This window comes from Oncorhynchus masou, chromosome 12, assembly GCF_036934945.1.
Source record: "Oncorhynchus masou masou isolate Uvic2021 chromosome 12, UVic_Omas_1.1, whole genome shotgun sequence".
NCBI lineage: Eukaryota > Metazoa > Chordata > Actinopteri > Salmoniformes > Salmonidae > Oncorhynchus > Oncorhynchus masou.
Genome location: NC_088223.1, coordinates 32,928,325 through 33,059,465, shown reverse-complemented (window position 1 = coordinate 33,059,465; position 131,141 = coordinate 32,928,325). Strand labels below are relative to the sequence as shown.

General features: G+C 44.7%; 2 protein-coding genes across 2 annotated transcripts; both read right to left on the bottom strand.

Annotated features, from left to right (window-relative positions):
- Positions 1-41,166: 41,166 nt before the first annotated feature.
- On the bottom strand, positions 41,167-42,752 carry LOC135548977 (mucin-5AC-like). Its single transcript, XM_064979049.1, has one exon. The coding sequence runs from the start codon at positions 42,580-42,582 to the stop codon at positions 41,167-41,169; it is 1,416 nt and encodes a 471-aa protein (XP_064835121.1). The 5' UTR covers positions 42,583-42,752.
- Positions 42,753-43,486: 734 nt separating this feature from the next.
- On the bottom strand, positions 43,487-88,828 carry LOC135548976 (mucin-5AC-like; the record flags this gene model as incomplete). Its single annotated transcript, XM_064979048.1, has 14 exons — positions 43,487-43,694; positions 46,374-46,541; positions 65,216-65,322; positions 71,817-72,084; positions 73,117-73,390; positions 76,092-76,210; positions 76,493-76,603; positions 77,363-77,542; positions 79,883-80,019; positions 81,996-82,348; positions 82,898-83,224; positions 84,643-84,774; positions 88,000-88,182; positions 88,651-88,828. Coding segments are annotated over 14 exons (2,745 nt in total), but the record flags the coding sequence as incomplete, so codon positions are not given.
- Between the last annotated feature and the right edge of the window lie 42,313 nt (positions 88,829-131,141).

Sequence of the window (131,141 nt, the reverse complement as noted above, 5' to 3'; positions counted from 1 at the left end):
CTTCTGTCTGGCCTCGCTAACATAAAGGGCTGATTGGTGGAATGCTGTAGAGATGCTTGTCCTTCTGGAAGGTTCTACCATCTCCACAGAGGAACTCTAGAGCTCTGTCAGAGTGACCATCAGGTTCTTGGTCACCTCCCTGACCAAGGCCCTTCTCCCCCGATTGCTGTTTGGCTGGGCGGCCAGCTCTAGGTAGAGTCTTGGTGGTTCCAAACTTCTTCCATTTAAGAATGATAGAGGTCACTGTGTTCTTGGGGACCTTCAATGCTGCAGAAATGTTTTAGTACCCTTCCCCAGATCTGTCCCTCGACACAATCCTGTCTCAGAGCTCTAAGGAGAATTCCTTCGACCTCATGGTTTAGTTTTTGCTCTGACATGCATTGTAAACCGTGGAACCTTATACAGACAGGTATGTGTGCCTTTCCAAATCTTGTCCAATCAATTGCATTTCCCACAGGTTGTCTCCAATCAAGTTGTAGAAACATCTCAAGGATGATCAATGGAAACAGGATGCACCTGAACTCAATTTTGAGTCTCAAAGCAAAGGGTCTGAATACTTATGCAAATGTGATATTTTTTATTTGATACAGTCGTGACCAAAAGTTGAGAATGACACAAATATACATTTTCACAAAATCTGTTGCCTCAGTTTGTATGATGGCAATTTGCATATACTCCAGAATGTTATGAAGAGTGATCAGATGAATTGCAATTAATTGCAAAGTCCCTCTTTGCCATGCAAATTAACTGAATCCCCCAAAAACATTTCAAATGCATTTCAGCTCTTCCGCCAAAGGACCAGCTGACATCATGCCAGCTATTCTCTCGTTAACACAGGTGTGAGTGTTGACGAGGACAAGGCTGGAGATCACTCTGTCATGCTTATTGAGTTCGAATAACAGACTGGAAGCTTCAAAAGGAGGGTGGTGCTTGGAATCAATGTTCTTCCTCTGTTAATCATGGTTACCTGCAAGGAAACACGTGCCGTCATCATTGCTTTGCACAAAAAGGGCTTCACAGGCAAGGATATTGCTGCCTGTAAGATTGCACCTAAATCAACCATTTATCGGATCATCAAGAACTTCAAGGAGAGCGGTTCAATTGTTTTGAAGAAGGCTTCAGGGAGCCCAAGAAAGTCCAGCAAGCGAAAGGACCGTCTCCTAAAGTTGATTCAGCTGCGGGATCGGGGCACCACCAGTACAGAGCTTGCTCAGGAATGGCAGCAGGCAGGTGTGAGTGCATCTGCACGCACAGTGAGGCAAAGACTTTTGGAGGATGGCCTGGTGTCAAGAAGGTTAGCAAAGAAGCCACTTCTCTCCAGGAAAAACATCAGGTACAGACTGATATTCTGCAAAAGGTACAGAGATTGGACTGCTGAGGACTGGGGTAAAGTCATTTTCTCTGATGAATCCCCTTTGTGGCATCTGGAAAAAAGCTTGCCCACAGAAGACAAGGTGAGCGCTACTATCAGTCCTGTGTCATGCCAACAGTAAAGCATCATGAGACCATTCATGTTTGGGGTTGTTTCTCAGCCAAGGGAATGGTCTCACTCACAATTTTGCCTAAGAACACAGCCATGAATAAAGAATGGTACCAACATATCCTCCGAGAGCATCTTCTCCCAACCATCCAGGAACAGTTTGGTGACGAACAATGCCTTTTCCAGTATGATGGAGCACCTTGCCATAAGGAAAAGGGGATAATTAAGCGGCTCGGGGAACAAAACATCGATATTTTGGGTCCATGGCCAGGATACTCCCCAGACCTTAATCCCATTGAGGACTTGTGGTCAATCCTCAAGAGGCGGGTGGCCAAACAAATATCCACAAATTCTGACAAACTTCAAGCATTGATTATGCAAGAATTGGCTGCCATCAGTCAGGATGTGGCCCAGAAGTTAATTGACAGCATGCCAGGGCAGATTTCAGAGGTCTTGAAAAAGAAGGATCAACATTGCAAATATTGACTCTTTGCATCAACTTCATATAATTGTCAATAAAAGCCTTTGATACTTATGAAGTGCTTGTAATTATACTTCAGCATTCCATAGTAACATCTGTCAAAAATATCTAAAGACACTGAAGCAGCAAACTTTGTGGAAAAAAATATGTGTCATTCTCAATTTTGGCCACGACTGTACATTTGCAAGAATTAAACGGTTTTTGATTTGTCATTATGGGTTATTGTGTGTAGATTGATGAGGAACAATTTTATTTGATCAATTTTAGAATAAGGCTGTAATGTAACAAAATGTGGAAAAAGGGAAGAAGTCTGAATAATTTCCCGAATGCACTGTATATACATTTTGAAGATCCTTAGGGTCCTTAATTGAGTGACGAGTTGCCTCTTGATTGTGTTAAGGACAACATCCTCTGTGGGGACATGAGATTTGAGATGGAACATCAGTGTAATGTAAACCACCACTGTCCCAAATCTTCGGAAAAAATGGATGACTTCAATTTGAGATTGTTTAAAAAATAAAATAATATTTGCAATGATTTTATGACATACTTCCAACACCAGAACCTTAACTACCAGAAGAGCAAGGAAAATCATCCATCTTCACCAGCTCACCATCTCTACCATATTAATATGAATTCATGCTTATAATTGTTTTCATCTTGTTTACCTAGTGACTGGACTTGCAGACTCTAGTGTGGTTACAGGCGATTCTGCAGTTAAAGTGGTTTTGTCATAAAGTGTTGTTGGAGATTTTGTAATGGTTGTAGGCATCGTCGCTGATTTAGTTGAGGTTGGAATTTCAGTCCGGAAGGTTACACCTCCAGTACTTGATAGTGAATGTGTTCTTGTGGTTGTCATGTTCAGTGATGGTGTGATAACTGTTGCAGACTTTGTTATTGTTGTAACAGTTGTAATATTTGTTGTGGTGATAGGAAACATTGTTTTTGTTGGAGCTGCTGTTGTCACATAAGAAAATGTAGATGTCTAGTAGATGTCAGAGTACTTTATACACTGGAGGAAGTTGTTGAACCAGTTATGAGAACTAAAGCAGCATTTGGTGTTGTTGTCGGCCCTTCAGTTCTTGTACTGAAAGTAGTTGAATTTGATGTGGTTGTTGATGTTTCAAAGGTTGATATACAGTGAGCACCATAATTCATTGAAGAGTGACCATTTTTTTGTTATTTTGGTTCTGTACTCTAGCACTTTGAGTTTGAAAGGATCCAATAACAATGAAGGTGAAGTGCAGACTGTCAGCTTTAATTTTAGAGTATTTTCATACATATCGGAGGAACTGTTAAGAAATGACAGCACCTTTTGTACATGGTCCCCGCATTTTAAGTTACTACAAGTATTTGTTGAATTGCCTTCACAGATGTGTCGTTAGGCAGGTGTATTCATTTGTGTTGTTAGTGAATGCAGGAGAGCTGTTGATGAATAATATTGATTCTAGACTTTGCTATTGCCTTTAGAGGTTGTTGTTGGGGTGTGACAACATGAGGAAGACAGCAGGTCTTCAGGTGTCGATGCAAATAAACTGGCCGTCATAAGGCTCAGAAATTAAAATCAATCAGGAACAATGCAAAAATCCTGGGCATGCCCAAGTCAACAGTTTGGTTCATCATTAACAAGAAAAAAACAACCGGTGAACTCAATTATGTTAAAAAACCCAGTAGACTGAGGAAGACCACTGTAGTGGATGACCGGAGAGTACTCTCTATGTTGAAGGAAAACCCCATGAAAACCCCCCAACAGATCAAAAACACTCTCCTGGATGCAGGTGTAAATGTGTCAAAGTCTACCATACGTAAAAGACTACACCAACAGGACTACAGAGGGTACACTACAAGATACAAACCACTGATACAGAAAGGTGAGAGTACAGGTTGCTAAAAAGCACCTAAAAGAGCCCCAAGAATTATGGAAAAAAGTATTGTGGACAGATGAGACAAAGATTAACATGTACCAGAAAGAGGAAAGTGTGGAGAAAAAAAATACTTGACCATGATCCAAAGCATACCACCTCATCCGTGAAACATGGTGGAGGGGGTGTTATGGCTTGGGCCTGTAAGGCTGCCAGTGGAACAGGCTCGCTACAGAAATATTTTATCTGCTCAGATAAAAACAAATTCCTCCAAACTCATTGAACGGCACTTCACCATGCAACAAGACAATGACCCTAAACATACTGCTAGAGCAACAAAGGGGTTTTTGATGGCCAAAAAGTGGAAAATCCTTGACTGGCAGAGTCAATCACCGGATCTGAATCCAATCTAACATGCATTTTACATGATGAAGAGGAGACTGAAGCTATTAAGTTCCCGAAACAAGCAGGAACTGAAGATGGCTGCAGTACAGGCCTGGCAGAGCATCACCAGGGAAGAGACCCAGCATCTGGAAATGTCGATGCATCACAGACCTCAAGCAGTCATTGCATGCAAAAGATATGCGATCAATATGAACAATGATTATTTTATTCTACATTATGTTAAACTGTCCAATGTTTTTTGATGCCAGAAAATGGGGGAAAATGGGGGGGAGGCATGTACAAAATCTTCTATAATTTCTAAACGGTTCATCCGATATGTATGAAAATACCCTCAAATTAAATCTGACAGTCTGCACTTCACCCTCATTGTTATTGTATCCTTTCAAACTCAAAGTGCTAGAGTACAGAACCAAAATAACAAAAAACAAGGTCACTGTCCAATGAATTATGGTGCTCACTGTAGTTGAGGCAGTATTTGTTGTGAGCTGAGTTACTTCTGCTGTTGTACTTCCAGATGTTGACCTAGTTGTTACTTTTGTAGGAAAATATGTTGCAGACATTTTCAGAGTTGTGGAAGGAATTGTCCCTCGGTGTAGCTGTTGTGGAAACTCTAACTGTTAATGTTGGATTTGCTGAAGCTGTAGAGGAGGTTGGGGTGGTATGGTCATTTGCTGTTGTAAGTTTTAGATAAACTCTCAGATGTTTGTTGTAGTTGTTTGAGAGAAGGTTGTTGGAGTGTAAGATAGAGTATTATATTTCTCAATTTGCCTTATAGTTGCCAGTATAGATTTTGCATTGGAGGAAGTTGTTGAGACAGTTTTTGTGAAGACTTGAGGAGCATTTGATGTCAATGTCATCAAAATCGCCTCGCTATTATTTTTGAATGAATTTATCTTTCAATTTAACCTAAACAAGCTATTAAAATGTTCAGTTTATATCTTAAACACTAACGACCGTATCTTTTCCGGTCAAAACATACCAATAGTTGAATTACAATCAGACACCCAGAAAGTTTTAGGCAATTGATGCATATGCTGGGAAACAAACCTGAGTCTCCCACATGCTAGGCAAGAATTTTACAACTGAACCACCAACACTATTGAAATGAGGAAGACTCCTAGCAAATAACCCTGTTTATAATTTTCTGTAGTCGTAAAATCAGGCACGTACTACCGAGACAATTCTCAGAAAATAGCCCTAATTTAAAGGTCCAAGCACTACTCCGGCGATGATTCTCATTACTCTTGCTCTCGTTGTCTCTGTCTCTCTCTTTCTGTATGTTCCCTTATCTTCTCTCCTGCCTTTCCGTTTGGTCTTATAGTTTTCGGGAAATGTATCGTGATTTAGGACAGCTGGAACAGGGTGCCTTGCCAGTATCTAGCAAAATGGACAGTTTTATCAGAATTAAAATAATTTCTATCGTCTGATCCTGTCCATTTCTCCCTTCTCTCTTTGGTCTCTTCCCCTTAAAGCCTCCTTTATGCTTATCTACAATTACCCCAATAGTTACTATTAGATACTGATCTCCTTTCCGTTCTTTCTTTTTCTAACTTCTGTCACTCTCTCTCTGTCCTTCTCAGAATTTAGGAATAATTACTATTGTGACTTTTGATAACTTATTAGGTCACACATGCACATAATTCTTCCCCTGCTGATATGCTTCTTGAAACTTTCTCGCTCTCTTTTTCTACACTTGCCTTCTTGCCTTCTTATCTACATCTAAACGTCCATCAAATTCGTACTTCTTTCTCCATTTCGGGCCAAAATAAATGTTCCTTCTACATATCTCTCATCTCCGGTTAATTCCGGAACCTCCTTTGAGGATTTATTCCCCATTATTAGTTAACCCTTCTCGTTGTTACCCTCCTAGGAATTCAGAATAATTATTTTTAGGACTTTTGATAGAATATAAGGTCTTACCTCTCTGACCTACTCAAATAATTAGCCATTAATTCCTCCCTCTCGGAATAGTCAGACCTATGTGTGCACCTCCGGTGGATGTCAACTATCCCCCCTGAAACGTATTTTGACCGGCGATCTATATTCATACAAATTATGTCTCTGACTTACTTTATTGAAACGTATCTATAGAGGTGATTTTTGATCGATTATTAGGTATCACACGTGAGAGAATTATCGTTTTTTGACTCGACTGATTAATATATCTATCTCTACTTTTAGACAATAAACTATTAGGTCTCACACATTGTAACGGTTTTCTTTGGTTGAAGGAGAGTCGGACCAAAATGCGGCGTGGCTATTGATATTCATGTTTTAATAAAACAACTAAAACACAAACAAAACAAGAAACGTAACACGAAAACCGAAACAGCCTATACTGGTGCAACGTAACACAGAGACAGAAACAAGGACAATCACCCACAAAACCCAACACCAAACAGGCTACCTAAATATGGTTCCCAATCAGAGACAATGACTAACACCTGCCTCTGATTGAGAACCATATCAGGCCAAACATAGAACTAGACAAACTGGACATGTAACATAGAATGCCCACTCAGCTTACACCCTGACCAACCAAAACATAGAAACATACAAAGCAAACTATGGTCAGGGTGTGACACACATATACGAGTTAACGCTTATTATGACTTTTGACTCAGTTAATATCTCATATCTCACACGCTCTATTTTAAGTTTCTGTTAGTTGAGAATTATCTGTTAATTGAATGATTAGAATATTCCGCCCTGAAACATATAATTGTATGGAATTGATTAGAATGTATGAAATCATAATCAATAAATGTGTAGTCCTAGTCAGAATTAGGGTAAAACAATATGTCTTTATGGTATTTTAAAACACAGACTGCCTGAGCTCGGTGCCGACCTGACTAGAGATTTGGGAGAGAACGGGGAGTACGTCTCAAGGACAAGGTCACTAATCTCTGTCGGCTGGGTAGTGAGACAGACAGTGTGTGCGTAGCAGGACATTGTGTGCGTCTGTTTGTGTGTATGTGTGTGCGTATGGTTGTGTGTATGTGTGTGCGTATGGTTGTGTGTATGTGTGGGCGTGAGAAGTCAGTATGAAATTAATTGCCTTGTACTGTGCACGCCAGAACGTTCCCGTGAATAAACCTTTTTGACTATTTTAGCTGGGCCTCTGTCTGTTTCATTCGACCAGGATCTTACAAATTCTGGTTTGCAGATTTGAGAGTAATATAATTAAATTGGGTTATGTACCTGGAGAACATAATTATCTTATCAGTTTCCCTCCTAATATACCCTTGACTATCTTTGTGTGTGCTCTTACTTTCTTACTGCTATTATACTTAATCTTGCTTACTTTTGACTATCTATGTGTGTGTTTTCACTTTTACTATACTTACTGCCATTAGTAATAGACTAGCGTAACTTACTTTCTTATCTATATTTATATAATTATATTTCGCCTTCTATATTCCGTTTTCTGGCTAATGTATATCAACCAGTTTTACTTTTAGGTCTCAACATTAGGTAGTTTACATTGATAGTGGCCACAGATACCTTGGGTCATTACGGACCCAAACTTACTTACTTCGACATTTCTTACTGAGAGATCTGTGACCCAGTGCCGCCAACACTAACATAGATACTTTTGTCTTAAACTTTCTCGACATTAGATTATATGGACGGTATACCCGATACAAATCTTACTTGCTTACTTACTGTTAGTTTTACAGTTAAAATCCTCCCTCACATTTATCTTGACCAATGCTTTATAGGAATTTAATTAAGTCCATTCTAAGTCAATTTTTTGTAAGTTTAGAATTTAACCCCAAACAAATGAATAAAGATTACTGACATTATCTTGCAGCTGAGATTCAAATTTTGGTTGGATCTCGTCACCGTTTGTGTCGTGTACCAGTTCGCCACCGGCCTGTAAAGAACCCTCAGAATGGGGCCAGGTCTTTAATCTACGGATCTCCGATCCGCCCGTGCACGGTTTTCGGAGCTCCCATGGGATGACAGAAACAGGTATTGAGATCCGGCTAGAAGGACCAAGTTGTCATGAGAATTTTCAATCCCAATTATGATAACTAAACAATTATTTAAGCTTTGACCAATCCCCGAGGTTTGTAAGGGAACACCCCCCTGAAATGGACAAAAATGAATGGAATGTCATTGGCACTGGACAAACCATATATACGGTGTGCAATACCACTCAATTCGTTCAAAGTTGATTGCAAATGCCATATGGCAAATGCCAGTTGTAACACTTTAAAAATCCAACAGGTGGCGAGTGCGCTCCACCGTGTTTTTTCATATTGCAAATGTAACACAAGTCAACATCCAAAAGTAAAATTTCCATACTGTTTTTAGAAATTCTTTTGATTTTTGTGTCAATTACACATGTATAAGAACTGTATCAACATACTTTAGTCATATTTTATTATCATCATTATTTTTAATTTATTTTACTTGTGCATAAGGCATATGTTTTCTCCATTTGCAATATGATTTCATAGGAAGTCAAAAGTCGAAAATGTGAACTTTAAAAAAAAACTTATCACCCCCTTAAAAAAGTGCTTTCAGGACCGTTTTTCAAAATTCTTTCAATTTCTTTGTATATTAATCATGTGTAAGAACTGTAGAATATACTTTTGTCAACTTTTATTATCATCATTTCAAAAAACATTTTTTTTACTTGTGCATAAGGCATGTGTTTTGTCCATTTGCAATATGATTTCATAGGAAGTCAAGAGTCGAAGTCAAAAGTCACTTTTTTTGGCCAAATGCCATAAGAAATGTCCAAATGCAATATGAAAGATTTGAAAATGCCAAATCATGATGTTATGTCCATTTGCCATGTACCATCAAACATTTGTAATGGTCAAAAATCCTGCAGAAATGCTAAATTGACTGACCAGATGAACACAGGATGGCCGGGCAGTGATAGTTGTTCATTTCCATCACTCGTTGTGTTGTTTTCATCATGTCCATTTGGTGATGTTTTTTCACTATTGAATCATTTTGCAAATGCACGTGCATTTGCAATATGTTTCAATGGGCATTTACCATCACGAATTTGGCATGCTCAAAAATCCTGCAGGAATGCAAAATTGACTGGCCTGATGAACTCTGGATGTCTGGGCAGTGATTCTGGTTCCTCTCCATCGCTCGTTAGGGTTGATTTCAGAATGTCACTTTGGTGATGGTACGGGGTCCTTGAATGAGCCATCGGACAGAAATGTTGGGTCCGTCTATATGGGCCGAGACGATTGCAATGCACCTAGTCTTGCGACTCTGGGACATTTCTAAATGTAGAGGTAGACCTCATAGTGGCCTGATGGACTGTCATCGAAGACAGGTTCATAAGGCATTCAAAACCCACATAGGCTTCAGGTTGAATTTAGGGGTGCAGGCAATGTATTCCTATGGGGAGAGAAGTCATTGTAATCTGTGAGATCAAAAAAATCCTGGTTTACTGTTAAGGGTTAATGCCACACAGTCAAGGTTAGACTTGCACGGATCGGGAGGACCTCATGAACGTACCTGAGGTCGAATTGTGCATCTCACCCCAACGGTTTTCTCACTGTCACCGAAAAGCAAATGACGCTGGGGGACAGGCTTCATTTTGGGCCTACTTTTCTCATGGTCGCTGCGCTTAGACCGAGCGAGCTTCAGTCAAGCGGGATATCTTGTTGAACTCGGCACGGCCTAGAGATTATGATAGAGATTATGGTAATGCCATTGCCTGCTCTCTGTGTCTTTAAGCACCACACTTTGTCACTCCATCCTTGCTGTGTGTGTGTGAGAGAGCTTTTCTGTTGGGAGAAATGACTGATTTACAGTTCAGGAGGGTTACCTTGTCACACATATGAAGTTTTGGAAAGATGTGACTTTTTTAACCCTTCAAAACAGACAGTGTGACCCAATTAAAGGCACTTCCGGTTGGCACAGGAAACTATAAATAAACACATATCTTTCTTGGGGTATGCTCTTACAGAATCCTGAGTTTAAAGTCTTTATGTTAAGAATTGACTGATCGACACAGGGTTGAATGCAGTGATTTTCATAATGACAGGTTATGTGTTTCAAAACACTTTTAGGGTGAATTTAATCACTTCCGGTTGCTCCAGGAAGCTTAGAATCAACACAGGTAGACCTCATAGTGGCCTGTTGGACAGTCACCGAAGACAGGTTCATACGGCATTCATAACCCACATAGGCTTCAGGTTGAATTTAGGGTTGCAGGCAATGTATTCCTGTGGGGAGAGAAGTGAATGCAAACTGTTTGATGTAAACACCTTCTTTTAACTGTTATGGTTTAATGCCACACGGTCAAGGTTAGGCTTGCACGGATCGGGAGGACCTCAGGTACGTACCTGAGGTCAAATTGTGCTTCTCACCCTAACGGTTCTCTCACTGTCACCCAAAAGCAAATGACATTTAGGGCCAGGCTTCATTTTGGGCCTTCTTTTTTCAAGGTCGCTGCACTCAGAGCGAGCTACGGTCAAGCGGACGTCTCGTTTAACTTGGCACAGTCTGGAGACTATGGTGATGCCATTTTTAGTGTTAATTTCAGAATGCCATTTTGGTGATTGTCCCTCTCCTTTTAAACATATTGCAAATGTACAAAAGTCAACTAGCAAGTCAGTGTCCATCAGTCAATTAGATGTCATTCTGACACCAAACTGATACCAATTGACACCAAACCCACTTTTTCCAACTCATTTAGAAGCCAACTATCACATAGTTCAGAGCAGGCCCATAATCCAAAGCTCCTCAGTATAAAACATAATAAAAACGTAAAACACATAGTTACGTTCTAGCTGCGGGTCCAGTTCTGACATTATGTGTAGGCCTATGTGAGGCGACCCCAAATCATGAGTTTCGGCTCGATAGGTCATTTGGTGCCCGAGCAAGACCCTAATTGGTGCTGAAATCCACTTTTTTTCCCATGCCTTGCTACGGGGTCCTTGAATGAGCTATCGGACAGAAACATTGGGGTCCGTCTCTATGGGCCGAGCCGGTTTCAATGCACCTCGTCTTGCGTCTCTGAGACTTTTCTAAATGTCGTCATTTTCGTAATGGTCAAAATTAATTGAAGTCATTGCAAATGTACGAGGCTGTTTCTCGGTCCGAGAACCTTCTAGAGCCAAGTAACTCACCACGCACTATCGACCTGAGGTCTAGAACAGGTTTATAAAGTTTCAGAACTCTAGGTCTGACGGTTCTTTTTTAGCTCGAACAAAGCTAACTATTGCAGGCATTGTCGGTCTCTACGCACCCCCATACGTCCCACCTTCCAAGCTGTGTGTGTGTGTGATTTAGTTTTTATTTGAAATTTTATGGGAGAAATGACTGATTTACAGTTCATGGGGGTTGCCTAATCACATATATGAAGTTTTGGAAAGATCTGACTTTTTTAACCCTTCGAAACAGCCCCTATGACACCAATTATGGCACTTCCGGTTGGCACAGGAAGCTATACGTAAACACATATCCTCATTGGGGTATGCCTTTACAGAATCCTGAGTTTTAAGTCTTTACGTTAAGAACTGACGGATTTACACAGGGTTGAATGCACTATTTATCATAAACTGCTGGTTGGGTATGGAAAAACACGTTTAGGGTGATTTTAACTACTTCCGGTTTCTTCAGGAAGCTTAGAATTGACACAGGTAGACCTCATAGTGTCCTGATGGACTGTCATTGAAGATAGGTTCATAAGGCACTCATAACCCACATAGGCTTCAGGTTGACTTTAGAGGAGCAGGCAATGTATTACCATGGGGAGAGATGTCATTGTAATCTGTTAGATCAAAAAACTCTGTTTTTCTGTTAAGGGTTAATGCAACACGGTCAAGGTTAGGCTTGCACGGATCCGGAGGATCGTACCTGAGGTCGAATTGTGCTTCTCACCCTAAAGGTTCTCTCACTGTCACCCAAAAGCAAATGACATTTAGGGCCAGGCTTCATTTTGGGCCTACTTTTTTAACGGTCGCTGCACTCAGAGCGAGCTGCGGTCAAGCGGGGCATCTCGTTGAACTCGGCACGGCCTAGAGAATATGGAAATGCCATTGCAGGCTCTGTGTGTCTTTAAGCACCACACTTTGTCACTCCATCCTTGCTGTGTGTGTTTGTGTTTGTGTGTGTGTGAGAGAGCTTTTCTTTGACATCTGTTGGGAGAAATGACTGACTTACAGTTCATGGGGGTTGCCTAATCACACATATGAAGTTTTTGAAAAGATCTGACCTTTCTAACCCTTCGAATCAGCACCTATGACACCATTTTAAGGCACTTCTGGTTTACACAGGAAGCTGAAAGTGAACACATATCCTCCTTGGCGTAGGCAATTATAGAATTTTGAGTTTTAAGTCTTTATGTTAAGAACTTACTTATTTTCGGAGGGTTTAGTGAGTGTGTGTTATTTCTGAAAATCACAGAAAATCACAGAAATCTCGCAGAGCTCCGAAGCACACTTTAAAACGTTGTTTGTGAGTGATTGTTTGTTTGTAATATGGTCTGTTATTGTGGGCTTGATTTATTGTGTTGTATTTGTGAATAATTGAGTAAATTACGTTTATTACTCATATCTGCTGTCCTGCCCCTGACTCCTCTACACCAGCTACACACAGGCACTATTACAAGAGTAGCTGTTCTGTTACCTTGCTAAGCTGCAGTTAGGTTCAGGTTGTGTTTGTATGCGTGTCTGCATTCAGTTCCCATTATCGTCCTTAAAGTGGCAGCCACTACCTCAATTTCCTTTTCCAGAAGTTCCGTGGCTAGTGCATAGTCCTCCCATTCACCTCTAAACGTATCACAGTTCGTGCTCCAATCTCCGCTGAGTTTCATAACGGCGGGAGGGGGAATGTTCGCTGCCATGTCTAACCGGTGCTAACAACACTGAAGCTAACTACTATCTAGCAAACTCAATGTAGCTAAGGTCAATTCAGACTAAATTTGACTGAAATTAGCATTTTTTTAAAAACCACAACAGGTGACTCTTAATTTGCGGAAATCATGGTTAGTTATCCCACTTCTGACACCATTTTTGAACGTTTGAATGATGAGACAGAGGCATTGATGTGAGAAACCAGTCTTGTTCAGTACTGTACATTGCAATACATCCAGGTATCTCAAGCACACCGGTAAAAACAATTGGAGTTGCAGTAATTAACATTTACCAACAGATGGCATCACTGTGCCATTTTACACCCATAACAAATGCAGCTACTTTGCTGTTATTCTGGCTGTTATTTTTGATATGACTGTAGGTTAGCCATAGTTGGCTAGCTAGTAAGCAAGGGATAATAACATTGCCAGCCAGTATGGCAATGGAACATTTAGAACGAACGACTGGGTCACGTCCATAGATACAGAACAAAGTCGTTAATTATTTTTTTTCTGTATCTATGGACGCAACCCAAAACACGGAATGACTGGGTTGTAATCTCTAGCAACCCTAGATTTGTGTTGGGACTATATCTTGAGGATGGAAGAAATAGTATGAATAAATTAATCAAAAATGTTTTTTTAAATAAAAATATGTCAATATTTATTTGAATATGTTGGTAACCCGTTGTATAAATGTGATAACAACACCCGTGACCGATCAGCCTAGTTTGAATCTCTTTTTTCTTTAAGAGTCGTTTAAAGAATTTGCCTGCCATTTACTTTGACACAAATGTGTTTTTGCATAATGTCTCACTATTACATTGTCCAAAATGTTATGATATGTTTTCAATTACACTTCAAAAATACTCCTTAATTACTCCTTTTATTGTAAAAACAAACAGAACATACCCAAGATGAAAATTTGCTCTCAAAGTCTGTGTGTTCATTTTGATAGCTGATGTGGGTGTTCTCTGGATAGAAAGAAAACATAGGTTTGATAGACAGGTTTGTAAGGAATTTAATAAACTTTGGGCTGTTGCGTTCTAAGGAACTAATCAGTGACGCAGGGCTGAGACCTGACACAACACCATTATACCTCCATACAGTTGATTATTACTGTAGAATTTCACAGGCCAGAGTTGATTATCCTGTTTATAACACAGCTACTTCAAATTATTTCTGAACACACATTTGTGTCTGTCTCCCATGAACATTCTCAGTAACTCTTGATGGGTTCTACCATTTATGTTTTACCAATCTACTTGTCAGGCATAGGTGTATAGGTGGCAGGGAAGTCAGGCGCAGGAGAGTCAAATGGAGTGTAAAATGGAGTCTTTTAATAAAGTCCATGTAACATGCTCCATAACACTAAAATGTACATACATCAACAAACATGGGTACGAGGATCCGACGTGCACCTATACAACATAAAACTACACGGACAATAAAACAATCTCTGACAAAGACATGAGGGGAAACACAGGGTTAAATACACAACAGGTAATGAATGGGATTGAAAACAGGTGTGTGGGAAGACAAGACAAAACCAATGGAAAATGAAAAATGGATCAATGATGGCTAGAAGACCGGTGACGTCGAACGCCAAGCACCGCCCGAACAAGGAGAGGCAACAACTTCGGCAGAAGTTGTGACACTACTAGAATAATAAGACTAACCAATACCAAAACAGTAGGGTTCCTGCACCGTTGTGCTTGGAAGCATAATTAATCCATGATTAAAAATGGATTTCTAAAACATTTCAGATTATTGACTTCGAGACTGTGGAGCCCTTGACTAATTAGATGAGCTATGTGCAGGTGGTTATGGCCTGAGGTTGCTTCAGGGAAAGCTGGAAATCTCCATTTGCACTGACACCGTGATTAATCTGAAGTTAAACATACCTAGGTCTAGATCTGAAGTTAAACCTACCTAGGTCTAGATCTGAAGTTAAACCTACCTAGGTCTAGATCTGAAGTTAAACCTACCTAGGTCGAGATCTGAAGTTAAACATACCTAGGTCGAGATCTGAAGTTAAACATACCTAGGTCTAGATCTGAAGTTAAACCTACCTAGGTCTAGATCTGAAGTTAAACCTACCTAGGTCTAGATCTGAAGTTAACTCTCTGAACCACCCATCCCGGATCCGGTATAATTGTCAACATCAACGCTGAATAGCATAGTGCCACAGTCAAATAATATTACGAGAAAATATTCATATTCATGAAATCACAAGTGCAATATAGGAAAACACAGCTTAGCCTTTTGTTAATCCACCTGTCGTCTCAGATTTAGAAATTTTGCTTTACAGCGAAAGAAATGCAAGCGTTTGTGTGAGTTTATCGATCGCTCGACAAAACAATAAGTACACTTAGCATCAGGTAACTTGGTCACGAAAATCAGAAAAGCAATCAAATTAATTGTTTACCTTTGATGATCTTCGGATGTTTTCACTCACAAGACTCCCAGTTAGACAACAAATGTTCCTTTTGTTCCATAAAGTTATTTTTCATATCCAAATACCTCCATTAGTTTGGTGCGTTATGCCCAGGAATCCACCGGAAAGAGCGGTCACGACAACGCAGACAAAAATTCCAAATTATATCCATAATGTCCACAGAAAAAAGTCAAACGGTTTTTATAATCAATCCTCAGGGTATTTTTCAAACATCTATTTGATAATATATCAACCGGGACAGTTGGCTTTTCACAACGACCGGGGGTAACAATGGCCGCCTTTCTCTTTTGAGCACAATTCCATCTGAGAGCCCCTACCTATCCACTTACGCAATGTGGTTGTTCATGCTCAAACGCCTGAAACTATGTCTAAAGGCTGTTGACACCTTAGGGAAGCCATAGAAAAATGAATCTGGTTGATATCCCTTTAAACGGGCAATAGGGATGCTTAAGAACAGACAGGTTTCAAAAACAGGGGCACTTCCTGATTGGATTTTCCTCGGGATTTAGCCTGTAATATCAGTTCTGTTTAACTCACAGACAAGATTTTGACAGTTTGAAACTATAGAGTGTTTTCCATCCTAATCCTGTCAATTATATGCATATTCTAGCATCTGGTCCTGAGAAATAGGCTGTTTACTTTGGGAACGTTATTTTTCCAAACATAAAAATAGTGCCCCCTAGCTTCAAGAGGTTTTAAACCTACCTAGGTCTAGATATGAAGTTAAACCTACCTAGGTCTATGTCTGGAGTACTGCTGTTTTTCTGTTCTACCTGAGAATGGATTTCATAATCTGTTTCCCAGGTCTAAATAATTCCTTTATTCCCTAGAGGGGAAAAATGAAAATCAGCAGTGGAACTAGCTTCAATGTCCAGATTTGAATTTACCTGGGGCCTCATTCATTAAACTGTGGAGAGGATACGTCAAAAGGTGGCATACGGACGAAACACATAAAGCGCTTACGCACATAAATATTCTTATTTATAACACAGTGCGCACGCACATCCCACGCCGGTATCCCTTTATAAAACACAATCAACTCGAAATGTGCCGCAGGTGACGAAGCATCTTGTCCCACCCTTTTAATGCCCATAGTTGCATATAAATGGCAAATCCCAACAGAAAGGGTAAAAAATACATTTCTCCCAGTGTGAAAGGGATGTTCTTGTAGGAGAGGTTGAAGCAAGAAAAAATATTGTTTGTTGGACACCGTGTAGGCATTACAAATGCCAAAAAGTCTTTAGAGTGGCAAAATGTGGCGGACGCTGTGAATGCTGGCTCAGAAGGTCGGATCCTCTCAGAAATAAAAAAGTGGTCCCACAAAAGTGGAGGTCAAAAGGTGCATAGCCTTTCACAGACACCGGAGCTCAACCCCATTGATGAGCGACTTGCTGGTATTATAGGGGAATCCCTCCTGAGTGGAGTAGTGATGGAGGGGGACACGGACATGCAAGACGCACCGGATGATCCAGGTATGCAATTAGTATTCCCTCATTTGAAAAGAGTAAACCAAATGCATTCAAGTTGTTTAAACATTTTATTTACACAAACAATTGACATTGTCATTTTTTTTTGTCGTTGCGTGTTCCAGCGGGGTCAGTGGTGCTGCAGCTGAGCAGGAGCTGACTGCACCCAGTCTCCACTGCACCTCGTGAGTCACAACCCTACAGCAGCCGTGTCCTCACAGATGCAGTCCTGCAAACACAAAGAGACACCATCGATGCTATTAACAGGGTTGCTAAGGAGTTGAAGTGGGACAGGCACCGCTTGATTTCTGCAGGTGCTTCTCTGTAAAGCTTGGCCCACTGCAGAGATCCAAGAGAATAGCTCTTGGTAATCGGAACCGGCTCATAAGCCACTCATCATCATTGTCCAGTAAATCTTGCTGGTTTCTGAAAATTCGCTCTCCCCGAATTCTTCCAACAGTGCCAAAGCAGCCATTGTGCATCATTACACATTGTTATTGCATGCCTTTTTATTCCCACCCATTTGATTGTCAATGCTACCCAATTGCGTAACACCTTCAGGTGTGGTAATTACCCTGATTGTAACTGACAATGACAGGGTCATTATCACATTGACACATTCTCCTGTCCAGTTTCTTTTTTATAAATCCCTAAATTTGCTTAGAAAGTGGCGTACGCTTTCTTCTGTACCTACGCAACATTTATAAATGAGGCCCCTGGTTTCTACCAATTGCAATGGCCTTTTGTGTCTGGGCAGGGCAGGGGCAACACCTCGGCCTAGATTCAATCAGTTCCAAAGCTAACCTTCGATGACCGACAACTTCATAGCAGTTTCATTGCTTTAAGAAATCATTGCTTTAAGAAATTTTATGATAATTATCTGCTAAAAAGTGGAGGTGCAAAAAACAAATTGCACCCCGCTTTAATTTGCTCCAAGGCTCAGGCACCTAAATGTGTTATTCTGTCAATATCAACTGACTTGAACATTTCAACAGGCTATAAAACAACATACAGTTCCTTCAGAAAGTTCACACCCCTTCACTTGATCCACATTTTGTTGTGTTGTACCCTGGATTAAAAATTGATACATTTTTTGTGTCACTGGCACACTACACACCACACCCCATAATGTCAAAGTGGAATTATGATTTAGAAATTGTTACACATTAATTTGAAATGAAAAGCTGAAATCTCGAGTCAATAAGTATTCAACCCCTTCGTCATGGCAAGCCAAAATAAGTTCAGGGGTACAAATGTGCTTAACAAATCACATAATAAGTTGCATGGACTCACTCTGTGTGCAATGACTACCTCATCTCTGTACCCCATACATAATTATCTGAAAGGTTCCTCAGTCGATTAATGAATTCCAAACACTGATTCAACAACAAAAAACAGGGGGGTTTTCCAATGCCTCACAAAGAAAGGCACCTATTGGTAAATGGGTAAAAACATATATATTAGGCACTACAAAGATACAGACATCATTCCTAACTCAGTTGTCAGAGAAGAAGGAAATCTCTCAGGAATTTCACCATGAGGTCAATGGTGATTTTAAAATAGTTACCGAGTTTAATGGGTGTGATGATAGGAGAAAATCCCTAACAATACTAACCTAAATGACTGAGTGTAAATAAGGAAGCCTGTGCAAATTGAGCTCAGGTGCATCCTGTTTCCATTGATCATCTTTGACATGTTTTGGCATTAGTCCACCTCTGGTAAATTCAATTGATTGGACATGATTTGGAAAGGCACACACCTGTCTAAGTAAGGTCGAGGCACAGATATGGGGAAGGGTACCAAAAATGTCTGCAGATTTCAATGTCCCCAAGAACACAGTGGCCTGCATCATTCTTAAATGGAAGAAGTTTGGAACCACCAAGACTCTTCCTTGAGCTGGCCGCCCGGCCAAAATGAGCGATCGGGAGAGAGGGGCCTTGGTCAGGGAGGTGACCAAGAACCCAATGGTTACTCTGACAGAGCTCCAGAGTTCCTTATTCATACAGGTTTTTCTCATTGAGATAAAATCTATTTTTCAAGAGAGACCTGGTCCAACAGCAGCAGGGGGAACAACGTTTCAGATAAAACAACTTACATACACTGACACAACATCGAACAAAACTATAGACTCATACAGTACAACAATTACATATTACTTAAAGAAACACAAATGTCATAACTAAAAAACAGCTGTACTAAAGACAATTACACTCTTCCATGATATTTATTTTAACCAGCTGTTTAAACTCCACCAACGTGACCAAATCATCACATTTTTAAATGTTCAGGAGAGAATTCCAGGACCACAGAGCTGAGTAACTAAAACTATTCCTACCATGACCTGTTCTAATTCTTGGTACTGTTAAAAGCACATTAGAATGAGAACGTAATTTATATTTATTCACTGACCAGATTAAAAAAGAACAGCGTAAATCAGTGTATACCAGTGTTTAAGCCTACGCTAGGTCAATGATGACAAGCCAATGGCACTGTAGAGATCACAATGATGTGTTAGACGTTTTTGATAGGTTCATTACCGGAGGGCCGCATGATATACTGAATCAAGTGCTCTCAGGGTAGTGGTTGAGGCCTGCATATACATAACATCACTCAAATCTAAAACCGCCAGTAATGTACATCATACCAGCTCCTTCCTGGCCTCCAGAGAAAAATAAGCCTTATGTCGTCAATAAAAACCTATTCTCAGCTTGAGCTTCCTTATCAAGTTCTCCATATGAACAGTGAAGCTCGGCTTGTCATCCAACCACAGCCCCAAATATTTGTACACTTGAGAAGATCTGCAGAGAAGAATGGGAGAACCTCCCCAAATACAGGTGTGCCAAGCTTGTAGCATCATAACCAAGACGACTCAAGGCTGTAAACGATGCCAAAGGTGCTTCAGCAAAGTACTGAGTAAAGGTTCTGAATACTTATGTAAATGGTTATTTCAGTAAGTTTTATTGGATTTTTTGCAACATTTTTGAAAAACCTGTTTTGCTTTGTCGTTATGGGGTATTGTGTATAGATTGATGAGGGGGGGAACTATTTAATCAATTTCAGAATAAGGCTGTAACGTAACAAAATGTGGAAAGAAGTCAAGGGGTCTGAATGCAACTGTCACGTTCGTTGTATGGATGAGACCAAGGCGCAGCATGAGATAAAATACATCTTCTTTAATAAGACGAAGAACAACCCGACCATGAAGCTATACAGTGGGGCAAAAAAGTATTTAGTCAGCCACCAATTGTGCAAGTTCTCCAACTTAAGAAAATCACATTGTAGGATTTTTTATGAATTTATTTGCAAATTATGGTGGAAAATAAGTATTTGGTCAATAGCAAAAGTTTCTCAATACTTTGTTATATACCCTTTGTTGGCAATGACAGAGGTCAAACGTTTTCTGTAAGTCCTCACAAGGTTTTCACACACTGTTGCTGGTATTTTTGCCCATTCCTCCATGCAGATCTCCTCTAGAGCAGTGATGTTTTGGGGCTGTTGCTGGGCAACACACTTTCAACTCCCTCCAGATTTTTTATGGGGTTGAGATCTGGAGACTGGCTAGGCCACTCCAGGACCTTGAAATGCTTCTTACGAAGCCACTCCTTCCTTGCCCGGGCGGTGTGTTTGGGATCATTGTCATGCTGAAAGATCCATCCACGTTTCATCTTCAATGCCCTTGCTAATGGAAGGAGGTTTTCACTCAAAATCTCACGATACATGGCCCTTTTCATTCTTTCCTTTACAAGGATCAGTCGTCCTGATCCCTTTGCAGAAAAACAAGATGTTTCCACCCCCATGCTTCACAGTAGGTATGGTGTTCTTTGGATGCAACTCAGCATTCTTTGTCCTCCAAACACGACGAGTTGAGTTTTTACCAAAAAGTTATATTTTGGTTTCATCTGACCATATGACATTCTCCCAAACTTCTTCTGGATCATCCAAATGCTTTCTAGCAAACTTCAGATGGGCCTGGACATGTACTGGATAAAGCAGGGGGACACGTCTGGCACTGCAGGATTTGAGTCCCTGTCGGCGTACTGTGTTACTGATGGTAGGCTTTGTTACTTTGGTCCCAGCTCTCTGCAGGTCATTCACTAGGTCCCCCCATGTGGTTCTGGGATTTTTGCTCACCGTTCTTGTGATCATTTTGACCCCACGGGGTGAGATCTTGCGTGGAGCCCCAGATCGAGGGAGATTATCAGTAGTCTTGTATGTCTAATAATTGCTCCAACAGTTGATTCCTTCAAACCAAGCTGCTTACCTATTGCAGATTCAGTCTTCCCAGCCTGGTGCAGGTCTACAATTTTGTTTCTGGTGTCCTTTGACAGCTCTTTGGTCTTGGCAATAGTGGAGTTTGGAGTGTGACTGTTTGAGGTTGTGGACAGGTGTCTTTTATACTGATAACAAGTTCAAACAGGTGCCATTAATACAGGTAACGAGTGGAGGACAGAGGATCCTCTTAAAGAATAAGTTATAGGTCTGTGAGAGACAGAAATCTTGCTTGTTTGTAGGTGACCAAATACTTATTTTCCACCATAATTTGAAAATAAATTCATTAAAAATCCTACAATGTGATTTTCTGGATTGTTTTTTCTAATTTTGTCTGTCATAGTTGAAGTGTACCTATGATAAAAATTACAGGCCTCTCTCATCTTTTTAAGTGGGAGAACTTGCACAATTGGTGGCTGACTAAATACCTGTTTTGCCCCACTGTATATGACACAGGCAACTGACACAGGCAACTAACACATAGACAATGACCCACAAAATAACCCAAGGAATATGGCTGCCTAAATATGGTTCCCAATCAGAGACGACGATAAACAGGTGCCTCTAATTCAGAACCAATCTAGGCAACCACAGACATATAAACCTAGACTAGTAAAACCATAGACTTACAAAAACCCCTAGACAATACTAAAACACATATATGACCCTTGTCACATCCTGACCTAACCAAAATAATAAAGAAAACTAAGTAAACTAAGGTCAGGGCGTGACAGCAACGATACTTTTGGGGCGTTCACATGCAATTGGAGTTATCGGAAGTTCGTAGTGCCGCCTGGGAAGTTTCACTTGATCGACGCTCCAAATTGTAAGTGGAAACCGGGAATGTTCGTTTTCACCACTGAACTGTTACCTTTTAAACCAAAAGATGACAACAAATCAATATTTGACCATTACTAACTTCAATCAATATGGATAGTGTAGCTTGTTTGACCATGTTGTCAATGTTAAGCAAGCTAGCTAACTTCATTATTAGTTAGCTTATCAAGCAATCTAAAATCTTATTAGTTGAAGATTTGTTCCAACCTTAAAAGCACTTGAACACAATCATGTCGGCTTTACAACATCCCACTACCCAGTTTCCCACTTCCCACGAGCATGTGAATGCCCCATAAATCCTCCCATCTCCAGAATTTTAATCTAGCTTTCGATATCTTCAATGTCGAGCATAAATCTATGTTTGGATATTGTCTCCGTTAAATGAGTATAGATAAGTGATAAGGAAAATGTATTAAATTGATTAAACCCATAAGCATTCATGTGATGTAAAAAACTGTGAGGTAAAAACTCTGTAGCCCTTACAGGGAAACAATCTGAAGACATTCCGCTCTGAAGAGAAACACAACGTCACTTGACAATGTCATTATTTTTCATGTGTGATTGTCTTGGATTAAAAGTTTGATCGAGATTAAGTCTTTGTTTACACAAGTTGTGCATACTGTATCTAATTAAATGTTATTTTAAATATCAGTATGTCTCTGAGAATGTTGACCTAAGTTCTTTCTCACGGATTTATAAAGCATGTAAGGCCTTATTATCCAGTAGAGCTATCACTTTAATAGGACAAACCTTTTCACATTTCTGTAACGACCTACCTCAGAAAGAAAACACCAAAACTGGAATCTCTGGCTCTCCTTTAAGCATTGAGGGGGAGATATTGTTAATCCATCTTTGATTTATATCTGTAATAGAGAAGCAAGCTGTAAAAATGTCCTATTCATAGTGACCGTCATGTTCACTTAAAGAGCCCTTAGACATGGAAGTACTTAGCTTTATATAAAATACCAGTCAGAAGTTTGGAAACACCTACTTATTCAAGGGTTTTTCTTTTTTTATACTATTTTCTACATTGTATAATAATAGTGTAGACATCCAAACTAGGAAATAACACATATGGAATCATGTAGTAACCAAAACAGTGTTAAACAAATCAAAATATATTTTAGATTCTTCAAAGTAGCCACCCTTTGCCTTGATGACAGCTTTGCACACTCTTGGTATTCTCTCAAACAGCTTCACCTGGAATGCTTTGACAGTCCTGAAGGAGTTCCCACATATGCTGAGAATTTGTTGGCTCATTTGCCTTCACTCTGCGGTCCAATTCATCCCAAAACATCTCAATTGGGTTGAGTTCGGGTGATTGTGGAGGCCAGGTCATCTGATGCAGCACTCCATCACTCTCCTTCTTGGTCAAATAGCCCTTACACAGCCTGAAGTTGTGTTGGGTCATTGTCCTGTTAAATAAAGGTTACATTACATTAGCAGAGAGGTTTGGAACTCTATTTCCTATTGGTCTATGAGCTAATTTACCACCTGGTGATGTTACCAGGCATGCCAAAACTCCATCCCGCTGAAATGTCCGGCGTCCTTTTCAAACAGCTCTTACACTGAACGGGCATTATTATCATTTTCACAATGTTACACTATTAGGGGAGAGTGAGCCACCTAAAAAAAATATAATTTCACCAAATATTTAGGACGAGGTCTTCATTTCATGGAGTCTGTGAAGAGAGAAACCACATGGAAAAAGTTGTCCAAAAAAGGTCCAAAAAACAGATTTTCACAAATCAAATGAATTTATTGTCTTTGAGGTTTCATGATGCTTATTTCTAAACCAATGTAAATAATTTAAAGATTTTTCTGGACAACAGTTGGGGTCTCTATAAACTTCAATATGGGTTTCTAAACCTAGCGTGAAAGTGCATCCTTGTAGCTGTGTGGGTAGCTGTTGTTAAAAGCATTTTTCTTAAGTACAAAGTGTTTTTTAGTTGTTAAGACTGATTTAAAAGAGTGATTGTGTTGAATTGTGTTTTGGAAATAAAAATAGAATAGGTTTTAAAAGGGTAGTGGTAATATTTCATTCAGTACACACATTTGCTGTCGGCTTAACTTACCCTCTCCCGTGGTTCAATACCACTTCTTATGGACAAGCTATGTTTTCAAAATGTTCACAGAAATTCAGATTATTTCAAGGGATACATAACATCCTGAAATACAGTATATGTAGATATCTTTATTAGAAAGAATATGATATTTCCCTTGACGGAGTGATGCTGAATGTAAAAAAAATGACAAACAAGGTTGTGGTTCTCATAGAGTACCAGTCAAAAGTTTGGACAAAGCTACTCTTTCAATGGTCTTCCTTTATTTGTACTATTTTCTACATTGTAAGATAATAGTGAAGACATCAAAACTATGAAATAACACATATGGAATCATGTGGTAACCACAAAAGTGTTAAACAAATCAATATATATTTTATATTTGATATTCTTCAAAGTATTCTTGGCATTCTCTCAACCAGCTTCATGAGGTAGTCACCTGGAATGCATTTCAATTAACAGGTGTGCCTTGTTAAAAGTTAATTTGTGGTATTTCTTTTTAAAAATATTTTTTTTGTATATGTATTTAATTTGATTGAATATCCAAAACATACAGTATACTTGCAGTGAAGCCGCTCAACAACTACACCACACCAGTCATCCAACAGACTACCATTCAGAGCAACACACAGAAGCATCAAGGGTCAATGCCCTGCTCAAGGTTACATCAAAAGATCTCCCACAAGGCCATAAAATGGGGACCCGAACCCTCCAAGATCCCTCCCACAGTCACGCCCCAATAAAAAAATAAAAAAATGTATTAAAATAATTCCATTCCCCACACCCAAGAACCCACCCAATGCACCAACTACCAAGAAGAGAAGAAGCATAGAATCAAAGGAGAAAGTTAAGGGTTCTCTGTAGAAAGCCAGAAGGCTTTGGAATGTGTTTGATGGAGGAGAGGAAAGCAACGTGTTGATATAGGGAAGACAGATGGATATTTGTGGATTAGATGAAGGAGGGGTTGAGGTCAGGAGGTGAGGAGGTGAGGACAGATTCTCTTAAGAGAGTAATAAATGTTTGGTATCCTGTTACCCTCTTTATTAGCTTCCTGTAGAGCCATAAAATGTAAGGATCGGAGAGAAGGAGAGTGTCTTAAGTGGGATATAAATATCTGGATGGGACAAATTTTCGGTTGTCTGATTACAGCTGTACAGGACGTTTGGGAAGAATTAAACTTGGTTAAAGCTTCTCTTGTGTCCGTGGGTTATTTACTCAGAAAAATAAGAACCTAACAACAGAAAACAACAATGCAAAAAAAAAGACATCAAGAACAACTAAAATCATAACAGCAAGGCCAACTGTATATGTTTGAGTGCATGCCTGCCACTATTTACATGTGTCTGTGTCCATGTATGTGTGCATTTGAATGAGAGTGTGCGTATATACATGTGTACAAACACCTGCACGGCCTCAGCCTCAGGCAAACCAGCATTAGCTATAAAAACCCTGCCCCTCAGTGTCATTCAAACTGACTTTTTATTATGTTTTATTTTTACTTTATTTTTATGTTTCTTTTTTATACTGTTATCATCATTCTATCCCCCACCCAGCAACTCCCCTCCCACTTGTCTCCAATTGCACATCCCAACCTTGAGTTTCCCTCAGCCCATCCCACCAATTTCTGCCGGCCACTCTCATCGGATTTCTACGCAACATACACTACCATTAAAAAGTCTGGGGTCACTTAGAAATGTTCTTGTTTTTGAAAGAAATCACATTTTTGGTTATTAAAATATCATAAAATTGATCATAAATACAGTGTAGACATTCTTAATGTTTTAAATGACTATTGTAGCTAGAAAAAGCAGATTTTTTACAGTGGTTCCTCCTTTAAAAGTTGTGTCATACTGCGGCGCACCCTGCGTGCTGCTGCAGCATTCTGTGGCACTTCATTTAATTCTCAGCCACCAGAGGGCAAGTTTGACCACCAGAGGGCATCTTTGAGAAGTATTCCGTATTGGCATTATCAGAGAAATTAAAACCTTTTTTGTTATAACATAGTATATGGGATTGATTTTAAGAAATGTGGCTTCATTAATTTGATTAATATCATGGTGTTTCCATTCAGAGAAAAATGAAGAACAACTTCGTTCCAATATTTCTGTAAATCAGTGATATTTATTCCCATAGTAATTCGTTATGGATCCATAACTAAATCAACATCTGCATTTTTCACCCTGCCAGCTCCTATTAGTTTAATTGTGCACCGTGGCACCAACTCGCCTTCAAAATGTTCTATTCATGTAATAAGCGTGTGTGTAGCTGGTGAAGAGGAGTCAGAAGCAGGACAGCAGATATGAGTAAAAAACACAATTTACTCCAGGAATCAATAATACAATGCAATAACCTAGCCCACAATAACGGATCGTATTACATACAAACAAACACTCACAAACAACCAGGGGGGAACAGAGGGTTAAATAATGAACTAGTAATTGGGGGATTGAAACCAGGTGTGTAAAACAAAGACAAAACAAATGGAAAATTAAAAGTGGACCTGCGATGGCTAGAAGGCCAGTGACGTCGACCGCTGAACGCCGCCCAAACAAGGAGAGGGACCGACTTTGGCGGAAGTCGTGACAATTCCCAGCTTATTGTTCAACGTCACTGTCACGCCCTGACCTTAGAGAGCTTTTTATGTCTCTATTTTGGTTTGGTCAGGGTATGATTTGGGTGGGCATTCTATGTTCTGTATTCTATGTTCTTTAGTTCTATGTTTTGGTTCTCAATCAAGGATCAGGAACAGCTGTCTATTGTTGTCTCTGATTGGGAATCATACTTAGACAGCCTTTTTTCCCTTTGTTATTTGTAGGAAGTTATCTTTGTTAGGGGCACTATAGCACTGTTAATTTTCACTGTCATTTTGTGTTGTTTATTGTTTTTGTTGGCGACAATTATCTTAACCTCTTACATCTATGGGGGCGCTATTTCATTTTTGGATGAAAAACGTTCCCGTTTTAAACAAGATATTTTGTCACAAAAAGATGCTCGACTATGCATATAATTGATAGCTTTCGAAAGAAAACACTCTGACGTGTCCAGAACTACCAAGATATTCTCTGTGCGTGCCCTAGAACGTGAGCTTCAGGCAAAACCAAGATGAGATGGCATCCAGGAAATGACAAGGATTTTTGAGGCTCTGTTTTCCATTGTCTCCTTATATGGCTGTGAATGCGAGAGGAATGAGCCTGCCCTTTCTGTCGTTTCCCCAAGGTGTCTGCAGCATTGTGACGTATTTGTAGGCAGATCATTGGAAGATTGACCATAAGAGACCACATTTACCAGGTGTCCGCCCGGTGTCCTGCGCCGAAATTGGTGCGCAAAAGTCACCTGCCAGTATTTTTCCATGGGATACAGAGAGGAAAGCAAGCTTCCACGAACTGCATATCAATGAAGAGATATGTGAAAAAACACCTTGAGGATTGATTCCAAACAACGTTTGCCATGTTTCGGTCGATATTATGTAGTTAATCCGGAAAAAGTTTTACGTTGTAGGTGACTGAATTTTCGTTTCGTTTCGGTAGCCAGACGCAATGTAGAAAACGGAACGATTTCTCCTACACACAGACGCTTTCAGGAAAAACTGCGCATTTGGTATGTAACTGAGAGTCTCCTCATTGAAAACATCAGAAGCTCTTCAAAGGTAAATGATTTTATTTATTTGGTTATCTGGTTTTTGTGAAAATGTTGCGTGCTAAATGCTACTCAAAATGCTATGCTAGCTTTGCATACTCTTACACAAATTAGTCAATTTCTATGGTTCAAAAGCATATTTTGAAAATCTGAGATGACAGTGTTGTTAAGAAAAGGCTAAGCTTGAGAGCAGACGCATTATTTTCATTTTATTTGCGATTTTCAGAAATCGTTAACGTTGCGTTATGCTAATGAGCCTGAGGCTTTAGTCACGATCCCGGATCCGGGATGGGGAGTTTCAAGAAGTTAAATAAAATGAAATGTACGCTCACAACGCTGCGCTTTGGTCTACTTCCCATGACAATCGTGACACTCACAATGCATGCTTCGCCATTATTGGCAATGAAAACAACAGAAATAATTTTGGAACTCTGCGGTCTTCCCATTGTTTGCTATGGAGAAATATAGGCATGTCTGTCTATTTCGCCAAATATCTCGCAATGTGTATATTTAGATTTTTTTCAAGTCAGACGCCATTTTAATCATGAGAATCTCCTCTTTCTAATTTTGTAAGCCTGGGCAGCTAGCTGGGCAGCTAGCTCGCATTTTCCTATAGAGAGGCATGCCGGTCTATTTCGCCAAATATCTCACTGTTTATATATATATTTTTTTCAAGTTGGGTGTAAACGGTGTGAAATGGCCAGCTAGTTAGTAGGGTGCGCGCTAATCGAGTTTCAATCGGTGACGTCACTCGCTCTGAGACCTTAAAATAGTTGTTCCCCTTACTTTGCAAGGGCCATGGTTTTTGTGGAGCGATGGTTAACGATGCTTTGAGGGTGGCTGTTGTCTATGCGTGCAGAGGCTCACTGGTTCAAGCCCAGGTAGGGACGAGGAGAGGGATTGAAGCAAAACTGTTACACAGGCAACATTTTAATCAGGATAATCTCCTTGTTGTAATTATATAAGTCTGGGCAGGGAGCTCGTTTGTCATCAATCACTAGACCAGAAAAAGTCAGAAGTTTTTATTTTTTCCCTACGTTTTGATTACGCAGACATAAGCACAGTTGACACCATCGAGGTGTGGATGTTAACTTTCTACACAAGTTGTTTTTTTCCAGTTTTGTCCGACGATCAGATTGAAGTGGTAAAATAACAAGAGATACATTTTTTCTAACCATAACTCCAGTCAAAACAGGCTCTGCCAACATTCGATTCCATTACTTTGCTATGAGCTCGCGCTAGCGTTCCAGTTTCGCCAACGTTCTATCTAAAGAGATGCTTTACATTGAAATAATAATAAATTATAAAAAGAACCATGCTTAACCATGCTCTCTCTATTCATCTGTCCCTCGTCTGCAGGTATGTTTTCATGTGAGAGGAAGCCAGTCCCATCATCGATCCCTCACCCGCTCTTAATTGTAATACATACATGCAGACACAGCATCATTCAAATAATGGAGTTTGATATGACTGAAAAATATCTCAGAGATTCATACCTGAACCACACCTTTATTTGCCAAGGAAGAGTACATGATCAGTGAATATATTCAATGTACAAGCTACAATGTGGGAATCTCATGTGTGGTAATAACTACAGTACATGTGTATATAGGACTTGCATCCTTGACACAATAAAGTTATTATATTCTACTGTGTAAACATTTTGCTGCCATCCCTCTCCTGGGCTCGAACCAGGGACCCTCTGCACACATCGACAACAGCCACCCTCGAAGCATCGTTACAACTACCTCAAGGTCTCAGAGCGAGTGACGTCACCGATTGAAACGCTATTAGCTCACACCCCTCTAACTAGCTAGCCATTTCACACCGGTTACACATAGGCTTCATTAACGCCATTCAGACTTGAAGTTGATACAACAACTATGACAGCTGAGGTTCATAGCTAGGTTCTGAACTAATATTTATACCAAACGTTTCAGGGTCCCATACACAACAGTTATTTTTATTCTCCACTACACAATAAGCAAGTAAATAGTTAGCTATGTTACTTCAGCTGCATTGCAAGGCAAGCTTACATAATTGTACATTCAATTGGCAGTAAATGCTTTAGCTAGCTACATTCTTTACATCCACTGTTTCACAAGACGACTGCCTGATTTGCTGGTTTTCTCAGGAGTCCCTAAAACATTAAACAACACTAAATTACAAATTCATTCTCCTAACACTAGCTAGCTGGCTACTGTTAGCTAGTCAGATAACTAGCTAAACAGCGATTTTCGTGAATGAACTTGATGACAAAAAAATATGCACAAACATTTGTCTCTACATTAACTAAAATATTCCTCTCAATTGTAAATTTTTTGCTTGACTCGTTATGACGTTAAAACAACTTACATTTGGTTCCACCGTAATGTTTTGTCAGCCATCTTTGTTGAAGAACGCCACCAGGCACGAGTGGCTCACGTCAAAATTCGTCATTGACACTCGATATGATTGGTCATATAAAATCCTTGGGACCAAATGCATAATGATTGCTCTAACTCCCCCTTGTGGTGGTCTGGAGCAATGAAGCCGTGACGCTGGGTACCTCTAAATCCCGCAGTGCAAGCTTGCAACTTTGAAAGGAGGAGTCATTGCACATAGGCGTACAGAGGCCCATTATCAGCAACCATCACTCCTGTGTTCCAATGGCATGTTGTGTTAGCTAATCCAAGTTTATCATTTTAAAAGGCTAATTGATTATTAGAAAACCATTTCAAGTATGTTAGCACAGCTGAAAACTGTTGTTTTGGTTAAAGAAGCAATAAAACTGGCCTCCTGAAACTCGTCAGTCTATACTTGTATTGAAAAATAAAGGGTATTCCATGTGAGAAATTGCCAAGAAACTGAAGATCTCGTACAACACTGTGTACTACTCCCTACACAGAACAGCGCAAACTGGCTTTAACCAGAATAGAAATAGGAGTGGGAGGCCCCGGTGCACAACTGAGCAAGAGGACAAGAACATTAGAGTGTCTAGTATGAGAAACAGATGCCTCACAAGTCCTCAACTGGCAGCTTCATTAAATAGTACCCGCAAAACACCAGTCTCAACGTCAACAGTGAAGAGGTGGCTGGATGGTTCCGACCTTGAATATGTGGACATCTATAAGTACCTAGGTGTCTGGCTAGACTGTAAACTCTCCTTCCAGACAGACTCATATCAAACATCTCCAATCGAAAATCAAATCTAGAGTCGGCTTTCTATTCCGCAACAAAGCCTCCTTCACTCACGCCGCCAAACTTACCCTAGTAAAACTGACTATCCTACCAATCCTCGACTTCGGCGATGTCATCTACAAAATTGCTTCCAACACTCTACTCAGCAAACTGGATGCAGTTTATCACAGTGCCATCCGTTTTGTCACTAAAGCACCTTATACCACCCACCACTGCGACCTGTATGCTCTAGTCGGCTGGCCCTCGCTACATATTCGTCGCCAGACCCACTGGCTCCAGGTCATCTACAAGTCCATGCTAGGTAAAGCTCCGCCTTATCTCAGTTCATTGGTTACGATGGCAACACCCACCCGTAGCACGCGCTCCAGCTGGTGTATCTCACTGATCATCCCTAAAGCCAACACCTCATTTGGCCGCCTTTCATTCCAGTTCTCTGCTGCCTGTGACTGGAACGAATTGCAAAAATCGCAGAAGTTGGAGACTTTTATCTAACTAACTAACTGATCGCTGCATCTGTACATAGCCTATCGGTAAATAGCCCACCCAATTTTACCTACCTCATCTCCATACTGTTTATATTTATTTACTCTTCTGCTCTTTTGCACACCAATATCTCTACCTGTACATGACCATCTGATCATTTATCACCCCAGTGTTAATCTGCAAAATTGTAATTATACGCCTACCTCCTCATGCCTTTTGCACACAATGTATATAGACTCCCTTTTTTTCTACTGTGTTATTGACTTGTTTATTGTTTACTCCATGTGTAACTCTGTGTTGTCTGTTCACACTGCTATGCTTTATCTTGGCCAGGTCGCAGTTGCAAATGAGAACTTGTTCTCAACTAGCCTACCTGGTTAAATAAATGTGAAATCAAATAAAAAATAAAAAAAGGTGACCCCCGGCATGCTGGCCTTATAGGCAGAGTTAGAAAGAAAAAGCCATATCTCAGACAGGCCAATGAAAAGAAAAGATTAAGATGGGCCAAAGAACACAGACACTGGACAGAAATATGGCTTTTTCTTTGCAACTCTGCCTAGAAGGCCAACATCCCGGAGTGACCCCAAACCTTTGAACGGTAGTGTATATCATTCAAGTATGCAGTGATGTTCAACACACAGTTTCGATCTATCTAATCAAATAAAGCCCGAGAGTCAGCACCAAAAATTTATTAGGGGGGGGCTCAGGGAGAGTGTGGCAAGTCAGGAGTCAGACCTGAGCCAAATCTCCCTGTTTATCGTGAGGAGCCAAGGAGGAGACCAGAACCAGAGCCGGTGTTGGAGGTGAGCGAAGCAGAGACTGTGAAGGAGTTAATGGGGAAATTGGAGGAGAGAGAAATGAGCGAGTTGCTGTGTTGGTGCTTTAAGCATGGAATTCGTCCGACGGAGCGTGTCAGGGATTTGATGGCACCTGGGTCAGCGCCCCATACTCGTCCTGAGGTGCGTGTTAGTCGGCTGGTGAAGATGGTGCCAGCCTCACGTACCAGGCCTCCTGTGCACCTCCCTAGCCTTGCACGTCTTGTGCCAGCACTGCTCTCAAGATCTCCAGTACGTCTTCACGGTCTAGCCCATCCTGTGCCACCTCCACACACCAGCCCTCCGGTGGCAGCTCCCCGCACCAGGCTTCCTGTGCGTGTCCTCGGCCCAGTACCACCAGTGCCAGCACCACGCATCAGGCCTACAGTGCGCCTCGCCTCTCCAGCGCTGCCGGAGCCTTCCTCGTCTCCTGCGCTGCCGGAGTCTCCCGCCTGTTCAGCGCTGCCTGAGCCTTTCTCCTCTCCTGCACTGCCGGAGTCTCCCGCCTGTTCAGCACAGCCAGAGCCTTCATCCTCTCCTGCGCTGCCGGAGTCTCCCGCCTGTTTAACGCTGCCAGAGCCTTCCGCCTCTACAGCGCTGCCGGAGTCTCCTGCCTGTTTAGCGCAGCCAGAGCTGCCAGCCTGCATGGAACAGCCAGAGCTGCCAGTCTGCATGGAGCAGCCAGAGCTGTCAGTCTGCATGGAGCAGCCAGAGCTGTCAGTCTGCATGGAGCAGCCAGAGCTGCCTGTCTGCAAGGAGCTGCCAGTCTGCAAGAAGCCGCCAGAGCTGCCAGTCTGCATGGAGCAGCCAGAGCCGTCAGTCTGCATGGAGCAGCCAGAGCTGTCAGTCTGCATGGAGCAGCCAGAGCTGCCTGTCTGCAAGGAGCTGCCAGTCTGCAAGAAGCCGCCAGAGCTGCCAGTCTGAATGGAGCAGCCAGAGCCGCCAGTCAGCATGGAGCAGCCAGAGCTGCCAGTCAGCATGGAGCAGCCAGAGCCGTCAGTCTGCCAGGATCCACCAGTCAGCCAGACTCTTCCAGATCCGCCAGTCAGCCAGACTCTTTCAGATCCGCCAGTCAGCCAGACTCTTCCAGATCTGCCAGTCAGCCAGGATCCGCCAGTCAGCCAGACTCTTCCAGATCCGCCAGTCAACCAGACTCTTCCAGATCCGCCAGTCAGCCAGACTCTTCCAGATCCGCCAGTCAGCCAGGATCTGCCAGAACCGCCAGCCAGCCAGGATCTGCCAGATTCAACTACCTGCCTCAGCTTCCTCTCAGTGCTGGGCTTCCTCTCAGTCCCGAGCTTCCCCTCAGTCCCGAGCTTCCCCTCAGTCCCGAGCTGCCTCATTCCCGAGCTGCCCCTCAGTCCAGTGGGGTTCTTGAATTTGTTGTTGCCTAATTGTTTTTTGGTAGGTTTCCAAAATGCATTCCGTCCATCTATAACATTTCTTAATGTTACTCAGTTCCTTTGGCTTTGATGCCTCATGATTGAGTATTGCTCTGTTCAAGTAGACTGTGATTTTGCTGTGGTCAGATAGGGGTGTCAGTAGGCTGACTGTGAACGCTCTGAGAGACTCTGGGTTGAGGTCAGTGATGAAGTAGTCTACAGTACTACTGCCAAGAGATAAGCTATAGGTGTACCTACCATAGGAGTCCCCTCGAAGCCTACCATTGACTATGTACATACCCAGCGTGCGACAGAGCTGCAGGAGTTGTGACACGCTTTTGTTGGTTATGTTGTCATAGTTGTGCCTAGGGGGACATATGTGGGAGGAAATGCTGTCACATGCAGGCAGGTGTTTGTCCCCCTGTGTGCTGAGAGTGTCAGGTTCTTGTCCGGTTCTGGCATTTAGGTCGCCACAGACTATTATATGTCACTGGGCCTGGAAATTATTGATTTCCCCCTCCAGGATGGAGAAGCTGTCTTCATTAAAGTATGGGGATTGTAGTGGGGGGATATAGGCAGCACACAGGAGGACATTTTTCTCTGTTAAGATCATTTCCTTTAAAATTTCTAGCCAAATGTAAAATATTCCTGTTTTGATTAATTCAATGGAGTGAGTTAGGTCTGCTCTATACCAAATTAGCATACCCCATGAGTCCCTTCCCTGTTTCACACTTGGTAGTTTGGTGGATGGAACTACCAGCTCTCTGTAACCTAGAGGGCAACCAGTGGGTCCGTCTCCTCTATACCAGGTTTCTTGCAGGATGACAATGTCTGTATTACCGATTTCTTTGGTGAAGTCCGGGTTCCTGCTCTTTAGGCCAAAGGCAGATGACCTCAGGCCTTGGATATTCCAGGATGATATAGTGAAGGCTTTTTGTTCCATAATGTGTCCAATGTTGTTGGTCGTGGTTTAGCCTTAGGTTAGTAAGTGTGAGCAGAGCCTGCTGAGCATCTGGTACCTGCCATTGGCTTGGGCGAGTGTAAGATTGGGTTTGGGCCTGTTTGCCCGCTCACTACCTGGGCGTATGTGTGACTTCCATGTTGAGGCCCTCTTTGCGGGGGTGGGGTGCATGGGGTGGGCAGGAGTTGCATAGGTCTGATCTGAGGGGGCCTAAATGGGGTGTTGGCATGGTTGACGTGGGGGAGTGTTGATTGGTTGGGGTGGGGGTGTGGATGTGTCTGGGGGTGCTGTGGTCTGTATGTAAGTCCTCTTGGCGTGGGGCCTCTATGTATAGGTTCAGGGTGGGGGGTCCTGCAGGCCTTGAAGGGTCTCGCTGGTCTGGGTGGAGTGTCTATTGATCTGTTGCTCCTGTGTGAAGTGTTGAGGATACGTATCACCGTCATAGTTGCATCGTAATTACGTTTAACATCATTGAAAAACACATCCCAGCATTTCCATAGCAACTGACGTTTCACATGATCATGAAAGAGGTCTTGCATTACTATAGAGATGGCTTCACTACAGTACAAATGTTTCCCATACAATATGTTATTATTCCCCAATGTCACTATTCTGATATCTTCCCCTTGCTTGTTGTAAACATATATAAACATGTAGACAAAGACACAGAAAAGATAGACAAACAAGAAACATGTTAAATTATAGAACAGTTCTCAACATAAGTGAGAGGGGAGAGAAGAGAGCGAGAGCGAGATGACTGCATGAATCAGGCCTTCATGGTCGAATTGCTGAAAAGAAACAACTACTAAAGGATACCAATAATAAGAAGAGACTTGGAAGAGGTGTGATGGTGTGAGGGTGCTTTGCTGGTGACACTGTCTGTGATTTATTTAGAATTCAAGGCACACTTAACCAGCATGGTACCCACAGCATTCTGCAGCGATACGCCATCCCATCTGGTTTGCGCTTAGTGTGACTATCATTTGTTTTCCAACAGGGCAATGACCCGACATTCCTCCAGGTTGTGTAAGGGCTATTTGACCAAGAAGAAGAGTGATGGAGAGCTAAATCAGATGACCTAACCTCCACAATCACCCGACCTCAACCCAATAGAGATGGTTAGGATGAGTTGGACTGCAGATTGAAGGAAAAGCAGCGCAGCATATGTGGGAACTACTTCAAGACTGTTGGAAAACCATTCCATGTGAAGCTGGTTGAGAGAATGCCAAGCATGTGCAAAGCTGCCATCAAGGCATAGGGTGGCAACTTTGAAGAATCTAAAATCTAAAATATATTTTTATTTGTTGAACACTTTTTTGGTTAGTACATGATTCCATATGTGTTATTTCACAGCTTTGAAATCTTCACTATTATTCTACAATGTAGAAAATAGTAAAAAGAAAGAAAAACCCTTGAAGGAGTACTGTAGATATTAAATTGTGTTAGATATTTCTGAGCGTAAGGTGCAAGGTCGGACAATCTTGACTTCCTTTGATGTTTAGAAGTGCTGTCTGTAATCACCCTCATGAGTCAAACCAATTCATACAATGTTTTCTTAATACTGATTTGCAAAGTCTTTATTACATTTGTCAAACTGTGTGTTGAAGAAACAAGTACTGTATTGCAGTTGAAAATAAGTTAGATAATAGTTAATCAAGAGAGGAAATAACAAAACTAAAATTAATATTTTAATCTACCTTATTATACATTTAATAAATAACTGAAAACCGTTTTAGTTAGTGGACAGCTCAGCTTGAAACCACATAAATTACATAGCTAACAAATACATAAACATACATGCTGTTCAGCTCAGCTGTAACTTTGATTATCAACCAGATGTATAACATAAAAAATTGCACAATGTGCAAAACACCTGTGGATTATTAAGCCCATTATGAATTTTCTTTTTGTGCTAAAAAAATAGATGCAAGTACCCAATGAAGTCTCCTGATTAGCAGATATAGATAGATAATTGACTGTTCTTGTGATGACAGTTGCCTACTGATGCTAGTGTTGTCACCTCAAAAGAGTCCGTTTCTGGTGGTGTACTGTACATTGTAAGATCTGCGTCTGTGCCAGCGTCTCCTTACAGCTGCACAGCAGCCACATAGCATACACTGCAAAACAAAGATGGGGAAGGATGATTCACATGCAACATTGCAGAAATTAAATAGCTTATTTGATTAAATACTTTGTAAACTATTTTCACAGTACACATGTGAACACAAGCCTATACGTACACATAGCAGGATCCACAGGGGTACCAGAATGATAGCGATGCCACAAGGAATGATAATGGCCAAAGCCCAGCCAGGAAAACCTCCAACACTTGTGGCGTGGAAAGGATTGGTCAGTAAAAGGGTAGGAAGTGGTGTGGTGCTGGTAGTTGTTGTTGGGGAAACAGTGGTGGTCAGGAGACCTAGAATGGAAAATAAAATACATTTTAGAGGGATGATAAACTTGTAATATGTCAGATATCATAGATATATGTGTTTTCAAGATTGAGTATTATACATGTTACATGGTGTTTGATAACTCACTGTCATAAATAAACGTAGAAATGACAACCGTATGGTAACAAAAGCAGCATACCTGAGACTTTTAAGACTTCCTGGAGAAAACCACTAGGGTGGTTGACATCTTCCTCTTTGTATACATACGTCACGTTTGCCGTGATCTCAGTGCCATCAGCACTGTGGACGTAAAAATGGGTTTTGTGTGAGAGTTAAACATGTTCCTTTCATCCTGTTTAGCTGCACAAGCAGCAGCTAAATTAAATCTGCAGAAATTCTAAAGAGTGCAGTTGAGAAAGACGGGTTGGTTCAAGGTTATAACGTTGTACTTACATGAAGTTGGCATTGGGAAATTGAAACTGTTTGCCGTCTGGTTCACTGAGAACCTTATGGAGCTAAAAGGGGACAAAACATCAGGTTGTCAATTACTATCTTGACCTAAACATGACCGTGGATGTATCTTATGTACATTATCTTACTAGACTGTTAATTGAATCCTGTATCTTGATGTAGGTCTCGTTGGTGAATGTGAGTCTATGATTTAGAGACTCCAGGGTTACATTGGTTATTTTGAAACCAAGGTTGATGGCAAATGAAGTATCTGTAAGTTCTGTGAGCACACAAAACATGGTCACTATAGCAACAGATCAAATAAACTGCTACAATTTAGGAGTTTCAGCAACATTAAAAAACATTCAATAAGTATATAGATAGCAGGAGCAGTTGAATGTTTACTTATTAAGAAATTATTTTACAGAGTGGAAATAAATGCCTTCATGAAGCCTAATTTGTTGAACTCACTGATATAAGTTGCATTCTGGTAGGTGGTTTGAGTGGTCCTGAATTGACGAGACAATTGCTTCTTGACGGCACCAAGGACATCATCCTCAGTGGGGACTTGTGTTTTGAGCTTGAATATCAGTTTAACAAAAACTCCAACTGTGCCGAATCTAAGAGAAAATAATAATACATGGAAAATGAAATTTCCGAAAGAAAATGTGTTTGCTTGCAACCAAGTCTAAAAGTAATTTATGTTTGTAAAAATAAGTTATAATAGTGGCAGTCACTCCAGAAGTAATGGTAGTGACTGGTTATAATTGGAAAAAGAAAGTCGATGGAAAGATTGATTGATGGATAGGATAGGATAGGATAGGATAGCCTGAACATATGAAAGTTGGTTCGGTCTCTCAAGCTTGAACGGTTCAAAAGTTAATATTATTTTTAGTGGGTTATTATATGCTAATTTATACTCTTTTAAATTGTTATAGTTTATACAGTTTTGAACATGTTAAAGCTGTTTTAAATGTTTGCAGCTGAAATGGTTAAGGTGCAGCAGTATTTTAAATATTTACTACTGAGTTCTCAGGTTTGGCATTGACTGCATGAAGTGTAATGCCAATTTATGCAAATTGAATTGGTACAGTCTATACAAGTTTTAGAGAATTTGAAGCTTTTGACAAGCAATCTAAGATGGCCCAATCTGAACACATAAACGTTGGTTTGGTGTTGATAGCTTAAACGGTTTAGGAGAAGAAGCGTGGCCAAATTTTCTCCATCTAAGTCTTCATACCTTTTATTACAATTGAAATGCATTGGGAGCTGATTAGAAATATTATTTGATTTGATTTAATAGGACCCCCATTAGCCGACGACAATTGCGACAGCGAGTCTTAATGGGTTCCGACATATACAGGTAAACACATTTCAGACAAAATACTTTACAATTTACATACATTAAAAACATTAACATGTAGTACATGTGTGCCTGTGTGTGTGTGTGTGCATATGTCAGTTACACATACATGTTAGTACATACACACAAGTATGTCACAGGGGAGAGGTGTTGTGCTGTGAGCTGTTACTTTATTTGTTTTTTGATGTGGTACAAAAACAATAAATGCTATCTAAAATATATTCTCAAGCAATTTAAGTAATGGATGTCTGGATAGATGAAAGTGAGCTCCGTGTTTATAGGTTAAAGAGTTTAAGTGCTAGAGCGGGCAAAATAAATCAAATAATTAGAAGAAGTGTGTAAGAAATCTAGTGGTCTTGCCTTCAGCAAGCACATTAATAATAATGGATTGGATTTATATTGCGCCTTCGGACCGATTGATGTACTCAAAGAGCTTTTCTAAAGACAGGTTAACATTTTGTATGCTTTTATTAAAACATCAGTAGTTAACGACACAAATATGGATAGACATAGTTCAATGTTGCAAAGGGTCCTTGATTGACAAAGTGTTAATTGATTTGTGAAATAATTATAAAAAATGATCTTGCTTACCTCGTTGTTGATGTCACTGAAGTCAAAAGGGTAGGAAGTGGTGTGGTGTTGGTAGTTGTTGTTGGGGCAACAGTGGTGGTCAGGAGACCTAGAATAGAAATGGAAATACATTTTAGAGGGATTATAAACTTGTAATATCTCATATAACAGAGAAACAAGTCTTTTCGAGATTGAGTATTATACACGTTACATGGTGTTTGATTACTCACTCTCATACAAAAACATAGAAACGACAACCATATGTGGTTACAGTAGCAGCATACCTGAGACTTTTAAGACTTCCTGTAGAAAACCACTAGGGTGGTTGACATCTTCCTTTTTGTAAACATACGTCACGTTTGCCGTGATTTCAGTGCCATCAGCACTGTGAAAGTAAAATTGAGTTTTGCCTGAGAGTTAAACATGTTCCCTTCATCCTGTTTAGCTGTACAAGCGGCAGCTAAATGAAATCTGCAGAAATTCTAAAGAGTGCAGTTGAGAAAGATGGGTTGGTTCAAGGTTATGACGTTGTACTTACATGAATTTGGTGTTGGGAAATTGAAACTGTTTCCCGACTGGTTCACTGAGAACCTTATGGAGCTAAAAGGGGACAAAACATCAAGTTGTCCATTACTATCATGACCTGAACATGACCATGGATGTATCTTATGTGTAGAAGTACAGTATCTTACTAGTCTGTTAATTGAATCCTGTATCTGGGTTTCGGTCTCATTGGTGAGTGTGAGTCTATTACTTTGAGAATCCTGCGTTACATTGGTTATTTTGAAACCAAGGTCGATGGTAAATGAAGTATCTGTAAGTTCTGTGAGCACACAAGAAAATGGTCACTATAGCAACAGATCAAATGAACTGCTACAATTTAGGAGTTTCAACAATATTAAAAAACACTCAAGAAGTATTTAGATAGCAGGAGCAGTTGAATGTATACTTATTAAGAAATTATTTTATAGAGTAGAAATAAATGTCTTCATGAAGCCTAATTCGATGAACTCACTGATATAAGTTGCATTCTGGAAGGTGGTTTGAGTGGTCGTGAATTGAGGAGACAATTGCTTCTTGACGGCACCAAGGACATCATCCTCAGTGGGGACTGGTGTTTTGAGCTTGAAAATCAGTTTAACAAAAACTCCCACTGTGCCGAATCTAAGAGAAAATAATAATACATGGAAAATTACATTTCCTAAAGAAAATGTGTGTACTTGCTAGCTTGTCTTAAAGTAATCATGGTTGTAAAATAAGTTACAGGATTGGTGGTCACTGCAGTGGTAATGGTAGTGACTGGTTATAATTGGAAAAAGAAAGTCGATGGAAAGATTGATTGATGGATAGGATAGGATAGGAAAGGATAGCCTGAACATATGAAAGTTGGTTCGGTCTCTCAAGCTTGAACGGTTCAAGAGTTACTATTATTTTTGGTGGGTAATTATATGCTAATTTATACTTATTTAAATTGTTATAGTTTATCAAGTTTTGAAAATGTTTAAATAATTAGAAGAAGAATGGAAGAAATCTAGTGGTCTTGCCTTACTCAAGCACATTCATAATAATGGAATGGATTTATATTGCGCCTTTCCACTTACTGATGTATTCAAAGAGCTTTTCAAAAGAAAGGCTGACTTTTTGGATGCTTTTATTAAAACATCAGTAGTTAACGCCACCAGCATGGATATACATGGTTCATTGTTGCAACGGGTCCTTGATTGACAAAGTGTTAATTGAATTGTATGAAATAATTATACAAAATTATCTTGCTTACCTAGTTGTTGATGTCACTGAAGCCATAGAAGTTGAGTTATAAGTTGCAGTTCTGGTTGTCAATGTAGGAAGTACAATTGCGGTTGTACTTGTAGGTGCTGCAGTTGGAGTCGTTGTTGTAGAATGAGAACTACCAGTTGTGGTGGTGCTTGTAGAACCTGCAGTATTAATTGTTGTAATAGAAGCAACATTGATGGAGGTGGTTTTAAGAGGTTTAGTTGCGATTGTTGGAGATGTATTTGTAGTTGTCATTATTGCAGTTGATGTTTTGGTTGTCGTAGAAGAAGCTAAAGTTGTGGTGGTTATAGGAGCTGCCATTATAGTTATGGTAGTAGGAGTTTCTATTGCGCTGGTGGTGGTAGGGATAGTGGAAGTTCTTGTAAAAGCTGTAGTTGTGGTTGTAGTATGAATGGCAGTTGTTGTAGTTGGTGCTGCATTTGTATTGGTCATAAGAGATTCAGTTGTCATTGTAGGTGCTGCTGTTGTAGTGGGAATTGAAGCTACAGTAGTATGTACTGCAGGTGTAGTGGATATAGGAGCTACACTTATTGACGTAGGAGCTTCATTTGTTGTAAAAGCAACTGTTGTCATTGTAGGTGCTGCTGTTGTGGTTGATGTAGGAGATGTAGTGGTTGTTGAACCCACAGTTGTTGTAGGGGCTGTTGTTGTGGTTGTCATGGGAGCAACATTTATTGTAGTAAGAGCTTTAATTGTGGGATTTGTAATAATTACTGCTGTTATAGTGTTTGGAAGAGATACAGTTATTGTGGTAGCAGCAGCAGGTGTTGTCGTAGGAGGTAGAGTTGTCGTAGTAGGTTCTGCAATCACAGAGGCCGTAGGAGCTACGGTTGATGTTGTAGGAGCTATATTTATTGTAGTAGGACCTGTGGTTGCAGTTGTTGTAGTAGCTCCAGTTGTATTGGTTGTAGGACCTACAGTAGTTGTCGTAAGAGCTGCAGTTGACATAGGACCTGCAGTTGTCGTAGAAGCGGCATTTGCTGTAGGAACTGCAGGTGCTGTACTAGCTGATGTAATTGTGGTTGTTGTTGTAGCTTCAGATGTAGATGTTAAAATAGATTCTACAGTTGTGGTGGTCAAAGGACCAACAGCTGTTGTCGTATGAGTTACAGTTGTTTTCGTAAGAGCTGCAGTGGTTGTCAAAGGAGCTGCAGTGGTTGTCAAAGGGACAGCTGCTGTGGTTGACAGAGAAGCTACAGTTGTTGTCGCAGGAGCTGTAGTTATAATTGTTATAGTAGGTACAGCAGGTGTCGTGGTCGTAGGAGCTACAGTTGTAGGAACTGCAGGTGTTGTAGTAGGTGCTGTTGTTGTGGTTGTTGTTTGAGTTGAAGTTGTAGTTGTTGTAGAAGCAGCTGCAGTTGTTGTTCTGGAAATATCTGCAGTTATAGGAGTCATATGAGTGGGTTCTGTGGTTGTAGAATCTGGAGTTGTAGTAATCGTAGTAGCAGCACTTGTTGTAGTTAGAGCTGAAGTGGTTGTCGTAGAGGCAGCTGCTGTGGTTGACGTAGAAGCTACAATTGACTGAGTAGGAGCTGTAGTTGTGATTGTTGTAGTAAGTAGAGCAGGTGAAGAGGTCGTGGGGGCTAAAGTGGTAGGAACTGCAGGTGTTGTAGTAGGTGCTGTTGTTGTGGTTGTCATAAGAGTAGGAGTTGTAGTTGTTGTAGAAGGTGCTGCAGGCGTTGTGGTCGTAAGAACAGCAGTTGTTGTCGTAGGAGCTTCAGTGGCTGTCGTGGTAGGTTCTGCAGTCGTAGCAGTAGTAGAAGTAGGTTCTGTCACAGATGCAGTGGTTGTCTTAATAGGTTCTAGAGTTGAAGTGGTCGTAGGTTCTGTTGGAGTAGGTTCTGGAGATGTAGTGGTTGTTTGAGTAGCAGTTGTTTTAGTTAGAGATGCAGTGGTTATCGTAGAGGCAGCTGCTGTGGTTGATGTAGAAGCTACAGTTGTTGTAACAGGAGCTGCAGTTGTGACTGTTGTAGTAAGTACAGCAGGTGTAGTGGTAGTAGGAGTTACAGTTGTAGGAACTGCAGGTATTGTAGTAGATGCTGTTGAAGTGGTTGTCGTAGGAGCTAAAGTTGTAGTTGTTGAAGATGGTGCTTCAGTTGTGGTGGTCGTAAGAATAGAAGTTGGTGTAGTAGGAGCTGCAGTTGTTGTCATCATAGGTTCAGGACTTTTAGTGGTCGTTGGAGAAGCAGCTGTTTTAGTTAGAGCTGCAGTGGTTATTGTAGAGACAGCAACTGTGGATAATGTAGAATCGAGAGTTGTTGTAGCAGGAGCTGCAGTTGTGATTGTTGTTGTACGTACATCAGGTGTAGTGGTCGCTGAAGTTACAATTGTAAAAACTGCAGGTGTTGTAGTAGGTGCTTTTGTTGTGGTTGTCGTCGGAGCTGAAGTTGTAGTTGTTGTAGAAGGTGCTGCAGTCGTTGCGGTCGTAAGAACAGCAGAGTTTGTCGTAGAAGCTAACATGGCTGTCGTGGTAGGTTCTGCAGTTGTAGCAGTCGTAGGAGTAGGTTCTGTCGTATTAGTTGCTAGAGATGTAGTGGTTATTAGAGCAGCAGTTGTTGTAGTAAGAGCAGCAGTTTTTATCGTAGATGCAGCTGCTGTGGTTGAAGTAGAAGCTACAGTTGTTGTAGCAGGAGCTGCAGATGTGATTGTTGTAGTAAGAACAGCAGGTGTAGTGGTAGTAGGAGATACAATTGTAGGAACTGCAAGTGTTGTAGTAGGTGCAGTTGTGGTCGTTGACGTAGGAGCTAAAGTTGTAGTTGTTGAAGATGGTGCTTCAGTCGTGGTTGTCGTAAGAATAGTAGTTGGTGTAGTCGGAGCTGCAGCAGTTGTCATAATAGGTACAGGAGTTGTAGTGGTCGTTGGAGCAGCAGTTGTTTTAGTTAGAGCTGCAGTGGCTGTCGTGGTAGGTTCTGCAGTCATATCATTAGTAGGAGTAGGTTCTGTCAGAGCAGGTTCTGGAGAAGTAGTGGTCGAAGGAGCAGCCGTTGTTTTAGTTTGAGCTGCAGTGGTTATCGTAGAGGCAGATGCTGTGGTTGACGTAGAAGCTACAGTTGTTGCAACAGGAGCTGCAGTTGTGACTGTTGTAGTATGTACATCAGGTGTAGTGGTAGCTGGAACTACAATTGTAGGAACTGCAGGTGTTGTAGTAGGTGCAGTTGTTGTGGTTGACGAGGGAGCTAAAGTTGTAGCTGTTGAAGATGGTGCTACAGTCGTGGTGGTCGTAAGAATAGCAGTTGGTGTAGTCGGAGCTGCAGCAGTTGTCATAATAGGTTCAGGAGTTGTAGTGGTCGATGGAGCAGCAGTTGTTTTAGTTAGAGCTGCAGTGGCTGTCATGGCAGGTTCTGCAATCGTAGCATTAGTAGGAGTAGGTTCTGTCAGAGCAGGATCTGGATATGTCGTGGTCGTTGGAGCAGCCGTTGTTTTAGTTAGAGTTGCAGTGGTTATCGTAGAGGCAGATGCTGTGGTTGACGTGGACTCTACAGTTGTTGTAGCAGGAGCTGCAGTTGTGATTGTTATTGTAATTATATCATGTGTAGTGGTCGCTGAAGTTACAGTTGTAGGAACTGCAGGTGTTGTAGTAGGTGCTTTTGTTGTGGTTGTCTTCGGAGCTGAAGTTGTAGTTGTTGTAGAAGGTGCTGCAGTCGTTGCGGTCGTAAGAACAGCAGAGTTTGTCGTAGAAGCTAAAGTGGCTTTCGTGATAGGTTCTGCAGTCAAAGCAGTAGTAGGTGTAGGTACTGATTTATTAGTTTCCGGAGTTTTAGTGGTTATTGGAGCAGCAGTTGTTGTAGTAAGAGCAGCAGTGGTTATCATAGAGGCAGATGCTGTGGTTGACGTAGAAGCTACAGTTGTTGCAACAGGAGCTGCAGTTGTGACTGTTGTAGTAAGTACATCAGGTGTAGTGGTAGCTGCAGCTACAATTGTAGGAACTGCATGTGTTGTAGTAGGTGCAGTTGTTGTGGTTGACGAGGGAGCTAAAGTTGTAGTTGTTGAAGATGGTGCTGCAGTCTTGGTGGTCGTAAGAATAGCAGTTGGTGTAGTCGGAGCTGCAGCAGTTGTCATTATAGGTTCAGGAGTTGTCGTGGTCGTTGGAGCAGCAGTTGTTTTAGTTAGAGCTGCAGTGGCTGTCGTGGTAGGTTCTGTAGTCATAGCATTAGTAGGAGTAGGTTCAGTCAGAGCAGGTTCTGGAGATGTAGTGGTCGAAGGAACAGCCGTTGTTTTAGTTAGAGCTGCAGTGGTTATCGTAGAGGCAGATGCTGTGGTTGACGTAGAAGCTACAGTTGTTGTAACAGGAGCTGCAGTTGTGACTGTTGTAGTAAGTACATCAGGTGTAGTGGTAGCTGGAGCTACAATTGTAGGAACTGCAAGTGTTGTAGTAGGTGCAGTTGTTGTCGTTGACGTAGGATCTAAAGTGGTAGTTGTTGAAGATGGTGCTTCAGTCGTGGTGGTCGTAAGAATTGTAGTTGGTGTAGTCGGAGCTGCAGCAGTTGTCATAATAGGTTCAGGAGTTGTAATGGTCGTTTGAGCAGCAGATGTTTTAGTTGTGGCTGTCGTGGTAGGTTCTGCAATCGTAGCATTAGTAGGAGTAGGTTCTGTCAGAGCAGGTTCTGGAGATGTAGTGGTCGAAGGAGCAGCCGTTGTTTTAGTTAGAGCTGCAGTGGTTATCGTAGAGGCAGATGCTGTGGTTGACGTAGAAGCTACAGTTGTTGTAACAGGAGCTGCAGTTGTGACTGTTGTAGTAAGTACATCAGGTGTAGTGGTAGCTGGAGCTACAATTGTAGGAACTGCAAGTGTTGTAGTAGGTGCAGTTGTTGTCATTGACGTAGGAGCTAAAGTGGTAGTTGTTGAAGATGGTGCTTCAGTCGTGGTGGTCGTAAGAATTGTAGTTGGTGTAGACAGAGCTGCAGCAGTTGTCATAATAGGTTCAGGAGTTGTAGTGGTCGTTGGAGCAGCAGTTGTTTTAGTTAGAGCTGCAGTGGCTGTCATGGCAGGTTCTGCAATCGTAGCATTAGTAGGAGTAGGTTCTGTCAGAGGAGGTTCTGGAGATGTCGTGGTCGAAGGAGCAGCCGTTGTTTTAGTTAGAGCTGCAGTGGTTATCGTAGAGGCAGATGCTGTGGTTGACGTAGAAGCTACAGTTGTTGTAACAGGAGCTGCAGTTGTGACTGTTGTAGTAAGTACAGCAGGTGTACTTGTAGCTGGAGCTACAATTGTAGGAACTGCAGGTATTGTAGTAGGTGCTGTTAAAGTGGTTGTCATAGGAGCTAAAGTTGTAGTTGTTGAAGATGGTGCTGCAGTCCTGGTGGTCGTAAGAACAGCAGTTGGTGTAGTCGGAGCTGCAGCAGTTGTCATTATAGGTTCTGGAGATGTCGTGGTCGAAGGAGCAGCCGTTGTTTTAGTTAGAGCTGCAGTGGTTATCGTAGAGGCAGATGCTGTGGTTGACGTAGAAGCTACAGTTGTTGTAACAGGAGCTGCAGTTGTGACTGTTGTAGTAAGTACAGCAGGTGTATTGGTAGCTGGAGCTACAATTGAAGGAACTGCAGGTATTGTAGTAGGTGCTGTTGAAGTAGGTGCTGTTGAAGTGGTTGTCGTAGGAGCTAAAGTTGTAGTTGTTGAAGATGGTGCTTCAGTCGTGGTGGTCGTAAGAATTGTAGTTGGTGTAGTCGGAGCTGCAGCAGTTGTCATAATAGGTTCAGGAGTTGTAGTGGTCGTTTGAGCAGCAGTTGTTTTAGTTGTGGCTGTCGTGGTAGGTTCTGCAATCGTAGCATTAGTAGGAGTAGGTTCTGTCAGAGCAGGTTCTGGAGATCTAGTGGTCGAAGGAGCAGCCGTTGTTTTAGTTAGAGCTGCAGTGGTTATCGTAGAGGCAGATGCTGTGGTTGACGTAGAAGCTACAGTTGTTGTAACAGGAGCTGCAGTTGTGACTGTTGTAGTAAGTACATCAGGTGTAGTGGTTGCTGGAGCTACAATTGTAGGAACTGCAAGTGTTGTAGTAGGTGCAGTTGTTGTCGTTGACGTAGGAGCTAAAGTGGTAGTTGTTGAAGATGGTGCTTCAGTCGTGGAGGTCGTAAGAATTGTAGTTGGTGTAGTCGGAGCTGCAGCAGTTGTCATAATAGGTTCAGGAGTTGTAGTGGTCGTTTGAGCAGCAGATGTTTTAGTTGTGGCTGTCGTGGTAGGTTCTGCAATCGTAGCATTAGTAGGAGTAGGTTCTGTCAGAGCAGGTTCTGGAGATGTAGTGGTCGAAGGAGCAGCCGTTGTTTTAGTTAGAGCTGCAGTGGTTATCGTAGAAGCAGATGCTGTGGTTGACGTAGAAGCTACAGTTGTTGTAACAGGAGCTGCAGTTGTGACTGTTGTAGTAAGTACATCAGGTGTAGTGGTAGCTGGAGCTACAATTGTAGGAACTGCAAGTGTTGTAGTAGGTGCAGTTGTTGTCGTTGACGTAGGAGCTAAAGTGGTAGTTGTTGAAGATGGTGCTTCAGTCGTGGTGGTCGTAAGAATTGTAGTTGGTGTAGTCGGAGCTGCAGCAGTTGTCATCATAGGTTCAGGAGTTGTAGTGGTCGTTGGAGCAGCAGTTGTTTTAGTTAGAGCTGCAGTGGCTGTCATGGCAGGTTCTGCAATCGTAGCATTAGTAGGAGTAGGTTCTGTCAGAGCAGGTTCTGGAGATGTCGTGGTCGTTGGAGCAGCCGTTGTTTTAGTTAGAGTTGCAGTGGTTATCGTAGAGGCAGATGCTGTGGTTGACGTGGACTCTACAGTTGTTGTAGCAGGAGCTGCAGTTGTGATTGTTATTGTAATTATATCATGTGTAGTGGTCGCTGAAGTTACAGTTGTAGGAACTGCAGGTGTTGTAGTAGGTGCTTTTGTTGTGGTTGTCTTCGGAGCTGAAGTTGTAGTTGTTGTAGAAGGTGCTGCAGTCGTTGCGGTCGTAAGAACAGCAGAGTTTGTCGTAGAAGCTAAAGTGGCTTTCGTGATAGGTTCTGCAGTCAAAGCAGTAGTAGGTGTAGGTACTGATTTATTAGTTTCCGGAGTTTTAGTGGTTATTGGAGCAGCAGTTGTTGTAGTAAGAGCAGCAGTGGTTATCGTAGAGGCAGATGCTGTGGTTGACGTAGAAGCTACAGTTGTTGCAACAGGAGCTGCAGTTGTGACTGTTGTAGTAAGTACATCAGGTGTAGTGGTAGCTGGAGCTACAATTGTAGGAACTGCATGTGTTGTAGTAGGTGCAGTTGTTGTGGTTGACGAGGGAGCTAAAGTTGTAGTTGTTGAAGATGGTGCTGCAGTCTTGGTGGTCGTAAGAATAGCAGTTGGTGTAGTCGGAGCTGCAGCAGTTGTCATTATAGGTTCAGGAGTTGTCGTGGTCGTTGGGGCAGCAGTTGTTTTCGTTAGAGCTGCAGTGGCTGTCGTGGTAGGTTCTGTAGTCATAGCATTAGTAGGAGTAGGTTCTGTCAGAGCAGGTTCTGGAGATGTAGTGGTCGAAGGAACAGCCGTTGTTTTAGTTAGAGCTGCAGTGGTTATCGTAGAGGCAGATGCTGTGGTTGACGTAGAAGCTACAGTTGTTGTAACAGGAGCTGCAGTTGTGACTGTTGTAGTAAGTACAGCAGGTGTATTGGTAGCTGGAGCTACAATTGAAGGAACTGCAGGTATTGTAGTAGGTGCTGTTGAAGTAGGTGCTGTTGAAGTGGTTGTCGTAGGAGCTAAAGTTGTAGTTGTTGAAGATGGTGCTTCAGTCGTGGTGGTCGTAAGAATTGTAGTTGGTGTAGTCGGAGCTGCAGCAGTTGTCATAATAGGTTCAGGAGTTGTAGTGGTCGTTTGAGCAGCAGTTGTTTTAGTTGTGGCTGTCGTGGTAGGTTCTGCAATCGTAGCATTAGTAGGAGTAGGTTCTGTCAGAGCAGGTTCTGGAGATGTAGTGGTCGAAGGAGCAGCCGTTGTTTTAGTTAGAGCTGCAGTGGTTATCGTAGAGGCAGATGCTGTGGTTGACGTAGAAGCTACAGTTGTTGTAATAGGAGCTGCAGTTGTGACTGTTGTAGTAAGTACATCAGGTGTAGTGGTAGCTGGAGCTACAATTGTAGGAACTGCAAGTGTTGTAGTAGGTGCAGTTGTTGTCGTTGACGTAGGAGCTAAAGTGGTAGTTGTTGAAGATGGTGCTTCAGTCGTGGTGGTCGTAAGAATTGTAGTTGGTGTAGTCGGAGCTGCAGCAGTTGTCATAATAGGTTCAGGAGTTGTAGTGGTCGTTTGAGCAGCAGATGTTTTAGTTGTGGCTGTCGTGGTAGGTTCTGCAATCGTAGCATTAGTTGGAGTAGGTTCTGTCAGAGCAGGTTCTGGAGATGTAGTGGTCGAAGGAGCAGCCGTTGTTTTAGTTAGAGCTGCAGTGGTTATCGTAGAGGCAGATGCTGTGGTTGACGTAGAAGCTACAGTTGTTGTAACAGGAGCTGCAGTTGTGACTGTTGTAGTAAGTACATCAGGTGTAGTGGTAGCTGGAGCTACAATTGTAGGAACTGCAGGTGTTGTAGTAGGTGCAGTTGTTGTGGTTGACAATTGAGCTAAAGTTGTAGTTGTTGAAGATGTTGCTGTAGTCTTGGTGGTCGTAAGAAAAGCAGTTGGTGTAGTCGGAGCTGCAGCAGATGTCATAATAGGTTCAGGAGTTGTCGTGGTCATTGGAGCAGCAGTTGTTTTAGTTAAAGCTGCACTGGCTGTCGTGGTAGGTTCTGTAGTCATAGAATTAGTAGGAGTAGGTTCTGTCAGAGCAGGTTCTGGAGATGTAGTGGTCGAAGGAGCAGCCGTTGTTTTAGTTAGAGCTGCAGTGGTTATCGTAGAGGCAGATGCTGTGGTTGATGTAGAAGCTACAGTTGTTGTAACAGGAGCTGCAGTTGTGACTGTTGTAGTAAGTACATCAGGTGTAGTGGTAGCTGGAGCTACAATTGTAGGAACTGCAAGTGTTGTAGTAGGTGCAGTTGTTGTCGTTGACGTTGGAGCTAAAGTGGTAGTTGTTGAAGATGGTGCTTCAGTCGTGGTGGTCGTAAGAATTGTAGTTGGTGTAGTCGGAGCTGCAGCAGTTGTCATAATAGGTTCAGGAGTTGTAGTGGTCGTTTGAGCAGCAGTTGTTTTAGTTGTGGCTGTCGTGGTAGGTTCTGCAATCGTAGCATTAGTAGGAGTAGGTTCTGTCAGAGCAGGTTCTGGAGCTGTAGTGGTCGAAGGAGCAGCCGTTGTTTTAATTAGAGCTGCAGTGGTTATCGTAGAGGCAAATGCTGTGGTTGACGTAGAAGCTACAGTTGTTGTAACAGGAGCTGCAGTTGTGACTGTTGTTGTAAGTACATCAGGTGTAGTGGTAGCTGGAGCTACAATTGTAGGAACTGCAAGTGTTGTAGTAGGTGCAGTTGTTGTCGTTGACGTAGGAGCTAAAGTGGTAGTTGTTGAAGATGGTGCTTCAGTCGTGGTGGTCGTAAGAATTGTAGTTGGTGTAGTCGGAGCTGCAGCAGTTGTCATAATAGGTTCAGGAGTTGTTGTGTTCGTTTGAGCAGCAGTTGTTTTAGTTGTGGCTGTCGTGGTAGGTTCTGCAATCGTAGCATTAGTAGGAGTAGGTTCTGTCAGAGCAGGTTTTGGAGATGTAGTGGTCGAAGGAGCAGCCCTTGTTTTAGTTAGAGCTGCAGTGGTTATCGTAGAGGCAAATGCTGTGGTTGACGTAGAAGCTACAGTTGTTGTAACAGGAGCTGCAGTTGTGACTGTTGTTGTAATTACATCAGGTGTAGTGGTAGCTGGAGCTACAATTGTAGGAACTGCAAGTGTTGTAGTAGGTGCAGTTGTTGTCGTTGACGTAGGAGCTAAAGTGGTAGTTGTTGAAGATGGTGCTTCAGTCGTGGTGGTCGTAAGAATTGTAGTTGGTGTAGTCGGAGCTGCAGCAGTTGTCATAATAGGTTCAGGAGTTGTAGTGGTCGTTTGAGCAGCAGTTGTTTTAGTTGTGGCTGTCGTGGTAGGTTCTGCAATCGTAGCATTAGTAGGAGTAGGTTCTGTCAGAGCAGGTTTTGGAGATGTAGTGGTCGAAGGAGCAGCCGTTGTTTTAGTTAGAGCTGCAGTGGTTATCGTAGAGGCAGATGCTGTGGTTGACGTAGAAGCTACAGTAGTTGTAACAGGAGCTGCAGTTTTGACTGTTGTAGTAAGTACATCAGGTGTAGTGGTTGCTGGAGCTACAATTGTAGGAACTGCAGGTGTTGTAGTAGGTGCAGTTGTTGTGGTTGACAAGGGAGCTAAAGTTGTAGTTGTTGAAGATGGTGCTGCAGTCTTGGTGGTCGTAAGAATAGCAGTTGGTGTAGTCGGAGCTGCAGCAGATGTCATAATAGGTTCAGGAGTTGTTGTGGTCATTGGAGCAGCAGTTGTTTTAGTTAAAGCTGCACTGGCTGTCGTGGTAGGTTCTGTAGTCATAGCATTAGTAGGAGTAGGTTCTGTCAGAGCAGGTTCTGGAGATGTAGTGGTTGAAGGAGCAGCCGTTGTTTTAGTTAGAGCTGCAGTGGTTATCGTAGAGGCAGATGCTGTGGTTGACGTAGAAGCTACAGTTGTTGTAACAGGAGCTGCAGTTGTGACTGTTGTAGTAAGTACATCAGGTGTAGTGGTAGCTGGAGCTACAATTGTAGGAACTGCAAGTGTTGTATTAGGTGCAGTTGTTGTCGTTGACGTAGGAGCTAAAGTGGTAGTTGTTGAAGATGGTGCTTCAGTCGTGGTGGTCGTAAGAATTGTAGTTGGTGTAGTCGGAGCTGCAGCAGTTGTCATAATAGGTTCAGGAGTTGTAGTGGTCGTTTGAGCAGCAGTTGTTTTAGTTGTGGCTGTCGTGGTAGGTTCTGCAATCGTAGCATTAGTAGGAGTAGGTTCTGTCAGAGCAGGTTCTGGAGCAGTAGTGGTCGAAGGAGCAGCCGTTGTTTTAATTAGAGCTGCAGTGGTTATCGTAGAGGCAAATGCTGTGGTTGACGTAGAAGCTACAGTTGTTGTAACAGGAGCTGCAGTTGTGACTGTTGTTGTAAGTACATCAGGTGTAGTGGTAGCTGGAGCTACAATTGTAGGAACTGCAAGTGTTGTAGTAGGTGCAGTTGTTGTCGTTGACGTAGGAGCTAAAGTGGTAGTTGTTGAAGATGGTGCTTCAGTCGTGGTGGTCGTAAGAATTGTAGTTGGTGTAGTCGGAGCTGCAGCAGTTGTCATAATAGGTTCAGGAGTTGTAGTGGTCGTTTGAGCAGCAGTTGTTTTAGTTGTGGCTGTCGTGGTAGGTTCTGCAATCGTATCATTAGTAGGAGTAGGTTCTGTCAGAGTAGGTTTTGGAGATGTAGTGGTCGAAGGAGCAGCCGTTGTTTTAGTTAGAGCTGCAGTGGTTATCGTAGAGGCAGATGCTGTGGTTGACGTAGAAGCTACAGTAGTTGTAACAGGAGCTGCAGTTTTGACTGTTGTAGTAAGTACATCAGGTGTAGTGGTTGCTGGAGCTACAATTGTAGGAACTGCAGGTGTTGTAGTAGGTGCAGTTGTTGTGGTTGACAAGGGAGCTAAAGTTGTAGTTGTTGAAGATGGTGCTGCAGTCTTGGTGGTCGTAAGAATAGCAGTTGGTGTAGTCGGAGCTGCAGCAGATGCCATAATAGGTTCAGGAGTTGTTGTGGTCGTTGGAGCAACAGTTGTTTTAGTTAAAGCTGCACTGGCTGTCGTGGTAGGTTCTGTAGTCATAGCATTAGTAGGAGTAGGTTCTGTCAGAGCAGGTTCTGGAGATGTAGTGGTTGAAGGAGCAGCTGTTGTTTTAGTTAGAGCTGCAGTGGTTATCGTAGAGGCAGATGCTGTGGTTGACGTAGAAGCTACAGTTGTTGTAACAGGAGCTGCAGTTGTGACTGTTGTAGTAAGTACATCAGGTGTAGTGGTAGCTGGACTTACAATTGTAGGAACTGCAAGTGTTGTAGTAGGTGCAGTTGTTGTCGTTGACGTAGGAGCTAAAGTGGTAGTTGTTGAAGATGGTGCTTCAGTCGTGGTGGTCGTAAGAATTGTAGTTGGTGTAGTCGGAGCTGCAGCAGTTGTCATAATAGGTTCAGGAGTTGTAGTGGTCGTTTGAGCAGCAGTTGTTTTAGTTGTGGCTGTCGTGGTAGGTTCTGCAATCGTAGCATTAGTAGGAGTAGGTTCTGTCAGAGCAGGTTCTGGAGCTGTAGTGGTCGAAGGAACAGCCGTTGTTTTAATTAGAGCTGCAGTGGTTATCGTAGAGGCAAATGCTGTCGTTGACGTAGAAGCTACAGTTGTTGTAACAGGAGCTGCAGTTGTGACTGTTGTTGTAAGTACATCAGGTGTAGTGGTAGCTGGAGCTACAATTGTAGGAACTGCAAGTGTTGTAGTAGGTGCAGTTGTTGTCGTTGACGTAGGAGCTAAAGTGGTAGTTGTTGAAGATGGTGCTTCAGTCGTGGTGGTCGTAAGAATTGTAGTTGGTGTAGTCGGAGCTGCAGCAGTTGTCATAATAGGTTCAGGAGTTGTAGTGGTCGTTTGAGCAGCAGTTGTTTTAGTTGTGGCTGTCGTGGTAGGTTCTGCAATCGTAGCATTAGTAGGAGTAGGTTCTGTCAGAGCAGGTTCTGGAGATGTAGTGGTCGAAGGAGCAGCCGTTGTTTTAGTTAGAGCTGCAGTGGTTATCATAGAGGCAGATGCTGTGGTTGACGTAGAAGCTACAGTAGTTGTAACAGGAGCTGCAGTTTTGACTGTTGTAGTAAGTACATCAGGTGTAGTGGTAGCTGGAGCTACAATTGTAGGAACTGCAGGTGTTGTAGTAGGTGCAGTTGTTGTGGTTGACAAGGGAGCTAAAGTTGTAGTTTTTGAAGATGGTGCTGCAGTCTTGGTGGTCGTAAGAATAGCAGTTGGTGTAGTCAGAGCTGCAGCAGATGTCATTATAGGTTCAGGAGTTGTCGTGGTCGTTGGAGCAGCAGTTGTTTTAGTTAGAGCTGCACTGGCTGTCGTGGTAGGTTCTGTAGTCATAGCATTAGTAGGAGTAGGTTCTGTCAGAGCAGGTTCTGGAGATGTAGTGGTCGAAGGAGCAGCCGTTGTTTTAGTTAGAGCTGCAGTGGTTATCGTAGAGGCAGATGCTGTGGTTGACGTAGAAGCTACAGTTGTTGTAACAGGAGCTGCAGTTGTGACTGTTGTAGTAAGTACATCAGGTGTAGTGGTAGCTGGAGCTACAATTGTAGGAACTGCAAGTGTTGTAGTAGGTGCAGTTGTTGTCGTTGACGTAGGAGCTAAAGTGGTAGTTGTTGAAGATGGTGCTGCAGTCTTGGTTGTCGTAAGAATTGTAGTTGGTGTAGTCAGAGCTGCAGCAGTTGTCATAATAGGTTCAGGAGTTGTAGTGGTCGTTTGAGCAGCAGTTGTTTTAGTTGTGGCTGTCGTGGTAGGTTCTGCAATCGTAGCATTAGTAGGAGTAGGTTCTGTCAGAGCAGGTTCTGGAGATGTAGTGGTCGAAGGAACAGCCGTTGTTTTAGTTAGAGCTGCAGTGGTTATCGTAGAGGCAGATGCTGTGGTTGACGTAGAAGCTACAGTTGTTGTAACAGGAGCTGCAGTTGTGACTGTTGTAGTAAGTACATCAGGTGTAGTGGTAGCTGGAGCTACAATTGTAGGAACTGCAAGTGTTGTAGTAGGTGCAGTTGTTGTCGTTGACGTAGGAGCTAAAGTGGTAGTTGTTGAAGATGGTGCTTCAGTCGTGGTGGTCGTAAGAATTGTAGTTGGTGTAGTCAGAGCTGCAGCAGTTGTCATAATAGGTTCAGGAGTTGTAGTGGTTGTTTGAGCAGCAGTTGTTTTAGTTGTGGCTGTCGTGGTAGGTTCTGCAATCGTAGCATTAGTAGGAGTAGGTTCTGTCAGAGCAGGTTCTGGAGATGTAGTGGTCGAAGGAGCAGCCGTTGTTTTAGTTAGAGCTGCAGTGGTTATCGTAGAGGCAGATGCTGTGGTTGACGTAGAAGCTACAGTTGTTGTAACAGGAGCTGCAGTTGTGACTGTTGTAGTAAGTACAGCAGGTGTACTGGTAGCTGGAGCTACAATTGTAGGAACTGCAGGTATTGTAGTAGGTGCTGTTAAAGTGGTTGTCATAGGAGCTAAAGTTGTAGTTGTTGAAGATGGTGCTGCAGTCCTGGTGGTCGTAAGAATAGCAGTTGGTGTAGTAGGAACTGCAGCTGTTGTCATAATAGGTTCAAGAGCTGTAGTGGTCGTTGGACCAGCCGTTGTTTTAGTTAGAGCTGCAGTGGTTATTGTAGAGGCAGCTGCTGTAGTTGAAATAGAAGCTACAGTTGTTGTAGCAGGAGCTGCAGATGTGATTGTTGTAGTAAGAACAGCAGGTGTAGTGGTAGTAGGAGATACAATTGTAGGAACTGCAAGTGTTGTAGTAGGTGCAGTTGTGGTCGTTGACGTAGGAGCTAAAGTTGTAGTTGTTGAAGATGGTGCTTCAGTCGTGGTGGTCGTAAGAATAGTAGTTGGTGTAGTCGGAGCTGCAGCAGTCGTCATAATAGGTACAGGAGTTGTAGTGGTCGTTGGAGCAGCAGTTGTTTTAGTTAGAGCTGCAGTGGCTGTCGTGGTAGGTTCTGCAGTTGTATCATTAGTAGGAGTAGGTTCTGTCAGAGCAGGTTCTGGAGAAGTAGTGGTCGAAGGAGCAGCCGTTGTTTTAGTTTGAGCTGCAGTGGTTATCGTAGAGGCAGATGCTGTGGTTGACGTAGAAGCTACAGTTGTTGTAACAGGAGCTGCAGGTGTGACTGTTGTAGTAAGTACAGCAGGTGTAGTGGTAGCTGGAGCTACAATTGTAGGAACTGCAGGTGTTGTAGTAGGTGCAGTTGTTTCGGTTGATGAGGGAGCTAAAGTTGTAGTTGTTGAAGATGGTGCTGCAGTCTTGGTGGTCGTAAGAATAGCAGTTGGTGTAGTCGGAGCTGCAGCAGTTGTCATTATAGGTTCAGGAGTTGTCGTGGTCGTTGGAGCAGCAGTTGTTTTAGTTAGAGCTGCACTGGCTGTCGTGGTAGGTTCTGTAGTCATAGCATTAGTAGGAGTAGGTTCTGTCAGAGCAGGTTCTGGAGATGTAGTGGTCGAAGGAACAGCCGTTGTTTTAGTTAGAGCTGCAGTGGTTATCGTAGAGGCAGATGCTGTGGTTGACGTAGAAGCTACAGTTGTTGTAACAGGAGCTGCAGTTGTGACTGTTGTAGTAAGTACATCAGGTGTAGTGGTAGCTGGAGCTACAATTGTAGGAACTGCAAGTGTTGTAGTAGTTGCAGTTGTTGTCGTTGACGTAGGAGCTAAAGTGGTAGTTGTTGAAGATGGTGCTTCAGTCGTGGTGGTCGTAAGAATTGTAGTTGGTGTAGTCAGAGCTGCAGCAGTTGTCATAATAGGTTCAGGAGTTGTAGTGGTCGTTTGAGCAGCAGTTGTTTTAGTTGTGGCTGTCGTGGTAGGTTCTGCAATCGTAGCATTAGTAGGAGTAGGTTCTATCAGAGCAGGTTCTGGAGATGTAGTGGTCGAAGGGCCAGCCGTTGTTTTAGTTAGAGCTGCAGTGGTTATCGTAGAGGCAGATGCTGTGGTTGACGTAGAAGCTACAGTTGTTGTAACAGGAGCTGCAGTTGTGACTGTTGTAGTAAGTACATCAGGTGTAGTGGTAGCTGGAGCTACAATTGTAGGAACTGCAAGTGTTGTAGTAGTTGCAGTTGTTGTCGTTGACGTAGGAGCTAAAGTGGTAGTTGTTGAAGATGGTGCTTCAGTCGTGGTGGTCGTAAGAATTGTAGTTGGTGTAGTCAGAGCTGCAGCAGTTGTCATAATAGGTTCAGGAGTTGTAGTGGTTGTTTGAGCAGCAGTTGTTTTAGTTGTGGCTGTCGTGGTAGGTTCTGCAATCGTAGCATTAGTAGGAGTAGGTTCTGTCAGAGCAGGTTCTGGAGATGTAGTGGTCGAAGGAACAGCCGTTGTTTTAGTTAGAGCTGCAGTGGTTATCGTAGAGGCAGATGCTGTGGTTGACGTAGAAGCTACAGTTGTTGTAACAGGAGCTGCAGTTGTGACTGTTGTAGTAAGTACAGCAGGTGTACTGGTAGCTGGAGCTACAATTGTAGGAACTGCAGGTATTGTAGTAGGTGCTGTTAAAGTGGTTGTCATAGGAGCTAAAGTTGTAGTTGTTGAAGATGGTGCTGCAGTCCTGGTGGTCGTAAGAATAGCAGTTGGTGTAGTAGGAACTGCAGCTGTTGTCATAATAGGTTCAGGAGCTGTAGTGGTCGTTGGACCAGCCGTTGTTTTAGTTAGAGCTGCAGTGGTTATTGTAGAGGCAGCTGCTGTAGTTGAAATAGAAGCTACAGTTGTTGTAAAAGGAGCTGCAGATGTGATTGTTGTAGTAAGAACAGCAGGTGTAGTGGTAGTAGGAGATACAATTGTAGGAACTGCAAGTGTTGTAGTAGGTGCAGTTGTGGTCGTTGACGTAGGAGCTAAAGTTGTAGTTGTTGAAGATGGTGCTTCAGTCGTGGTGGTCGTAAGAATAGTAGTTGGTGTAGTCGGAGCTGCAGCAGTTGTCATAATAGGTACAGGAGTTGTAGTGGTCGTTGGAGCAGCAGTTGTTTTAGTTAGAGCTGCAGTGGCTGTCGTGGTAGGTTCTGCAGTTGTATCATTAGTAGGAGTAGGTTCTGTCAGAGCAGGTTCTGGAGAAGTAGTGGTCGAAGGAGCAGCCGTTGTTTTAGTTTGAGCTGCAGTGGTTATCGTAGAGGCAGATGCTGTGGTTGACGTAGAAGCTACAGTTGTTGTAACAGGAGCTGCAGTTGTGACTGTTGTAGTAAGTACAGCAGGTGTAGTGGTAGCTGGAGCTACAATTGTAGGAACTGCAGGTGTTGTAGTAGGTGCAGTTGTTGTGGTTGACGAGGGAGCTAAAGTTGTAGCTGTTGAAGATGGTGCTACAGTCGTGGTGGTCGTAAGAATAGCAGTTGGTGTAGTCGGAGCTGCAGCAGTTGTCATAATTGTTTCAGGAGTTGTAGTGGTCGTTGGAGCAGCAGTTGTTTTAGTTAGAGCTGCAGTGGCTGTCATGGCAGGTTCTGCAATCGTAGCATTAGTAGGAGTAGGTTCTGTCAGAGCAGGTTCTGGAGATGTCGTGGTCGAAGGAGCAGCCGTTGTTTTAGTTAGAGCTGCAGTGGTTATCGTAGAGGCAGATGCTGTGGTTGACGTAGAAGCTACAGTAGTTGTAACAGGAGTTGCAGTTTTGACTGTTGTAGTAAGTACATCAGGTGTAGTGGTAGCTGGAGCTACAATTGTAGGAACTGCAAGTGTTGTAGTAGGTGCAGTTGTTGTCGTTGACGTAGGAGCTAAAGTGGTAGTTGTTGAAGATGGTGCTTCAGTCGTGGTGGTCGTAAGAATTGTAGTTGGTGTAGTCAGAGCTGCAGTAGTTGTCATAATAGGTTCAGGAGTTGTAGTGGTCGTTTGAGCAGCAGTTGTTTTAGTTGTGGCTGTCGTGGTAGGTTCTGTAGTCATAGCATTAGTAGGAGTAGGTTCTGTCAGAGCAGGTTCTGGAGATGTAGTGGTCGAAGGAGCAGCCGTTGTTTTAGTTAGAGCTGCAGTGGTTATCGTAGAGGCAGATGCTGTGGTTGACGTAGAAGCTACAGTTGTTGTAACAGGAGCTGCAGTTGTGACTGTTGTAGTAAGTACATCAGGTGTAGTGGTAGCTGGAGCTACAATTGTAGGAACTGCAAGTGTTGTAGTAGGTGCAGTTGTTGTCGTTGACGTAGGAGCTAAAGTGGTAGTTGTTGAAGATGGTGCTTCAGTCGTGGTGGTCGTAAGAATTGTAGTTGGTGTAGTCAGAGCTGCAGCAGTTGTCATAATAGGTTCAGGAGTTGTAGTGGTTGTTTGAGCAGCAGTTGTTTTAGTTGTGGCTGTCGTGGTAGGTTCTGCAATCGTAGCATTAGTAGGAGTAGGTTCTGTCAGAGCAGGTTCTGGAGATGTAGTGGTCGAAGGGCCAGCCGTTGTTTTAGTTAGAGCTGCAGTGGTTATCGTAGAGGCAGATGCTGTGGTTGACGTAGAAGCTACAGTTGTTGTAACAGGAGCTGCAGTTTTGACTGTTGTAGTAAGTACATCAGGTGTAGTGGTAGCTGGAGCTACTATTGTAGGAACTGCAGGTGTTGTAGTAGGTGCAGTTGTTTGGTTGACGAGGAGCTAAAGTTGTAGTTGTTGAAGATGGTGCTGCAGTCTTGGTGGTCGTAAGAATAGCAGTTGGTGTAGTCGGAGCTGCAGCAGCTGTCATTATAGGTTCAGGAGTTGTCGTGGTCGTTGGAGCAGCAGTTGTTTTAGTTAGAGCTGCACTGGCTGTCGTGGTAGGTTCTGTAGTCATAGCATTAGTAGGAGTAGGTTCTGTCAGAGCAGGTTCTGGAGATGTAGTGGTCGAAGGAACAGCCGTTGTTTTAGTTAGAGCTGCAGTGGTTATCGTAGAGGCAGATGCTGTGGTTGACGTAGAAGCTACAGTTGTTGTAACAGGAGCTGCAGTTGTGACTGTTGTAGTAAGTACAGCAGGTGTACTGGTAGCTGGAGCTACAATTGTAGGAACTGCAGGTATTGTAGTAGGTGCTGTTAAAGTGGTTGTCATAGGAGCTAAAGTTGTAGTTGTTGAAGATGGTGCTGCAGTCCTGGTGGTCGTAAGAATAGCAGTTGGTGTAGTAGGAACTGCAGCTGTTGTCATAATAGGTTCAGGAGCTGTAGTGGTCGTTGGACCAGCCGTTGTTTTAGTTAGAGCTGCAGTGGTTATTGTAGAGGCAGCTGCTGTAGTTGAAATAGAAGCTACAGTTGTTGTAGCAGGAGCTGCAGATGTGATTGTTGTAGTAAGTACATCAGGTGTAGTGGTAGCTGGAGCTACAATTGTAGGAACTGCAAGTGTTGTAGTAGGTGCAGTTGTTGTCGTTGACGTAGGAGCTAAAGTGGTAGTTGTTGAAGATGGTGCTTCAGTCGTGGTGGTCGTAAGAATTGTAGTTGGTGTAGTCAGAGCTGCAGCAGTTGTCATAATAGGTTCAGGAGTTGTAGTGGTTGTTTGAGCAGCAGTTGTTTTAGTTGTGGCTGTCGTGGTAGGTTCTGCAATCGTAGCATTGGTAGGAGTAGGTTCTGTCAGAGCAGGTTCTGGAGATGTAGTGGTCGAAGGGCCAGCCGTTGTTTTAGTTAGAGCTGCAGTGGTTATCGTAGAGGCAGATGCTGTGGTTGACGTAGAAGCTACAGTTGTTGTAACAGGAGCTGCAGTTTTGACTGTTGTAGTAAGTACATCAGGTGTAGTGGTAGCTGGAGCTACAATTGTAGGAACTGCAGGTGTTGTAGTAGGTGCAGTTGTTTCGGTTGACGAGGAGCTAAAGTTGTAGTTGTTGAAGATGGTGCTGCAGTCTTGGTGGTCGTAAGAATAGCAGTTGGTGTAGTCGGAGCTGCAGCAGCTGTCATTATAGGTTCAGGAGTTGTCGTGGTCGTTGGAGCAGCAGTTGTTTTAGTTAGAGCTGCACTGGCTGTCGTGGTAGGTTCTGTAGTCATAGCATTAGTAGGAGTAGGTTCTGTCAGAGCAGGTTCTGGAGATGTATTGGTCGAAGGAACAGCCGTTGTTTTAGTTAGAGCTGCAGTGGTTATCGTAGAGGCAGATGCTGTGGTTGACGTAGAAGCTACAGTTGTTGTAACAGGAGCTGCAGTTGTGACTGTTGTAGTAAGTACAGCAGGTGTACTGGTAGCTGGAGCTACAATTGTAGGAACTGCAGGTATTGTAGTAGGTGCTGTTAAAGTGGTTGTCATAGGAGCTAAAGTTGTAGTTGTTGAAGATGGTGCTGCAGTCCTGGTGGTCGTAAGAATAGAAGTTGGTGTAGTAGGAACTGCAGCTGTTGTCATAATAGGTTCAGGAGCTGTAGTGGTCGTTGGACCAGCCGTTGTTTTAGTTAGAGCTGCAGTGGTTATTGTAGAGGCAGCTGCTGTAGTTGAAATAGAAGCTACAGTTGTTGTAGCAGGAGCTGCAGATGTGATTGTTGTAGTAAGAACAGCAGGTGTAGTGGTAGTAGGAGATACAATTGTAGGAACTGCAAGTGTTGTAGTAGGTGCAGTTGTGGTCGTTGACGTAGGAGCTAAAGTTGTAGTTGTTGAAGATGGTGCTTCAGTCGTGGTGGTCGTAAGAATAGTAGTTGGTGTAGTCGGAGCTGCAGCAGTTGTCATAATAGGTACAGGAGTTGTAGTGGTCGTTGGAGCAGCAGTTGTTTTAGTTAGAGCTGCAGTGGCTGTCGTGGTAGGTTCTGCAGTTGTATCATTAGTAGGAGTAGGTTCTGTCAGAGCAGGTTCTGGAGAAGTAGTGGTCGAAGGAGCAGCCGTTGTTTTAGTTTGAGCTGCAGTGGTTATCGTAGAGGCAGATGCTATGGTTGACGTAGATGCTACAGTTGTTGTAACAGGAGCTGCAGTTGTGACTGTTGTAGTAAGTACAGCAGGTGTAGTGGTAGCTGGAGCTACAATTGTAGGAACTGCAGGTGTTGTAGTAGGTGCAGTTGTTGTGGTTGACGAGGAGCTAAAGTTGTAGCTGTTGAAGATGGTGCTACAGTCGTGGTGGTCGTAAGAATAGCAGTTGGTGTAGTCGGAGCTGCAGCAGTTGTCATAATTGTTTCAGGAGTTGTAGTGGTCGTTGGAGCAGCAGTTGTTTTAGTTAGAGCTGCAGTGGCTGTCATGGCAGGTTCTGCAATCGTAGCATTAGTAGGAGTAGGTTCTGTCAGAGAAGGTTCTGGAGATGTCGTGGTCGAAGGAGCAGCCGTTGTTTTAGTTAGAGCTGCAGTGGTTATCGTAGAGGCAGATGCTGTGGTTGACGTAGAAGCTACAGTAGTTGTAACAGGAGCTGCAGTTTTGACTGTTGTAGTAAGTACATCAGGTGTAGTGGTAGCTGGAGCTACAATTGTAGGAACTGCAAGTGTTGTAGTAGGTGCAGTTGTTGTCGTTGACGTAGGAGCTAAAGTGGTAGTTGTTGAAGATGGTGCTTCAGTCGTGGTGGTCGTAAGAATTGTAGTTGGTGTAGTCAGAGCTGCAGCAGTTGTCATAATAGGTTCAGGAGTTGTAGTGGTCGTTTGAGCAGCAGTTGTTTTAGTTGTGGCTGTCGTGGTAGGTTCTGCAATCGTAGCATTAGTAGGAGTAGGTTCTGTCAGAGCAGGTTCTGGAGATGTAGTGGTCGAAGGAGCAGCCGTTGTTTTAGTTAGAGCTGCAGTGGTTATCATAGAGGCAGATGCTGTGGTTGACGTAGAAGCTACAGTAGTTGTAACAGGAGCTGCAGTTTTGACTGTTGTAGTAAGTACATCAGGTGTAGTGGTAGCTGGAGCTACAATTGTAGGAACTGCAGGTGTTGTAGTAGGTGCAGTTGTTGTGGTTGACAAGGGAGCTAAAGTTGTAGTTGTTGAAGATGGTGCTGCAGTCTTGGTGGTCGTAAGAATAGCAGTTGGTGTAGTCGGAGCTGCAGCAGCTGTCATTATAGGTTCAGGAGTTGTCGTGGTCGTTGGAGCAGCAGTTGTTTTAGTTAGAGCTGCACTGGCTGTCGTGGTAGGTTCTGTAGTCATAGCATTAGTAGGAGTAGGTTCTGTCAGAGCAGGTTCTGGAGATGTAGTGGTCGAAGGAACAGCCGTTGTTTTAGTTAGAGCTGCAGTGGTTATCGTAGAGGCAGATGCTGTGGTTGACGTAGAAGCTACAGTTGTTGTAACAGGAGCTGCAGTTGTGACTGTTGTAGTAAGTACAGCAGGTGTACTGGTAGCTGGAGCTACAATTGTAGGAACTGCAGGTATTGTAGTAGGTGCTGTTAAAGTGGTTGTCATAGGAGCTAAAGTTGTAGTTGTTGAAGATGGTGCTGCAGTCCTGGTGGTCGTAAGAATAGCAGTTGGTGTAGTAGGAACTGCAGCTGTTGTCATAATAGGTTCAGGAGCTGTAGTGGTCGTTGGACCAGCCGTTGTTTTAGTTAGAGCTGCAGTGGTTATTGTAGAGGCAGCTGCTGTAGTTGAAATAGAAGCTACAGTTGTTGTAGCAGGAGCTGCAGATGTGATTGTTGTAGTAAGTACATCAGGTGTAGTGGTAGCTGGAGCTACAATTGTAGGAACTGCAAGTGTTGTAGTAGGTGCAGTTGTTGTCGTTGACGTAGGAGCTAAAGTGGTAGTTGTTGAAGATGGTGCTTCAGTCGTGGTGGTCGTAAGAATTGTAGTTGGTGTAGTCAGAGCTGCAGCAGTTGTCATAATAGGTTCAGGAGTTGTAGTGGTTGTTTGAGCAGCAGTTGTTTTAGTTGTGGCTGTCGTGGTAGGTTCTGCAATCGTAGCATTAGTAGGAGTAGGTTCTGTCAGAGCAGGTTCTGGAGATGTAGTGGTCGAAGGGCCAGCCGTTGTTTTAGTTAGAGCTGCAGTGGTTATCGTAGAGGCAGATGCTGTGGTTGACGTAGAAGCTACAGTTGTTGTAACAGGAGCTGCAGTTTTGACTGTTGTAGTAAGTACATCAGGTGTAGTGGTAGCTGGAGCTACAATTGTAGGAACTGCAGGTGTTGTAGTAGGTGCAGTTGTTTCGGTTGACGAGGGAGCTAAAGTTGTAGTTGTTGAAGATGGTGCTGCAGTCTTGGTGGTCGTAAGAATAGCAGTTGGTGTAGTCGGAGCTGCAGCAGCTGTCATTATAGGTTCAGGAGTTGTCGTGGTCGTTGGAGCAGCAGTTGTTTTAGTTAGAGCTGCACTGGCTGTCGTGGTAGGTTCTGTAGTCATAGCATTAGTAGGAGTAGGTTCTGTCAGAGCAGGTTCTGGAGATGTAGTGGTCGAAGGAACAGCCGTTGTTTTAGTTAGAGCTGCAGTGGTTATCGTAGAGGCAGATGCTGTGGTTGACGTAGAAGCTACAGTTGTTGTAACAGGAGCTGCAGTTGTGACTGTTGTAGTAAGTACAGCAGGTGTACTGGTAGCTGGAGCTACAATTGTAGGAACTGCAGGTATTGTAGTAGGTGCTGTTAAAGTGGTTGTCATAGGAGCTAAAGTTGTAGTTGTTGAAGATGGTGCTGCAGTCCTGGTGGTCGTAAGAATAGCAGTTGGTGTAGTAGGAACTGCAGCTGTTGTCATAATAGGTTCAGGAGCTGTAGTGGTCGTTGGACCAGCCGTTGTTTTAGTTAGAGCTGCAGTGGTTATTGTAGAGGCAGCTGCTGTAGTTGAAATAGAAGCTACAGTTGTTGTAGCAGGAGCTGCAGATGTGATTGTTGTAGTAAGTACATCAGGTGTAGTGGTAGCTGGAGCTACAATTGTAGGAACTGCAAGTGTTGTAGTAGGTGCAGTTGTTGTCGTTGACGTAGGAGCTAAAGTGGTAGTTGTTGAAGATGGTGCTTCAGTCGTGGTGGTCGTAAGAATTGTAGTTGGTGTAGTCAGAGCTGCAGCAGTTGTCATAATAGGTTCAGGAGTTGTAGTGGTTGTTTGAGCAGCAGTTGTTTTAGTTGTGGCTGTCGTGGTAGGTTCTGCAATCGTAGCATTGGTAGGAGTAGGTTCTGTCAGAGCAGGTTCTGGAGATGTAGTGGTCGAAGGGCCAGCCGTTGTTTTAGTTAGAGCTGCAGTGGTTATCGTAGAGGCAGATGCTGTGGTTGACGTAGAAGCTACAGTTGTTGTAACAGGAGCTGCAGTTTTGACTGTTGTAGTAAGTACATCAGGTGTAGTGGTAGCTGGAGCTACAATTGTAGGAACTGCAGGTGTTGTAGTAGGTGCAGTTGTTTCGGTTGACGAGGGAGCTAAAGTTGTAGTTGTTGAAGATGGTGCTGCAGTCTTGGTGGTCGTAAGAATAGCAGTTGGTGTAGTCGGAGCTGCAGCAGCTGTCATTATAGGTTCAGGAGTTGTCGTGGTCGTTGGAGCAGCAGTTGTTTTAGTTAGAGCTGCACTGGCTGTCGTGGTAGGTTCTGTAGTCATAGCATTAGTAGGAGTAGGTTCTGTCAGAGCAGGTTCTGGAGATGTATTGGTCGAAGGAACAGCCGTTGTTTTAGTTAGAGCTGCAGTGGTTATCGTAGAGGCAGATGCTGTGGTTGACGTAGAAGCTACAGTTGTTGTAACAGGAGCTGCAGTTGTGACTGTTGTAGTAAGTACAGCAGGTGTACTGGTAGCTGGAGCTACAATTGTAGGAACTGCAGGTATTGTAGTAGGTGCTGTTAAAGTGGTTGTCATAGGAGCTAAAGTTGTAGTTGTTGAAGATGGTGCTGCAGTCCTGGTGGTCGTAAGAATAGAAGTTGGTGTAGTAGGAACTGCAGCTGTTGTCATAATAGGTTCAGGAGCTGTAGTGGTCGTTGGACCAGCCGTTGTTTTAGTTAGAGCTGCAGTGGTTATTGTAGAGGCAGCTGCTGTAGTTGAAATAGAAGCTACAGTTGTTGTAGCAGGAGCTGCAGATGTGATTGTTGTAGTAAGAACAGCAGGTGTAGTGGTAGTAGGAGATACAATTGTAGGAACTGCAAGTGTTGTAGTAGGTGCAGTTGTGGTCGTTGACGTAGGAGCTAAAGTTGTAGTTGTTGAAGATGGTGCTTCAGTCGTGGTGGTCGTAAGAATAGTAGTTGGTGTAGTCGGAGCTGCAGCAGTTGTCATAATAGGTACAGGAGTTGTAGTGGTCGTTGGAGCAGCAGTTGTTTTAGTTAGAGCTGCAGTGGCTGTCGTGGTAGGTTCTGCAGTTGTATCATTAGTAGGAGTAGGTTCTGTCAGAGCAGGTTCTGGAGAAGTAGTGGTCGAAGGAGCAGCCGTTGTTTTAGTTTGAGCTGCAGTGGTTATCGTAGAGGCAGATGCTATGGTTGACGTAGATGCTACAGTTGTTGTAACAGGAGCTGCAGTTGTGACTGTTGTAGTAAGTACAGCAGGTGTAGTGGTAGCTGGAGCTACAATTGTAGGAACTGCAGGTGTTGTAGTAGGTGCAGTTGTTGTGGTTGACGAGGGAGCTAAAGTTGTAGCTGTTGAAGATGGTGCTACAGTCGTGGTGGTCGTAAGAATAGCAGTTGGTGTAGTCGGAGCTGCAGCAGTTGTCATAATTGTTTCAGGAGTTGTAGTGGTCGTTGGAGCAGCAGTTGTTTTAGTTAGAGCTGCAGTGGCTGTCATGGCAGGTTCTGCAATCGTAGCATTAGTAGGAGTAGGTTCTGTCAGAGAAGGTTCTGGAGATGTCGTGGTCGAAGGAGCAGCCGTTGTTTTAGTTAGAGCTGCAGTGGTTATCGTAGAGGCAGATGCTGTGGTTGACGTAGAAGCTACAGTAGTTGTAACAGGAGCTGCAGTTTTGACTGTTGTAGTAAGTACATCAGGTGTAGTGGTAGCTGGAGCTACAATTGTAGGAACTGCAGGTGTTGTAGTAGGTGCAGTTGTTGTGGTTGACAAGGGAGCTAAAGTTGTAGTTGTTGAAGATGGTGCTGCAGTCTTGGTGGTCGTAAGAATAGCAGTTGGTGTAGTCGGAGCTGCAGCAGCTGTCATTATAGGTTCAGGAGTTGTCGTGGTCGTTGGAGCAGCAGTTGTTTTAGTTAGAGCTGCACTGGCTGTCGTGGTAGGTTCTGTAGTCATAGCATTAGTAGGAGTAGGTTCTGTCAGAGCAGGTTCTGGAGATGTAGTGGTCGAAGGAACAGCCGTTGTTTTAGTTAGAGCTGCAGTGGTTATCGTAGAGGCAGATGCTGTGGTTGACGTAGAAGCTACAGTTGTTGTAACAGGAGCTGCAGTTGTGACTGTTGTAGTAAGTACAGCAGGTGTACTGGTAGCTGGAGCTACAATTGTAGGAACTGCAGGTATTGTAGTAGGTGCTGTTAAAGTGGTTGTCATAGGAGCTAAAGTTGTAGTTGTTGAAGATGGTGCTGCAGTCCTGGTGGTCGTAAGAATAGCAGTTGGTGTAGTAGGAACTGCAGCTGTTGTCATAATAGGTTCAGGAGCTGTAGTGGTCGTTGGACCAGCCGTTGTTTTAGTTAGAGCTGCAGTGGTTATTGTAGAGGCAGCTGCTGTAGTTGAAATAGAAGCTACAGTTGTTGTAGCAGGAGCTGCAGATGTGATTGTTGTAGTAAGTACATCAGGTGTAGTGGTAGCTGGAGCTACAATTGTAGGAACTGCAAGTGTTGTAGTAGGTGCAGTTGTTGTCGTTGACGTAGGAGCTAAAGTGGTAGTTGTTGAAGATGGTGCTTCAGTCGTGGTGGTCGTAAGAATTGTAGTTGGTGTAGTCAGAGCTGCAGCAGTTGTCATAATAGGTTCAGGAGTTGTAGTGGTTGTTTGAGCAGCAGTTGTTTTAGTTGTGGCTGTCGTGGTAGGTTCTGCAATCGTAGCATTAGTAGGAGTAGGTTCTGTCAGAGCAGGTTCTGGAGATGTAGTGGTCGAAGGGCCAGCCGTTGTTTTAGTTAGAGCTGCAGTGGTTATCGTAGAGGCAGATGCTGTGGTTGACGTAGAAGCTACAGTTGTTGTAACAGGAGCTGCAGTTTTGACTGTTGTAGTAAGTACATCAGGTGTAGTGGTAGCTGGAGCTACAATTGTAGGAACTGCAGGTGTTGTAGTAGGTGCAGTTGTTTCGGTTGACGAGGGAGCTAAAGTTGTAGTTGTTGAAGATGGTGCTGCAGTCTTGGTGGTCGTAAGAATAGCAGTTGGTGTAGTCGGAGCTGCAGCAGCTGTCATTATAGGTTCAGGAGTTGTCGTGGTCGTTGGAGCAGCAGTTGTTTTAGTTAGAGCTGCACTGGCTGTCGTGGTAGGTTCTGTAGTCATAGCATTAGTAGGAGTAGGTTCTGTCAGAGCAGGTTCTGGAGATGTAGTGGTCGAAGGAACAGCCGTTGTTTTAGTTAGAGCTGCAGTGGTTATCGTAGAGGCAGATGCTGTGGTTGACGTAGAAGCTACAGTTGTTGTAACAGGAGCTGCAGTTGTGACTGTTGTAGTAAGTACAGCAGGTGTACTGGTAGCTGGAGCTACAATTGTAGGAACTGCAGGTATTGTAGTAGGTGCTGTTAAAGTGGTTGTCATAGGAGCTAAAGTTGTAGTTGTTGAAGATGGTGCTGCAGTCCTGGTGGTCGTAAGAATAGCAGTTGGTGTAGTAGGAACTGCAGCTGTTGTCATAATAGGTTCAGGAGCTGTAGTGGTCGTTGGACCAGCCGTTGTTTTAGTTAGAGCTGCAGTGGTTATTGTAGAGGCAGCTGCTGTAGTTGAAATAGAAGCTACAGTTGTTGTAGCAGGAGCTGCAGATGTGATTGTTGTAGTAAGTACATCAGGTGTAGTGGTAGCTGGAGCTACAATTGTAGGAACTGCAAGTGTTGTAGTAGGTGCAGTTGTTGTCGTTGACGTAGGAGCTAAAGTGGTAGTTGTTGAAGATGGTGCTTCAGTCGTGGTGGTCGTAAGAATTGTAGTTGGTGTAGTCAGAGCTGCAGCAGTTGTCATAATAGGTTCAGGAGTTGTAGTGGTTGTTTGAGCAGCAGTTGTTTTAGTTGTGGCTGTCGTGGTAGGTTCTGCAATCGTAGCATTAGTAGGAGTAGGTTCTGTCAGAGCAGGTTCTGGAGATGTAGTGGTCGAAGGGCCAGCCGTTGTTTTAGTTAGAGCTGCAGTGGTTATCGTAGAGGCAGATGCTGTGGTTGACGTAGAAGCTACAGTTGTTGTAACAGGAGCTGCAGTTTTGACTGTTGTAGTAAGTACATCAGGTGTAGTGGTAGCTGGAGCTACAATTGTAGGAACTGCAGGTGTTGTAGTAGGTGCAGTTGTTTCGGTTGACGAGGGAGCTAAAGTTGTAGTTGTTGAAGATGGTGCTGCAGTCTTGGTGGTCGTAAGAATAGCAGTTGGTGTAGTCGGAGCTGCAGCAGCTGTCATTATAGGTTCAGGAGTTGTCGTGGTCGTTGGAGCAGCAGTTGTTTTAGTTAGAGCTGCACTGGCTGTCGTGGTAGGTTCTGTAGTCATAGCATTAGTAGGAGTAGGTTCTGTCAGAGCAGGTTCTGGAGATGTAGTGGTCGAAGGAACAGCCGTTGTTTTAGTTAGAGCTGCAGTGGTTATCGTAGAGGCAGATGCTGTGGTTGACGTAGAAGCTACAGTTGTTGTAACAGGAGCTGCAGTTGTGACTGTTGTAGTAAGTACAGCAGGTGTACTGGTAGCTGGAGCTACAATTGTAGGAACTGCAGGTATTGTAGTAGGTGCTGTTAAAGTGGTTGTCATAGGAGCTAAAGTTGTAGTTGTTGAAGATGGTGCTGCAGTCCTGGTGGTCGTAAGAATAGCAGTTGGTGTAGTAGGAACTGCAGCTGTTGTCATAATAGGTTCAGGAGCTGTAGTGGTCGTTGGACCAGCCGTTGTTTTAGTTAGAGCTGCAGTGGTTATTGTAGAGGCAGCTGCTGTAGTTGAAATAGAAGCTACAGTTGTTGTAGCAGGAGCTGCAGATGTGATTGTTGTAGTAAGAACAGCAGGTGTAGTGGTAGTAGGAGATACAATTGTAGGAACTGCAAGTGTTGTAGTAGGTGCAGTTGTGGTCGTTGACGTAGGAGCTAAAGTTGTAGTTGTTGAAGATGGTGCTTCAGTCGTGGTGGTCGTAAGAATAGTAGTTGGTGTAGTCGGAGCTGCAGCAGTTGTCATAATAGGTACAGGAGTTGTAGTGGTCGTTGGAGCAGCAGTTGTTTTAGTTAGAGCTGCAGTGGCTGTCGTGGTAGGTTCTGCAGTTGTATCATTAGTAGGAGTAGGTTCTGTCAGAGCAGGTTCTGGAGAAGTAGTGGTCGAAGGAGCAGCCGTTGTTTTAGTTTGAGCTGCAGTGGTTATCGTAGAGGCAGATGCTATGGTTGACGTAGATGCTACAGTTGTTGTAACAGGAGCTGCAGTTGTGACTGTTGTAGTAAGTACAGCAGGTGTAGTGGTAGCTGGAGCTACAATTGTAGGAACTGCAGGTGTTGTAGTAGGTGCAGTTGTTGTGGTTGACGAGGGAGCTAAAGTTGTAGCTGTTGAAGATGGTGCTACAGTCGTGGTGGTCGTAAGAATAGCAGTTGGTGTAGTCGGAGCTGCAGCAGTTGTCATAATTGTTTCAGGAGTTGTAGTGGTCGTTGGAGCAGCAGTTGTTTTAGTTAGAGCTGCAGTGGCTGTCATGGCAGGTTCTGCAATCGTAGCATTAGTAGGAGTAGGTTCTGTCAGAGAAGGTTCTGGAGATGTCGTGGTCGAAGGAGCAGCCGTTGTTTTAGTTAGAGCTGCAGTGGTTATCGTAGAGGCAGATGCTGTGGTTGACGTAGAAGCTACAGTAGTTGTAACAGGAGCTGCAGTTTTGACTGTTGTAGTAAGTACATCAGGTGTAGTGGTAGCTGGAGCTACAATTGTAGGAACTGCAAGTGTTGTAGTAGGTGCAGTTGTTGTCGTTGACGTAGGAGCTAAAGTGGTAGTTGTTGAAGATGGTGCTTCAGTCGTGGTGGTCGTAAGAATTGTAGTTGGTGTAGTCAGAGCTGCAGCAGTTGTCATAATAGGTTCAGGAGTTGTAGTGGTCGTTTGAGCAGCAGTTGTTTTAGTTGTGGCTGTCGTGGTAGGTTCTGCAATCGTAGCATTAGTAGGAGTAGGTTCTGTCAGAGCAGGTTCTGGAGATGTAGTGGTCGAAGGAGCAGCCGTTGTTTTAGTTAGAGCTGCAGTGGTTATCATAGAGGCAGATGCTGTGGTTGACGTAGAAGCTACAGTAGTTGTAACAGGAGCTGCAGTTTTGACTGTTGTAGTAAGTACATCAGGTGTAGTGGTAGCTGGAGCTACAATTGTAGGAACTGCAGGTGTTGTAGTAGGTGCAGTTGTTGTGGTTGACAAGGGAGCTAAAGTTGTAGTTTTTGAAGATGGTGCTGCAGTCTTGGTGGTCGTAAGAATAGCAGTTGGTGTAGTCAGAGCTGCAGTAGTTGTCATAATAGGTTCAGGAGTTGTAGTGGTCATTTGAGCAGCAGTTGTTTTAGTTGTGGCTGTCGTGGTAGGTTCTGCAATCGTAGCATTAGTAGGAGTAGGTTCTGTCAGAGCAGGTTCTGGAGATGTAGTGGTCGAAGGAGCAGCCGTTGTTTTAGTTAGAGCTGCAGTGGTTATCGTAGAGGCAGCTGCTGTGGTTGACGTAGAAGCTACAGTTGTTGTAACAGGAGCTGTAGTTGTGATTGTTGTAGTAAGTACAGCAGGTGGAGTGGTCGTGGGAGCTACAGTTGTAGGAACTGCAGGTTTTGTAGTAGGTGCTATTGTTGTGGTTGTCATAGGAGCTGAAGTTGTCGTTGTTGTAGAAGGTGCTGCAGTCACGGTGGTCGTTAGAACAGCAGATGTTGTAGTAGGAGTTGCAGTGGTTGTCGTAATAGGTTCTGGAGCTTTAGTGGTCGTAGGAACAGCAGTTGTTGTTGTCAGGGCTGCAGTGGTTGTCGTAGATGCTAAAGCTGTTGTAAGAGCTGCAGTTGTCGTGGGAGCTACAGCTGTTGGAGGTGCTGTTGTTGTGGTTGTCGTATGAGCTGAAGTTGTAGTTGTTGTAGCAGGAGCTGCAGTGGTTGTCGTAATAGGTTCTGGAGCTGTAGTGGTCGTAGGAGCAGCAATTGTTGTTGTTAGGGCTGCATTGGTTGTCGTAGATGCTATAGCTGTTGTAGGAGCTGCAGTTGTCGTGGCAGCTACAGTTGTTGTAAGTGCTGTTGTTGGGGTTGTCGTAGGAGCTGAAGTTGTCGTTATTGTAGAATGTGCTGCAGTCACTGTGGTCATTAGAACAGCAGTTGTTGTTGTTGGAGCTGCACTGGTTGTCGTAGTAGGTTGTGCAGTTACAGTGGTCGTAGGAGCAGCAGTTGTCGGAGGTGCTGTTGTTGTGGTTGTCGTAGGAGCTGAAGTTGTCGTTATTGTAGAAGGTGCTGCAGTCACTGTGGTCGTTAAAACAGCAGTTGTTGTAGTAGGAGCTGCACTGGTTGTCGTAGTAGGTTGTGTAGTTACAGTGGTCGTAGGAGCAGCAGTTGTTGGAGTTTCTGTTGTGGTTGTTGTCGGAGCTGAAGTTGTAGTTGTTGTAGTTGTTGTAGCAGGAGCTGCAGTGGTTGTCGTAATAGGTTCTGGAGCTGAAGTGGTCGTAGGAGCAGCAGTTTTTGTTGTTAGGGCTGCAGTGGTTGTCGTAGATGCTAAAGCTGTTGTAGGAGCTGCAGTTGTCGTGGGAGCTACAGTTTTTGGAGGTGCTGTTGTTGTGGTTGTCGTAGGAGCTGAAGTTGAAATTGCTGTAGCAGGAGCTGCAGTGGTTGTTGTAATAGGTTCTAGAGTTATAGTGGTCTTTGGAGCAGCAATTGTTGTAGTTAGAGCTGCTGTGGTTGTCGTAGATGCAGCTGCTGTGTTTGACGTAGAAGTTACAGTTGTTGTATCAGGAGCTGTAGTTGTGATTGTTGTAGTAAGTACAGCAGGTGGAGTGGTCGTGGGAGCTACAGTTGTAGGAACTGCAGGTTTTGTAGTAGGTGCTATTGTTGTGGTTGTCGTAGGAGCTGAAGTTGTCGTTGTTGTAGAAGGTGCTGTAGTCACTGTGGTCGTTAGAACAGCAGATGTTGGAGTAGGAGTTGCAGTGGTTGTCGTAATAGGTTCTGGAGCTGTAGTGGTCGTAGGAACAGCAGTTGTTGTTGTCAGAGATACAGTGGTTGTCGTAGATGCTAAAGCAGTTGTAAGAGCTGCAGTTGTCGTGGGAGCTACAGCTGTTGGAGGTGCTGTTGTTGTGGTTGTCGTAGGAGCTGAAGTTGTAGTTGTTGTAGCAGGAGCTGCAGTGGTTGTCGTAATAGGTTCTGGAGCTGTAGTGGTCGTAGGAGCAGCAGTTGTTGTTGTTAGGGCTGCATTGGTTGTCGTAGATGCTATAGCTGTTGTAGGAGCTGCAGTTGTCGTGGCAGCTACAGTTTTTGTAGGTGCTGTTGTTGTGGTTGTCGTAGGAGCTGAAGTTGTCATTATTGTAGAAGGTGCTGCAGTGGTTGTCGTAATAGGTTCTGGAGCTGTAGTGGTCGTAGGAGCAGCAGTTGTTGTTGTTAGGGCTGCATTGGTTGTCGTAGATGCTATAGCTGTTGTAGGAGCTGCAGTTGCCGTGGGAGCTACAGCTGTTGGAGGTGCTGTTGTTGTGGTTGGCGTAGGAGCTGAAGTTGTAGTTGTTGTAGCAGGAACTGCAGTGGTTGTCGTAATAGGTTCTGGAGCTGTAGTGGTCGTAGGAGCAGCAGTTGTTGTTGTTAGGGCTGCATTGGTTGTTGTAGATGCTATAGCTGTTGTAGGAGCTGCAGTTGTCATGATAGCTACAGTTGTTGTAGGTGCTGTTGTTGTGGTTGTCGTAGGAGCTGAAGTTGTAGTTGTTGTAGTAGGAGTTGCAGTGGTTGTCGTAATAGGTTCTGGAGCTGTAGTGGTCGTAGGAACAGCAGTTGTTGTTGTCAGGGCTGCAGTGGTTGTAGTAGATGCTATAGCTTTTGTAGGAGCTGCAGTTGTCGTGGCAGCTACAGTTGTTGTAGGTGCTGTTGTTGTGGTTGTCGTAGGAGCTGAAGTTGTCGTTATTGTAGAAGGTGCTGCAGTCACTGTGGTCGTTAGAACAGCAGTTGTTGTAGTAGGAGCTGCACTGGTTGTCGTAGTAGATTGTGGAGTTACAGTGGTCGTAGGAGCAGCAGTTGTTGGAGGTGCTGTTGTTGTGGTTGTTGTCGGAGCTGAAGTTGTAGTTGTTGTAGTTGTTGTAGCAGGAGCTGCAGTGGTTGCAGTAATAGATTCTGGAGCTGTAGTGGTCGTAGGAGCAGCAGTTGTTGTTGTTACGGCTGCATTGGTTGTTGTAGATGCTATAGCTGTTGTAGGAGCTGCAGTTGTCATGGCAGCTACAGTTGTTGTAGGTGCTGTTGTTGTGGTTGTTGTAGGAGCTGAAGTTGTAGTTGTTGTAGTTGGAGTTGCAGTGGTTGTCGTAATAGGTTCTGGAGCTGTAGTGGTCGTAGGAACAGCAGTTGTTGTTGTCAGGGCTGCAGTGGTTGTCGTAGATGCTATAGCTGTTGTAGGAGCTGCAGTTGTCGTGGCAGCTACAGTTGTTGTAGGTGCTGTTGTTGTGGTTGTCGTATGAGCTGGAGTTGTAGTTGTTGTAGCAGGAGCTGAAGTGGTTGTTGTAATAGGTTCTGGAGCTGTAGTGGTCGTAGGAGCAGCAGCTGTTGTTGTTAGGGCTGCATTGGTTGCCGTAGATGCTAAAGCTGTTGTAGGAGCTGCAGTTGTCGTGGCAGCTACAGTTGTTGTAGGTGCTGTTGTTGTGGTTGTCGTAGGAGCTGAAGTTGTAGTTGTTGTAGCAGGAGCTGCAGTGGTTGTTGTAATAGGTTCTAGAGTTGTAGTGGTCATTGGAGCAGCAATTGTTGTAGTTAGAGCTGCTGTGGTTGTCGTAGATGCAGCTGCTGTGGTTGACGTAGAAGTTACAGTTGTTGTATCAGGAGCTGTAGTTGTGATTGTTGTAGTAAGTAAAGCAGGTGGAGTGGTCGTGGGAGCTACAGTTGTAGGAACTGCAGGTTTTGTAGTAGGTGCTATTGTTGTGGTTGTCGTAGGAGCTGAAGTTGTCGTTGTTGTAGAAGGTGCTGCAGTCACTGTGGTCGTTAGAACAGCAGATGTTGTAGTAGGAGTTGCAGTGGTTGTCGTAATAGGTTCTGGAGCTGTAGTGGTCGTAGGAACAGCAGTTGTTGTTGTCAGGGCTGCAGTGGTTGTCGTAGATGCTAAAGCTGTTGTAAGAGCTGCAGTTGTCGTGGGAGCTACAGCTGTTGGAGGTGCTGTTGTTGTGGTTGTCGTAGGAGCTGAAGTTGTCGTTATTGTAGAAGGTGCTGCAGTCACTGTGGTCGTTAGAACAGCAGTTGTTGTAGTAGGAGCTGCACTGGTTGTCGTAGTAGGTTGTGGAGTTACAGTGGTCGTAGGAGCAGCAGTTGTTGTAGGTGCTGTTGTTGTGGTTGTTGTCGGAGCTGAAGTTGTAGTTGTTGTAGCAGGAGCTGCAGTGGTTGCCGTAATAGGTTCTGGAGCTGTAGTGGTCGTAGGAGCAGCAGTTGTTGTTGTTAGGGCTGCAGTGGTTGTCGTAGATGCTAAAGCTGTTGTAAGAGCTGCAGTTGTCGTGGGAGCTACAGTTGTTGGAGGTGCTGCTGTTGTGGTTGTCGTAGGAGCTGAAGTTGTAGTTGTTGTAGCAGGAGCTGCAGTGGTTGTCGTAATAGGGTCTGGAGCTGTAGTGGTCGTAGGAACAGCAGTTGTTGTTGTCAGGGCTGCAGTGGTTGTCGTAGATGCTAAAGCAGTTGTAAGAGCTGCAGTTGTCGTGGGAGCTACAGCTGTTGGAGGTGCTCTTGTTGTGGTTGTCGTAGGAGCTGAAGTTGTAGTTGTTGTAGCAGGAGCTGCAGTGGTTGTCGTAATAGGTTCTGGAGCTGTAGTGGTCGTAGGAGCAGCAGTTGTTGTTGTTAGGCTTGCATTGGTTGTCGTAGATGCTATAGCTGTTGTAGGAGCTGCAGTTGTCGTGGCAGCTACAGTTGTTGTAGGTGCTGTTGTTGTAGTTGTCGTAGGAGCTGAAGTTGTCATTATTGTAGAAGGTGCTGCAGTCACTGTGGTCATTAGAACAGCAGTTGTTGTAGTAGGAGCTGCACTGGTTGAAGTAGTAGGTTGTGGAGTTACAGTGGTCGTAGGAGTAGCAGATGTTGGAGGTGCTCTTGTTGTGGTTGTTGTCGGAGCTGAAGTTGTAGTTGTTGTAGCAGGAGCTGCAGTGGTTGCCGTAATAGGTTCTGGAGCTGTAGTGGTCGTAGGAGCAGCAGTTGTTGTTGTTAGGGCTGCAGTGGTTGTCGTAGATGCTAAAGCTGCTGTAGGAGCAGCAGTTTTCGTGGGAGCTACAGTTGTTGGAGGTGCTGTTGTTGTGGTTGTCGTAGGAGCTGAAGTTGTAGTTGTTGTAGCAGGAGCTGCAGTGGTTGTTGTAATAGGTTCTAGAGTTGTAGTGGTCGTTGGAGCAGCAATTGTTGTAGTTAGAGCTGCTGTGGTTGTCGGAGATGCAGCTGCTGTGGTTGACGTAGAAGTTACAGTTGTTGTGTCAGGAGCTGTAGTTGTGATTGTTGTAGTAAGTACAGCAGGTGGAGTGGTCGTGGGAGCTACAGTTGTAGGAACTGCAGGTTTTGTAGTAGGTGCTATTGTTGTGGTTGTCGTAGGAGCTGAAGTTGTCGTTGTTGTAGAAGGTGCTGCAGTCACTGTGGTCGTTAGAACAGCAGATGTTGTAGTAGGAGTTGCAGTGGTTGTCGTAATAGGTTCTGGAGCTGTAGTGGTCGTAGGAACAGCAGTTGTTGTTGTTAGGGCTGCATTGGTTGTCGTAGATGCTATAGCTGTTGTAGGAGCTGCAGTTGTCGTGGCAGCTACAGTTGTTGTAGGTGCTGTTGTTGTGGTTGTCGTAGGAGCTGAAGTTGTCATTATTGTAGAAGGTGCTGCAGTCACTGTGGTCATTAGAACAGCAGTTGTTGTAGTAGGAGCTGCACTGGTTGAAGTAGTAGGTTGTGGAGTTACAGTGGTCGTAGGAGTAGCAGATGTTGGAGGTGCTGTTGTTGTGGTTGTTGTCGGAGCTGAAGTTGTAGTTGTTGTAGCAGGAGCTGCAGTGGTTGCCGTAATAGGTTCTGGAGCTGTAGTGGTCGTAGGAGCAGCAGTTGTTGTTGTTAGGGCTGCAGTGGTTGTCGTAGATGCTAAAGCTGTTGTAGGAGCAGCAGTTGTCGTGGGAGCTACAGTTGTTGGAGGTGCTGTTGTTGTGGTTGTCGTAGGAGCTGAAGTTGTAGTTGTTGTAGCAGGAGCTGCAGTGGTTGTTGTAATAGGTTCTAGAGTTGTAGTGGTCGTTGGAGCAGCAATTGTTGTAGTTAGAGCTGCTGTGGTTGTCGTAGATGCAGCTGCTGTGGTTGACGTAGAAGTTACAGTTGTTGTATCAGGAGCTGTAGTTGTGATTGTTGTAGTAAGTACAGCAGGTGGAGTGGTCGTGGGAGCTACAGTTGTAGGAACTGCAGGTTTTGTAGTAGGTGCTATTGTTGTGGTTGTCGTAGGAGCTGAAGTTGTCGTTGTTGTAGAAGGTGCTGCAGTCACTGTGGTCGTTAGAACAGCAGATGTTGTAGTAGGAGTTGCAGTGGTTGTCGTAATAGGTTCTGGAGCTGTAGTGGTCGTAGGAACAGCAGTTGTTGTTGTCAGGGCTGCAGTGGTTGTCGTAGATGCTAAAGCTGTTGTAAGAGCTGCAGTTGTCGTGGGAGCTACAGCTGTTGGAGGTGCTGTTGTTGTGGTTGTCGTAGGAGCTGAAGTTGTCGTTATTGTAGAAGGTGCTGCAGTCACTGTGGTCGTTAGAACAGCAGTTGTTGTAGTAGGAGCTGCACTGGTTGTCGTAGTAGGTTGTGAAGTTACAGTGGTTGTAGGAGCAGCAGTTGTTGGAGGTGCTCTTGTTGTGGTTGTTGTCGGAGCTGAAGTTGTAGTTGTTGTAGCAGGAGCTGCAGTGGTTGCCGTAATAAGTTCTGGAGCTGTAGTGGTCGTAGGAGCAGCAGTTGTTGTTGTTAGGGCTGCAGTGGTTGTCGTAGATGCTAAAGCTGTTGTAAGAGCTGCAGTTGTCGTGGGAGCTACAGCTGTTGGAGGTGCTGTTGTTGTGGTTGTCGTAGGAGCTGAAGTTGTAGTTGTTGTAGCAGGAGCTGCAGTGGTTGTCGTAGTAGGTTCTGGAGCTGTAGTGGTCGTAGGAGCAGCAGTTGTTGTTGTCAGGGCTGCATTGGTTGTCGTAGATGCTATAGCTGTTGTAGGAGCTGCAGTTGTCGTGGCAGCTACAGTTGTTGTAGGTGCTGTTGTTGTGGTTGTCGTAGGAGCTGAAGTTGTCGTTATTGTAGAAGGTGCTGCAGTCACTGTGGTCGTTAGAACAGCAGTTGTTGTAGTAGGAGCTGCACTGGTTGTCGTAGTAGGTTGTGGAGTTACAGTGGTCGTAGGAGCAGCAGTTGTCGGAGGTGCTGTTGTTGTGGTTGTTGTCGGAGCTGAAGTTGTAGTTGTTGTAGTTGTTGTAGCAGGAGCTGCAGTGGTTGTCGTAATAGGTTCTGGAGCTGTAGTGGTTGTAGGAGCAGCAGTTGTTGTTAGGGCTGCAGTGGTTGTCGTAGATGCTAAAGCTGTTGTAGGAGCTGCAGTTGTCGTGGGAGCTACAGTTGTTGGAGGTGCTGTTGTTGTGGTTGTCGTAGGAGCTAAAGTTGTGGTTGTTGTAGCAGGAGCTGCAGTGGTTGTTGTAATAGGTTCTAGAGTTGTAGTGGTCGTTGGAGCAGCAATTGTTGTAGTTAGAGCTGCTGTGGTTGTCGTAGATGCAGCAGCTGTGGTTGACGTAGAAGTTACAGTTGTTGTATCAGGAGCTGTAGTTGTGATTGTTGTAGTAAGTACAGCAGGTGGATTGGTCGTGGGAGCTACAGTTGTAGGAACTGCAGGTTTTGTAGTAGGTGCTATTGTTGTGGTTGTCGTAGGAGCTGAAGTTGTCGTTGTTGTAGAAGGTGCTGCAGTCACTGTGGTCGTTAGAACAGCAGATGTTGTAGTAGGAGTTGCAGTGGTTGTCGTAATAGGTTCTGGAGCTGTAGTGGTCGTAGGAACAGCAGTTGTTTTTGTCAAGTCTGCAGTGGTTGTCGTAGATGCTAAAGCTGTTGTAAGAGCTGCAGTTGTCGTGGGAGCTACAGCTGTTGGAGGTGCTGTTGTTGTGGTTGTCGTAGGAGCTGAAGTTGTAGTTGTTGTAGCAGGAGCTGCAGTGGTTGTCGTAATATGTTCTGGAGCTGTAGTGGTCGTAGGAACAGCAGTTGTTGTTGTCAGGGCTGCAGTGGTTGTCGTAGATGCTAAAGCTGTTGTAAGAGCTGCAGTTGTCATCGGAGCTACAGCTGTTGGAGGTACTGTTGTTGTGGTTGTCGTAGGAGCTGAGGTTGTAGTTGTTGTAGCAGGAGCTGCAGTGGTTGTAGTAGTAAGTTCTGGATCTGTAGTGGTCGTAGGAGCAGCAGTTGTTGTTGTTAGGGCTGCATTGGTTGTCGTAGATGCTATAGCTGTTGTAGGAGCTGCAGTTGTCGTGGCAGCTACAGCTGTTGGAGGTGCTGTTGTTGTGGTTGTCGTAGGAGCTGAAGTTGTCGTTATTGTAGAAGGTGCTGCAGTGGTTGTCGTAATAGGTTGTGGAGTTACAGTGGTCGTAGGAGCAGCAGTTGTTGTAGGTGCTGTTGTTGTGGTTGTTGTCAGAGCTGAAGTTGTAGTTGTTGTAGCAGGAGCTGCAGTGGTTGCCGTAATAGGTTCTGGAGCTGTAGTGGTCATAGGAGCAGCAGTTGTTGTTGTTAGGGCTGCAGTGGTTGTCGTAGATGCTAAAGCTGTTGTAGGAGCTGCAGTTGTCGTGGCAGCTACAGTTGTTGGAGGTGCTGTTGTTGTGGTTGTCGTAGGAGCTGAAGTTGTAGTTGTTGTAGCAGGAGCTGCAGTGGTTGTCGTAATAGGTTCTGGAGCTGTAGTGGTCGTAGGAACAGCAGTTGTTGTTGTCAGGGCTGCAGTGGTTGTCGTAGATGCTAAAGCTTTTGTAAGAGCTGCAGTTGTCGTGGGAGCTACAGCTGTTGGAGGTGCTGTTGTTGTGGTTGTCGTAGGAGCTGAAGTTGTAGTTGTTGTAGCAGGAGCTGCAGTGGTTGTCGTAGTAGGTTCTGGAGCTGTAGTGGTAGTAGGAGCAGCAGTTGTTGTTGTCAGGGCTGCATTGGTTGTCGTAGATGCTATAGCTGTTGTAGGAGCTGCAGTTGTCGTGGCAGCTACAGTTGTTGTAGGTGCTGTTGTTGTGGTTGTCGTAGGAGCTGAAGTTGTCGTTATTGTAGAAGGTGCTGCAGTCACTGTGGTCGTTAGAACTGCAGTTGTTGTAGTAGGAGCTGCACTGGTTGTCGTAGTAGGTTGTGGAGTTACAGTGGTCGTAGGAGCAGCAGTTGTCGGAGGTGCTGAAGTTGTCGTTATTGTAGAAGGTGCTGCAGTCACTGTGGTCGTTAGAACAGCAGTTGTTGTAGTAGGAGCTGCACTGGTTGTCGTAGTAGGTTGTGGAGTTACAGTGGTCGTAGGAGCAGCAGTTGTTGTAGGTGCTGTTGTTGTGGTTGTTGTCGGAGCTGAAGTTGTAGTTGTTGTAGCAGGAGCTGCAGTGGTTGCCGTAATAGGTTCTGGAGCTGTAGTGGTTGTAGGAGCAGCAGTTGTTGTTGTTAGGGCAGCAGTGGTTGTCGTAGATGCTAAAGCTGTTGTAGGAGCTGCAGTTGTCGTGGGAGCTACAGTTGTTGGAGGTGCTTCTGTTGTGGTTGTCGTAGGAGCTGAAGTTGTAGTTGTTGTAGCAGGAGCTGCAGTGGTTGTCGTAATAGGGTCTAGAGCTGTAGTGGTCGTAGGAACAGCAGTTGTTGTTGTCAGGGCTGCAGTGGTTGTCGTAGATGCTAAAGCTGTTGTAAGAGCTGCAGTTGTCGTGGGAGCTACAGCTGTTGGAGGTGCTGTTGTTGTGGTTGTCGTAGGAGCTGAAGTTGTAGTTGTTGTAGCAGGAGCTGCAGTGGTTGTCGTAGTAGGTTCTGGAGCTGTAGTGGTCGTAGGAGCAGCAGTTGTTGTTGTCAGGGCTGCATTGGTTGTCGTAGATGCTATAGCTGTTGTAGGAGCTGCAGTTGTCGTGGCAGCTACAGTTGTTGTAGGTGCTGTTGTTGTGGTTGTCGTAGGAGCTGAAGTTGTCGTTATTGTAGAAGGTGCTGCAGTCACTGTGGTCGTTAGAACAGCAGTTGTTGTAGTAGGAGCTGCACTGGTTGTCGTAGTAGGTTGTGGAGTTACAGTGGTCGTAGGAGCAGCAGTTGTCGGAGGTGCTGTTGTTGTGGTTGTTGTCGGAGCTGAAGTTGTAGTTGTTGTAGTTGTTGTAGCAGGAGCTGCAGTGGTTGTCGTAATAGGTTCTGGAGCTGTAGTGGTCGTAGGAACAGCAGTTGTTGTTGTCAGGGCTGCAGTGGTTGTCGTAGATGCTAAAGCTGTTGTAGGAGCTGCAGTTGTCGTGGGAGCTACAGTTGTTGGAGGTGCTGTTGTTGTGGTTGTCGTAGGAGCTGAAGTTGTGGTTGTTGTAGCAGGAGCTGCAGTGGTTGTTGTAATAGGTTCTAGAGTTGTAGTGGTCGTTGGAGCAGCAATTGTTGTAGTTAGAGCTGCTGTGGTTGTCGTAGATGCAGCAGCTGTGGTTGACGTAGAAGTTACAGTTGTTGTATCAGGAGCTGTAGTTGTGATTGTTGTAGTAAGTACAGCAGGTGGATTGGTCGTGGGAGCTACAGTTGTAGGAACTGCAGGTTTTGTAGTAGGTGCTATTGTTGTGGTTGTCGTAGGAGCTGAAGTTGTCGTTGTTGTAGAAGGTGCTGCAGTCACTGTGGTCGTTAGAACAGCAGATGTTGTAGTAGGAGTTGCAGTGGTTGTCGTAATAGGTTCTGGAGCTGTAGTGGTCGTAGGAACAGCAGTTGTTTTTGTCAAGGCTGCAGTGGTTGTCGTAGATGCTAAAGCTGTTGTAAGAGCTGCAGTTGTCGTGGGAGCTACAGCTGTTGGAGGTGCTGTTGTTGTGGTTGTCGTAGGAGCTGAAGTTGTAGTTGTTGTAGCAGGAGCTGCAGTGGTTGTCGTAATAGGTTCTGGAGCTGTAGTGGTCGTAGGAACAGCAGTTGTTGTTGTCAGGGCTGCAGTGGTTGTCATAGATGCTAAAGCTGTTGTAAGAGCTGCAGTTGTCGTGGGAGCTACAGCTGTTGGAGGTGCTGTTGTTGTGGTTGTCGTAGGAGCTGAAGTTGTAGTTGTTGTAGCAGGAGCTGCAGTGGTTGTCGTAATAGGTTCTGGAGCTGTAGTGGTCGTAGGAGCAGCAGTTGTTGTTGTTAGGGCTGCATTGGTTGTCGTAGATGCTATAGCTGTTGTAGGAGCTGCAGTTGTCGTTGCAGCTACAGTTGTTGTAGGTGCTGTTGTTGTGGTTGTCGTAGGAGCTGAAGTTGTCGTTATTGTAGAAGGTGCTGCAGTCACTGTGGTCGTTAGAACAGCAGTTGTTGTAGTAGGAGCTGCACTGGTTGTCGTAGTAGGTTGTGGAGTTAGTGTAGTGGTCGTAGGAGCAGCAGTTGTCGGAGGTGCTGTTGTTGTGGTTGTTGTCGGAGCTGAAGTTGTAGTTGTTGTAGTTGTTGTAGCAGGAGCTGTAGTGGTTGCCGTAATAGGTTCTGGAGCTGTAGTGGTCGTAGGAGCAGCAGTTGTTGTTGTTAGGGCTGCAGTGGTTGTCGTAGATGCTAAAGCTGTTGTAGGAGCTGCAGTTGTCGTGGGAGCTACAGTTGTTGGAGGTGCTGTTGTTGTGGTTGTCGTAGGAGCTGAAGTTGTAGTTGTTGTAGCAGGAGCTGCAGTGGTTGTTGTAATAGGTTCTAGAGTTGTAGTGGTCGTTGGAGCAGCAATTGTTGTAGTTAGAGCTGCTGTGGTTGTCGTAGATGCAGCAGCTGTGGTTGACGTAGAAGTTACAGTTGTTGTATCAGGAGCTGTAGTTGTGATTGTTGTAGTAAGTACAGCAGGTGGATTGGTCGTGGGAGCTACAGTTGTAGGAACTTCAGGTTTTGTAGTAGGTGCTATTGTTGTGGTTGTCGTAGGAGCTGAAGTTGTAGTTGTTGTAGAAGGTGCTGCAGTCACTGTGGTCGTTAGAACAGCAGATGTTGTAGTAGGAGTTGCAGTGGTTGTCGTAATAGGTTCTGGAGCTGTAGTGGTCGTAGGAACAGCAGTTGTTGTTGTCAAGTCTGCAGTGGTTGTCGTAGATGCTAAAGCTGTTGTAAGAGCTGCAGTTGTCGTGGGAGCTACAGCTGTTGGAGGTGCTGTTGTTGTGGTTGTCGTAGGAGCTGAAGTTGTCGTTATTGTAGAAGGTGCTGCAGTCACTGTGGTCGTTAGAACAGCAGTTGTTGTAGTAGGAGCTGCACTGGTTGTCGTAGTAGGTTGTGGAGTTACAGTGGTCGTAGGAGCAGCAGTTGTTGGAGGTGCTGTTGTTGTGGTTGTTGTCGGAGCTGAAGTTGTAGTTGTTGTAGCAGGAGCTGCAGTGGTTGCCGTAATAGGTTCTGGAGCTGTAGTGGTCGTAGGAGCAGCAGTTGTTGTTGTTAGGGCTGCAGTGGTTGTCGTAGATGCTAAAGCTGTTGTAGGAGCTGCAGTTGTCGTGGGAGCTACAGTTGTTGGAGGTGCTGTTGTTGTGGTTGTCGTAGGAGCTGAAGTTGTAGTTGTTGTAGCAGGAGCTGCAGTGGTTGTTGTAATAGGTTCTAGAGTTGTAGTGGTCGTTGGAGCAGCAATTGTTGTAGTTAGAGCTGCTGTGGTTGTCGTAGATGCAGCTGCTGTGGTTGACGTAGAAGTTACAGTTGTTGTATCAGGAGCTGTAGTTGTGATTGTTGTAGTAAGCTGCAGGTGGAGTGGTCGTGGGAGCTACAGTTGTTGCAGGTTTTGTAGTAGGTGCTATTGTTGTGGTTGTCGTAGGAGCTGAAGTTGTCGTTGTTGTAGAAGGTGCTGCAGTCACTGTGGTCGTTAGAACAGCAGATGTTGTAGTAGGAGTTGCAGTGGTTGTCGTAATAGGTTCTGGAGCTGTAGTGGTCGTAGGAACAGCAGTTGTTGTTGTCAGGGCTGCAGTGGTTGTCGTAGATGCTAAAGCTGTTGTAAGAGCTGCAGTTGTCGTGGGAGCTACAGCTGTTGGAGGTGCTGTTGTTGTGGTTGTCGTAGGAGCTGAAGTTGTCGTTATTGTAGAAGGTGCTGCAGTGTGGTTTAGAACAGCAGTTGTTGTAGTAGGAGCTTAGCACTGGTTGTCGTAGTAGGTTGTGGAGTTACAGTGGTCGTAGGAGCAGCAGTTGTTGGAGGTGCTGTTGTTGTGGTTGTTGTCGGAGCTGAAGTTGTAGTTGTTGTAGCAGGAGCTGCAGTGGTTGCCGTAATAGGTTCTGGAGCTGTAGTGGTCGTAGGAGCAGCAGTTGTTGTTGTTAGGGCTGCAGTGGTTGTCGTAGATGCTAAAGCTGTTGTAGGAGCTGCAGTTGTCGTGGGAGCTACAGTTGTTGGAGGTGCTGTTGTTGTGGTTGTCGTAGGAGCTGAAGTTGTAGTTGTTGTAGCAGGAGCTGCAGTGGTTGTTGTAATAGGTTCTGGAGCTGTAGTGGTCGTTGGAGCAGCAGTTGTTGTAGTTAGAGCTGCATGTGGTTGTCGTAGATGCAGCTGCTGTAGGTTGTCGTGGGAGAAGTTACAGTTGTTGTATCAGGAGCTGTAGTTGTGATTGTTGTAGTAAGTACAGCAGGTGGAGTGGTCGTGGGAGCTTGTAGGAACTGCAGGTTTTGTAGTAGGTGCTATTGTTGTGGTTGTCGTAGGAGCTGAAGTTGTCGTTGTTGTTGTGGTTGCAGTCACTGTGGTCTTAGAACAGCAGATGTTGTAGTAGGAGCTGCAGTGGTTGTCGTAATAGGTTCTGGAGCTGTAGTGGTCGTAGGAACAGCAGTTGTTGTTGTCAGGGCTGCATTGGTTGTCGTAGATGCTATAGCTGTTGTAGGAGCTGCAGTTGTCGTGGCAGCTACAGTTGTTGTAGGTGCTGTTGTTGTGGTTGTCGTAGGAGCTGAAGTTGTCGGTGTTGTAGAAGGTGCTGCAGTCACTGTGGTCGTTAGAACAGCAGTTGTTGTAGTAGGAGCTGCACTGGTTGTCGTAGTAGGTTGTGGAGTTGTAGTGGTCGTAGGAGCAGCAGTTGTTGGAGGTGCTGTTGTTGTGGTTGTCGTAGGAGCTGAAGTTGTAGTTGTTGTAGCAGGAGCTGCACTGGTTGTCGTAATAGGTTCTGGAGCTGTAGTGGTCGTAGGAACAGCATTTGTTGTTGTTAGGGCTGCAGTGGTTGTCGTAGATGCTAAAGCTGTTGTAGGAGCTGCAGTTGTCGTGGGAGCTACAGTTGTTGGAGGTGCTGTTGTTGTGGTTGTCGTAGGAGCTGAAGTTGTAGTTGTTGTAGCAGGAGCTGCAGTGGTTGTTGTAATAGGTTCTAGAGTTGTAGTGGTCGTTGGAGCAGCAATTGTTGTAGTTAGAGCTGCTGTGGTTGTCGTAGATGCAGCAGCTGTGGTTGACGTAGAAGTTACAGTTGTTGTATCAGGAGCTGTAGTTGTGATTGTTGTAGTAAGTACAGCAGGTGGATTGGTCGTGGGAGCTACAGTTGTAGGAACTGCAGGTTTTGTAGTAGGTGCTATTGTTGTGGTTGTCGTAGGAGCTGAAGTTGTCGTTGTTGTAGAAGGTGCTGCAGTCACTGTGGTTTAGAACAGCAGATGTTGTAGTAGGAGTTGCAGTGGTTGTCTGGGTTCTGGAGCTGTAGTGGTCGTAGGAACAGCAGTTGTTGTTGTCAAGGCTGCAGTGGTTGTCGTAGATGCTAAAGCTGTTGTAGAGCTGCAGTTGTCGTGGGAGCTACAGTTGTTGGAGGTGCTGTTGTTGTGGTTGTCGTAGGAGCTGAAGTTGTAGTTGTTGTAGCAGGAGCTGCAGTGGTTGTCGTAATAGGTTCTGGAGCTGTAGTGGTCGTAGGAACAGCAGTTGTTGTTAGGGCTGCAGTGGTGTCGTAGATGCTAAAGCTGTTGTAAGAGCTACAGTTGTCGTGGGTGCTACAGGTGTTGGAGTTGTAGTGTGTTGTTGTGGTTGTCGTAGGAGCTGAGCTGTTGTAGTTGTTGTAGCAGGAGCTGCAGTGGTTGTCGTAGTAGTTCTGGAGCTGTAGTGTCGTTGTTAGTTGTTGGGCTGCAGTGGTTGTCGTAGATGCTATGCTGTTGTAGGAGCTGCAGTTGTCGTGGCAGCTACAGTTGTTGTAGGTGCTGTTGTTGTGGTTGTCGTAGGAGCTGAGTTGTTGTTGTAGTAGGTGCTGCAGTGTTGTTAAGAACAGTTGTTGTAGTAGGAGCTGCAGTGGTTGTCGTAGGTTGCTGGAGTTGTAGTTGTCGTAGGAGCAGCAGTTGTTGGAGGTGCTGTTGTTGTGGTTGTCGTAGGAGCTGAAGTTGTAGTTGTTGTAGCAGGAGCTGCACTGGTTGTCGTAATAGGTTCTGGAGCTGTAGTGGTCGTAGGAACAGCATTTGTTGTTGTTAGGGCTGCAGTGGTTGTCGTAGATGCTAAAGCTGTTGTAAGCGCTGCAGTTGTCGTGGGAGCTACAGCTGTTGGAGGTGCTGTTGTTGTGGTTGTCGTAGGAGCTGAAGTTGTAGTTGTTGTAGCAGGAGCTGCAGTGGTTGTCGTAGTAGGTTCTGGAGCTGTATTGGTCGTAGGAGCAGCAGTTGTTGTTGTTAGGGCTGCATTGGTTGTCGTAGATGCTATAGCTGTTGTAGGAGCTGCAGTTGTCGTGGCAGCTACAGTTGTTGTAGGTGCTGTTGTTGTGGTTGTCGTAGGAGCTGAAGTTGTCGTTATTGTAGAAGGTGCTGCAGTCACTGTGGTCGTTAGAACAGCAGTTGTTGTAGTAGGAGCTGCACTGGTTGTCGTAGTAGGTTGTGGAGTTACAGTGGTCGTAGGAGCAGCAGTTGTTGGAGGTGCTGTTGTTGTGGTTGTTGTCGGAGCTGAAGTTGTAGTTGTTGTAGCAGGAGCTGCAGTGGTTGCCGTAATAGGTTCTGGAGCTGTAGTGGTCGTAGGAGCAGCAGTTGTTGTTGTTAGGGCTGCAGTGGTTGTCGTAGATGCTAAAGCTGTTGTAGGAGCTGCAGTTGTCGTGGGAGCTACAGTTGTTGGAGGTGCTGTTGTTGTGGTTGTCGTAGGAGCTGAAGTTGTAGTTGTTGTAGCAGGAGCTGCAGTGGTTGTTGTAATAGGTTCTAGAGTTGTAGTGGTCGTTGGAGCAGCAATTGTTGTAGTTAGAGCTGCTGTGGTTGTCGTAGATGCAGCTGCTGTGGTTGACGTAGAAGTTACAGTTGTTGTATCAGGAGCTGTAGTTGTGATTGTTGTAGTAAGTACAGCAGGTGGAGTGGTCGTGGGAGCTACAGTTGTAGGAACTGCAGGTTTTGTAGTAGGTGCTATTGTTGTGGTTGTCGTAGGAGCTGAAGTTGTCGTTGTTGTAGAAGGTGCTGCAGTCACTGTGGTCGTTAGAACAGCAGATGTTGTAGTAGGAGTTGCAGTGGTTGTCGTAATAGGTTCTGGAGCTGTAGTGGTCGTAGGAACAGCAGTTGTTGTTGTCAGGGCTGCAGTGGTTGTCGTAGATGCTAAAGCTGTTGTAAGAGCTGCAGTTGTCGTGGGAGCTACAGCTGTTGGAGGTGCTGTTGTTGTGGTTGTCGTAGGAGCTGAAGTTGTAGTTGTTGTAGCAGGAGCTGCAGTGGTTGTTGGTTCTGGAGCTGTAGTGGTCGTAGGAGCAGCAGTTGTTGTTGTTGTAGGGCTGCATTGGTTGTCGTAGATTATTGTTGTAGGAGCTGCAGTTGTCTGGCAGCTACAGTTGTTGTAGGTGCTGTTGTTGTGGTTGTCGTAGGAGCTGAAGTTGTCGTTATTGTAGAAGGTGCTGCAGTCACTGTGGTCGTTAGAACAGCAGTTGTTGTAGTAGGAGCTGCACTGGTTGTCGTAGTAGGTTGTGGAGTTACAGTGGTCGTAGGAGCAGCAGTTGTTGGAGGTGCTGTTGTTGTGGTTGTTGTCGGAGCTGAAGTTGTAGTTGTTGTAGCAGGAGCTGCAGTGGTTGCCGTAATAGGTTCTGGAGCTGTAGTGGTCGTAGGAGCAGCAGTTGTTGTTGTTAGGGCTGCAGTGGTTGTCGTAGATGCTAAAGCTGTTGTAGGAGCTGCAGTTGTCGTGGGAGCTACAGTTGTTGGAGGTGCTGTTGTTGTGGTTGTCGTAGGAGCTGAAGTTGTAGTTGTTGTAGCAGGAGCTGCAGTGGTTGTTGTAATAGGTTCTAGAGTTGTAGTGGTCGTTGGAGCAGCAATTGTTGTAGTTAGAGCTGCTGTGGTTGTCGTAGATGCAGCTGCTGTTGTAGAAGTTACAGTTGTTGTATCAGGAGCTGTAGTTGTGATTGTTGTAGTAAGTACAGCAGGTGGAGTGGTCGTGGGAGCTACAGTTGTAGGAACTGCAGGTTTTGTAGTAGGTGCTATTGTTGTGGTTGTCGTAGGAGCTGAAGTTGTCGTTGTTGTAGAAGGTGCTGCAGTCACTGTGGTCGTTAGAACAGCAGATGTTGTAGTAGGAGTTGCAGTGGTTGTCGTAATAGGTTCTGGAGCTGTAGTGGTCGTAGGAGCAGCAGTTGTTGTAGGTGCTGTTGTTGTGGTTGTTGTCGGAGCTGAAGTTGTAGTTGTTGTAGCAGGAGCTGCAGTGGTTGCCGTAATAGGTTCTGGAGCTGTAGTGGTCGTAGGAACAGCAGTTGTTGTTGTTAGGGCTGCAGTGGTTGTCGTAGATGCTAAAGCTGTTGTAAGAGCTGCAGTTGTCGTGGGAGCTACAGCTGTTGGAGGTGCTGTTGTTGTGGTTGTCGTAGGAGCTGAAGTTGTAGTTGTTGTAGCAGGAGCTGCAGTGGTTGTCGTAATAGGTTCTGGAGCTGTAGTGGTCGTAGGAGCAGCAGTTGTTGTTGTCAGGGCTGCAGTGGTTGTCGTAGATGCTATAGCTGTTGTAGGAGCTGCAGTTGTCGTGGCAGCTACAGTTGTTGTAGGTGCTGTTGTTGTGGTTGTCGTAGGAGCTGAAGTTGTCGTTATTGTAGAAGGTGCTGCAGTCACTGTGGTCGTTAGAACAGCAGTTGTTGTAGTAGGAGCTGCACTGGTTGTCGTAGTAGGTTGTGGAGTTACAGTGGTCGTAGGAGCAGCAGTTGTTGGAGGTGCTGTTGTTGTGGTTGTCGTCGGAGCTGAAGTTGTAGTTGTTGTAGTTGTTGTAGCAGGAGCTGCAGTGGTTGTCGTAATAGGTTCTGGAGCTGTAGTGGTCGTAGGAGCAGCAGTTGTTGTTGTTAGGGCTGCAGTGGTTGTCGTAGATGCTAAAGCTGTTGTAGGAGCTGCAGTTGTCGTGGGAGCTACAGTTGTTGGAGGTGCTGTTGTTGTGGTTGTCGTAGGAGCTGAAGTTGTAGTTGTTGTAGCAGGAGCTGCAGTGGTTGTTGTAATAGGTTCTAGAGTTGTAGTGGTCGTTGGAGCAGCAATTGTTGTAGTTAGAGCTGCTGTGCTTGTCGTAGATGCAGCTGCTGTTGTTGACGTAGAAGTTACAGTTGTTGTATCAGGAGCTGTAGTTGTGATTGTTGTAGTAAGTACAGCAGGTGGAGTTGGTCGTGGTTGCTACAGTTGTAGGAACTGCAGGTTTTGTAGTAGGTGCTATTGTTGTGGTTGTCGTAGGAGCTGAAGTTGTCGTTGTTGTAGAAGGTGCTGCAGTCACTGTGGTCGTTAGAACAGCAGATGTTGTAGTAGGAGTTGCAGTGGTTGTCGTAATAGGTTCTGGAGCTGTAGTGGTCGTAGGAACAGCAGTTGTTTTTGTCAAGGCTGCAGTGGTTGTCGTAGATGCTAAAGCTGTTGTAAGAGCTGCAGTTGTCGTGGGAGCTACAGCTGTTGGAGGTGCTGTTGTTGTGGTTGTCGTAGGAGCTGAAGTTGTAGTTGTTGTAGCAGGAGCTGCAGTGGTTGTCGTAATAGGTTCTGGAGCTGTAGTGGTCGTAGGAACAGCAGTTGTTGTTGTCAGGGCTGCAGTGGTTGTCGTAGATGCTAAAGCTGTTGTAAGAGCTGCAGTTGTCGTGGAGCTACAGCTGTTGGAGGTGCTGTTGTTGTGGTTGTCGTAGGAGCTGAAGTTGTAGTTGTTGTAGCAGGAGCTGCAGTGGTTGTCGTAGTAGGTTCTGGAGCTGTAGTGGTCGTAGGAGCAGCAGTTGTTGTTGTTAGGGCTGCATTGGTTGTCGTAGATGCTATAGCTGTTGTAGGAGCTGCAGTTGTCGTGGCAGCTACAGTTGTTGTAGGTGCTGTTGTTGTGGTTGTCGTAGGAGCTGAAGTTGTCGTTATTGTAGAAGGTGCTGCAGTCACTGTGGTCGTTAGAACAGCAGTTGTTGTAGTAGGAGCTGCACTGGTTGTCGTAGTAGGTTGTGGAGTTACAGTGGTCGTAGGAGCAGCAGTTGTTGGAGGTGCTGTTGTTGTGGTTGTTGTCGGAGCTGAAGTTGTAGTTGTTGTAGCAGGAGCTGCAGTGGTTGCCGTAATAGGTTCTGGAGCTGTAGTGGTCGTAGGAGCAGCAGTTGTTGTTGTTAGGGCTGCAGTGGTTGTCGTAGATGCTAAAGCTGTTGTAGGAGCTGCAGTTGTCGTGGGAGCTACAGTTGTTGGAGGTGCTGTTGTTGTGGTTGTCGTAGGAGCTGAAGTTGTAGTTGTTGTAGCAGGAGCTGCAGTGGTTGTTGTAATAGGTTCTAGAGTTGTAGTGGTCGTTGGAGCAGCAATTGTTGTAGTTAGAGCTGCTGTGGTTGTCGTAGATGCAGCTGCTGTGGTTGACGTAGAAGTTACAGTTGTTGTATCAGGAGCTGTAGTTGTGATTGTTGTAGTAAGTACAGCAGGTGGAGTGGTCGTGGGAGCCACAGTTGTAGGAACTGCAGGTTTTGTAGTAGGTGCTATTGTTGTGGTTGTCGTAGGAGCTGAAGTTGTCGTTGTTGTAGAAGGTGCTGCAGTCACTGTGGTCGTTAGAACAGCAGATGTTGTAGTAGGAGTTGCAGTGGTTGTCGTAATAGGTTCTGGAGCTGTAGTGGTCGTAGGAACAGCAGTTGTTGTTGTCAAGGCTGCAGTGGTTGTCGTAGATGCTAAAGCTGTTGTAAGAGCTGCAGTTGTCGTGGGAGCTACAGCTGTTGGAGGTGCTCTTGTTGTGGTTGTCGTAGGAGCTGAAGTTGTAGTTGTTGTAGCAGGAGCTGCAGTGGTTGTCGTAATAGGTTCTGGAGCTGTAGTGGTCGTAGGAGCAGCAGTTGTTGTTGTTAGGGCTGCATTGGTTGTCGTAGATGCTATAGCTGTTGTAGGAGCTGCAGTTGTCGTGGCAGCTACAGTTGTTGTAGGTGCTGTTGTTGTGGTTGTCGTAGGAGCTGAAGTTGTCGTTATTGTAGAAGGTGCTGCAGTCACTGTGGTCGTTAGAACAGCAGTTGTTGTAGTAGGAGCTGCACTGGTTGTCGTAGTAGGTTGTGGAGTTACAGTGGTCGTAGGAGCAGCAGTTGTTGTAGGAGCTGCAGTTGCTGTTGTTGTGCTGTTGTTGTGGTTGTCGTCGGAGCTGAAGTTGTAGTTGTTGTAGCAGGAGCTGCAGTGGTTGCCGTAATAGGTTCTGGAGCTGTAGTGGTCGTCGGAGCAGCAGTTGTTGTTGTTAGGGCTGCAGTGGTTGTCGTAGATGCTAAAGCTGTTGTAGGAGCTGCAGTTGTCGTGGGAGCTACAGTTGTTGGAGGTGCTGTTGTTGTGGTTGTCGTAGGAGCTGAAGTTGTAGTTGTTGTAGCAGGAGCTGCAGTGGTTGTTGTAATAGGTTCTAGAGTTGTAGTGGTCGTTGGAGCAGCAATTGTTGTAGTTAGAGCTGCTGTGGTTGTTGTAGATGCAGCTGCTGTGGTTGACGTAGAAGTTACAGTTGTTGTATCAGGAGCTGTAGTTGTGATTGTTGTAGTAAGTACAGCAGGTGGAGTGGTCGTGGGAGCTACAGTTGTAGGAACTGCAGGTTTTGTAGTAGGTGCTATTGTTGTGGTTGTCGTAGGAGCTGAAGTTGTCGTTGTTGTAGAAGGTGCTGCAGTCACTGTGGTCGTTAGAACAGCAGTTGTTGTAGTAGGAGCTGCACTGGTTGTCGTACAGCAGAGTTGTTGTAGGTGCTGCAGTGGTTGTCGTGAAGTTGTAGGTTGTGGAGCTGCAGTGGTTGTCGTAGCTGTAGTGGTCGAGGAACAGCAGTTGTTGTTGTCAGGGCTGCAGTGGTTGTCGTAGATGCTAAAGCTGTTGTAAGAGCTGCAGTTGTCGTGGGAGCTACAGCTGTTGGAGGTGCTCTTGTTGTGGTTGTCGTAGGAGCTGAAGTTGTAGTTGTTGTAGCAGGAGCTGCAGTGGTTGTCGTAATAGGTTCTGGAGCTGTAGTGGTGGTAGGATCAGCAGTTGTTGTTGTCAGGGCTGCAGTGGTTGTCGTAGATGCTATAGCTGTTGTAGGAGCTGCAGTTGTCGTGGCAGCTACAGTTGTTGTAGGTGCTGTTGTTGTGGTTGTCGTAGGAGCTGAAGTTGTCGTTATTGTAGAAGGTGCTGCAGTCACTGTGGTCGTTAGAACAGCAGTTGTTGTAGTAGGAGCTGCACTGGTTGTCGTAGTAGGTTGTGGAGTTACAGTGGTCGTAGGAGCAGCAGTTGTTGGAGGTGCTGTTGTTGTGGTTGTTGTCGGAGCTGAAGTTGTAGTTGGAGCTGAAGTTGTAGTTGTTGTAGCAGGAGCTGCAGTGGTTGCCGTAATAGGTTCTGGAGCTGTAGTGGTCGTAGGAGCAGCAGTTGTTGTTGTTAGGGCTGCAGTGGTTGTCGTAGATGCTAAAGCTGTTGTAGGAGCTGCAGTTGTCGTGGGAGCTACAGTTGTTGGAGGTGCTGTTGTTGTGGTTGTCGTAGGAGCTGAAGTTGTAGTTGTTGTAGCAGGAGCTGCAGTGGTTGTTGTAATAGGTTCTAGAGTTGTAGTGGTCGTTGGAGCAGCAATTGTTGTAGTTAGAGCTGCTGTGGTTGTCGTAGATGCAGCTGCTGTGGTTGACGTAGAAGTTACAGTTGTTGTATCAGGAGCTGTAGTTGTGATTGTTGTAGTAAGTACAGCAGGTGGATGGTCGTGGGAGCTACAGTTGTAGGAACTGCAGGTTTTGTAGTAGGTGCTATTGTTGTGGTTGTCGTAGGAGCTGAAGTTGTCGTTGTTGTAGAAGGTGCTGCAGTCACTGTGGTCGTTAGAACAGCATATGTTGTAGTAGGAGTTGCAGTGGTTGTCGTAATAGGTTCTGGAGCTGTAGTGGTCGTAGGAGCAGCAGTTGTTGTTGTTAGGGCTGCAGTGGTTGTCGTAGATGCTAAAGCTGTTGTAAGAGCTGCAGTTGTCGTGGGAGCTACAGCTGTTGGAGGTGCTGTTGTTGTGGTTGTCGTAGGAGCTGAAGTTGTAGTTGTTGTAGCAGGAGCTGCAGTGGTTGTCGTAATAGGTTCTGGAGCTGTAGTGGTCGTAGGAACAGCATTTGTTGTTGTTAGGGCTGCAGTGGTTGTCGTAGATGCTAAAGCTGTTGTAGGAGCTGCAGTTGTTGTGGGAGCTACAGTGTTGGAGGTGCTGTTGTTGTGGTTGTCGTAGGAGCTGAAGTTGTAGTTGTTGTAGCAGGAGCTGCAGTGGTTGTCGTAATAGGTTCTGGAGCTGTAGTGGTCGTAGGAGCAGCAGTTGTTGTTGTTAGGGCTGCATTGGTTGTCGTAGATGCTATAGCTGTTGTAGGAGCTGCAGTTGTCGTTAGCTACAGTTGTTGTAGGTGCTGTTGTTGTGGTTGTCGTAGGAGCTGAAGTTGTCGTTATTGTAGAAGGTGCTGCAGTCACTGTGGTCGTTAGAACAGCAGTTGTTGTAGTAGGAGCTGCACTGGTTGTCGTAGTAGGTTGTGGAGTTACAGTGGTCGTAGGAGCAGCAGTTGTTGGAGGTGCTGTTGTTGTGGTTGTTGTCGGAGCTGAAGTTGTAGTTGTTGTAGCAGGAGCTGCAGTGGTTGCCGTAATAGGTTCTGGAGCTGTAGTGGTCGTAGGAGCAGCAGTTGTTGTTGTTAGGGCTGCAGTGGTTGTCGTAGATGCTAAAGCTGTTGTAGGAGCTGCAGTTGTCGTGGGAGCTACAGTTGTTGGAGGTGCTGTTGTTGTGGTTGTCGTAGGAGCTGAAGTTGTAGTTGTTGTAGCAGGAGCTGCAGTGGTTGTTGTAATAGGTTCTAGAGTTGTAGTGGTCGTTGGAGCAGCAATTGTTGTAGTTAGAGCTGCTGTGGTTGTCGTAGATGCAGCTGCTGTGGTTGACGTAGAAGTTACAGTTGTTGTATCAGGAGCTGTAGTTGTGATTGTTGTAGTAAGTACAGCAGGTGGAGTGGTCATGGGAGCTACAGTTGTAGAAACTGCAGGTTTTGTAGTAGTTGCTATTGTTGTGGTTGTCGTAGGAGCTGAAGTTGTCGTTGTTGTAGAAGGTGCTGCAGTCACTGTGGTCGTTAGAACAGCAGATGTTGTAGTAGGAGTTGCAGTGGTTGTCGTAATAGGTTCTGGAGCTGTAGTGGTCGTAGAACAGCAGTTGTTGTTGTCAGGGCTGCAGTGGTTGTCGTAGATGCTAAAGCTGTTGTAAGAGCTGCAGTTGTTGTGGGAGCTACAGCTGTTGGAGGTGCTGTTGTTGTGGTTGTCGTATGAGCTGAAGTTGTAGTTGTTGTAGCAGGAGCTGCAGTGGTTGTCGTAATAGGTTCTGGAGCTGTAGTGGTCGTAGGAGCAGCAGTTGTTGTTGTTAGGGCTGCATTGGTTGTCGTAGATGCTATAGCTGTTGTAGGAGCTGCAGTTGTCGTGGCAGCTACAGTTGTTGTAGGTGCTGTTGTTGTGGTTGTCGTAGGAGCTGAAGTTGTCGTTATTGTAGAAGGTGCTGCAGTCACTGTGGTCGTTAGAACAGCAGTTGTTGTAGTAGGAGCTGCACTGGTTGTCGTAGTAGGTTGTGGAGTTACAGTGGTCGTAGGAGCAGCAGTTGTTGGAGGTGCTGTTGTTGTGGTTGTTGTCGGAGCTGAAGTTGTAGTTGTTGTAGCAGGAGCTGCAGTGGTTGCCGTAATAGGTTCTGGAGCTGTAGTGGTCGTAGGAGCAGCAGTTGTTGTTGTTAGGGCTGCAGTGGTTGTCGTAGATGCTAAAGCTGTTGTAGGAGCTGCAGTTGTCGTGGGAGCTACAGTTGTTGGAGGTGCTGTTGTTGTGGTTGTCGTAGGAGCTGAAGTTGTAGTTGTTGTAGCAGGAGCTGCAGTGGTTGTTGTAATAGGTTCTAGAGTTGTAGTGGTCGTTGGAGCAGCAATTGTTGTAGTTAGAGCTGCTGTGGTTGTCGTAGATGCAGCTGCTGTGGTTGACGTAGAAGTTACAGTTGTTGTATCAGGAGCTGTAGTTGTGATTGTTGTAGTAAGTACAGCAGGTGGAGTGGTCGTGGGAGCTACAGTTGTAGGAACTGCAGGTTTTGTAGTAGGTGCTATTGTTGTGGTTGTCGTAGGAGCTGAAGTTGTCGTTGTTGTAGAAGGTGCTGCAGTCACTGTGGTCGTTAGAACAGCAGATGTTGTAGTAGGAGTTGCTGTGGTTGTCGTAATAGGTTCTGGAGCTGTAGTGGTCGTAGGAACAGCAGTTGTTGTTTTCAGGGCTGCAGTGGTTGTCGTAGATGCTAAAGCTGTTGTAAGAGCTGCAGTTGTTGTGGGAGCTACAGCTGTTGGAGGTGCTGTTGTTGTGGTTGTCGTATGAGCTGAAGTTGTAGTTGTTGTAGCAGGAGCTGCAGTGGTTGTCGTAATAGGTTCTGGAGCTGTAGTGGTGGTAGGATCAGCAGTTGTTGTTGTCAGGGCTGCAGTGGTTGTCGTAGATGCTATAGCTGTTGTAGGAGCTGCAGTTGTCGTGGCAGCTACAGTTGTTGTAGGTGCTGTTGTTGTGGTTGTCGTAGGAGCTGAAGTTGTCGTTATTGTAGAAGGTGCTGCAGTCACTGTGGTTGTTAGAACAGCAGTTGTTGTAGTAGGAGCTGCACTGGTTGTCGTAGTAGGTTGTGGAGTTACAGTGGTCGTAGGAGCAGCAGTTGTTGGAGGTGCTGTTGTTGTGGTTGTCGTCGGAGCTGAAGTTGTAGTTGTTGTAGCAGGAGCTGCAGTGGTTGCCGTAATAGGTTCTGGAGCTGTAGTGGTCGTCGGAGCAGCAGTTGTTGTTGTTAGGCTGCAGTGGTTGTCGTAGATGCTAAAGCTGTTGTAGGAGCTGCAGTTGTCGTGGGAGCTACAGTTGTTGGAGGTGCTGTTGTTGTGGTTGTCGTAGGAGCTGAAGTTGTAGTTGTTGTAGCAGGAGCTGCAGTGGTTGTTGTAATAGGTTCTAGAGTTGTAGTGGTCGTTGGAGCAGCAATTGTTGTAGTTAGAGCTGCTGTGGTTGTCGTAGATGCAGCTGCTGTGGTTGACGTAGAAGTTACAGTTGTTGTATCAGGAGCTGTAGTTGTGATTGTTGTAGTAAGTACAGCAGGTGGAGTGGTCGTGGGAGCTACAGTTGTAGGAACTGCAGGTTTTGTAGTAGGTGCTATTGTTGTGGTTGTCGTAGGAGCTGAAGTTGTCGTTGTTGTAGAAGGTGCTGCAGTCACTGTGGTCGTTAGAACAGCAGATGTTGTAGTAGGAGTTGCAGTGGTTGTCGTAATAGGTTCTGGAGCTGTAGTGGTCGTAAGAACAGCAGTTGTTGTTGTCAGGGCTGCAGTGGTTGTCGTAGATGCTAAAGCTGTTGTAAGAGCTGCAGTTGTTGTGGGAGCTACAGCTGTTGGAGGTGCTGTTGTTGTGGTTGTCGTATGAGCTGAAGTTGTAGTTGTTGTAGCAGGAGCTGCAGTGGTTGTCGTAATAGGTTCTGGAGCTGTAGTGGTCGTAGGAGCAGCAGTTGTTGTTGTTAGGGCTGCATTGGTTGCAGTAGATGCTATAGCTGTTGTAGGAGCTGCAGTTGTCGTGGCAGCTACAGTTGTTGTAGGTGCTGTTGTTGTGGTTGTCGTAGGAGCTGAAGTTGTCGTTATTGTAGAAGGTGCTGCAGTCACTGTGGTCGTTAGAGCAGCAGTTGTTGTAGTAGGAGCTGCATTGGTTGTCGTAGTAGGTTGTGGCGTTACAGTGGTCGTAGGAGCAGCAGTTGTTGGAGGTGCTGTTGTTGTGGTTGTTGTCGGAGCTGAAGTTGTAGTTGTTGTAGCAGGAGCTGCAGTGGTTGCCGTAATAGGTTCTGGAGCTGTAGTGGTCGTAGGAGCAGCAGTTGTTGTTGTTAGGGCTGCAGTGGTTGTCGTAGATGCTAAAGCTGTTGTAGGAGCTGCAGTTGTCGTGGGAGCTACAGTTGTTGGAGGTGCTGTTGTTGTGGTTGTCGTAGGAGCTGAAGTTGTAGTTGTTGTAGCAGGAGCTGCAGTGGTTGTTGTAATAGGTTCTAGAGTTGTAGTGGTCGTTGGAGCAGCAATTGTTGTAGTTAGAGCTGCTGTGGTTGTCGTAGATGCAGCTGCTGTGGTTGACGTAGAAGAAACAGTTGTTGTATCAGGAGCTGTAGTTGTGATTGTTGTAGTAAGTACAGCAGGTGGAGTGGTCGTGGGAGCTACAGTTGTAGGAACTGCAGGTTTTGTAGTAGGTGCTATTGTTGTGGTTGTCGTAGGAGCTGAAGTTGTCGTTGTTGTAGAAGGTGCTGCAGTCACTGTGGTCGTTAGAACAGCAGTTGTTGTAGTAGGAGCTGCACTGGTTGTTGTAGTAGGTTGTGGAGTTACAGTGGTTGTAGGAGCAGCAGTTGTTGGAGGTGCTGTTGTTGTGGTTGTTGTCGGAGCTGAAGTTGTAGTTGTTGTAGCAGGAGCTGCAGTGGTTGCCGTAATAGGTTCTGGAGCTGTAGTGGTCGTAGGAGCAGCAGTTGTTGTTGTTAGGGCTGCAGTGGTTGTCGTAGATGCTAAAGCTGTTGTAGGAGCTGCAGTTGTCGTGGGAGCTACAGTTGTTGGAGGTGCTGTTGTTGTGGTTGTCGTAGGAGCTGAAGTTGTAGTTGTTGTAGCAGGAGCTGCAGTGGTTGTTGTAATAGGTTCTAGAGTTGTAGTGGTCGTTGGAGCAGCAATTGTTGTAGTTAGAGCTGCTGTGGTTGTCGTAGATGCAGCTGCTGTGGTTGACGTAGAAGTTACAGTTGTTGTATCAGGAGCTGTAGTTGTGATTGTTGTAGTAAGTACAGCAGGTGGAGTGGTCGTGGGAGCTACAGTTGTAGGAACTGCAGGTTTTGTAGTAGGTGCTATTGTTGTGGTTGTCGTAGGAGCTGAAGTTGTCGTTGTTGTAGAAGGTGCTGCAGTCACTGTGGTCGTTAGAACAGCAGATGTTGTAGTAGGAGTTGCAGTGGTTGTCGTAATAGGTTCTGGAGCTGTAGTGGTCGTAGGAACAGCAGTTGTTGTTGTCAGGGCTGCAGTGGTTGTCGTAGATGCTAAAGCTGTTGTAAGAGCTGCAGTTGTTGTGGGAGCTACAGCTGTTGGAGGTGCTGTTGTTGTGGTTGTCGTATGAGCTGAAGTTGTAGTTGTTGTAGCAGGAGCTGCAGTGGTTGTCGTAATAGGTTCTGGAGCTGTAGTGGTCGTAGGAGCAGCAGTTGTTGTTGTTAGGGCTGCATTGGTTGCCGTAGATGCTATAGCTGTTGTAGGAGCTGCAGTTGTCGTGGCAGCTACAGTTGTTGTAGGTGCTGTTGTTGTGGTTGTCGTAGGAGCTGAAGTTGTCGTTATTGTAGAAGGTGCTGCAGTCACTGTGGTCGTTAGAACAGCAGTTGTTGTAGTAGGAGCTGCACTGGTTGTCGTAGTAGGTTGTGGAGTTACAGTGGTCGTAGGAGCAGCAGTTGTTGGAGGTGCTGTTGTTGTGGTTGTTGTCGGAGCTGAAGTTGTAGTTGTTGTAGCAGGAGCTGCAGTGGTTGCCGTAATAGGTTCTGGAGCTGTAGTGGTCGTAGGAGCAGCAGTTGTTGTTGTTAGGGCTGCAGTGGTTGTCGTAGATGCTAAAGCTGTTGTAGGAGCTGCAGTTGTCGTGGGAGCTACAGTTGTTGGAGGTGCTGTTGTTGTGGTTGTCGTAGGAGCTGAAGTTGTAGTTGTTGTAGCAGGAGCTGCAGTGGTTGTTGTAATAGGTTCTAGAGTTGTAGTGGTCGTTGGAGCAGCAATTGTTGTAGTTAGAGCTGCTGTGGTTGTCGTAGATGCAGCTGCTGTGGTTGACGTAGAAGTTACAGTTGTTGTATCAGGAGCTGTAGTTGTGATTGTTGTAGTAAGTACAGCAGGTGGAGTGGTCATGGGAGCTACAGTTGTAGAAACTGCAGGTTTTGTAGTAGTTGCTATTGTTGTGGTTGTCGTAGGAGCTGAAGTTGTCGTTGTTGTAGAAGGTGCTGCAGTCACTGTGGTCGTTAGAACAGCAGATGTTGTAGTAGGAGTTGCAGTGGTTGTCGTAATAGGTTCTGGAGCTGTAGTGGTCGTAAGAACAGCAGTTGTTGTTGTCAGGGCTGCAGTGGTTGTCGTAGATGCTAAAGCTGTTGTAAGAGCTGCAGTTGTTGTGGGAGCTACAGCTGTTGGAGGTGCTGTTGTTGTGGTTGTCGTATGAGCTGAAGTTGTAGTTGTTGTAGCAGGAGCTGCAGTGGTTGTCGTAATAGGTTCTGGAGCTGTAGTGGTCGTAGGAGCAGCAGTTGTTGTTGTTAGGGCTGCATTGGTTGTCCGTAGATGCTATAGCTGTTGTAGGAGCTGCAGTTGTCGTGGCAGCTACAGTTGTTGTAGGTGCTGTTGTTGTGGTTGTCGTAGGAGCTGAAGTTGTCGTTATTGTAGAAGCTGCTGCAGTCACTGTGGTCGTTAGAGCAGCAGTTGTTGTAGTAGGAGCTGCATTGGTTGTCGTAGTAGGTTGTGGCGTTACAGTGGTCGTAGGAGCAGCAGTTGTTGGAGGTGCTGTTGTTGTGGTTGTTGTCGGAGCTGAAGTTGTAGTTGTTGTAGCAGGAGCTGCGGTGGTTGCCGTAATAGGTTCTGGAGCTGTAGTGGTCGTAGGAGCAGCAGTTGTTGTTGTTAGGGCAGCAGTGGTTGTCGTAGATGCTAAAGCTGTTGTAGGAGCTGCAGTTGTCGTGGGAGCTACAGTTGTTGGAGGTGCTGTTGTTGTGGTTGTCGTAGGAGCTGTAGTTGTATTTGTTGTAGCAGGAGCTGCAGTGGTTGTTGTAATAGGTTCTAGAGTTGTAGTGGTCGTTGGAGCAGCAATTGTTGTAGTTAGAGCTGCTTTGGTTGTCGTAGATGCAGCTGCTGTGGTTGACGTAGAAGTTACAGTTGTTGTATCAGGAGCTGTAGTTGTGATTGTTGTAGTAAGTACAGCAGGTGGAGTGGTCGTGGGAGCTACAGTTGTAGGAACTGCAGGTTTTGTAGTAGGTGCTATTGTTGTGGTTGTCGTAGGAGCTGAAGTTGTCGTTGTTGTAGAAGGTGCTGCAGTCACTGTGGTCGTTAGAACAGCAGATGTTGTAGTAGGAGTTGCAGTGGTTGTCGTAATAGGTTCTGGAGCTGTAGTGGTCGTAGAACAGCAGTTGTTGTTGTCAGGGCTGCAGTGGTTGTCGTAGATGCTAAAGCTGTTGTAAGAGCTGCAGTTGTTGTGGGAGCTACAGCTGTTGGAGGTGCTGTTGTTGTGGTTGTCGTAGAGCTGAAGTTGTAGTTGTTGTAGCAGGAGCTGCAGTGGTTGTCGTAATAGGTTCTGGAGCTGTAGTGGTCGTAGGAGCAGCAGTTGTTGTTGTTAGGGCTGCATTGGTTGCCGTAGATGCTATAGCTGTTGTAGGAGCTGCAGTTGTCGTGGCAGCTACAGTTGTTGTAGGTGCTGTTGTTGTGGTTGTCGTAGGAGCTGAAGTTGTCGTTATTGTAGAAGGTGCTGCAGTCACTGTGGTCGTTAGAACAGCAGTTGTTGTAGTAGGAGCTGCACTGGTTGTCGTAGTAGGTTGTGGAGTTACAGTGGTCGTAGGAGCAGCAGTTGTTGGAGGTGCTGTTGTTGTGGTTGTTGTCGGAGCTGAAGTTGTAGTTGTTGTAGCAGGAGCTGCAGTGGTTGCCGTAATAGGTTCTGGAGCTGTAGTGGTCGTAGGAGCAGCAGTTGTTGTTGTTAGGGCTGCAGTGGTTGTCGTAGATGCTAAAGCTGTTGTAGGAGCTGCAGTTGTCGTGGGAGCTACAGTTGTTGGAGGTGCTGTTGTTGTGGTTGTCGTAGGAGCTGAAGTTGTAGTTGTTGTAGCAGGAGCTGCAGTGGTTGTTGTAATAGGTTCTAGAGTTGTAGTGGTCGTTGGAGCAGCAATTGTTGTAGTTAGAGCTGCTGTGGTTGTCGTAGATGCAGCTGCTGTGGTTGACGTAGAAGTTACAGTTGTTGTATCAGGAGCTGTAGTTGTGATTGTTGTAGTAAGTACAGCAGGTGGAGTGGTCGTGGGAGCTACAGTTGTAGGAACTGCAGGTTTTGTAGTAGTTGCTATTGTTGTGGTTGTCGTAGGAGCTGAAGTTGTCGTTGTTGTAGAAGGTGCTGCAGTCACTGTGGTCGTTAGAACAGCAGATGTTGTAGTAGGAGTTGCAGTGGTTGTCGTAATAGGTTCTGGAGCTGTAGTGGTCGTAAGAACAGCAGTTGTTGTTGTCAGGGCTGCAGTGGTTGTCGTAGATGCTAAAGCTGTTGTAAGAGCTGCAGTTGTTGTGGGAGCTACAGCTGTTGGAGGTGCTGTTGTTGTGGTTGTCGTATGAGCTGAAGTTGTAGTTGTTGTAGCAGGAGCTGCAGTGGTTGTCGTAATAGGTTCTGGAGCTGTAGTGGTCGTAGGAGCAGCAGTTGTTGTTGTTAGGGCTGCATTGGTTGTCGTAGATGCTATAGCTGTTGTAGGAGCTGCAGTTGTCGTGGCAGCTACAGTTGTTGTAGGTGCTGTTGTTGTGGTTGTCGTAGGAGCTGAAGTTGTCGTTATTGTAGAAGGTGCTGCAGTCACTGTGGTTGTTAGAACAGCAGTTGTTGTAGTAGGATTTGCACTGGTTGTCGTAGTAGGTTGTGGAGTTACAGTGGTCGTAGGAGCAGCAGTTGTTGGAGGTGCTGTTGTTGTGGTTGTTGTCGGAGCTGAAGTTGTAGTTGTTGTAGCAGGAGCTGCAGTGGTTGCCGTAATAGGTTCTGGAGCTGTAGTGGTCGTAGGAGCAGCAGTTGTTGTTGTTAGGGCAGCAGTGGTTGTCGTAGATGCTAAAGCTGTTGTAGGAGCTGCAGTTGTCGTGGGAGCTACAGTTGTTGGAGGTGCTGTTGTTGTGGTTGTCGTAGGAGCTGTAGTTGTATTTGTTGTAGCAGGAGCTGCAGTGGTTGCTGTAATAGGTTCTAGAGTTGTAGTGGTCGTTGGAGCAGCAATTGTTGTAGTTAGAGCTGCTTTGGTTGTCGTAGATGCAGCTGCTGTGGTTGACGAAGAAGTTACAGTTGTTGTATCAGGAGCTGTAGTTGTGATTGTTGTAGTAAGTACAGCAGGTGGAGTGGTCGTGGGAGCTACAGTTGTAGGAACTGCAGGTTTTGTAGTAGGTGCTATTGTTGTGGTTGTCGTAGGAGCTGAAGTTGTCGTTGTTGTAGAAGGTGCTGCAGTCACTGTGGTCGTTAGAACAGCAGATGTTGTAGTAGGAGTTGCAGTGGTTGTCGTAATAGGTTCTGGAGCTGTAGTGGTCGTAAGAACAGCAGTTGTTGTTGTCAGGGCTGCAGTGGTTGTCGTAGATGCTAAAGCTGTTGTAAGAGCTGCAGTTGTTGTGGGAGCTACAGCTGTTGGAGGTGCTGTTGTTGTGGTTGTCGTATGAGCTGAAGTTGTAGTTGTTGTAGCAGGAGCTGCAGTGGTTGTCGTAATAGGTTCTGGAGCTGTAGTGGTCGTAGGAGCAGCAGTTGTTGTTGTTAGGGCTGCATTGGTTGCCGTAGATGCTATAGCTGTTGTAGGAGCTGCAGTTGTCGTGGCAGCTACAGTTGTTGTAGGTGCTGTTGTTTTGGTTGTCGTGGTTGTCGTAGTTGTTGTAGTAGGAGCTGCAGTGGTTGTCGTAGTAGGTTGTGGAAGTGGTCGTGCAGCAGTTGTTGGAGGTGCTGTTGTTGTGGTTGTTGTTAGTTGTAGCAGCAGTTGCCGTAATGTAGTAGTGGTCGTAGGAGCAGCAGTTGTTGTTGTTAGGGCTGCAGTGGTTGTCGTAGATGCTAAAGCTGTTGTAGGAGCTGCAGTTGTCGTGGGAGCTACAGTTGTTGGAGGTGCTGTTGTTGTGGTTGTTAGGAGCTGAAGTTGTAGTTGTTGTAGCAGGAGCTGCAGTGGTTGTCGTAGTAGGTTCTGGAGCTGTAGTGGTCGTAGGAGCAGCAATTGTTGTAGTTAGAGCTGATGTGGTTGTCGTAGATGCAGCTGCTGTGGTTGACGTAGAAGTTACAGTTGTTGTATCAGGAGCTGTAGTTGTGATTGTTGTAGTAAGTACAGCAGGTGGAGTGGTTGTCGTGGGAGCTACAGTTGTAGGAACTGCAGGTTTTGTAGTAGGTGCTATTGTTGTGGTTGTTCGTAGGAGCTGAAGTTGTCGTTGTTGTAGAAGGTGCTGCAGTCACTGTGGTCGTTAGAACAGCAGATGTTGTAGTAGGAGTTGCAGTGGTTGTCGTAGTAGCAGGTGTTCTGGTTGTCGTTTGGAGCTGTTGTTGTAGGTGCTGTGGTTGTTGTGAAGTTGTCGTAGGGTGCTGCAGTCACTGTGGTCGTTAGAACAGCAGATGTTGTAGTAGGAGTGCAGGTTCAGTTGTTGAACAGCAGTTGTTGTTGTAGGGCTGCAGTGGTTGTCGTAGATGCTAAAGCTGTTGTAAGAGCTGCAGTTGTTGTGGGAGCTACAGCTGTTGGAGGTGCTGTTGTTGTGGTTGTCGTTGGAGCTGAAGTTGTAGTTGTTGTAGCAGGAGCTGCAGTGGTTGTCGTAATAGGTTCTGGAGCTGTAGTGGTCGTAGGAGCAGCAGTTGTTGTTGTTAGGGCTACATTGGTTGCCGTAGATGCTAAAGCTGTTGTAGGAGCTGCAGTTGTCGTGGCAGCTACAGTTGTTGTAGGTGCTGTTGTTGTGGTTGTCGTAGGAGCTGAAGTTGTCGTTATTGTAGAAGGTGCTGCAGTCACTGTGGTCGTTAGAACAGCAGTTGTTGTAGTAGGAGCTGCACTGGTTGTCGTAGTAGGTTGTGGAGTTACAGTGGTCGTAGGAGCAGCAGTTGTTGGAGGTGCTGTTGTTGTGGTTGTTGTCGGAGCTGAAGTTGTAGTTGTTGTAGCAGGAGCTGCAGTGGTTGCCGTAATAGGTTCTGGAGCTGTAGTGGTCGTAGGAGCAGCAGTTGTTGTTGTTAGGGCTGCAGTGGTTGTCGTAGATGCTAAAGCTGTTGTAGGAGCTGCAGTTGTCGTGGGAGCTACAGTTGTTGGAGGTGCTGTTGTTGTGGTTGTCGTAGGAGCTGAAGTTGTAGTTGTTGTAGCAGGAGCTGCAGTGGTTGTTGTAATAGGTTCTAGAGTTGTAGTGGTCGTTGGAGCAGCAATTGTTGTAGTTAGAGCTGCTGTGGTTGTCGTAGATGCAGCTGCTGTGGTTGACGTAGAAGTTACAGTTGTTGTATCAGGAGCTGTAGTTGTGATTGTTGTAGTAAGTACAGCAGGTGGAGTGGTCGTGGGAGCTACAGTTGTAGGAACTGCAGGTTTTGTAGTAGGTGCTATTGTTGTGGTTGTCGTAGGAGCTGAAGTTGTCGTTGTTGTAGAAGGTGCTGCAGTCACTGTGGTCGTTAGAACAGCAGATGTTGTAGTAGGAGTTGCAGTGGTTGTCGTAATAGGTTCTGGAGCTGTAGTGGTCGTTAGAACAGCAGTTGTTGTTGTCAGGGCTGCAGTGGTTGTCGTAGATGCTAAAGCTGTTGTAAGAGCTGCAGTTGTTGTGGGAGCTACAGCTGTTGGAGGTGCTGTTGTTGTGGTTGTCGTATGAGCTGAAGTTGTAGTTGTTGTAGCAGGAGCTGCAGTGGGTGTCGAATAGGTTCTGGAGCTGTGTGGTCGTTAGAAGCAGCAGTTGTTGTTGTTAGGAGCTGCAGTGGTTGTTGTTAGGGCTAGTAGCTATAGTTGTAGGAGTTGCAGTTGTCGTGGAGCTACAGTTGTTGTAGGTGCTGTTGTTGTGGTTGTCGTAGGAGCTGAAGTTGTAGTTGTTGTAGAAGGTGCTGCAATAGGTTCTGGAGCTGTAGTGGTCGTTAGAGCAGCAGTTGTTGTAGTTAGGGCTGCAGTGGTTGTCGTAGATGCTAAAGCTGTTGTAGGAGCTGCAGTTGTCGTGGGAGCTACAGTTGTTGGAGGTGCTGTTGTTGTGGTTGTCGTAGGAGCTGAAGTTGTAGTTGTTGTAGCAGGAGCTGCAGTGGTTGTTGTAATAGGTTCTGGAGCTGTAGTGGTCGTAGGAGCAGCAGTTGTTGTTGTTAGGGCTGCAGTGGTTGTCGTAGATGCTAAAGCTGTTGTAGGAGCTGCAGTTGTCGTGGGAGCTACAGTTGTTGTAGGTGCTGTTGTTGTGGTTGTCGTAGGAGCTGAAGTTGTAGTTGTTGTAGAAGGTGCTGCAGTGGTCGTTAGAACAGCAGTTGTTGTAGTAGGAGCTGGTTGTTGTAATAGGTTCGGTTGTAGTGGTCGTTGGAGCAGCAGTTGTTGTAGTTAGAGCTGCTGTGGTTGTCGTAGATGCAGCTGCTGTGTTGGAGCTTACAGTTGTTGTATCAGGAGCTGTAGTTGTGATTGGTGCTAAGTTGCAGTGGTTGTTGTCGGAGCTAAGTTGTAGTTGTTGTAGTAGGTGCTATTGTTGTGGTTGGAGCTGAAGTTGGTTGTTGTAAAGGTTCTGCAGTCACTGTGGTCGTTAGAACAGCAGATGTTGTAGTAGGAGCTGCAGTGGTTGTCGTAATGCTAGGTTCTGGAGCTGTAGTGGTCGTCGTTGTTGGAGAACAGCAGTTGTTGTTGTCAGGGCTGCAGTGGTTGTCAGATGTTGTAGTAGATGCTAAAGCTGTTGTAAGGAGCTGCAGTTGTCGTGTGGGAGCTACAGCTGTTGGAGGTGCTGTTGTTGTGGTTGTCGTATGAGCTGAAGTTGTAGTTGTTGTAGCAGGAGCTGCAGTGGGTGTCGTAATAGGTTCTGGAGCTGTAGTGGTCGTAGGAGCAGCAGTTGTTGTTGTTAGGGCTGCATTGGTTGCCGTAGATGCTATAGCTGTTGTAGGAGCTGCAGTTGTCGTGGCAGCTACAGTTGTTGTAGGTGCTGTTGTTGTGGTTGTCGTAGGAGCTGAAGTTGTCGTTATTGTGGAAGGTGCTGCAGTCACTGTGGTCGTTAGAGCAGCAGTTGTTGTAGTAGGAGCTGCATTGGTTGTCGTAGTAGGTTGTGGCGTTACAGTGGTCGTAGGAGCAGCAGTTTTTGGAGGTGCTGTTGTTGTGGTTGTTGTCGGAGCTGAAGTTGTAGTTGTTGTAGCAGGAGCTGCAGTGGTTGCCGTAATAGGTTCTGGAGCTGTAGTGGTCGTAGGAGCAGCAGTTGTTGTTGTTAGGGCTGCAGTGGTTGTCGTAGATGCTAAAGCTGTTGTAGGAGCTGCAGTTGTCGTGGGAGCTACAGTTGTTGGAGGTGCTGTTGTTGTGGTTGTCGTAGGAGCTGAAGTTGTAGTTGTTGTAGCAGGAGCTGCAGTGGTTGTTGTAATAGGTTCGAGAGTTGTAGTGGTCGTTGGAGCAGCAATTGTTGTAGTTAGAGCTGCTGTGGTTGTAGTAGAAGTTACAGTTGTTGTATCAGGAGCTGTAGTTGTGATTGTTGTAGTAAGTACAGCAGGTGGAGTGGTCGTGGGAGCTACAGTTGTAGGAACTGCAGGTTTTCTAGTAGGTGCTATTGTTGTGGTTGTTGTAGGAGCTGAAGTTGTCGTTATTGTAGAAGGTGCTGCAGTCACTGTGGTCGTTAGAACAGCAGTTGTTGTAGTAGGAGCTGCACTGGTTGTCGTAGTAGGTTGTGGAGTTACAGTGGTCGTAAGAGCAGCAGTTGTTGTAGTTAGGGCTGCAGTGGTTGTCGTAGATGCTAAAGCTGTTGTAGGAGCTGCAGTTATCATAGTAGCTACAGTTGTTGGAGGTGCTGTTGTTGTGGTTGTCGTAGGAGCTGAAGTTGTAGTTGTTGTAGCAGGAGCTGCAGTGGTTGTCGTAATATGTTCTGGAGCTGTAGTGGTCGTAGGAGCAGCAGTTGTTGTTAGGGCTGCAGTGGTTATCGTAGATGCTAAAGCTGTTGTAGGAGCTGCAATTGTCGTGGGAGCTACAGTTGTTGGAGGTGCTGTTGTTGTGGTTGTCGTAGGAGCTGAAGTTGTAGTTGTTGTAGCAGGAGCCGCAGTGGTTGTCGTAATAGGTTCTGGAGCTGTAGTGGTCGTAGGAGCAGCAGTTGTTGTTGTTAGGGCTGCAGTGGTTGTCGTAGTTGCTATAGCTGTTGTAGGACCTGCAGTTGTCGTGGCAGCTACAGTTGTTGGAGGTGCTGTTGTTGTGGTTGTCGTAGGAGCTGAAGTTGTAGTTGTTGTAGCAGGAGCTGCAGTGGTTGTTGTAATAGGTTCGAGAGTTGTAGTGGTCGTTGGAGCAGCAATTGTTGTAGTTAGAGCTGCTGTGGTTGTAGTAGAAAAGTTACAGTTGTTGTATCAGGAGCTGTAGTTGTGATTGTTGTAGTAAGTACAGCAGGTGGAGTGGGTCGTGGGAGCTACAGTTGTAGGAACTGCAGGTTTTCTAGTAGGTGCTATTGTTGTGGTTGTTGTAGGAGCTGAAGTTGTCGTTATTGTAGAAGGTGCTGCAGTCACTGTGGTCGTTAGAACAGCAGTTGTTGTAGTAGGAGCTGCACTGGTTGTCGTAGTAGGTTGTGGAGTTACAGTGGTCGTAAGAGCAGCAGTTGTTGTAGTTAGGGCTGCAGTGGTTGTCGTAGATGCTAAAGCTGTTGTAGGAGCTGCAGTTATCATAGTAGCTACAGTTGTTGGAGGTGCTGTTGTTGTGGTTGTCGTAGGAGCTGAAGTTGTAGTTGTTGTAGCAGGAGCCGCAGTGGTTGTCGTAATATGTTCTGGAGCTGTAGTGGTCGTAGGAGCAGCAGTTGTTGTTAGGGCTGCAGTGGTTATCGTAGATGCTAAAGCTGTTGTAGGAGCTGCAATTGTCGTGGGAGCTACAGTTGTTGGAGGTGCTGTTGTTGTGGTTGTCGTAGGAGCTGAAGTTGTAGTTGTTGTAGCAGGAGCCGCAGTGGTTGTCGTAATAGGTTCTGGAGCTGTAGTGGTCGTAGGAGCAGCAGTTGTTGTTGTTAGGGCTGCAGTGGTTGTCGTAGTTGCTATAGCTGTTGTAGGACCTGCAGTTGTCGTGGCAGCTACAGTTGTTGTAGGTGCTGTTGTTGTGGTTGTCGTAGGAGCTGAAGTTGTCGTTATTGTAGAAGGTGCTGCAGTCACTGTGGTCGTTAGAACAGCAGTTGTTGTAGTAGGAGCTGCACTGGTTGTCGTAGTAGTTTGTGGAGTTACAGTGGTCGTAAGAGCAGCAGTTGTTGTAGTTAGGGCTGCAGTGGTTGTCGTAGATGCTAAAGCTGTTGTAGGAGCTGCAGTTATCGTAGGAGCTACAGTTGTTGGAGGTGCTGTTGTTGTGGTTGTCGTAGGAGCTGAAGTTGTAGTTGTTGTAGCAGGAGCCGCAGTGGTTGTCGTAATAGGTTCTGGAGCTGTAGTGGTCGTAGGAGCAGCAGTTGTTGTTAGGGCTGCAGTGGTTATCGTAGATGCTAAAGCTGTTGTAGGAGCTGCAATTGTCGTGGGAGCTACAGTTGTTGGAGGTGCTGTTGTTGTGGTTGTCGTAGGAGCTGAAGTTGTAGTTGTTGTAGCAGGAGCCGCAGTGGTTGTCGTAATAGGTTCTGGAGCTGTAGTGGTCGTAGGAGCAGCAGTTGTTGTTGTTAGGGCTGCAGTGGTTGTCGTAGTTGCTATAGCTGTTGTAGGACCTGCAGTTGTCGTGGCAGCTACAGTTGTTGTAGGTGCTGTTGTTGTGGTTGTCGTAGGAGCTGAAGTTGTCGTTATTGTAGAAGGTGCTGCAGTCACTGTGGTCGTTAGAACAGCAGTTGTTGTAGTAGGAGCTGCACTGGTTGTCGTAATAGTTTGTGGAGTTACAGTGGTCGTAAGAGCAGCAGTTGTTGTAGTTAGGGCTGCAGTGGTTGTCGTAGATGCTAAAGCTGTTGTAGGAGCTGCAGTTATCGTAGGAGCTACAGTTGTTGGAGGTGCTGTTGTTGTGGTTGTCGTAGGAGCTGAAGTTGTAGTTGTTGTAGCAGGAGCCGCAGTGGTTGTCGTAATAGGTTCTGGAGCTGTAGTGGTCGTAGGAGCAGCAGTTGTTGTTAGGGCTGCAGTGGTTATCGTAGATGCTAAAGCTGTTGTAGGAGCTGCAACTGTCGTGGGAGCTACAGTTGTTGGAGGTGCTGTTGTTGTGGTTGTCGTAGGAGCTGAAGTTGTAGTTGTTGTAGCAGGAGCCGCAGTGGTTGTCGTAATAGGTTCTGGAGCTGTAGTGGTCGTAGGAGCAGCAGTTGTTGGAGGTGCTGTTGTTGTGGTTGTTGTCGGAGCTGAAGTTGTAGTTGTTGTAGTTCTTGTAGCAGAAGCTGCAGTGGTTGTCGTAATAGATTCTAGAGTTGTAGTGGTCGTTGGAGCAGCAATTGCTGTTGTTAGAGCTGCTGAGGTTGTCGTAGAGGTAGCTGCTGTGGTTGACGTAGAAGTTGCTGTTGTTGTATCAGGGGCTGTAGTTGTCATTGTTGTAGTAAGTACTGCAGGTGGAGTGGTCGTGGGAGCTACAGTTGTAGGAACTGCAGGTGTTTTAGTAGGTGCTGTTGTTGTGGTTGTGATAGGAGCTGAAGTTGTAGTTATGGTAGCAGGAGCTGGTGGAGTGTTCGTGGGAGCTACAGTTGTAGGAACTGCAGGTGTTGTAGTAGGTGCTGTTGTTGTGGTTGTCTTAGGAGCTGAAGTTGTATTTGTTGTAGAAGGTCCTGCAGTCACTATGGTCATTAGAACAGCAGTTGTTGTAGTAGGAGCTGCACTGGTTGTCGTAGTAGGTTCTGGAGTTGTAGTGGTCGTAGGAGCAGCAGTTGTTGTTGTCAGATCTTCAGTTGTCGTAGGGGCTGCAGTTGTCATTGAAGCTACAGTTGTTGTAGGTGCTGTTGTTGTGGTTGTCATAGGAGCTGAAGTTGTTTTAGTAGGAGCTGCACTGGTTGTCGTGGTAGGTTCTGCAGTCGTAGCAGTCGTAGGAGTAGGTTCTGTCATAGTAGGTTTTGGAGTTGTAGTGGTCGTAGGAGCAGCATTTGTTGTCGTCAGAGCTTCAGTTGTCGTAGGAGCTGCAGGTGGCCTGGGAGCTACAGTGGTCTTTGTAGGTGTTACCTTTGTAGTGTCCGTAGGAGCTACAGTTGTAGTCGGGTCTGTAGATGTAGTCGTAGTAGGAGCTATATTAGTTGCTGTAGGTTCTGCTGTTGTAGTGGTCATAGGAGCTACAGTTGTATTAGGAACTGCAGTTGTGGTTGTTGTATTAGGTACTGCAGTTGTAGTTGTCGTTGGAGCTGCAGTGTTCGTTGGAGCTGCAGTTGTCGTTGGAGCTACAGTTGGTACCGTAGGAGCTGCAGTTGTTTTTGTCGTAATAAGATCTGCAGTTGCAGGAGATGCAGTTGTGGAAGATGCGGTTGTGGAAGAAACTCCATGGATAATCCAACATAAGAACACTGTGGTTTGTGAGATGAAGGGTTAAATTGTTTATTGCGCACACTATCAATATTTCCAATATTACTCTTCATCTGGATAGTGCAGTTTTGAAATATTCTGATTATTTTCATATAAAACTAAATAATTATACATTTTAGCCACACCTTATTTTTTCAGAAAATAAATAACGATGTAAAACTGTAAAAAAAATAAAGAGTAAATGATTGTTAAGAATATTACCTACAATGCCTTAAGAAAGTGTACATACCCCTTGACTTATTCCACATTTTGTTGTTTTACAGCCTGAATTCAAAATGTATTTAAAAAAGAATAAATCTTAACCATCTACACACAATAAGCCATAATGACAAAGTGAAAACATGTTAAGAACATTTTTGCAAATGTATTGAAACTAAAATACAGACATATCTCATTTACATAAGCGTTCACACCCGAGTCAATACTTTGTAGAAACACCTTTTGTCAGTCTTAGAGCTTTCCACACCTGGATTGTGCAACATTTGCTCATTATTCTTTTCAGAATTCTTCAAGCTCTGTCAAATTGGTTGTTGATCATTGCTAGACAAACATTTACATAGTAGATTCAATTCAAAACTGGAACATTCACACTGTCTTCTTGATTATGAACTCCAGTGTAGATATGGCCTCCCTTTTTAGGTTATTGTCCTGCTGAAAGGTGAGAATTCATCTCCCAGTGCCTGGTGGAAAGCAGACCTCTCTAGGATCCTCCTCTAGGATTTCACATGCGCTTAGCTCCATTCCATTTATTTTTTATCCTTAAAATCTCCCCAGTCCTTAATGGTTATAAGCATACCCATAACATGATGCATCTACCACTATACTTGAAAATATGGAGTGGTACTCAGTAATGTGTTGTATTGGATTTGCTCCAAACATATTCAGGACAAAAAGTGAATTGCATATTCTGTATAGGTTTCTGTCTTTTCACTCTGTCAATTCGGTTAGTATTGTGGATTAAATACAATGTTGTTGATCCATCCTCAGTTTTCTCCTATTACAGCCATTAAACTGTTTCAAAGTTACCATTGGCCTGATGGTGAAATCGCTGAGAGTTTTCCTTCCTCTCTGGTAACTTAATTAGGAAGGATGCCTGTGTCTTTGTAGTGACTGGGTGTATTGATACACCTTCTAAAGTTGAATTAATAACTTCACCATGCTCAAAGGGATATTCAATGTCTGCTTTTTTGTGAGGCATTGGAAAACCTTCCTGGTCTTTGTGGTTGAATCTGTGTTTGAAATTCACTACTCGATAACTTACAGATAATTGTATATGTGGGGTTACAGAGATGAGTAAGTCACTCAAAAATCATGTTAAACACTATTATTGCACACAGAGTGAGTCCTTGCAACTTATTTTGTGACTTGTAAATTACATATTTACTCCTGAACTTATGTAGGCTTGCCATAGCGAAAGGGGTTGAATACTTATGAACTCAAGACATTTCAGCTTTTCATTTTTTATTAATTTGTTTAAAAAAATTGAAAAACATGACTCCACTTTGACATTATCGGGTACTGACTGTAGGCCAGTGACATAAAAATCTAAATTTAATCCATTCTAAATTCAGGCTGGAATTCAACAACGTGTAAAAAGTGAAAGGGTGTGAATACTTTCTGAAGGCACTGTATAATACTTTACCGAGATTAACACACTTGAGTTGTATTTTTTGTTTGTTTACAAGATATCACATTTGTCATTACAGTAAGTAGTGTGTTAATATAATTGAAGAAATATATAGCCGTGTAATTATGTTTACCTCTTACACTTTAGTAATTTTCCCTTTAAATATGTATGTATTTAATCGAGGTGTGACAGTAGATTAGGGAACATTTAGAATGATCCACACTACAAAACAATTATATCCATTGTAACATCATATGCAAAAAAAATTACATTAGTGTAATTACATTTTATGTCAGCATCCTGCCTTTTTGATCATTTATATTTCGATTTCGGATTAATACACTAGTTGACATGAAGTTAGCATTTAGTAAAACTTTAGTTGGAAACCAGACTACAGAATGAAATTCAGTTTACTACATACCCATGGTGAAAGTAGCTGTCACTTTCTGTGCCTTCATTTTGAACCCAGTTGATGCAGTTGTTTTCTGAACAGAAAGAAAAATATCAATTTTATTGATTGTTCATATGAACCACTATTAATGTGCAATGGTGGACTCAAGTTAAACTTAATGTGTAACTTGGTAAGGAAACGTGTGCACTTTAACTAATTTAGGTGTGCCAGATCAAGAGATATAAAGATCTCAAAAAGTTTTCTATACTTTTCTGTATAGTAGGCTGCTGTAAAAATGAATTTATACGTGAAATTTTATAGGAAAATCTAAATTTGTGTTGTATTTTTTCTATGAGAAATCTGCCTTTTACTGTAGCACGTCAATCATCGTTACTTCATAAAAGAAGAAAAGTAATTTCTAGTTTTTAAACAGTCTACCAGCACCCAGCAATACACTCTGAAACCTATACATATTCTGTGACAGTAATAGGTGCAGTTCATCAAAAGTGGAGTGTTTTTCCAAATATAACACATAATACATCAAATAATACAGTAAAATCTACATTAAGGTTGCATTTTGTCAAGAGAAATCAGCCTTTTACTACTTAAAACACATTGGTATTTAAACTTGGCTATCATAAAGCTCATTAATCCAATGTCTGTATTCTTCAAAAGGAAAGGTGGTATATTTAGATGGGAGACATGTTTGTGTCATTCACTATGACAACACAGGACTTGGCTACATGTTATTGTATTCGTATAAAGAAGACAGGAGGATAAATAATTATGCTTAATATCCTCTCACACATATATAAGCTTCGTTCATTATTTTGAAAGGAATCCACATCCATCCATTATACTGATGAATGCATGTCACTTAAATCATGTAACCGTTACTTCATAAAAGAGGAAAAATAATTTCAAGTTTCCAAGCGGTCTGCCAGAAATTCTGAATCCTATATATATTCTGTGACAGTAATAGTTGTAGTTCAACAAAGTGGATGGGTTTTCATATATAACACATACATAATAACCATAATCTTCATAGTTTCAATGTTTTTTATTTACATTATCCATTTAGGACTTGTATCCTTTCTTATAAGCCCATTTTGGGTTTCTCTTCCTCATGTGACATGTGTACCTAACTTGTGTTATATTTTCTATTACATTTTTTTACTGTGTGCAAAGAAAATATGTTAAAAAATCTAAGCTTTTCCATGTATAGATTACATTATACAGTAAAGGTCATTACTTACCTACAGAAAACACTTTACTGCCAGTCTCCTTATTTCTGTAATTTCTCCAAATATCAATTGAGGAAGGAATTGGTCAATGACAATAAATAATCACAATATCTAGCTTCTATCCACTCTAAAATGTTATTATCCTTGTAGTTGTGTTTGCCATTTCAATCTTACAATTGAACTGTTCATTTGTATACTGTCATGCCAATATATTTCTAGTTTCTATTTATATTCCTCTAGGGCTGTTTTGATGCCACAAATTCTTCACCTTTCAAGTGACGTAAATATTTTGGGAGGCACAAAATATAAGATAAAGATTATGAAAAAAGGGAGGGACAATGGATGGGCGGGTGAATGCATGTGAAAGTTCTTGTGGATAATAGTGTTTTTGTTTTTTCCCAAGATACTGACGTGGTATTGAAAACTGGTCAGGTGAAAGAAAACTGGTTAGTTGTTATGACAAAAAAAATTGTGAGGGACAAAAGATAATATGAAAAAGGGAGGAACAGGGCAGGTGAATCGGTTTGCGGGTATAATAACAATTTCGTTTTCCCCACTTACTGACCTTATTGTATTGAAAACTGGTCAGGCAACAATAAAAAAAAAATCTACATTTTCTATAGTCAAAAACATACTTTTATTTAGTCAGTGGCCTAAGTTTATAATTACGCCTCTTTCTATTTAACATTCCTACACTCACACACCTGCTATTTCGTATATATATTATTAACATAACCTAGCTGTTTCTTTAATCAGTAAATTAAGTTTATGAATCTCTAACAAAAGAGATATCAAGGGTCTTTGTAATCAGCTGCTAAATATGACTGAGGGTCATAATGACCCCACATGGTGAGTCCAACAATGGAGAACATTTCTAGTTTAATGCAGAGTTGGACATCATTAATTGTATTAATAACAATAATATATTTGTAAGGCACTTTTCTCAGATGCTACAATGATTTAACATTGATTATTTAAACTGAAGGTTGACACCAAAACATCCGCGTGTGCCTGCTGAAAAGCAATAAAAACACTTTTAATAATAATTCTGACATTCTGCCTATTATTTTTGTGTGCAAAATACCCTTTATTTTTTGGACTTCACAGATAATATTTTCGGATAAATTAAGTCTTTATCTCGTGGCTGAAAAAAACTTTTTTGAATAAAAAAAGTGATTGGGCTGTCTTTAAATGGACAATCCGGGATTGGTAAGTATTAATTATTGCATCCATAACAGTCTATGAATTTGAGTGGTTACATTTCCCCAGTGCAGGGGACAACCTAAGTATGTGAGCCCTACAAAATGGCTATTGAGAGACCATTTTGTGACCGCCACCCAATGTTGAACTCCGAACCAAACATATGGCAGGGACCCAATTGTAACAATCCGCAACATTTTATATTTATCAGATGTGAATTGTACAACCTACTCTTACACTTACTCTTAGCACTACTTTGGATATGTGAACTGTGATTTAACGTTTCTGATCATTTACTGTTGTCTTAGGTGTTGCTGTCCACAGATGACTAATTCTGTGACTTGCTAAACCCTTTATAATCAATTACATATCAGAATATTGCATTTTTATTTAAATCAAATCAAATGTATTCATAAATCCCTTCTTACATCAGCTGATATCACAAAGTGCTGTACAGAAGCACAGCCTAAAACCCCAAACAGCAAGTGATGCATGTGTAGCAGCACGGTGACGAGAAAAAATCCCTAGAAAGGCCAGAAGCTTGGTGCCGGGTGGAGATTATAACAGAACATGGCTAAGATGTTCACATGTTCATAGATGACAGCAGTGTCAAATAATAATAATCACAGTGGTTACTTGTATCTCTGCCTGACGAATGCTATAATGATGAAAGGTGTTCAAATATGTTTTTTAATTTGTTCCATTGAACATGAAACTACACTACAATGAAGACATTTCAATATTTTGAAGACTGCCTTGGTCCTCATCATTTTTACCTCATTGATTTTTTTTCCCAAGATACTGGCGAGGTATCGAAATCCGGTCAGGTGAAAGAAAACTGGTTAGGTGTTCTGAAGAAAACTTGTGGGAGGGTCAAAAGATAATGTGAAAAATGGAGTGTAACAGGGTTCGTCCTCCTCTGACGAGGAGTATGAGAGATCGGACCAAAACGCACCGTGGTAAGTGTTCATGATATTTAATAGAACAGAACACTTAAATACAAAAACAACAGGAGAACGAAAAATTTAACCGAAACAGTTCTGTCTGGTGCAGACACAAAACAGAAAACATAGAAAAAAGAACATAGACTACCCACCCCAACTCACGCCCTGACCAAACTAAAACAAAGACATAACAAAGGAACTAAAGTCAGAACGTGACAGGTAGGGACAAAAGATGGGTAGGTGAATCTCTTTGAGAGTATAATTACAATTGTTTTTTCCCCAGTTACTGACCTTCTTGTACTGAAAACTGGTCAGGTGACAAACATTTTTCAAGATTTTCTATAGCCCAAAACTTGCTTAATTACACTTAATTCACTTAACCTTTGAGCCATTCATTTGATTTAGTCAGTGGCCTAAAGTGATCACTCAGACTTTTTTATTTAACAGTCCTACACTCACATACCTTAATTTCGATATATTTTAATTAACATAACGTAGCTGTTTCTTTTAAAGGTAGATTCAGTTTATGAACAAAAGAGATGTCAAGGTACTTTGTAATCAGCTGCTAACTATGATTGACGGTCACAATGACCCCACATGGTGAACCCAACAAAGGAGGAAATCATCTTGGATTTCCAGATTTCTAGTTTTATAGTGAGTTGAACTTAATTGTGTTAATAAGAATAATATACACTGTACAAAAATATAAACGCAACATGCAACAATTTCAAATATTTTACTGAGTTACACAGTTCATATAAGGAAATCAGTTAATTGAAATAAAATCATTAGGCCCTATTCTATGGATTTCACATGACTGTGAATACAGATATGAATCTGTTGGCCACAGATACCTTAAAAAAGTAGCGGTGTGGATCAGAAAACCAGTCAGTATCTGGTGTGACCACCATTTTCCTCATGCAGCGCAATACATCTTCTTTAGAGTTGATCAGGCTGTTGCTTGTGGCCTGTGGAGTTGATCAGGCTGTTGCTTGTGGCCTGTTGGCCCACTAGTATTCAATAGCAGTGTGAAGTAGCTGGATATTGACGGGACTGGAAGACACTGTCGTACACGACGATCCAGAGCATCCCAAACCTGCTCAATGGGTGACAATGTAAACTCTAAAACGATGTTGGAGGTGGCTTAGGGTAAAAAAATAACATTACATTCTCTGGCAACAGTTCTGGTGGATATTCCTGCAGTCAGCATGCCAGTTGCACACTCCCTCAAAATGTGAGACATCTGTGGTATTGTGTTGTGTGACAACACTGCATATTTTAGAGTGGCCTTTAATTTTCCACAGCACAAGGTGCACCTGTGATAATGATCAGCTTCTTGATATGCCACACCTGTCAGGTGGATGGATTATCTTGGCAAAGGAGAAATGGTCACTAAAAGGGAAGTAAAAAAAATTGTGCACAAAATTTGGATGAAATAAGCTTTTGTGTGTATGGAACATTTCTGGGGCCTTTTATTTCAGCTCATGAAACCTCTTTACCGAACCCTTTTTTTTCTAATTTTCACCTAAAATAACAGAACCTTAACACAGTTAGATTTGGGTTTCTTCCGTCGAATTAGAGGACCATAATGCAGCGTGGTTATTTGTAAACATCTTTAATAAAGATAATAACGAACAATACAAACACTAAACGTAACATGAAAAACCGAAACAGCCCTATCTGGTGCAAACAAACACAGAGACAGGAACAATCACCCACGAAACACTCAAAGAATATGGCTGCCTAAATAGACTTACCTAGACAACTCTACTATACCACAATCCCATAACCTACAAAAACCCCAAGACAAAACACACCACATAAATAACCCATGTCACACGCTGGCCTGACCAAAATAATAAAGAAAACACAAAATACTAAGACCAGGGCGTGACAGAACCCCCCCCCCCCAAGGTGCGGACTCCCGGCCGCACACCTAAACCCATATGGGACGGTCCGGGTGGGCGTCTGTCCACGGTGGCGGCTCCGGCGTGGGACGTGGACCCCACTCCAACAAAGTCTTAGTCCGCTTAATACGTGTCCTTAGAGAAGCGACCCTCGCTGCCAACCTTGGCCTAGTAAACCTAACCAAGGGCCCCACTGGACTGAGGGGCAGCTCCGGACTGAGGGACAGCTCGTGACTGAGGTAGCTCAGAACTGAGGGACAGCTCGGGACTGAGGGGTAGCTCAAGACTGAGGGTTAGCTCGGGACTGAGGGGTAGCTCAAGACTGAGGGGTAGCTCAAGACTGAGGGGTAGCTCAGGACTGAGGGGTAGCTCAGGACTGAGGGGAAGCTCAGGACTGAGGGGAAGCTCAGGACTGAGAGGAAGCTCAGGACTGAGAGGAAGCTCAGGCAGGTTGATGGCTCTGGCAATTCCTGGCTGACTGGCGGCTCCGGCAGATCCTGGCTGACTGGCGGCTCCGGCAGATCCTGGCTGACTGGCGGATCCATGCTGACTGGCGGCTCTGGCTTCTCCATGCTGACTGGCTGCTCCATGCTGACTGGTGGCTCTGGCTGCTCCATGCTGACTGGCGGCTCTGGCTGGTCCATGCAGACTGGCGGCTCTGGCTGCTCCATGCAGACTGGCGGCTCTGGCTGCTCCATGCAGACTGGTGGCTCTGGCTGCTCCATGCAGACTGGCGGCTCTGGCTGCTCCATGCAGACTGGCGGCTCTGGCTGCTCCATGCAGACTGGTGGCTCTGGCTGCTCCATGCAGACTGGCTGCTCTGGCTGCTCCATGCAGACTGGCGGCTCTGGCTGCTCCATGCAGACTGACAGCTTTTTGCAGACTGACAGCTCTGGCGGCTCCTTGCAGACTGACAGCTCTGGCAGCGCTGAACAGGCGGGAGACTCCAGCAGTGCTGAACAGGCGGGAGACTCCGGCAGCGCTGGAGAGGAAGAAGGCTCTGGCAGCGCTGGAGAGGAGGAAGGCTCTGGCAGCGCTGGACAGGCGAAGCGCACTGTAGGCCTGGTCCGTGGTGCTGGCACTGGTGGTACTGGGCCGAGGACATGCACAGGAAGCCTGGTGCGGGGAGCTGCCACCGGAGGGCTGGTGTGTGGAGGTGGCACAGGATGGACCGGACCGTGAAGCGTGAAGGCGTACGGGAGATCTTGAGAGCAGGGCTGGCACCAACCGCCCTGGCTGGATCTTCACCCTAGCCCGGCAGATGTGAGGAGCTGAGATGTAGCGTACCGGGCTAAGCACGCGTACTGGGGACAACGTGCATTCCACCACATAACACGGTGCCTGACCAGCACCACGACCGCCACAGTTAGCACTGCTAGGCGCACTGTAGCGCTGAACTGGCACAGGACGTGCAAGGCTAGGGAGGTGCACAGGAGGCCTGGTGTGTGAGGCTGGCACCATCTTCACCAGCCGACTAGCACGCACCTCAGGACGAGTATGGAGAGCTGACCCAGGTGCCATCAAATCCCCGACACGCTCCGTCGGGGCGAATTGCGTTTTTTTTTTTTTTTTACCTTTATTTTACTAGGCAAGTCAGTTAAGAACAAATTCTTATTTTCAATGACGGCCTAGGAACAGTGGGTTAACTGCCTGCCTCATGCACCAACACAGCAACTCCCTCATTACTCTCTCCTCCAATTTCCCCATTAACTCCTTCACAGTCTCTGCTTCGCTCACCTCCAACACCGGCTCTGGTTTCCTCCTTGGCTCCTTACGATAAACAGGGGGAGTTGGCTCAGGTCTGACTCTTGACTCTGCCACACTTTCCCTGTGCCCCCCCCAATACATTTTTGGGGCTGACTCTCGGGCTTCCATCTGCACCGGCGTGTTCGTCTCTCCAACTCCATTCTCCTACAACCTTCCTCGCACTGCTCCAGCGAATCCCAGGCAGGCTCCGGCACTCTCCCTGGGTCGACCGCCCACCTGTCTATTTCCTCCCAAGTCGTATACTCCAGACTTCGTTGCTCCTGCTGCCGCTGCCTGTCACCACGCCGCTTGGTCCTGTTGTGGTGGGTGATTCTGTTAAGGTTTTCTTCCGTCAAAGGAGAGGAGGATCAGAATGCAGCGTGGTTATTTGTAAACATCTTTAATAAAGATAATAACGAACAATACAAACACTAAACGTAACGTGAAAAACCGAAACAGCCCTATCTGGTGCAAACATACACAGAGACAGGAACAATCACCCACGAAACACTCAAAGAATATGGCTGTCTAATTATGGTTCCCAATCAGAGACAACGATAAACACCTGCCTTCTGATTGAGAACCACTCTAGGCAACCATAGGCTTACCTAGACAACTCTACTATACCACAATCCCATAACCTACAAAAACCCCAAGATAAAACACACCACATAAATAACCCATGTCACACCCTGGTCTGACCAAAATAATAAACAAAACACAAAATACTAAGACCAGGGCGTGACAAACTGCCTGTAGCTCAGGCATTGAAGCAAGGATATACATTTTATTGATATCATTAGAAAGGAAACACTTTGTAGATCTGGTAAAAGAGAATACAAAGGATTTTATTTATATTTATAAAAAATAAAATATTTTTTTACCATCATCTTTGAAATGCAAGAGAAAGGCCATAATGTATTATTCCAGCCCAGCCGCAATTTAGATTTTGGCAGTGTATGTGAAAAGTTTTAGACTGATCCAATGAACTATTGTATTTCTGTTCAAAATGTTGTATCAAGACTTCCCAAATGTCCCTAATTGTTTTATTAATAACTTTTCAAGTTCATATCTGTGTACTCTCATCAAACAATAGCATGGTATTATTTCACTGTTATAGCTACTGTAAATTGGACAGTGCAGTTAGCTTAACAAAATCAGATATGTCTATGTCCTGTGAAATGTTTGTGTTTCTTACAACCTCACGCTATTCGCATTAGTCTACGTTAGCTCAACAGTCCAGTGGGGGACCCACAAATAAAATTGGTACCAGCACTTTACATGTTGCACATACAGTGCATTAGGAAAGTAGTCAGACCCCTTGACCTTTTCCACATTTTGTTACATTTCAGCCAAATTCTAAAACGGATTTAATAAAAAAATCTTCATCAATCAACACACAATACCCCATGATGGCAAAGCGAAAAATGTTTTTTAAGTATTCAGACCCTTTGCTATGAGACTCGAAATTGATCATCCTTGAGATGTTTCTACAACTTGATTGGAGAAGGGCCTTGATCAGGTAGGTGACCAAGAACCCGATGGTCACTCTGACAGCTGTTCACTTGAGCAATATGAGATGGAATGGAGTTCCATGCAATAATGGCTCTATATTATACTGTACACTTTCTTGAATTTGTTCTGTATTTGCTGACTGTGAAAAGACCCCTGCTGGCATGTCTGGTGGGGTAAGTGTGTGTCAGAGCTGTGTGTAAATTGACTATGCAAAGAATTTGGGATTAATATTTCTTATAAAAAGAAGAAGTGATGTAGTCTGTCTCTCCTTAACTCTTAGCCAAGAGAGACTGGTATGCATAGTTTTTATATCAGGCTTTCTGATTACAATGAAGAGCAAGATGTGTCGCTCTGTTCTGGGCCAGCTGCAGCTTAACTAGGTCTTTCCACTTGACCACACGACTGGATAAGAAAGATAACACAAAATTAAAGCCTGCAGAACTTGCTTTTTGGAGTGTGGTGTCAAAAAAGCAGAGCATCTCTTTATTATGGACAGATCTCTCACCATCTTTACAACAATTCAATCTATATGCTTTGACAATGACAGTTTACAATCTAAGGTAACACCAAGTAATCTAGTCACCTCAACTTGGTCAACAGCCACACCATTCATTACCAGATTCAGTTGAGGTCTAGAACTTAAGGAAAAATTTGTACCAAATACAATTATCTTGTTTTTAGAGATGTTCCGCACCAGTTTATTACTGGCCACCCATTCCAAAACAGACTTGCAACTCTTTGCTACTGGTTTCAGTGACTTCATTAGCTGTGGTTTCTGATGCGTATATGGTTGAATCATCAGCATACATAGACACACATGCTTTGTTTAATGCAAGTGGCAGGTCATTAGTAAAAATAGAAAAGAGTAGAGGTTCTAGAAAGCTGCCCTGCGGTACACCACACGTCCCATGTTTGACATTAGAGAAGCTTACATTAAAGAAAACCAGTTGAGTTCAATTAGATAGATTGCTCTGAATCCATGATATGGCAAGGGTTGAAAAGCCAAAACACATAAGTTTTTCAACAACAGGTTATAATATCAAAGGCTGCACTGAACTCTAACAGTACAAAATCAAATCAAATCAAATGTTATTTGTCACATACACATGGTTAGCAGGTGTTATTGTGAGTTTAAATAAATGCTTGTGCTTCTAGTTCCGGCAGTACAGCAATATCTAACAAGTAATCTAACAATTCCACAAGAACTACCGAGTAGACACAAATCTAAGTAAAGGGATGGAATAAGAATATATACATATAAATATATGGATGAGCAATGACCGAGTGGCATAGGCAAGATGCAATAGATGGTATAAAACACAGTATATACATATGGGATGAGTAAAGCAATATATGTAAATATTATTAAAGTGACTAGTGATCCATTTATTAAAGTGACCAATGATTTCAAGTCTGTATGTAGGCACCAGCCTCTCTGTGCTAGTGATGGCTCTTTAACAGTCTGATGGTCTTGAGATTGAAAAATAGCTTCTGTCTCTCATGTCAGGACCCGGTTTCGAACCTGGGTCTCCGGAGTGAGAAACAGTCACTTAACCAACTGAGCCACGAATAGACAGCAGACCCCAGAAGATGAGGCAGACACAGCAGTACTTAAGACGGTGTATTTAATAAAGAAAAAATCCTAAAATACAAAAAATGGCAAATCCAAAAGGTGGTAGGAAAAACACAAAAAGACCTCAAAAGAAACTCACCAAAAATAAACAAAAACAAAAAACAGAATACCACAAGAACTTCACCCGGAATCGACAAGAGCACACAGAACACTAGGGCAGGGTGCTAACATACAAACACAGAGCACAGAACTGAGGGAAACAAAGGGTTTAAATACAATCAGGGGAAACGAGACACAGGTGCAAATAATAATGGGGATCAAGGGAAAAACATAGGGACAAAAAGCACAATGGGGACATCTACTGACCAAAACCCGGAACAACCCTGGCCAAATCCTGACAGAATCCCCCCTAGGAACGGCTCCTGACGTTCCTACCAGCTCTCTCAGGGTGGAGGACCCTGAACTGACGAATGAGGTCAGGGTCCAGGATGTCTTTGGCAGGAACCCAGGAGCGCTCCTCAGGACCGTAGCCTTCCCAGTCCACCAGATACTGCCAGGACCGCTGCACCCGGCGGGAATCCAGTATCCGGTGGACGGTATAAGCCGGCTGGCCTCCAATGACACGAGGCGGAGGGGGAGGTCTGTCTGCCGGGACAAGGGGAGAAAAAACAACAGGTTTTAACAATGACACATGAAATGTGGGATTAATCTTAAGGGATCTGGGTAAGTGTAGGCGATAAGAAACTGGGTTAACTCTCCTGGCAACCTTGAAGGGACCGATGTATTTTTGGGACAGCTTGCGAGACTCCACCCGTAGAGGTAAGTCTCTTGTGGAAAGCCAGACTCTCTGGCCGGGGCGCAGGGTAGGCCCGGGACGGCGACGTCTGTTGGCTTGTTGTTGATACCTCTGTGAGGAACGCATCAGATTAAGACGGGTCTTCCTCCACATAAGCCGACAGCGTCTGACGAACCTCAAGGCTGAAGGCACTCTGACTTCTGCCTCCTGGTCCGGGAACAATGGAGGAGCATAGCCAAATTGACACTCGTGCGGGGACATACCAGTGGAGGAGGAGCGCAAGGTGTTGTGCGCGTATTCGGCCCAAACAATAAAGGATGACCATGTGGACGGGTTGTCACGAGTCATACATCGGAGGGTGGTTTCCAGCTCTTGATTCATCCTCTCTGTTTGGCCGTTGGACTCCGGATGGTACCCTGAAGATAGACTGGCAGAAGCCCCCATGAGTTGGCAGAAGGCCTTCCAAAACCTTGAGGCGAACTGGGGACCTCTGTCAGAAACCACATCTTGAGGAATGCCGAAGACTCGGAACACATGATTAATTACCAACTCAGCCGTTTCCTTGGCAGAAGGTAACTTAGTCAGAGGGACGAACCTGGCCGCCTTTGAAAACCTGTCGATTATGACTAGGATAGTAGTATTGCCATGGGATGGAGGAAGTCCAGTAATAAAGTCCAATGAGATATGGGACCAGGGTCTGTGGGGAACAGGTAAAGGGTGAAGGAGTCCTTGAGGGCGGAGGTGAGAAGATTTGCCCTGGCAACACACGGGACAGGCATTGACGAAAGTGGCAACGTCTTCTCTTATGGTAGGCCACCAGAACTTACGCTGGATGAACTCCAAGGTGCGACCTACGCCCGGATGACAGGTGAGGCGAGAGGAGTGCCCCCACAGAAGGACCTGAGTCCTCACTGCCTTGGGGACAAACAACCGATTGGCAGGACCTCCTTTAGGGTCCGGTTCGCTAGCTTGAGCACGTCTCACGGTATCCTCAACTTGCCACGAGATCGGAGCCACAATCTTAGCAGCAGGAAGGACAGGCATGTCCGTGTCATCTCGAATGGCAGGAGCGTAGACTCGGGACAGAGAATCCGGTTTGAGATTCTTCGACCCGGGCCGATAGGTGAGGATAAACTGGAATCGATTGAAGAAAAGAGACCATCTAGCTTGTCTAGAGTTCAATCGCTTCGCCTGCTGGATATACTCCAGATTCTTGTGGTCCGTAAGCACTTGAAACGGGTGAGAAGCCCCCTCGAGCCAGTGTCTCCATTCCTTCAATGCCATCTTAACCGCTAGGAGTTCACGATCCCCCACATCGTAGTTCCTCTCAGTCGGGGTAAGCCGGTGTGAGAAGAAAGCGCACGGATGAAGCTTCTTGTCTTCACCCCTCTGAGACAGGACAGCTCCAACACCAACCTCTGATGCGTCTACCTCCACCACAAATGGTTCATCCGTAGTCGGTAGTATCAGGATGGGAGCAGAGAGGACGCGCTGCTTGAGTCCTTGGAAGGCCGTCTCAGCTTCTCCTCCCCACACAAACCTTGCATTGCCACCTTTGGTTAAAGCTGAGAGAGGAGCTGCCACCAAACTGAAGTTCTTGATGAACTTGCGGTAAAAGTTTGTGAAGCCCAGGAAACGCTGAACATCCTTAACGGATTTGGGGGTGGGCCAATCCGCTACCGCCCCTACCTTCCTAGGGTCCATTTGGACTCGACCGGGTTCCACTACAAATCCCAGGAATTGTACTCGGATGAATGGAATTCACATTTTTCCGGCTTAACGTACAGATGGCTGTCCAGGAGGCGTTTGAGTACTTGTCTGACATGCTTAGTGTGTTCTTGAAGGGAGCTCGAAAAGATGAGGATGTCATCCAAGTAAACGAACACAAATATGTTAAGCATATCCCTAAGCACATCGTTTATGAGCGCTTGGAACACCGCTGGGGCGTTGGTCAGGCCGAAGGGCATCACCAAGTATTCATAGTGACCAGTAGGCGTGTTGAAAGCGGTCTTCCACTCGTCACCAGGTCTGATCCGCACAAGATGATATGCGTTCCGCAGGTCAAGCTTAGTGAAAACAACTGCTTCCTGGAGCAGCTCGAAGGCTGTGGCCATAAGGGGTAGCGGGTAACGGTTACGGACGGTTATGTCATTGAGTCCCCGGTAGTCGATGCAAGGACGTAATCCACCGTCTTTCTTGGCCACAAAGAAAAACCCTGCTCCCGCCGGGGAGGTTGATGGACGCATGAGGCCTGCTTCCAGAGAGTCCTTGATGTAGGTATCCATAGCAGCTCGTTCGGGTGGAGATAGGGAAAAGATCCGACCCCTGGGGGGGCAAGTGCCTGGAAACAGGTCGATGGGGCAATCGTAAGATCTATGGGGTGGTAGCATGGTGGCCCTCTGTTTGCTAAACACCAGTTTGAGGTCATGGTAACACTCGGGAACTCGGGTCAGGTCGATGGATTCTAAAGACTCGGGAGTAGAACTCGGGGAATTCTGGAAAATACAAGTAGCTTGGCACGTAGGACCCCACTGCTTGATAGTGCCCACAGACCAGTCGATGTGAGGGTTATGGCTGTGAAGCCAGGGGTATCCAAGGACGAGAGGGAACTCGGAACAGGAGATCAAATGAAAGTTCATCAATTCCTGGTGTTGTGAAACTGAAAGTCTCAAGGAGGTAGTGACATGAGTGACAAGTCCAGATCCCAAAGGGCTTCCATCCAATGTAGTAACCCTCATGGGGTCACTTAGAGGTTCAGAGGGAACGCCATTCTCCTTCGCCCAGACACCATCCATGAAGTTACCTGCGGCTCCAGAGTCTACCAAGGCTTGAAGGTGAAGCTTGTGGTTGTCCCAGGAGAGGGTGACTGGAATGAGCAGACGGGAGTTGGACGGATGGGAGGAGGTTATGTTTTCCGTTACAGTTCCCCCGGTCTGTACGGGACAGAGCGTTTCCCTGGAGCCCGGGACACGTGGAACGGAAATGGCCCGGTTTGCCGCAATATAGACAGCGTCGCTCCCTCATCCGGCGGTCTCTCTCAGCCTGGGAGATGCGTCCAATCTGCATGGGTTCCGGTGGAGCCAGCGATGATAAAGGTGGGGACTCGGAGCTGGGACTGATAGGGGCTAGAGGTCTACGGTTGAGTTCTCTCTCTCTCAGACGCTGGTCAATGCGTGAGGCCAACTTGATCAGGGACTCGAGATTGTCCGGTGGTTCCCGAGTGGCCAGTTCATCTTGGATAGTGTCGGAAAGGCCTTTCAGAAAGCACACCGTGAGCGCCTCGTTGTTCCAACCACTCGCTGCTGCCACCGTGCGGAACTGGATGGCATAGTCCGTCACGCTGCGCCAACCTTGATGGAGAGTCAGGAGCTGTTTGGCTGAGTCAGAACCACTGCTTGGGCTTTGAAACACTCGTTTGAATTCCTCAGCAAAGGCAGAGTAGCTGGCACAGCAGGAACTATGGGCATCCCACACAGCAGTAGCCCAGGCCAGGGCTTTTTCCGACAGCAGGGTAATGATATATGCGATCTTAGACCGGTCGGTGGGAAACGACGAGGGTTGCAGCTCAAAGGAGAGAGAACACTGAGTGAGAAAGCCTTTACAAGCACTTGGATCACCTGAGAACCGTTGGGGAGGTGGAAGACGAGGTTCAGCCAGGGGGTTAACTGCCATGGGTACGTGAACCTGAGGTACTGGGACGGAAACTGTTGCCGGGGTAAGTCGATCAGATATTTGCTTAATGGAAGTCAGCATCTCCGACAGAAGATGAGAATGTCTAGCCATTAAGGCCTCTTGCTGAACCAGGGCGGCTTCGTGGCGTTGGACAGTCTCCTGGTGGTGGGACAGCGTGGCAAAAAGGTCCTGGGAACTGGCTGCCTCTGGGTTCATTTTTGGCTCTGTGTTTCTGTCAGGACCCGGTTTCGAACCTGGGTCTCCGGAGTGAGAAACAGTCACTTAACCAACTGAGCCACGAATAGACAGCAGACCCCAGAAGATGAGGCAGACACAGCAGTACTTAAGACGGTGTATTTAATAAAGAAAAAATCCTAAAATACAAAAAATGGCAAATCCAAAAGGTGGTAGGAAAAACACAAAAAGACCTCAAAAGAAACTCACCAAAAATAAACAAAAACAAAAAACAGAATACCACAAGAACTTCACCCGGAATCGACAAGAGCACACAGAACACTAGGGCAGGGTGCTAACATACAAACACAGAGCACAGAACTGAGGGAAACAAAGGGTTTAAATACAATCAGGGGAAACGAGACACAGGTGCAAATAATAATGGGGATCAAGGGAAAAACATAGGGACAAAAAGCACAATGGGGACATCTACTGACCAAAACCCGGAACAACCCTGGCCAAATCCTGACATCTCAGTTCCAGCTTGGATACTCTTGAACTGACCTCGCCTTCTGGATGGTAGCGGGTGGAACAGGCAGTGGCTCGGGTGGTTGTTGTCCTAAATTATATTTTTGGACTTCCTGTGACATCGGTTGCTGTAGGTGTCCTGGAGGGCAGGTAGTTTGCTCCCGGTGATGCGTTGTTGCGCCGTCTTCACCACGCTGTCTGTGTGGGTTGACCATTTCAGTTTGTCCTTGATGTTTATGCCTAGGAACTTAAAACGTTCCACCTTCTCCACTGCTGACCCGTCGATGTGGATAGGGGGGTTCTCCCTCTGCTGTTTCCTGAAGTCCACAATCATCTCCTTCATTTTGTCGTTGAGGGAGAGGTTGTTTTCCTGACACTACACTCCGAGTGCCCTCACTTCCTCCTTATAGGTTGTCTCGTCACTGTTGGTGATCAAGCCTACTACTGTTGTGTCATCTGCAAACTTGATGATTGAGTTGGAGGTTTGCAAGGCCATGCAGTCATGGGTGAACAGGGAATACAGGAGGGGGCCGAGCACACACCCTTGTGGGGCCCCAGTTTTGAGGATCATGTGAAGTGGAGTTGCTTCCTACCTTCCCCACCTGGGGACGGCCTGTCAGGAAGTCCAGGACCCAATGACACAGCGCGGGGTTGAGACCCAGGGATTCAAGCTTCATGCTGAGCTTGGAGGGTACTGTGGTATTGAATGCTGAGCTGTAGTCAATGAACAGCATTCTTATATAGGTATTGCTCTTGTCAAGATGGGATAGGGCAGTGTGCAGTGTGATGGCGCTTGTATCGTCTGTGGACCTATTGGGGCGGTATGCAAATTGAAGTGGGTCTAGGGTGACAGGTAAGCTCCCACAATCTTATTATTATCAAGTTCTCTCAACCAATCATAAGTCATTTGTGCCAGTGCAGTACCTGTTGAGTTCCCTTCTCTATAAGCATGCTGAAAGTCTGTTGTTAATTAGTTTACAGAGAAATAGCATTGTATTTGGTCAAACACAATTCTTTCTGCAGTTTGCTAAGAGCTGGCAGCAAGCTTATAACCAGTAAATAACCAGTAGAGACCGTTTTTCCACTGTTGGGTAGCGGAATTACTTTGGCTTCCATCCAGGTGTGAGGACAAGTATTTTCCTCTAGGCTCAGATTAAATATATGACAGATAGGAGTGGCTATAGGAGTCAGCTACAATCCTCAGTAGCTTTTCATCTAAGTTGTCAATGCCAGGAGGTTTGTCATTATTGATCGTTAACAATCATTTTTCCACCTCTCCTACACAATGTTCATCTATTTTTATTTGTCTTTTTATGCATGAATATGATGGCTCACAGTTTGTTGTTGAAGTTTTCTGCCTAAGTTTGCCCACTTGGCAAATTAATAAATCATTAAAATAATTGGCAACATCAAATGGTTTTGTGATGAATAAGTCATCTGATTCGATGAAAGATGGAGCTGAATGTGTCTTTCTGCCCATAATTTAATTTAAAGTTCACCAAGTTTTTTCCCACCATTCTTTATACCATTGATCTTGGCTTCATCATACGGTTTCCTCTTTATTTTGTTGAGTTACATAATTAGTTGCATCATTTCTCAATTTGCAGTAAGTCAGCCAGACTTATTAGCCACTTATTTTGCTCCATCTCTTTCAACCATACAGTTTTTCAATTAATCATCATTCCATTGAGCCTTAACAGTTCTAACAGTCAGTTTCCTAACAGGTGCATGTTTATCAATAATTGGAAGAAGCAATTTCATAAATTCATCAAGTGCAGTGTCTGGATGCTCCTTATTAATCACATCAGACCAATAAATATTTTTAACATCATCCACATAAGAGTCTTAGCGAAATATTTTCTATGATCTCTTGTACAGTATTTTAGGCCCAGTTTTTGGAACTTTGGCCTTCCTGGATATGGCCACAATATTGTGAACACTGCATCCAATGGGTACGGATACAGCTTTAGGACAAAGTTCTACAGTATTAGTAAAAATGTGATCAATACATGTGGATAATCTTGTACCTATAGTGTTTGTAAACACCCTGATAGGTTGATTAATAACCTGAACCAGATTACAGGAACTGGTTACAGTGAGAAGCTTTCTCTTGAGCAGATAGCTTGTCATATTCATTATACGAAGGAAACCAAGGCGTAGGGTGGTAAGCGTACATTCTTCTTTATTATAAGAATGAATGCTGAACAAACAAACAAAATAACAAAACGAACTGCGAAGCTAATATGAGTAGTGCAGACAGGCAACTAAACATAGAACAACAACCCACGAACACAAAAGGGAAAATGGCTACGTAAATATGCTCCCCAATCAGAGACAACGATAAACAGCTGCCTCTGATTGGGAACCATATCAGGCCACCATAGACATAAATATTACATGGACCTACAAACCCCTAGACATACAAAATCCCTAGACAATACAAAAACGAGCATACCTACCCTAGTCACACCCTAATCTAACCAAAATATAAAGAAAACAAAGATAACTAAGGTCAGGGCGTGACACAGCTTGATGAAAACCAGTCAATATTCAGGTCCCCAAGAAAGTAGACCTCTCTGTTTACATCACATACACTATCAAGCATTTCACACATATTATTTAGATTCTGACTGTTAGCACTTGGTGGCCTATATCAACACCCCCCCCAAAAAAGCTTTAGATGTGCCAAGAGAACCTGCAACCACATCACTTCAATAACACGACATAAGATCTTCTCTAACCATTACAGGGATATGGCTCTGAATATATACAGCATCACCTCCCCCATAAGTGTTTCTGTCTCTTCTATAGATGTTATATCCTTGTATTTCTACTGCTGTATCATCAAATTAATAATCGAAGTGTCAGGACCCGGTTTCAAACCTGGGTCTCCGGAGTGAGAAACAGTCACTTAACCAACGGAGCCACGAATAGACAGCAGAACCCAGAAGATGAGGCAGACACAGCAGTACTTAAGACGGTGTATTTAATAAAGAAAAACTCCTAAAATAAAAAATGGCAAATCCAAAAGGTGGTAGGTAAAACACAAAAAAAAACCTAAAAAGAAACTCACTAAAACTAAACAAAAACAAAAAACAGAATACTACAAGAACTTCACCCGGAATCGACAAGAGCACACAGAACACTAGGGCAGGGTGCCAACATACAAACACAGAGCACAGAACTGAGGGAAACAAAGGGTTTAAATACAATCAGGGGAAACGAGACACAGGTGCAAACAATAATGGGGATCAAGGGAAAAACACAGGGACAAAAAGCACAATGGGGACATCTACTGACAAAAACACGGAACAACCCTGGCCAAATCCTGACAGAATCCCCCCTAGGAACGGCTCCTGACGTTCCTACCAGCTCTCTCAGGGTGGAGGACCCTGAACTGACGAATGAGGTCAGGGTCCAGGATGTCTTTGGCAGGAACCCAGGAGCGCTCCTCAGGACCGTAGCCTTCCCAGTCCACCAGATACTGCCAGGACCGCTGCACCCGGCGGGAATCCAGTATCCGGTGGACGGTATAAGCCGGCTGGCCTCCAATGACACGAGGCGGAGGGGGAGGTCTGTCTGCCGGGACAAGGGGAGAAAAACAACAGGTTTTAACAAAGACACATGAAATGTGGGATTAATCTTAAGGGAT

What these genes read in the sequence shown, in the direction of transcription:
- LOC135548977 (XM_064979049.1), bottom strand. Translation starts at nt 42,582, where the DNA reads ATGACTCCTATAACTGCAGATATTTCCAGAACAACAACTGCAGCTGCT.